We start from the raw sequence: 117,806 nt of genomic DNA, 5'->3' as shown, positions 1-117,806 counted from the left end.
CCTCTTGTCTGATTGGTACTTACCCATGAGCTGGGAAAAGGGAATTGTACTGGAGGCTTTGAGCCCTCAGGGAAATCTGATGTCTGGTCAGCTCAGGCATTAACAGCAGGACAGACATTCAGTAGGACTACAACATTTACATTGGAAAACGTCCAGAGTTGTTGGAGTTATGCCATAAACTTAGTGATGTTCTTCAATCAACAAAAAACTCCAAACCAAAAAGCAAGCTACAAACAACTTTCCACTCTTCCTCTTTTGTAGCAAGAGTTGTGAAGAGGCAAAAAATTATTTAGCAAGTTGGTATGTCTGAAGAAATAAAACATTTTTCTGCTTTGGAAGAGAGATACCTTGTGTTAAATTCTGAAAAAGGGATTAAAATTGCTGCAGCATGTAATTTGTGCAGTTATTCCTGTATTTCCAGTATGTACCTCTGTACACATTTGAAAATGCTCTGTTAGGGCTGTGGTGTCAGCAGTAGTTTCCCCATTAACTCAGCTGCCATCTGTGAGAGCACTCTGAAGTGAACTTTGGTCTCAGACCCTTTCTGGCTCTGGATGACGGTGCCATCCCTCCTCCTTACCCTGAGGGGGTACCCAGGGTCTGCCCAGTGCAGCTGCAGTCTTATTTCCAGATTCTGAGGAGCTGCATTGGATCTGGACTCCCAGAGAGACTCCAGGGCAGCTTTAGATGCTCCCACAGACTGCTGCAGTTTGACTGGAGGGAGGAGTGGGGATGTGAAAGACCACTGTGGTTTCATGTGGTATAAGAAACACAGCTGGAACTGTTGGGTGGTTGGGCTGCTCAAACAGATTCCAGCACACTCTGGGTCCCTCTGCAGTAAGGGAATGTGTGTGTGTGACTGTGAGTGGGCAAAGTGCTCCTGCCAAGGGCTGCCTCTTGAGCCTGCCCAAGTGGGTGGCTGACCACGTGTATGAGCAGTGTTTGGCAGCAGCAGGCACTGCCAGAAGTTTGTTTGGAGTGTGTGTGCCGTGCTCTTGCTCAAAAAGCTGCGGTGTCCTCTGAGAGAGAAAAGCCATCGTACTCCCCTGGAGTCCTGTCCTGTGGCTTCTCCTGCTTGAGGAGTGGTGGTCCCTTTTCCTTGATACCGTTTACAGCCTTTGGGAATGTGATGGTGGCTCTTCTACTGTGCCTTTGCAGTAGAACTTGCTGAAGGGAGTCAGTGCCTGCCTGATGGTATACAGCTGGGGGGTTGGTGGTTCCTCTTCTAAATCAAGGCTTCCTGTTCCCCGATGGAGGTGATGGTGGAGAAGATGATTCTGCAGCACAACAGGATACAGATTTGGCAAAGGTGTCTTCTAAAGCCCTGTGCTGGAGATCAGGGTTCCTTTGTGTCCTAAGCCATGCTTTCCATTAAAGCCCAGTGCAGCTTCCCGCAGGAACTGGCAGGAGTTCCAATGCCAGAAACCAGCCAAAATGCCCTTGGTCAGATTTGGCAACAGAGCGGGGACCGTTCCTTGTTTACACTGGGAGGTTTTTTTCTCCCGTTCTTTGCAACTACTGTGCTGGAGTCTGAAATACAAAATTAGCCTGGACCAAACACTCCTGGTGAAGGAAGAACGGTGTCTCAGCTCCCCCTGCGCCCAGGTGTGAGCCCTGCCCTGGCCTGCCGCAAGAGCCCAACGAGGAGCTCAAATCCTTTCCCTCTCTGTCCCCGCGGCTGGGCGCCCGCCGGGGCGGGGGAGCGAGGGCCACCGGCCCGCCCTGGGGAGGAGGCGGCGGGTGCGGCCGATGCCCCCTCGCTGTCCCGTCCCCCTTCCCCGTCCCGGCAGCTTTAAAGGCGGCGCGGCGGGCGCGGGGCCGGCGGCAGCACCATGGGGCGGGCGCTCGGCATCCTGAGCTGCTGCTGCTGCTGCTTGGCGCTGGCGCTGCTGCCGCTGCCCGCGGCCCCGCGGGGCCCCGCGCTCCGCCCGCGCCGCCAGCCGCTCCCAGCCGGCCCCATGGCAGGTACCGCATCCCCCGGCCCCGCTCCGCGCCCGGCGCCCCGCTCGCTGCCGCCCCTCGTGCTGCCCCTATTGCTGCCGCCCCGCGCCTCTGAGCCCCGCGCAGCCCTTCCCTACCTGCGCTCTTTACTCCAAACATCTTTATTTCAGACTCGTGGGAGGACCAGGTTGCTGAAAAGCTTTTTTTTTCTCAATCTAAAAAAGGAGAATTCTTCTACCTGCAAACATTGCATTGCACTGCGCCTTCTTTTCTTTCTTTCTTTCTTTCTTTTCTTTCTTTCTTTCTTTCTTTCTTTCTTTCTTTCTTTCTTTCTTTCTTTCTTTCTTTCTTTCTTTCTTTCTTTCTTTCTTGACAAACCTTGCTTGTCTTTTTTTTTTTTTTTTTTTTTTTTTTTTTTTTTTTTTTTTTACGTCTTAAGCTACCCATGCATGCACTAACTTTTCTTCATGTTTTCTCAGCTTCCCAAGGGCAAAACTGAGTTACAGGATGAATATAGAATTACGCAGAAGATACCTGGATGGGATCCTAGATTCGTCTGGTCTATTACTCCATCCAAAGGCAAAATCAACTATGCTGCTGTGCTTCCTAAGGGAATTTGTGCAATTTCATGTTTTCCCTCTGTTTTCACTTGAAATAGAGAAAAAAGGTTTCTAATGCCTTGAAACAAAAAGTGCTATTTTCACCTCTACTTTTAAGATACTTGTGAAGGTTTTTTTTAAATTTAGCTGGAATAGAACAATAAAAGTGAACTTGATAGTCCCAGGAGAAGTGTGTCAGGTTCCCAAAACAGCCCTCAAGCTGTGAATTCAAACTGGACACCTCATATTTTGCTATTTAATCTGTTGGTCAGCCAGAATGTCTCTTTTATAGAAATACTCTTGTTTAGGGTTGTCCCTTTTTCAGCTGCAAATCCAACTTTGATGGTATAAAGTAAGTACATGTTACCATCAGTGTCAGGATGTGGTATCAGGACAGGGATGGAGCATGTTGGTCGTCTGCTGTCACTGCCTTGATTGGTTTTTGTCTTCCTAGAAGTGAAGCTTGTCTCTGATCTGAGCTGTGGCTTTTCTGCTTCTGTCTAGATTTCTATGGCAGTGAGGAATTTTGGAAGTGTGTGTGTAAATGTTCATTTTTACATGTAAAATTACTTCAAAGTAATTTCACTTTTCTCTGCTCTTCAAGCCTTAAAACAATAACAATTGCCCAAAAAGCCTTTTTACAGCATTGTTTGTATCTTTTTCCTTGTTGGCCTTTATTTCTTCTTCTTGTGTATTTTGGATTGTGATTTACAAACAAGAAATAATTTCTTATTAGCAGTTTATATTGTTACTATCCTAAAAAATATTAGGATCTGTTCCCTGTGTAATCTACTCAGATGTTTTGCCATTTTATTTCTTTATCTTATAAAAATTGGAATTCCGGCTTTATGAAAATAAGCAGAAAGTTCATTTATATATAATTGCTCCATCTCTTTGTTGGCTGTTACACGAAAACCACAACCCTTTGTTTCAAGAATAGTTAGAAATTTTGAGGGCTCAAATGTGCACCTATCTGAAAAATTCAGTTATTTATTACTTGTCAAAATTAATATTTAAGACTCTCTAATATATAATTTGAAGCCTTTTCATAAAGAATCAACCAACTTTATCTGGCAAGAGCAGTTTGCCATGACAGCACTCACTGCCCTTGGGTGAGAGCTCCTGCCCAGTGTAGGAGATGACTGAAGCACTTTCCTTCCTTCTTGGCAGATGCTGCCTGTAAGAACCGGCCTCTAGACCTCGTCTTCATCGTAGACAGCTCCCGTAGCGTCCGGCCTGAGGAGTTTGAGAAAGTGAAAATCTTCTTGTCAGAAATGATCGACACCCTGGATGTTGGAGAAAGAACAACGCGTGTGGCTGTCATGAACTACGCGAGCACCGTCAAGGTGGAGTTTCCCCTCCGCACCTACTTTGACAAAGCCTCTATGAAGGAGGCTGTGTCCCACATTGAGCCCTTGTCTGCTGGCACCATGACCGGCCTTGCCATCCAAACTGCCATGGATGAAGTCTTCACTGAGGAAATGGGTACCCGGCCAGCAACCCTCAACATCCCCAAGGTGGTCATTGTTGTGACGGATGGGCGGCCACAAGACCAGGTTGAAGAAGTGGCGGCGAGCGCGCGGGCGGCCGGCATCGAGATCTACGCCGTCGGGGTGGACCGGGCAGACATGCAGTCCCTGAGGATAATGGCCAGTGAGCCTCTGGATGAACACGTCTTCTATGTGGAGACCTATGGTGTGATTGAAAAGCTGACGTTCAGATTCAGGGAGACTTTCTGTGGTAAGGGGATCAGTCCAAGAGAGTGGTGTAACTTGGCTCCTTTTGGCTTCTGCTGCGGTTCCACTCCTTAAGAAAGAAGTTTTTCAGAAATGTTATGTATTGCATCTAAATATTTCCTTTACCATCCATTGGGCAAACAAGCCTACCCTCTTTTTCAGTGGAGGCCAAGTAATGGCCTTTCATTTTGAATAGTGACCTTAGTGTAGGTAACAGACCTGACTTGAGTGGACCTCCTTGTGCAGTCGGTCAGATTTAGAGAGAAAGAGAAGTCATAGCAATCTGGACAAGGTTTGATTGCATATATTTACTGCATTATTGAAGGTACACAGCAGAGCTGTGCAGGCTGCTCATTTCTTTTCCCATCTCACTGAAACGCAAGGAAGGCAGGAGTGTGGAGCTGAAGGGATTCACTATAGGTTAAGAGTAGGCAAATCAGTGTGGCAGGTAAACCACTGCATTGGCTTGAGCAATCTGGTGCAGGATAAAGTGCCCAAATGCAGCAGCAGGTTATCTCATGACAGGCTTTCACTCCTTAGGCACTGCTGGGATTTTCCAGTGTGCCAGGCTCACACGTCCTTCTCTTTCTTTGCAACTTGGTTTAGACAAGGAACTGTGAGATGGGATGAATTAGCTTTGCTTTTTCAGGGCTGATCTTACAATAATGCCGTATGTTTTTGGTTTAGGCTAGAACTCCACTAACAATGCTAGGTCAGAGTGGGCTGTTACTGTCATTTACAGGGAAAAAGGTCATCTGGAGTATTTAGAACTGCCTATAGATAGCTGTAACACAGCCCTACTCACAAAAATTAAATGACAACTTTCTGACAATTTAAAAACTTGTGCAAAGTAGATTTTTATTGTGAATTTATAAGGAATTTACTTTAAAATAAATCTCCAGCAAATAATAGGTAAAATCAGTTATAAATAACAGTGTAAGAGAATTAAAATAACAGCCAATCCCTTGGGAGTTTGATTGGCAGTGTGTTACTTTTAGTTCAGAGCCTTACTAAAAATTACCATCATACCTTTTTGAGTATGTTTAGAGTGAATAGACCTCTTTCTCTAGGTATGAAATAAATGTGTAAGACCACCTGCAGACAGGACACTTTGCTCAATAATTAGCATAGGAAATGCCTTGAGGTTTGGCTTGACGTCATGTTGTGCTGCTGATGTGACCAGATCCTCCCCCCAAGTGCCCACCTGCCTGGACAGGTACATGTGCTGTGAACATAGATAGCACTCATGTCCACCTGTGTTCTCACCAAAGCAAGTCCTTTCTAGCAGCAAAGAAAATCTCCAGTTCTTAAGAATAAACCTATTTTTATGTTTACTGTGCTGAAGCATAGAAATTAAGCCCCTGCAAGGCTGGAGGGTAAATCAGAGAGCTCACAAATGTACTTCCAGTGTAACTCTAAGTCGTCTGTGTGCAGTTTGCCAGAATCTGTGGGATTCATGAAAAAAAAACAGGGTGAAGGAAACAGTCTTTTTAAAGACTCCTATAATCCAAATGAATCTAAGAGGGTCTTGTAAGACAGTGTGGCAAACTGTGTCCCTTTCCAGCTCCAGAGTGCTTTGTGGTCAGAAATCTGGACTCACCAGTGGCAAATAGGATTTTCTTTCCCTTTGCCTAAGGCCATTAATTTGTTTGTAGGGTGAGCTGAAAACAGGAAAACGAATGTTCAGGGGAAAAAATAGTTGGCTAAGATCAAGTTCCTGATGCATTGAGAGCATTATTCAGGATGAGGCCATCCCAGAGATGGAAAAGTCTTAGGCTTGAATAGCTGTCCAAGTCTGTGGACGTTTGACTTTCCTACCACAAAAATCTGACCATTTGAGTCTGAGCTTCTCACTTATGCTTGAAAATATCACCCAGAGATTTTGTTCATAAGACATGGAGATTAATTCTCTTATTCCCAAGTGTATAGCACAATGAAAAGGTGCTGTCTCTGTTTCAAAATGTGAAGACAACTCTATCAGCCTTTTTAGTGGACTTCTAAATCTTCCTTGTTTTAGAAAATGGGAAATGTTGCCATTTTGTTGCCACAAAATTGCCTTGTTTTCAGAAATACCTGAGAAGGTTCAAGCACTTTTGCTTCTGATTTTTTATCTCAGCAGTATTGCTTTGGAGACTGATTTTACCAGTAATCCATACCCACAATAATACTAGTTAGTAACTACTAATCTAAGTAAAAATCTCAGGTAAAAACAGACCTGTCTTCCCATTTCTCTCTCTAATTTCTTTTCCTTCCTTCCTTCCTTCCTTCCTTCCTGCCTTCCTGCCTTCCTGCCTTCCTGCCTTCCTGCCTTCCTGCCTTTCTCCCTCCCTCCCTCCCACTGGTCATCTGTAATAGAAGGGGACTGGGTACAAAGAGGCAGAAGTTCCTTTTCATTGCTGAATTCACCTTTCCAGTGTAATATTACTGAGTGCTTAAAATCTCTCTGTGTTGAACACTTTTCAATTCATCTTTTCTCCTGCCACTTCAGGTAATGAATTATTTCTGTGCTGTTTATGACCTCTCTCTCCTGGCTATGGAGTGGTGCAAGGGAGCCCTGTAACTTGTGACAGCAAAACAGCACTGACATTTACTGCCACTAATCCAGCAAACAGTGCAAGATGTACTTCTGTAAGCATGAATGATTAATGCCTGTTCCTGTCCTCTGGGATGACTGAAATACCTCTCTGTCAATGCCCTTTGTAGCTGTGAACGTGTGTGCCCTGGGGACCCACGGCTGCCAGCAGGTCTGTGTGAGTAATGGGGCATCCCACCTCTGTGACTGCTATGAAGGATACACCCTGAATCCAGATAAAAGGACCTGCTCAGGTATTACTCCTTTGGATAATGAGTTCAACTAGGAAAAAAAAAAAAAATTAACACAATACTTGCATTTGAGATGACACTTGTGTGCTTCTGTTGAAACAACAATCATCTTTGTCTCTTTTTCAATAATAAACTTCTAGAAATGAATATTAAGTAAAACTCAGCTGCAAGTAATGGTGAGATGTATTTTGATTCTATCACTGTCCTTTTTATTGTGCCTATAGATCCATTCATTAGGACCAGATCCCAAAACAAAGTCTTCAGATGTAGACACTATAGATATTTTCTCCTATCACTTCTTCTAATTCCTTCAATTTCTGTTGCCATTTCTGAGCTGATTCCTAATCAAAATATATTAAAAAATGGGAATGTGTACTCCATCCCAAACTGCTTGTTATTAACAATGAGTTATTTCTCTAACATGCCTAACAAGCTGTGGACATGTGTGCACCTGGGAGGCACGAGTGTGACCAGATCTGTGTGAGTAACAATGGATCCTATGTCTGTGACTGCTATGAAGGCTACACCTTGAATCCAGACAAGAAAACTTGCTCAGGTAACAATTAAAGGCTACTTGAATACATAAAACTCATGGAGATTTGGACTTGCTTTCTGTGAGTTACCCTAAAATGAGAACTCAGCTGTAATATTTTCCTTGGTTCAAATAACGTTGCATTTTTGTTTAAATTTGAGGATTAAAAAATGCAGTTTGGCACTTAGCTACCTTTTTATGGTCTTCTGAGAATTCCATAAGCATTGTTTAGCTGCATAGTCTGACATGGAGCTCATATCATGTGGGTTTTTAGCTTCATCCTGGCTGGGGATGGATGTATGAGACTGTTGGAATTGCTGATGGAAGACAGAACTCCATGAGATGTGGTGTAGTCATGTCCTGCAGTATCTGCCTCCTCCATTAAATAATAGTTGAATTCAGTTGTCTGCTGACATAATATAATAATTATAATATACATAATATAATAATGTAGTAGGACACTGGTTAAATTGTAATTAAATTGTAATTGCAAATGTTGAGCACTTAAAACAGTGAAGTATCTGGAAGGGATTAATAGGTTTCTTTCCTAAACCATGGCGCACCACAGCCATGGACATGTGTGCACCTGGAAGGCATGACTGTGCCCAAGTCTGTCTGAGTAATGATGGATCCTACAGCTGTGGCTGCTATGAAGGATACACTCTGAATCCAGACAAAAAGACTTGCTCAGGTAAGATCTGATTAAGGAAAAATTGTGTTTCACTAAAAGCAAGCAGCTTTTAAAAATATGGCTAATTTATGTTATTTTTCTGATACATTATCCCAGAGTTTCTGTACAACTCCTGAAAACTCAGGGCAAATTTGTTTTCCCATATGTTCAGTAGTAATTTGAGATCCTTGGCTCTTCTGCAGTTGTGTGAAGCTTGTGTTTGGTTAAGATTAAAATGCATTTGGCATTTTCTTGAGGATTTCACAGTATTTTCACACCCATGGAACATGAATTGCCATATCCCATACATGATGTGGACCACTTCTGTCAGAAAACTCTTCAGCAAAGCAGCACAAGGGAATGAGATGAGGGAGAGCATGGACTGTGCTGGAAGAGAGATTGCAATCTGTATCATCATGAGTAAGATTGCTCTTTCTGGTGGATGTGTTTGGACCTTAAAAAATATTTCAGCCTTAGAGCTCTAGAGGATGGAGGGAAATGTTCCTTCTCAGTGCTGGTCTCTTGTGGAGAACAAGAGCATAGATGTAGCTGGTACTCAGGGATGTACACATAAGTATATATTATCTACAAATGAATATCTATTCTATATTATCTTCACTTTTTTAGGGTTTGATCTTCATTCTGAATTTCTTTGGATGTCTCATTGGTGACTTATTTAGGGAAAATCCTTCCCCCCCCCCCCCCCCCCCCACTTCCCCTATAATTCCTTTCCTTACTATATTTTGTGTGACAAACTGTTGAACTTATGCTTCCAGTTCCAGGAAGTTCCTAGGCAAATCTCCCAAGTCACAGGTCTCACATCTCAAAGAGGTGAAGCCAGAGAGCCTCAGTATTTCTTCCTGCCTAAGTTAGGAGCTGATTTTATAAATATGGTGCCTAGGATTAGCTCTTAGCTGGTATTACAGAGAAGCAATAAACGTGAGGGAATGTAAATTCAATTAGGCCTCCCCTTTGGCAGTCCAATCCCAAACCTCATTTCATAGCACTGATTTTCCTTCTGCATACTCAAACTTTAAATTATTTTCTTCACATGCTTGCTTTTTAAATTCCTTTTGAATCTCATTTTGCAGTATCCTGCTAATGATTTCCAAATCATTCAAGTCTTTGTAGCAATTATATCGCAAAGATGTGCAAAAATGATGCAAAAATAGTCTAGGTTTGGGAGGTCTTTTTTTCCCTTTCCCTTTTCCTTTTCTTATTCCTATTTTTCTTCTTTTTCTTTGCTTCCTTTCACTTCCCCTTTATTTCCCTCTTTCTCGCTCTCTTTTCTCTCTCTCTTCCTCTCTTCCTTTCTTTCTCCATCCTTTATTTTTTCTTGTGCCTTACTGGGCCTTCTTACTGCAAAGACATCCAAATATAGGAGCTCCTTCTCAGCTTGCCCTTTCAGAACTGACGTGTTAAATTTGGCAGAAAACAGCAGCCTCACACATAAAGCGCCCACTTTGTAACTGGCAGTGGGTGTCACATCTTTTTTAGCAGCCACATATACTTTTCTGTTTATGGTCTTTTTACTCCATAAAACAGTGTCTTCTCCAACTCAATTAGAGCTGAAGTAATGCCAAACAGTCTTTTAAAATCAAGATATTTGTTCTCTGAAATTCCGTTGGATAATTGTTTTGTAACTTCATCACTTCTAGTTCCATTCCTTTTGCCATCTGTTACAGCTGCAAAAAAGTGTTGCCAGTATTCCAAAATTTTGTACTAATTTTGTGACGTTGATAGCAAGATAAAAATGCACTCTGTGCACCCTGCTCTGATTAATAGCACACTGACATGCAGTAAAAACATTCTGGTTTGAATCCAAGTGAAGATACATTTGCAAATGGGAATCACTACGACCTTCACTTCTAAGTGACTTCACTGACTAAAACTTCACTAAAGGCTGAAGTTTGGATATGGATTAATATTGTTCTCTGAAATGCCTCCCTCAGCTGCCGATGTGTGTGCACCTGGCAGGCACGACTGCGAGCAGGTCTGTGTGAGGGATGACCTGTCCTACACCTGTGACTGCCACCAAGGCTACACCCTCAACCCAGACAGGAAGACCTGCTCAAGTAAGAGATTGCTGATCCCTCCCACCCATCCCCTCCCCAGCTAAGTGCATGCATTGCAATAGCTCCTGTTAACATATCAATATATTTGTATCTGTCTGAGGAACTTTCAGGTGCACTCAGTTCTATGTCACTCTGCCTTGCCCACTTTGAGCAAAATTCAGAGATATAAAGAACTTTATATGTAACAATGTTAGTAAATACTCCCCATGCAGTCTTGGTCAACTTATAAATAAAGCCTTCCCTGATTTATGTAATATTCAGCAAACCCAGAACTGAGAAACTGTTGAAGGGAGAATAGCTGGGGTTAGTCACACACTTTGCAGTACTGTGGAATGTGTGTACCACCAAGCAAGACAGTTTGAGGTGGTGTCCTCCCCGCCAGGCTGAATTTCATCTTGCTGTTCCTTTCTTTAGCTTCTCAGTGAGTTTGTTTTACAGTAAAAATGTAACAATTCCAGAAGTGTTTCTTTCCTCCCCAGTCTCCTTTACTGTAAATTATTGTGTAGTGGAAACCTTCCTAGTGTGCCTTTGGAGCAGATGTGGTATTTCACATCTGGTGGGGTTACACAGCTGGGTCAGAGGGATCAAGGTCTGAGATATCCCTTGCATTAATTAATGTATTAATCCCCAGTATAAGATAATTGCTGCTCCAAGGCGAGACCAGTTACACTTCCCAGTAGCTCCTGCTAAGATTCATAGAGTACAGGCTCCCAGCTTGGAAAAGCATTGCCATTGGGAAGCATTAAAAATGTTATCTTGTTTTGGGATAACTGCTTCTCCAAAGCACATCCTATGTGAACTGGTGTGTGCATCAGGAACCCATGACTGGCAGCAGGTCTATGTGAGTGGATCATAGACCTGTGACTGCTATGAAGGTTTTATCTTAAATTCGGATGACAAAACATGCTCAAGTAATAACTTGATGTTGTTTTTTTTTTTTTTCTGAATATGTTTATTTATTTATTGAAGCACCTCTTTTTAACGTGCTAAACATTTTTAATCTGTTTGAGAAATGGTCTATCAGTTTACAAGCTCTCAAGAAGTATAATCCCTTTTCATTCTTTTATGCCTCTTTCCACTAATATTTTGAGCTAGTTTGGCCCTTGATTAGTTATAGTAATTATTGTATTTAAAATGAGTTTAAGTTTAATGTTGCCCCTTATCTATCATCACACATTTAAAGACTCACCGTGTTTAAAAATACTATCCATCATAATCTGCATTCCTTATGAAATGAGAATAATTGGGGGTGTTGGCAAGGCAGGGTTCTGGGGCTCCTGTCTCTGGGATGTGGGTCTCCATTGCACACCAGCATTTGGAGAATGGCTGGGGGGGTCCCAAAGGGAACAATACTCAGGTTAGAGCTGCTGCAGTGCTAAACCTTGTTATTCTTGGCTTCTCCTCCAAGCTGGGTGCAGCAAGCATGAACTCACCAACTGTTTACTCTTCAGATGGGCAATACTGGGATGAAATGTTGGCAGAACCTCTCCATAGTTTGATGTAGAATCTGAAGTTAAGTTGGGTAGGAAGGGACCTCAAGAGGTGCCCAGCCCAGCCCTGGTTCAGAGCAGGAATAATCTGCCATCACATCAAGTGGCTGAAGATGCTGTGTAAGAACACAGTTTTAAAATAGGTGGATATAGACAAACACCATCTGCAAAAGTAGTTTATTGTTGATGTGGACTTGAACACAAAGGCAGTGTAAAAACACAGTTTTAGCATGTTTTGTGTGACTTGCTGGTCATCGCAGTGTCATCGGAGTGCCCCAAATTTTGAATATCAAATACTGGAAGACTCTCAATTTCACAGAAGGACTGAAGAAGAATTCAGAATGCCTCTGGACAATTGCCAGAGTTGGTTGGAAAAATAATTTTTTAAAAACAGACAAAATCCAAGTAGGATCTGTATCTGTCATTGGAGAATTTAAATGCAGACATAAAAAGTTAACTGGCAGTTGGTTGGAAACCAACCATGTTGGTTTGATGTTTTGAACTGGCCTTCCTCCAGCTGACTCTTGAACAGCTCTTCTTTGTACATTGACCATAAAGCCAGTGGAATGTTCCAAAGAGGGGAGCTGAACAAACACAGGCTCAGTGGAATCAAGGAGACACCAATTTCAACACTGGCTTTAAGACAAATGAGTTTCTGCACTGCCAGATCTGCAACCTCATAGATTTTGCAGTTTCCTTGCAAAATGGGAGTATTAATGGCATGATTGATAAACAAACAAAAAAAAAAAACCTCAAAAAAACCAAAAACCCAAAAAGCCAAACCAACAACAAAAATCCCAACAGTCCAGGAAGAAAGGGAAATGTACTTGTGTAAAATATTTCTATTTTTTGACTGTTACAACGCTCACAACACATTGTTTGACATTGATCAGCTATGCCTTTATATATCTAGAGCAGACAAAATTTATTAATATGCTATTGTTGCCTTTGCAAATGATGCTAAAAACTCATTTATTAAGAGATGGGTATTGTATACAGGTAATACCTCTTGATAACTTACTGAAAATTTATTTGTAGGCTCTCTTTTAAGAAGGTTTGCCTTTGGAAGCTTTTTATTCCAGTCTTAGATGTGGATGGAGATGTCACTACAGTACCTGTGGTGCAGTAGCTGTTGATACATTGTTTTCAGCCTTCAGCAAGTGCTGCAGCCTTAACTTATTTACTTTATGGAGTAGGTGAGGTTAAATTGCCTTTCATGTAGCTAAGAACTCACAGCCATCTACTGATGCTTGACATTATTATACTACAGTGAAATTGTTGTCTCTCTGAACCCTTTGTCATCATTGCTGGGGTTTTTTGTGAATTTTGTAGAAAAAGGCATTTTTGATGTCAGCTGAGGCTGGTCCCCTGCAAGTCTGGAAGACTGAAGTCAAGACCTAGGGACAGATGCAATGGAAGCACTGTGGACTATAGCAGTGCTTACTTTCTCTTTCTGAAGAGGCTGGTGGCTCCTCTGGCACACTAACTGGTTCCTGCAGTTAGATTGCTGTGACTGTCTGCTAGATTTTAAATTCACTTGGGCTTGTTTGAATGATGTGATTCCCTCCATCTATATTCATGTGACATTTAAATGGATTTGTGTTCACTCTCTTGAATCAGGAAAGATACTCCCTATGCATGCATATTGCAAATGTTAGAAAACAGGAGTACTTGTGGGGTGACACAATTAAAATTGATGGGAAGGCTGGTTGGTCTCTGCAGCCAGTACCTTTTTTTTCTTTTTTTTTTCTCCTTTTTTTTTTTTTTTTTTTTTTCTCAGTAATGGTCTAATTTAAAGTGTGTAGAGGATCCAGGTAGGCAGGTGTGCTCTGCTCCCTTCTTGGTTACTCTCTTGCCTGTCCTGGACTATGACACTCAGGTCTCTTGGCTACACACCAGCCCGTGTTGACTGCTGTCCCTCCTTCCCAAGTGCCCAGGGTTGCAGTGCTTGCTGTAGTCTCACAGCATGGGTTTGGTTCTTTCCACAGGATCAAGCATTTTCTTGGGATTTAAATGTTCAATAATTGTAATAAATGTGCTAAATGCTGTTTTCTCTCTCAGGAGCCATAACGAGCAGTCTTGTAACAACTGAAGAGTCCTGTAAATGTGAAGCCATAATTGCCCTCCAGGACTCAGTGACCTCACGCCTTGAAGCTCTGTCCACGAAATATATCCTTTTTCTTACATGATCACCTGCATTCAGCACTTTCCTGGTATTTTATAGGTAGCTGCTTTGATATAAACCAGGGAAGAAATATCCCTCAAAAGAGAAAGTATTTTCAGGGTGATTTTAGAAATATTATGGGAAAAAAGGTTGTTGCAAACACTACTATGTTTTCACATTTCATTGAAGAGCAACACAATACAGATAAAATAAATGCATATACCCTCATCCCCTAGATTATATGTGCCATGTTGAACATCAAGCGCTGCTCTACTCATAATTCTTCTGGCTGGGTTTTAATGTTACATCAAACACTCAGTTTGAGCCCTCCTATTATATCCCAAAACTTTAGAGACAGCTTCACAGGCAATGTGACAACAGCCCATTAGCTGTGGTACTTCTCTGCATCCCACCTCCATAGGCAGGCACTGTCCCCAGTGATTTTCAAGCACCTCCTTTTCTCTGAAAATGAGTGAGCCTATTAGAATCCTGGGATACAGGAGCCTGAGAGAGCTGCAGGGCAGGGTGCTGAGGCTGGAGGCTGTGGGAAGCCTTGTGCCCGTAGGAGATCTGAGGTGCTGGCTGGTGGTCGAATTTGCCGGCTTCGTTTGCTGCAGGGCTGTGTCTGCAGCCGGGAGGAGAAATGTGGTCAGCCCCTGGATTAGATATTCCACAAACATGTGGGAGAGGAAAAAAACCCCAACCAATAAACAAAGAGAAAGTGGTGAATTCTGTCATACCACAGCAAGCCTGAGTGCTGGACTAAATGCCCTCAGATGACATGGCAGGAATTAATAACTGGAAGTTGAATTTGTGCATCATAAGGCTTAGTTCTTAGAAGTGAGAGTGGTTGATCACGGCAACAATTTACCAAGGATTGTCACAGATTTTCTTTGCTGAAAATTTTTGAGACTGAACACTTTTTTCTGTCAAAGGTGCTCTTACTGAAATAGGAATTGATTTAAAGGAGCATTATGTCTGTGGTTATCATCCTGATCCCTGGGGGCTCAAAATCAAGGAAGAGTGGACTATTAAAGATTAAATAAAAGGAGAGCAAAGCAGTGAGTTTTATACATGTAATCATTTAGACAGATACAAAATCTTGCAGTTTGCCAAAGTTTCTGAAAGTCAAATAAACACTTCTGCCAAGGACACAAGACTTTCCCAATTTTTGAGTAAATTTCAGTTATTTTTATGAGATCTAATTGCACATGCCTCTTGCAATGTGCTTGGAGTTCAGTTTATCTGCTTGGGAAAAGCAGGAGGAATATAATGTATAATTCTAGGGAATCTAACTAGCTAAAACTGAACACCAAGATATTTAAACCTGTAATGTCATCTCAGCAGTAGCACGTCCTTCAGAGATCAATGTTTCTACCCCAAGAGCTCATGTTAAGCAGGAAAATGTTGTGGGTTTAAGTTAGAAATAGACTTTATTACGAAGAACTGAGGCTTTCTTCCCAAGTTATTCTTTGATGCGTCATTTCTATCCTAGCATCCTTTCAAGACAACCTGGAAAACATAGCAGAGACCATCATCTTCTGCTCCTCATCTCTGAGTATCACCTGATCCAACTCTTTATAAGAAATTAGGGTTGTTGAGATTATTTGGGAAGATGTTGGATTTTGACAGAGCACTAATATGTTTGGAAATCTTTGTTTCAAGCATGTATTGACCTCATCTAGAAAACAGACTGGTTTTTGAAAATGCAGCCATGAGAAAGACTATACAAACAAACAAACCTTACAGCCATCTATTTTATTGCCCTTAACAACTGACCACTAGAGGAAGTGTCTCAGAAGCTGCAGGCCTATCAAGACAGACAGGAGATTGTCTGAGTTGTCATTTTGCTTGATTTTAAAATAATTTTTCAGAATCGAGCCTTTTTATTGTTTTCAGGAAGCTTTATTTCATTGCACAGCTTACAAAACAGCAGTTGGTTTATTATTATTGACAAATGTCAAGAAGACTTCAGGAAGACAAGAGTCTTGAAAATACGGTGACCCTGCGGATCTTCATGTACAGTCACTTTATAGCCATGAAGCTACTCATACCTTCTCTGCTTCAGTTTGTACTGCAGATACTGCTTTTCTGTAGTAACTGCATATTTTATTCTTTTAGTTCAAAGTAAATGCAGAAAAAATTATAAATTACATTATATAAAACTTTGAAATGGCAATGCAGAATGGAAAAAAATGTGCCTATGTCTTCTTTCAATTAAATGGGAAAGTAAGTTGGGATCTTGTAACTTATTTTAATAAAATACAATATGATATGCACATTGATGTTGGAAGTTATTTTGTATTCAACCTGAAGGATGTGTTATGAAATAAAGGGTTTAAAAAACCCAAGGAAACAAAACTTCAAAGATAAAGGAGGCATAAATAGAAGAAATAAACAGAATACTGCCCCAAGTCATGTTTGGAAAAAGAAGTGTTTGATTTTAAAACCTAGACATCACTGTAAATATAGATAAAAGATTGAACAGTAATTTCAAGTATTAATAATGTTTAAAATGTAGAAGTATGAAAGAAATCCTCCAATTTAATATATTTATCCTGCAAGATTTACTTATGTTATTAGTCAGTCATTCCTATTGTCATTACACAGACTTTACTGACACTTTACTTGTGTCAATCAGGCTTTTAAGATAAAACACACAAGCTAACAACTAAAAACAAAATTAGTCATTAAAGGAATCCATTCATTTTATACACTTGGCATTTATAATCATCCAAATACTTTAGAAATTATATTTAAATTAGGAGTCAATACAATGTGTTTTTTTAAATTGAAAAATCCCACACATTTTTTAGACCTTTGCAATATAACTACACAAAATATTATATCTGGTAACTGGTTTGCCAAGGGCGTATTAAACAGCATCTGTACTTGTTTCACACCCTGCACATACCACATTCAAGCACGTTCAGTCACATTCACTGCACATGGGAGTGTGACTTCAGGTATGCACACACAGTATTGTTAAGCTAGAATAAAACACTAACTAGCACAAGTGAACATGGGACACAGCTTCAGCTAGGGCTAAAAATGAGAGTATAAATCCTCCAAGAATGCTGGATTTGGCTGCACTTGGTATTTTGTGATGTGTCCCTGTACTGATGTTAATTTGCTGTAGCACAATTAAAGTTGGCGTGGGACGTCCTGGCTATGCTGCACTTGCTTCCTCAAAGTGCTGTGCATGCATATTTTTTTTATTTCTCCAAGTCATGGAGTTTTATATCCAGCACTTTACTTTGCTTACTTTCATGTCCTCTGCTTAGGCATGGGTATTATACAGGCATTTATAGGGCCAGAAGTATGCCTTGGCCTCTGTAATTGGTGAGAATAAACAAGTTGTAAATCTAATTCAAGACTTTACAACTTCTTGGCAATTGGGAGGGGATGACATCAGTCCTATTTACACTAAGGCCAATTGTCAGATGAGATGTAAAATTTTATAAGATAGTGGAAAATTGTCCTGGAGGCCAGATGTATCTTGCAAGCTGTCAGCTGGGCAGGCTTTGATTCCTGCACTAGTATTCATAACTTCATTTTGCATCACAAATGATAATATTTACATTCAATTCCTCTGAACAATTACCTGCCTCATTTTGTGAGGACCATGTAAAATTCCAAGATGATATAAATGATTTGTTTAAAGTAGGACATATTGTTCAGAAAAATTGGATTTATTATCCAGTGTGCTACAAGCCAATAATTACACACTCAAAAGAGACTTGATTGTTTATTTCAGAGTTGTGCACCCAGGCCTGGGTGCTCAGTGGTGTTCCAAAAATCAAGCACATTGCCTACAAAAAACTTTTTAAACTTAGTAAAACACAAAAATATAGTAAAATTTCTCCCTGAATACAATAAAATTGCAGTACAGATTCTATTTTTGTCCATGTGCAGTTCATGAGTCCCGAGTCAGTTTCAGCTTTGGGGGTCCTTCTGTTAAGATTACCACAAAGTTGGAGGAATACCTTTGGTCTGTGTGTAATGAATTAATGAGTCCAGTCCTTTCAATTCCATGGCTCTGTGTGTGGTTTGCAGTACCTGACAAGGTCCTTTCTACTTCTCAGCTGGTGGAGTATCTTTCCAGGTTTTCATGTAGATTTAATCTCCACCTTTGAAAGAATATATTGGTGACTTGTTTGGGACTGGTGTTCTAAACAGCAAGTACCTGTGTAATAATCTCAGGGATTATTTAATAAATAATTATTTAAAGACAAGAGATACTCTGTTAAAGCTTTTTCTCCTACCTCATCATCTGGTCAGTTTTTCCTGTGAGATTCACATTATGTGGTGTACCGTGCAGAATTTTAAATTTTTCTGGATTTGTCAGTACAACCTGGCAGACTCCTTCCAAAGTATCAAATCAGCAGTTGGCTCCAGAAAGGAACTTGTACATATACAGGGTTTTGGAGTGCCCAAATTCTATCTGCAATTGGACTAAATGCATAATTTCCTTCAGTCTGACCATCAGTACTTTCCTGACCCCAATTATCACTGCCCTGATTCTCTCTCAGAGAAACCAACAATTGTACACTCTCTTCCTCACTATCCACTTTCAGACATCTTTTCCCTATCCTACAAGCAGAGCAGCAACAAGGTAATTTCTTTTTCTCTTCCATCATCATTAACACATTTGAATCAGACACCAATAATCTGCATTTCTTTCCTGTTTTATGACCAAGTCTCAACAAGATAAATAAATCCATACACAGGACTTCATCCTACTTATCCAACCTTCTGCAAAACAACAGCTGTAACATGCTATTATAATTTAAAGTTCCCATTTCTGGCCACGTTTTGTCACCATCCAATTTATATTTTGGCCACCATTGAGTACAGTATTCCTTTAACTTCCACTTCATAAGTTTTCCACCAAAATTGTCCCAATGATTCAAAATACGGAGAACAAGGAGAAAGTTTAACTGATTGCCCCATTCCACATTGCTGCCCAAAAAGGAATGTGTTTTAACCATGACTTCATACACTCCACTTGTCACTGTCAAATGTGTGCGTTTTCCAAAATTGTACTATACAATACCAATTCCAAAATTTTATATCAACCCCTCTTATTTTATACAGTCTCTTTTGTATGTTGCATCTTTGAGTCTCTTACCCACTCCTGGATGGGGAGATACTTGTAGAGTCCCAGACCAAAAGGCCAATGAGTGCTGGAGTTACACAGTGCTACAAGTTACACAGTTTTCTTATTAATTGTTCTACCTTCTGTTGGTTAATGATTCTACTGCTTCTCATGCTAATTAGGGCTCAGTCTTTTCTTTTGGGTCGGTGGGTTTCTTGGGTCCAGGGATTGCAATCAGCCCCTGTTGGAATTATCATTTATCCAATCTGAGCTGATTTCCACATGGTTATTGAGTTGACTTTATTAGTTCCTTTCTTATCTTGGGAATCCTGCCAAATGTGGGCCTTGTGGCCCATAAATTCTGCATTCTTTGTGTCCATTATCAGTGTGACATCCTTCTTCCCAAGCTTTATTAACCTCCCCTGAGGCCTGAGATCATCAAAACTTGTCCAGCCATAAATTTTAACATGACAGCCTTACTGACAAGTAATATATCTTTCTAATACCTCAATATCACTGAATGCTTTTTAGTTGTTCTCTGTTTCATGGATTAAGTCTCCTTCCTTTTTGATTAGGAAAGCCTTTAAACTGAAAGAGGGCAGCTTTAGGTTATATATTGGGAAGAGATTTGTCTGTGTGGGGGTGGTGAGGCTCTGGCACAGAGGAGCTGTGGATGCCCCATCCCTGGAAGTGTCCAAGGCCAAGCTGGATGAGGCTTGGAGCAGCCTGGGATAGGGGAAGGTGTCCCTGCCCATGGCAAGGGGATGGGATCTAGATGGTTGTCGTGGTTTGAAAGCAAAACGAGTGAGAGGCTCCAAGTCAGAAATACAATTTAATAAGAAGAAAGGTAAAAAGGTAAAAATAAATTAAAATAAATGCAATAACACAAAGGACCACTGACAGAGTCAGAATACAACCTGAGCAGGATGGTGGAAGCAGTCCAGGTGAGGTGCTCTTCCTGAAGCAGTGATCCTGTAGAAAGGTCTGGTAGCTCTGCTGCTCTGGGAATCCAGTAGGTAAAGGCTGCTTGTACTGTCCCAAATCCCAGATTATATCCAGGTGAGAATGCTTGGCTCCTCTCCCTGGGCAGAGCATCTCACAATGGGATGATGAGTTGTGAAGTGGGTCCTTGATGGTCCATTAAACAGAGATAACCCCTGGAGGGAGTTACCTGTGACTCATGGGCCAGGCGTTGATGGACCATTAGCAGAAGAGCCCAAAGGCAGGGGGCTTAGGAAAACACTGCCCCACCTAGTTTCAAAAGTTCATGAAGATGGTGATAGAATAAACACTTTGTGTACATCCTACACTGCAACCCAGGACAATGGTCTTTAAAGTCCCTTCCAACTCAAACCATTCTACGAGTCTATGTTGATATAAGTTACTCTATAAACACAGTGCAGAGACAACCCGGTGTTCACAAACTTCGGGATTTTTATCCGTGTAAAAGCAGAGTGACCTTTACTAACGAACTGGCCGCGCTTTCTAACCAAGCCGAGCACTTCCATTCCCGGCCGGGACCTTCCCCCACGGCCCGGGACTCTCTCCCTCCCGGCGCGGGGCGGGGCGGGCCCGGCCGGTCATGGCGGCGGCCGCTCCCCGGAAGCGGCGCCATTTCCGCCGGCGTTGCCGGGGGGACGCGGGGCCGGTTTGGCCGCGCTGCCGTCGGGGCCGGCCCGGGCCGCTCCCTGCGCTCCGCCGGGATGTTCGTCTACCTGTGCAAGAAGGTGCTGCCGGGGCCGCGCGGGGCGGCGGAGGGCAGGCCGCTCTCGGGCAGGGGGAGCTGCCCCGGGGCGCTCCGGGGATCGGGGGCTGAGGGCGCCCGGGGTCCCTCCCCGCGGCGAGAGGCCGAACGTGGTGCGGCTCTCCCGGAGCGCTCCCGGCTCTGCCCCGCCGGCTCCTCCGCCTGGCCTGGGGCTGCCTTGGTCTCCCGTCGCTCCAGCAGCTCCGCAGGTTTTCCCCCGATAGGCTTTGGCCGCGGTTTTTCCTCCGGAGACCGAAGCCCTGTGCACTGTGTCACCCCGTCACCTGTTTGTGTAGCTCAGCACACCTTCGGAGCTGTCCTGTTATTATTATTGAGTTCAATTGCTTGAGGGTGTCACAGTTTCACTAGTGCTTACAGTTCTGTCTTCTCTCTTTTTTTGCATGTACAGATCTGTTAATAAAAATAAACTTATCTCTTGTGCTACTGTAGGTGTCCAAATAGACTATGTAAAATAAAATGTGGTTGTTGCAACTGTGTAGAGATACAAAATACTTTGTTTTCCAGATTGCAATTCCGGGTAATATTCGATTAAAATGTATTTCCTGGAATAAGAACCAGGGTTTCATAGCCTGTGGTGGAGAGGATGGACTGCTGAAAGTTCTAAAATTAGAAACACAGACAGGTAAATGAGGGAGGGAGTGTTGGTTTTGGTTGTTTCCTTTTTTTGGTATCTGTGGGTTTTTTGGTGGGCTTTTTATTTTTTTTTTTTTATTTTTTTTTTAAATTTTATTTTAAGTACAAACCCCTCACACTTAAGAAAGCATAACTTCTCCCCCAAGTTACTTGACAACATTGCATATGTTTTAAATCTGTACATAGCTAGTTATATATTTCTCTAATATAAAATTTCTTTCATCATTGTCTTATGGATACAGTTTTTCTCCAGCTGGTCTTGTTTGGCACACAAGTAATTTGTCTACCCATTATATTTGCTGAAGTTTTCTCCAGTGCTGCTTGCTTCTTTTTTTTTTTTTTTTTTTTTTTTTTTTTTTTTTTTTTTTTTTTCAGGGCATATCATTCATTCTTTTTGTGTAGGCTTCCTCTTTATTTTGGAACTTTATTTCTTGATTTTGTTTGGATGTTTTCTACCATCTTAATTATTTTAGTGAGATAGATGTGTATTTTCTTTTAAATAAATATGTTCCAGGAAAAGTAAAATTTGGATCACAGATGTGAATAGCAAACATATGGAACTGAGGGGTGGAAATTTCATCCTGCAGTTACTATGTACTTCTTTTTAAATGGTTCAGTTTATCTTTGTAAATAGTGATTAGAGCTTCAGTATTCATAGAAAGATGTATACTTTGTTAGGTTTATTTTCACACTGAATTTTGTTGTTTTTTAGATGAAGCAAAGATAAAGGGACTGGCAGCTTCTAACAACATTTCTGTGACTCAGACTCTTGAAGGTCATAGTGGTAAGTGTGTTTGGGCATTTGGTCTACTTTTAGTTAGAATATATCATAACTTTTATTTTTATTGACAAATTACAGAATGTGTATATGCACAGACTGGAGTGTACAGACAAAGTTTAGAGAGGCTAGAAAGCAAGCTGGAGAAGGATAATGTGTAAAAGTAAAAGTTGAATGCATGAAAATTAGGGAGGACTTAAATTCTCACATGGGAAATGTTGAACGTCCATCACTAGTGGCCAGTGTGATATGAAGGAGATGCTAAAATCCTTGTGTTATTTGTAGAAGAGGACTTTTTTATGAGGACTTGCAGTTGAAATCTGCCAAGAGTCAAATTATTTTAAGGGCTTAATTAAATAGGATTGGAACAAATTAAATGTGAGGAATTGATTTAGTGGATACTTTGAAAGGATGTCTTCAGTTCTGAAATAGATTATAATCACCTTAAAAATCTCTAACATTCAGAATATCTTTGGTTGCATCTGTTGATAAAGTTCATGACTGAAACACTAAAAATGGAAGGGATACAGAGAAAATGGGTACCCAGCAGCAAAGGCAGCAAAAAGTGTGATACAAGTTGATCTCCAGTATGGAACTGATAAAAGTTCAAAGATTTTTCAAGTATTGGGATCCCATATGAAGCCTGAGGGTCTGAAGGGTTTGTGTGTAGAGTGCTCTTTTGGGTCATTCTCAGGGAGATTATGTTTTAAAAGTGCAGCAGCAGTGAGGATCAGACTGCTAAAGGAAATCCCCAAACTTCTACAATAGTAAAGGTTTTTCAGTGTCCCAGAGTGTCAGAGGTGGTCAGAAACCGCAAAACCATGACTTGGGTTTTGGGTGTGGAATCAACACTGAGCAGGATTTAGAGAGGATGTTACTCCAGTGGGTGAATACAGAAGCAAAAGGAGTTGTTGAGTAGAATTTTGAAAGAGGAAATAAGTGACACAGAAAGGAGCCTACAACTAAATCAAAATCAGCAATGCAAATTTCTGAAAAGCTCCAGGTTGATTAAGTTGGATGTTGTATTTTTTATTAACTACTTAAATAATAGCAATAAAAAGCTTTTTGTCACTTTCTAGGTTTTGTGCAGGTGGTGACATGGAATGAACAGTATCAAAAATTGACTACCAGCGATCAAAATGGCCTCATCATTGTGTGGATGCTGTACAGAGGTATTCTGCAGGATAAACTTGAGATGGGATAAGATTCTGTGGGATAATATAAGAAATATTTAATTTTTGTTCCTCATCTGCAGTTTTTACAATTTCTGAGTTTTTATTTTGAAGATCGTATAGCTCAAAATAGTTTAAAAACAATTTTCAAGTTTTATCGTAATACTTGTCTATATTTTTTATAGTGTAGTCACACATGACAAAGCATTTGTCCTGCAGAGCTACCGTAGAAGAAGATATCAGCACTTAGCTATGTGCTTGATAAACTGCTCTAAATTTTTTACCTTTGTTGCTTGGAATACAATATAAGAAATATATTGTGCACCGAGCACAAACATGTTAATAGACTACAAGAACTTATCAACACTGCATAAAGCATCAATTAAATACTCTCATAAAAATAATCTTTAGAAATGTTTAAAGTAGTGAACCAATATGACTAAGTAGTGTGTGACTATAATTATCTCTTATTGCTCTTGACCCTTTCACACACACATATGACTGTGGTTCACTGGAATTCATTTGAAACTCAGCAAACCTCACAGTCAAGGTAACCACTTTCCAACACATGTGGGAAAGAAAAAGAAAGTAAAGAGTTTTCCTGTTCTCTTGGGAATATTAGTTTAATGAAAAATGGAAACAAATAAAATCTTAGCTCTTCTTCTCATTTCAGGAGTAAAGAATAAAAGTCGTTCTGGCTGATAAATGGTGGCTACTATCACATAAATAATTGCTCAGTTTTGGAAAATAATCAGTAAATTACTTATTACCTATTCCTAGCAAAGCCAGTTGTTCCATCTGTTTATGTTTCCTATTGTATTGTCAGTTCTGAAATTACTTAAGCACAGAGCTCTTTCTGTAGGGCCCCTCTTGGGCTTTGGCTCCCCTTTCTTAGTCCTCATTGATGACTGTTCACTTTGGAAATGAGCAGCTCCCATGGAAAGCCTGGGTTTCACTGTGTGTCTGTGTCTGTGTCTTCTGGGGACGCTGCCCTGGAGTCTGGCTAAGCTTTTACCAAAAGGGCACTTCAGGGATTACCACGTACCTTGAGTCCTCTAGAGGTTTATCAAATTGTAACTCAGTTTTTCTTTCACTTCTAATAGGTTCTTGGTATGAAGAGATGATTAACAACAGAAATAAATCAGTGGTTCAAAGTATGAGCTGGAATGCTGATGGACAGAAGATTTGTATTGTATATGAAGATGGAGCTGTGATTGTTGGATCAGTGGATGGTAAGATTTTTAAGCCCTGCTAATTGTTGTGCCATTACACAAATTTGTTTGTAGTATTACATACACAGTGGCTCTCTAGCTAAATGCAATTAATAGTTATTTATTAATTGTTGCTCTGACTTTAGCTGTTTTAGTTTTTACACTGGTAACTTGCATCCTGTTTTTAATTTTGTGGTATGTTTATTAAGTGCAGTCAACGTTTCGTTTCAGGCAATCGCATTTGGGGAAAAGACTTGAAGGGCACCCACCTGTGCCACGTGGCCTGGTCCTCTGATAGCAAAATTTTACTCTTTGGAATGGCAAATGGAGAGATTCACATTTATGACAGTCAGGGAAATTTTATTGTAAGTTCATTGTGGTATAATCAAGTGTTATAATATCAGGATATAATAATAATTATATATAAAGACTGTAATTGACTTCAACAGGCGTAAAAGCTCACTCCCTCTTAATTTATTTCATGTTTGTTTAATTGGTGGACTTCAATATTGAGAACTGGACAGCCTTCTGCACAGAGCTTTTATTCAAGAAAAAATTATTATATAAATTTTTATAATAAAATTTTATTAATTTTATTATAATTATTTCTTTTTTGGTAGCTAAATGATTATCACATCTACTAATGCCGTTCAACCTTGCAATAGTTACTGAAAATGTAAAAGTAGGTATGTAGTGGTGAAATTAAGTGAAACCCTTTAGGACATCTGAAAATATTTACTTCCAAAGATGTTTGTGATGATAAGTCAGATTTAATTTTTTTAGCTGTTGTTTTTTCCCTCCTTTCATTATTTGGAGGAACTAATGCTGGCTTAAAGGATATTGACTTCTTACAGCTTCTGCTTCTTAAAGTATTAGCATGCTTTTAGAAAAAGCAATAGTTTATTTTCCTATTGCTCCTATTATTCTTTAGAGAAAACCTGGTAGTGAGTGGAGAAATAGAAATAGCTATAGTATATTGTTGAATTCCTGCAACCTAGAATTATTTATTTATTTTTATAAAATATTGGAATCTGACTATAACAAAATGCTAAGTAAAGCACTGACTAAAACCAGTGTATTTGGGACCATGTTCTTAACTTTTAAATGCTTAATATGGTGAATTTTCTTCTTCTTTCCACTACCTTCCTAAGAAAGTATCTGCTACCTTTCCCATTTTCCTTTCTTTTTCCTCCCACTGTATCTATCTTTCTTCCCACTGTGTGAGTCATGGTATTTCCAACTGCTACAGATTACTGAAATTCTTTAAGTATTTTGCTGTCATTTCCCCCACCATATCAATGATATGTATGGTTGTTCTCTCTCTCCCTCTTCCCTTCTCTCCCTTAACTTACCTGGAATTCCTCTTTGAATTGATCCAGGAATACTCTTATCTTTCAGACAAACCCTTACTTGTGTTACCAGATATTCTGGGCTAGTTATTGCAAAAGTTATCTTAATTGGTGTTCTAATTTGGACATTAGTTTTTTCCAATTATTTTTATATGTTATTCAGCAAACTTTAGTCAAGAAAAAGCTAACAAAAGTTTTTGTTGTTTATTTTTTAAATATCGTGCCCAGGAATGATTTGAAATAAAAACAATTTTTTTTGCAACATTCCAGGGGATTTCTTGTGTCTGTGCACATGTGTGAGTGGTAGCCTTTTTGTGTTGTTGGTTTTCTTTGTTTTTAAGTGACTTTTCAAAGAATGAAAATACCAACATTAGGGCACATCTCTGTAGTTAGAAAATATATGTTTTTGTATGTCTAATCTGGCTTTGATTATATAAGGAAGTTTTTCAAACCCATAAAATTCTGAGAACTTGAAAATTTTTTCCCAGGACATGAAAACAATTTTGCTTAGACATCTTGTCTTTTGTAAGTGTCAATAGAGACAGAAATTATTCTTTAAATAACTTGTATATGATTTTAATTAACCATTCTCGTGCAGGTGAAAATGAAGCTGAGTTGTTTGGTGAACGTGACTGGAGCCTTCAGCATTGCTGGGATACACTGGTACCACGGTACCCAAGGCTACATTGAGCCCAACTGCCCTTGCCTTGCTGTCTGTTACGACAATGGGAGATGCCAGATAATGAGAGATGAGAATGACTACAGTAGGTGCAAAATGTGGGGTGCAGGTTATTGAGCTTCTCTTGACCAAAAATATCGACTTGTGTTGATGTTGTTAATGTTTTTCCTTAAAAACTAGATCCCGTTTTGATTGATGCTGCTATCAATGTGGTGTGTATTCAGTGGAACCCCAATGGAAGCGTCCTGGCTGTGGCAGGCTTCCTCAAAGCTTCTCAAGATAAAGATATCAATGTTGTGCAGTTCTACACCCCCTTTGGTGAGGTAAAGATATTTGATATATTGTGTAAATGTTTGGGGGTTTATTCTGTCTGAATTTTATTATGTTTTGCTACAAGGTCATTACTGGTGGAATTTGGAGGCTGAAATGTTGTGTTTAGTGCTCTGAGGTATCCATCTGGGATATCCACATGGATCTGGAAACAGGACCACATACTCTTGTAGAACAGTGGCATAGTGACCAGCATGAAAATCCACGTGCCACTCAGAACACTAATGGTAGGATAAGTGTGGTGTCTAACTTTGAACACCAGATCCCTGAGGTGAGACTATAGAGAATAAGCAGTCTGGAGCTTAGGCAGCAGTCAAGATGTCAACATCTGTGGTTCAAATCCGGAGATACTTATCTTTCTACACTGGCTGTGTAAGAGACCTGGACATTTCTAGATTAGAAACTGAAAATACAGCAGGGAATGAGTACTGGTATTAAATACTTGGTATTTGCTCTCTTTTGTAGAATCAGTAAAACTGGCAAAAGGAATCCTATATCAGTAAAAACAATGGCTCAGAAACCTCAGAAAAGCTGAATTTTTTCTAAACTTCTTCATTTGGCTGTTGGGGCTGTTGTTTTGTAAACGTTTTTTATCCATCCTGTCTTTTTATAGTAGATTAAATGTTTGATAGTTGAGAGACAACTAGTCAATATATTTTTGTTGTGCTATTTTTGCCTTGCCAGGTAATATCCCTTTCCCTCTTCAATATACCTGAAAATGCGTAAGTTGGTGTTGTGTATCAGAGTGTGATGAGGTTTGTCCCTTGTACAGAGGAAGTACTGGCCAGCTCTGGGCTGTGCTGTGAAAGAGATTAATTAAGATCCATCATCATTTGTAGGGGCTGCCTAAGTTGAAAGCATTTAACCAACCAAAGGTACTGGCAATAGTGTTGCATCTCTCGTTGCTGATATCCTTTGGAGTAACTGAAACTGGTGTTCCAGATTTTACATATAGTGTTTAAAAGTAAATTCTTCATGTTTTAGGATTGTTTTGTACTAGTTCTGATCCCCAGATGTGACCTAACTTTTTGGAAGATGGTATTTTCCATGAATAGTGTGTGAGCAGTATTTTGACTTGGTATTTGCATCAGCTCAAAAGCACGAAATAGGTACTGAGCTGTGTAAATTCATTGGTAGCAGTTTCCTTAGGCACAAAGTGTTGCCATCAATAGGAAGGTTAGATCTGACCATAAGTATCAATATGCTACTCAGTAAAATGTATTTTTTAAAGCCTAAGATTATTAAAAAAATGTACAGTAAGTAATTTTGTTATAGACATCTATATTATTTGCAACTAAAAAGGTGCCTACAAACAAGTGCTCTGTGGGACTAAGGTTATAGCTTTTGAAAACATTTTTTTTTCTCAGTTGTTTCCTTCATTCAATTTAAAATCTGTCAGAAGAATAAAGATATTTAAAAAAAAATGGAAAGTGTACCAGCTGCCTTTCTTAGATTCTTCTGGAAAGGGGATAGAGACAAGAAAAACGTCCATTGCCTCACTGAAAATTGTGTACCTCTGCAGCTAGTTAAATGTATGCTCTTGACATAAAGTAGGGGTATGTTTTTACTTGTTTAAGCTATCAGCTGTAGTTAAGGGTGTTATACATGAACTGACTAATACACTTCTAGTGTCAGGGAAACTTCTGAGGCATGTCAGGATCAGTACTACTGCTGGGTTTTGTGACTGAAATTATAAAGGTGATTCAAGTTGTCAGCCAAAGGGAATAATGTTTATACTGTCATTCTCCCTCTACTGTTTATTCCTTTAAGCTTCAGCTATTACTGAGTTCTGTTGTTTCTTTCTCTCTGGAGAAATAAAAACAAACGAAGAAACAGCAAACCAAACACATTATGGTGTACACCTTAAATATTTCTCTTTCTTTGCATATGTATTGCAGTTTGAGAATTGTTATGGGATACTGTAAAGACTATCTGTAGGGTTTTTTTTCATTAACTGTCAAAGCTGTATTTTAGAGTGCCTTTCCTGTGATAAATTTGAATCTTTCTTTCCTTGTTCTAACCAAGCATTTGCGTACACTGAAAGTTCCTGGCAAACAGATCTCCTCCTTGTCCTGGGAGGGAGGTGGACTGAAAATTGCACTGGCTGTTGATCATTACATATATTTTGCAAACATTCGTCCACATTACAAGGTATGTAGTAATGTGAAACTTAATTGTTTTGATGTTTCCTGTTACTTATTCTCTTTCTGATCAGGTTGAAAAAGCAGGTTGCTCTCATATACCTACAATGTGTGTGTATTCATATATATATATATGAAATTAGTGCCAACTATGGTTGCAGCATGATCAGCACTACTGACCTGGAGTTTTAGTGTGAGTTTAGGGATGTGAGAGTCTGTGTTGGTGATGCAGTGACTTAGCCATTGCCTTTACAATGCATTTGGAGTTTCATTTGCACAATAGGAAACAGACCTGGGCATGAATCTAAATTTGGTAGGAATTGAGGATGTCATTAGGTAAGGCACCTGTGTTTTCACTGCTGTTTAACTAGGTTGGGCTGAGTTGTACAATGGGAATTGTTTGAGTCTTACTTTACTGTCATTTTTTTTAGTGGTGAATTATTCATTTGAGCCAGGGAAGTTGAATAGGCACCTGAACAATAGGAATGAATGCAACCTGACAGATGTATCCTGCTTACATTTCAGTTCCTAATATACTTCTTACAAATGTGTATTCATCTAATTCTAAATAATGTTTTATCTTGTCTACCACCTGAGTTTTTAATTTTTTTTTTAGGAGTTAGAACTATTTTACTGAAATTAACAGTTTAACAAATAATAGCAATTACTATCCAGTATAGAATATTGTATACCTTTTTTTCACAGAACAGGGTATGTTCTTTAATTATGAGTGTGTAACCTCTGTAATTAAAGAGAGAGAGAGAGTACAGTGTGAGGAACCTCCTCCTGCAGCTATATTGAAATGTATTCTTCCACTTCATTGTGAAAAACCATTGGTCGGGGAGTTGTAAACACAAATCTGCTAGGAAGCAATTTCAAATAGTTTGTCATAAATCTTCTGGAAAAGACTTTGGAAATCTGATCCGGAAATTAGTCTTGCAAGGAGATGCTACCTAATGTTTATTCTGGCAAATGTGCATCAGCTGGAACACAGGCCTGTTGCTTTTTCTTAAACTCATCAGTTTCTAGGAGACCAGGTGTATTTCAAGATCTGGCACAGTTTGCAAATTAATAATACTTTGAAACTAGTTTCAGAAACTGCATGTGTAAGATCATTTTTTTCCATTTTGCATAGTTGAAAAGGAAAGAGATATGTTCAACTTAATTTATTTCTGCAGCAAATAAACTCTTAATATGTAGGTAGTGTTCTCTATTGCAATGTTAAATATTTTTAGGGTGAGTAATACATGTTTTCTTTCAACGAAGAACACTTCTGCTGTGTTTTGATAATACAAGTAACTTTCTTCTAGGAACTATGTATTCTAAAAGGTGACAGTCACTAAATGGGAGTGATTCAAAGCTGTAATTACCTTAGACTGGATTGGAATTAATGACCTGGAGATGAAGAGTTAATATCACATTACCAATCTACTGAATAATCTATTTTCCTCTATTTTTCAATAAATCATAATAAGAGAAAGAGGGTTTTAAATTAACATGACAGTAAAAAATATGAATTGAGTTGATATTTTTTTAAACTACTCATAGTTTGGATGGAGTTGTAATACTAATTTAGAATCTACAGGTCTGTTCTAGAAGTTCTTCTGTTGTTGCTGTAGTTTATCATCTTGGTTTCATTTCCTGAGGAGTGTGGGAACCTCTCTTGCCAACAGTAATTACCTTTCTCTTTTCTCTCTTTAGTAGATGCTGATGCAGAGAATTCTGTTAGTTTTTCTACAATTGCATCATCATCTTTAAGCGTTTTGCTTTATATCTCGTTTATTTGACAGCTTCACCTCCTTTCTGAGATATTTTCTGATTCTGCTATATCAGAAAGGATTTTCATTATTAAATTCTGTACTTTAAATCAGTTAAGTGCAATAAAATGCATCTTCATATGTATATTCCTTTTCTTTTGCCTTTTTGCCCTTTCTTCTACTTGTTACAGGAATTATTACATTCTTCTGGGAGGCAGGGGTTTTCTCATGGTACTAATATGGAAGGGTGGTGTGAGTTATTACAGTGCTTCTATAGAATTGCTTATTTTTGTCTGCTTCTGGAATTGCACTGTTTAAGGTATTTATTATATTTCCTTTGGGAAATGAACTTTGGGTTTCTAAATCAGTTGTCACAAAACAAGCATTTTCATGGCGAAACCCATCAGCACAGTGGGTATTTCTGAATACCTGCTGAGCTATGTAAATATACCTATATACTTACTGAACAAAGAAGAAACAAGGCAAAGTGAGATCTTGTCATATTTCAAGGTTGATCCTTCAGTTCTGAAGTTACACTGTGATATAAAATCTTCTTTTGCCAGTTTAATATTGTGCCAATGTTATTACATGAGCTGTGTTCTCATAATAAATCAGTTTGTCACTCGACAGGTAAGAAATACCGAATACTAGTTGTGTAAATGAAATAAACTCTTTCTTGCATGGCCGGAACAATTCATTATTGAGTTCTTGTGATTTCTGATGGGTTTTATCCACGTTGTGTTCCTTGGCAGTGGGGTTACTGCTCCAATACCGTTGTTTACGCCTATACCCGAGCGGATCGCCCCGAGTGCTGTGTGGTCTTCTGGGACACAAAAAACAATGAGAAATATGTGAAGTATGTCAGGAGCCTTATTTCCATAACAACTTATGGGGACTTCTGTGTTTTGGCAACTAAAGCAGATGAAAATCAGCCTCAGGTAAAATCTGTCTTAATTTTCACTTGAAATGCTCTGTTCCACATGTCAGTTCTTTAGAGCTGGAATAAGATGAAATGTAAAAGTCTGAATCTGCCTTAGAGTTGTGTCAGTTATCATTTGAGAGAATGGCATGAATGAGCTCAGTGTTTAAAAACAGAATCCCAACAAACAATGAAGTAGCTGATTAACTCATCTACAGATCAACTCCTTGTAGCCATTAGTAACCTAATAAAAACTGCAGCCTTCCAGATTAATGTTTCTTTAGAAATATTTGGAACAGTTCTCCAGAGACAAGGTAAAAGCATCAGAATGCTAATGAATATTTCATCAATCAGAGATGGAAAAAAAGTGGTGATTTTTTAGGTGATATAAATTACATTTTACTGCAAGCTGCTTTATTTATTCATTCATTTTCTATGTAGTCACAATTTATAAATGTATCCTTTGGTTAATGAATGTTCAGTTAGTGTGATACTGTTATATGATTTTTGTTTTGTAATCACTTCAGAAATATTTTCTGTATCACTTATATATTGCTTACAAAGGAGGAGCATGAGACAGAGTCATTTGGTGGCATGGTAAAAAACCCCAAACATGCTTTAGTGCTGCTTTGCTTCATTGTGCTGTAAATGGTATACTGTCTTATGGACTGAAAACACGGGATACGTGGCCATAAACATTTGGTGAAGTTGAATGCAATAAAATATTTTTTTTCTGAATTGTAATTTTAAAGGAGGAATCAAACAGTAGAGACTTAGTGTAACTCTATTGAGCATAAATAAGAGATTTAATTTTAGCACCTGAAAATTACAGATAGTAAGGACCTTTCATTTGTTTTGAAATGGGTCCAGTGTATTTATTAACACTCTGAGTTGCCAGGTTTTAGGAAATGAGGTACATAGGCTTATGGGTAGCAGTTCATTAGTGTTGTCTGAAAAACTGATTTGGTTTACAAGAGATTTTGGTCATTAGAATTGTGATTTCAAAGTGGCAGAATTTACAGCAATAGTTAATGGGAAAAAAAGACTTAATTTCAGCAGGACCTGCTTATACAGATACTGCAAGTAAATGTGCCAGTAAGTTAAGAAGGACTTGATGTTGATATCCAAAACAGGGCTGGATAAATCAGACAATGGAAACTCCCTGCCCTGGCACCACCCTGTGTGGGTCATACAGCCTGTCTTGGATTCTGTTACTCCATTACTCCTTAACAGGCTCTGATCTGCTGACTTGGAGTCTCAGAAATGACTAGAAAGGGCACAAAAGAGAAATTTATTGTAGGCTGAATGTGGGGATAATTTACCAGAGAAGAATTAATGTAAACATGATGGAAATACAAAACAGAGAGCTAAAAACACCATGTGTGTGTTCCTACAAAGGCAGAAGCACAACATATTTTTTTTTGAAAACAGAAATTGAGAATGCTGGCAGAAAGTTTAACTCATGAACAAAGAAATAAAAATGCTATTTTGTACTTATTGGTGGCCAAACCAGAAAAAATAAATGAAACGAAATCATGTTCAGCTCTTTTTCTTTGAAAGAATGAAGTTCATATGGTAGATGAAAAGTAAATTGAGCTGCTCTCATATGATGAATAAGATGTCAGTCTATCAGTTTAAAAGGGTAGCTGTACAGTTACTGTAGTCTGTTACCACAATTACATGGATTGTTCAGGAGGTGAAAGAAACATGAAAAAATAATTATCTTTCATTTCTTGAAGAGTCAGGGTAATGGCTCTTGGGTAACTCACATTTTGGTAGCCCTCTGTATTTTATTTATTTTATTTTAAGGACTTGAGACTTAAAGTTGCTCCTTAATTTCCACACTTCTCATTCAAGGCATTTCCCTATGCAATGATCACTAAGGTATTTAATCCTTGATTTAGATCTGGAGAAATAAATACATAAACTACAACATGGAAACATTGGTGTCTAGTGAATTGCTACGTATTTGCATCTTCCTGAATTTATCAGCCCAATTGCTGAGGTAACTGTGCTATTAAAGCCTTCCTGAGTGAGATTACAAGAAGGACAAATCTTAAAAAAACCCTCATCACTTCTGTGGTACCTCTGTGATACTGCAGGGCAGAGGGAGAGCCTTACTGACAATTCTCCTCACACTGTTACCCTCTTGGAGGTTCAGAGAGACAGAGATCTGCAAAGGATAGAACAAAGATCCTAACTGCTGGGAGTTTATTAGATTATCTTTTGCATGAGCAGCTGATGGGAGTCAAGTCCCTGACTTGGGGGTTATCATGGCTGTAAATGCTCGCAGTGCAGTGTGTACCTCACACAGCAGCAGGGGGATGCTGCCTGTCTTGCCCTTGTGTTTTCTGTGGACATGCTGGTGGTACCTCCTGCTTGGTGGATTTTGTCTGATAGATTTGCTGCCATGCGTAAAACAGCTGGTTACTTGCCTGTTTTGTGCTTGTTCTTAATTTATAGTGCTGATTGGCAAATAGCTCATTACTCTCATGCTTCTGCTGCTTTATCTGCAGTCATGGTCTCTGTGTTTTCTGTTGCTGATGAGCATTAGATTGTGTGGTGTACCTTCACAGAAAACCATGTACAGCTTACTGATCTACGAGTGTGGTAGTAATGACACTTACTTTTGTTTCCATACAGTACGTGCTGGTTCTCTGCAATTCTATTGGCACACCCATGGACCCAAAATATATTGACATTGGTAAGCAACTTGCAATAGTCTTATTCTGTAATTTGTGTTGGAGTTGACCTGTTTGTTAATAAAGATAATGGTTTATCAACATTCCTTATCAAATTTAAACTGATTTTAAACTTAAACTGATTCTTCCAGTTAATGCAAACTGTGGATAATAGAATTTTTTAAAATTCCAACTTTTCTTTGTTTCTTTTTTTTTTAATGGATGTCTTTTGGCAATTCAGGTTTTCCTTCACAACAGTGGTAATTCAACTTCTTTTTAAGAATATGTACTTTAAAAAGGGTCCAGTTGTATCAGAGGAAGTGAAATAATTTGATTTGGACTTTTGTTTAAAAATAACTTGCTGCTTCTTCCCAAGTAATTTAAGCATCAATTTCTTGTGTTTCAGTGTTGATAATGTCTTCTTCACAATTGTTTTATCTAAGAAGTTTCAGATTATAAATTAAAATTAAATTTAAAAAAATCAGTGGATTATAACACAAGTATGAAAACACTCCCAAATCCTAACTAGTGCTGAATTCCAGGCTTTCCCTACTGCTTGTTTGCTGCAGGTGGTACAGAACATTGCGAAGTAATTGCAAGCCACTGTTTTCTGTAATTTTTGCTTGAGAATAAAGATCATTGATTATTTTCCCTTTAAAAAGATGAGGGAATTGTAGACAAACTGAAAACTTAATCAGTTTTTTGGCTAATGAATCCCCTTTTATTTGTTCTGGTTTTTGCTTTATTTTTGGTTTGTTACCCAAATAGATCTGAATTTGGGTTCAGAGTAGACACTGTGGACCCTGTTTGCAGTTTTCTTTTTGAACCTTGATTCTTTGATTAACTCTCCTGTTTTGTTGAAAGGCTAAATAACTTATTTAAATTTATAAAAATATTTATTTGCTTTTGAATGAGATGGAAGACTCTATTATGACAAGAAACCTCATGAAGTTTTTTTGATGTAAATTGCCTTATAGAGCCATTGTTTTATCCTCTCTGCAAAGAGAAACTTTTGTGGCTAAATTAGTCTCAGTAGAGAAGTTAGTTTTAAGCCATAGTGCTAATACTTGGTGTTAATATTGAACAACAAACAGCCATTCTCTCTTATAAAATTGATGGGTAAAATGTTAGCAAAATTTTGGTAAGATAGAAGTGATGAGGAAAGTAAGGTGAGGAACTATTGAACAAGGAAGTAACAACAATTCACAGAAGAATATAGGTGAGAAAAACATCAACCAAAGACTAGAAATAATTGAGATCATAAATTACTATTTTCTTCAACCAGTGCTTCTAAACTGTTTTATTCTTTATTATATATTAACTAAGTTGTAAGTATAATTTTTTAATGTTCAGTTTTTCAGTGATAGCAGGAGAAAATCTGCTGTGAGTCATACATGTATTTTGAAATTCATGTCCTATATTGTAGATCATAATTAAAATGAAGAGTATGCTCTGATGAATGAGTTTGACTACTTTGTCCTGTGGAAAGTTTATGAAATATTGTGGTAGTTTTAGTCTTGTGATTTCTGTTTCTGTCCCTTTGATGTCCTCTTGCCACCTTTTGCAATAGGAAGGCCGTATCGGAATCTTAAGGAATAACATGTCCAGGAGGTTCAATTCCAAAAATGTTACCAAGACTGGAAGAAAAAAACATCAACAAAACAACCAAACAATGCCCCCTTGCCAAAAAAAACAACCTAAACCAAAAAACCTAACCCCAAAACAGAATCCCATGAAGTTAGATGATGTGATGGGTGATAGTGGTGTGAGTTGGGTGCCTGTTCTGTCCCTGTCCCATCTCTGCTTCCTGATCAGATGTCTACACTGTATGTGCCCACTGGTTTCCTGGACTTACTTGGCAGGTGGGATTAGGGTGGTGGGAGGAGGGTTCAGGGACTTAGAGGGAGTAGTTCTTCTCATTTCTGCAGCTGACATCTAAAATTAGTTGAGTGAATCATTCATGAAGGGGGTCTTTTTGCTCTCCACTGGGTATGAAGAAGCCCAGGGCAGCCAGCTCATCTCTGTCAGAGATGTCTAAAATTAGGTGAGATGAATCCCACTCACTGTTAAAATTAGCTTTACATGTACACCTCTAACTCTGCATTTAAACTCTGTGCTTTACATTTTTCTAGTGTTCTGTTCATGTGAACTTTCTGAATCTATCTGTGAGAGTTTTATTTACATTATAAACAAAGGCTTCTTTATGATTCTGCCAGTATGACCCATCTCCTACAGCTGTCTGTACACAAGAAAAGAATCAGTAACTGGGAACACTTAAAAAGAAAGGCTATTCAATTGAAAAATGCTGTTGTAATTCCAACTGTACATGAATTGTGCTGAAGAGATCAAACAATTTTTTTCCTTTAGCATAACAAAACTTTCTGCAGTCTGCTGTTGTTCCTTCCAGTACTGGAGGACCAGTTTAGTGCATAGATTTGCAATGCTTTTTCCTAGAGCGAGTTCACTTGTGAAAATGCTGGGCATTATGGCTTTCAGCCTCCGAGATGGACAAATACCTGAGGTTAGGAATATTTACATTATTGAGTCCTGAAAAATTTCTGTACTCTCAGTAGTTAAAACATTACAAGCAAGTCTTTCATTGCTATATGGTAAACACAGCCAAAGATTCAACCTTTTTTTTTTTTTTTTAAAAAAATATACATATCCTGTAAGACTCCTTTAAAGTTTGCTCTCCAAACTTACAGAAGGGATTGATGGTAGAAGTAAAAAGTAAATGCCTATAAGTGCCACTCTTTTTGGAACACATTGTGCTGGTTTCATCATAATTAGTTTCCTCTTTTTGTAACATTTGAAATGGAACTTTATAGAACAACTAGAAATATTTACAACATAAGGTCAATTGGTGTGAGAGGTTGACAGCTGTACATAGTCAAGGTCCTATTGTACAGTATATCATGCTGTTTATCACAGTTGGAGCTTCTTGGCAGTAGGAACTGTAATTGTTCCAGTTTGACAACATGCTGAACTTAAGCAGCTGTCTGGCCTTGCAGAAGTCAATAGAGAGAGAAGACCTTGTAAAACCTTAAGGGCAGAAGACCTTTCTGAAAGTTCTTCTAAGATTTCAGTTGATACGTGATTCCAACAAAATCATTCTCTTTTTTTGGTTTATAAATGAGGAAAATCAGCATTGAATCAATTACCTGGGAGAGTCATTATTAATAGTTTAAGAAATAAGCAGTTAAAAAGTAAAATTAACTTACCTTTTACTCAGGGTAATTGGATGGATGTTACTGACTTATGAAAAATGCTATTATCTGTTTGTAAAATTCTTTTTTTTCTCTCTTCTTTCTACTAATACAAATTTTCAGGTAATTTTCTTTTAGTAAACTAATAAATTGTTGCATAAAGTTCTGTCCATAAAAAGTTAGGTAATTTTTGTTTTGAACTCTTGTTCTCATTTCAGACTTTGAAAGTGCCATCTTTCAGAGTAGCTTAAATACACTTAGATTGTTACTTTATTTGATTTTCATAAATGCTGGTGAAAAATGATTTCTTATGTTGTAGAATGTCTTCAACAGACCACTTGGTATCTGTGTGCTCCTGCCTTTTCTTGAGTGTGTGCTCTTCACTACCATGAGTCCAAATGATATTTTTTGGCTGCCTGCAATTACTTACTGCAAATTGGACAGGCACTATCTGGTTTCTAGCAGACTGCCCCTTGTTGGAACAAGAATCATCCAGAGCTCTACTGAACATAAAGGTTTACTCCTCCTTGAGACTTAGGTGCCTTGCAGGCCTCTTGGGCAAAGCCTCTTGGACTTGGTTCTGGTAGGAGGTGAATAGTGGCGAAGAAAGACTGCTCATGTAGGGATGCTAAGTAGCTGACAGAGCATTTAAATAATGCATTTGAGAATGTGTGTTAAGACACAATTTGTCTGAATTGTCAATTTATAATATTTTGTAATACTGTTTCAATGAAGTGCTATTATCTCCTAATGACAAAGTAATTGTGACATTATGCAATGTTTGATACACCCTCAGGAGATGTAAATCTTATGTTGTTGGGCTCTAAGCCAGTAGCTCAAGTAAGGCTCAAAAAAAGAAGTGCTTATTTCCTTTATTCTGTTGAAGTTTTAATTATGTCATTAGGTTTCTAATACTTGTCTGTGTTAATGATGGCAATAAAGGATTAATCAGTCATTATCTGATGATGGGCCATCACTTCAGCTTCTTTAGGCATTGATGGGTGGTTACACTTTCAGCTGTTCCTCATACTGCTTTTTATTTTGTCTAAAGGCATTTTGCTTCCCCTGCTTCCTGTGCCTTGTGTTTGAGGTCCTTCACAATAGCTTGTGTTTGCTAGCCCATAAATTACTCTTTTCTTCATTGTCTAACATTACTGCATTCCATCCTACTCTGGTACAAAAATTAACCAACACAGTGTCTTCTGTGCTTGTTTTACAGGCTCACAGGCTTTCTGTCAAAGTCCTTTGATGAATAACTAAATATAAACTACAGAAGGTTAAATATCTTGTTATATAATATCTTTTTTAATGGAAACACAACAGATGGTATCTGCTAAGAAAAGGTCACTCAGGCTGGATTATATCATCTTCTTACATGTGCTTAGGAGCACTGACATAGTGAAGTGTTGAGTTATCTTTCAAGTGTGTGTTAGCACCCAGTGAAATTAATACAACAGCCTGACCAGCATACAGGTGGATTAAAGGCTGAGCTGGAGTCCTGCCCAGGTGTCTTGCTTCCCTCCTGGATGCCTTATGAGGGATGATTGAACTACATGTGAAAAACACTTGAATTGCAGTTACTTAGTTGATCCTTTTAATGTAAATTGTAATGGATTTTGAATATTTATGTTCTGTAAACTGTAGTTGTTCATGAGTTGTCCCATATGTCCCAACATGTTCAGTTGTCCCTGCTGTTGCCTGACATTTTCTTCCATTTGTGAGCCAACATTTGTAGAGATATTTGAATCAAGCTCTAAAATTAGGTAGATTTATTGATTAGACTAAGTTCATTCCAGTTTCACAGGAGCAGCCTGTAACAGACTTGTATGAAAACAACAGTTTAGTATTGTGTCTGTCAGATTGCTTCCTTTCCATCAGATTTAGGTGGAATTACTTGTCTTTCTTGTTTGTGTATCCTATCTCATAGACTAGAAAGCATCTCAGCCTTTTCATGTGGTGAAATAATGTAGTCATGCATTAAGTTTGATTTCTGTCTATATTTTTACAAGATTAGGCACTGAAGCAGGTGTTTTTTAACAGCTTTGAAGTGAGATGGAGTGTGTGTGGATGAAGTGCAGACATTGTAGAAGGTTATTAGAGATTCTTGGGTATACAGGAAAGAAAGTTTCTTTCCTTCAGGGAGGAGGCTTTATGAAGGAATAGTGAAGAGAAATGAGGTGAGAAGAGAAAGGAGGGTCAGAAAGAATTTAAAGGGCAGTTGTTTCACATGTTGGAATTGTTTTGATGGGGATGGTTTGTTTAGTTCTTTTCAGTATTTGGTCAGCACCTGAAAAGGAAAGCACCTGTTTAAATGTTTCCCCCACATATTTTCAATGTCTGAAAATTAAGTATTAAGACATTAATACTGAAGTTGGGTATTTGCAAAATCAGCAGGACGAACTCAACAGTCTAATAAGTTTACATGTTGGGCATGGAAAGCTGCTGTGCAGTGGAAATGCCAGGCAGAGGAATGTCCAAATCTCTTCCCTCCTTCAGACTTTACGTACTTGCATTTCTGTCTGCTTAGTAGTCAGAGCACAGGTTCTGTGAAGGGCACTGATGCTCAGGTGAGCAGCAACTGCTGGTAAATCAATCAATGCTGCTGTATAAGATGGTATTTCCCTACACTAAAGAAACTTAAGTAGTTAAACCAGCTGCCTGGAAAGGGATTCTAGATCTTCCTCAGCCTGAAGGGATTGAAATGAGCATATTGTCTTTCCTAGGAAATGACAAATCCCATTCTTTCCTTCTCTGCCCAGCAACAGCCCAAACTTGGAGTGGCTGGGACATCCTTCCCTCATGTTGAATTTATACTATTATGCAGTCAAGAAGAAAAATATTTAGAAGCAGAGCATAGCCCAGTGTGGAAGTTTCTGAGGTGAGAAGGTGGAATGGAATACTTTCAGTTGGAGGGGACTGACAAGGATCAGCCAGTCTAGGATCACTCCAGGGCTGACCAAAAGTGTGTTGCTAGAGGCATTAGCCAAATGCCTCTTGAACACTGACAGGCTTGAGGCACTGACCACCTCTCCAGGAAGGTGTTCCAATGTGTGACTACCCCCTCTGTTTCACAGAAAGAAATGTTTCACAGTGTCCAGTCCAGACTTGGATTTGAATTTCTTTTTCCACAGATTTTTCTGCTTGTGATTTCTTCTTCAATGACTGACCAATACAAAATGCTAAAGCAGTTCTAGAAAAAATGCCATGTGTTCTACTTTTATGCAATTGTTGAAGTTATATAGGCAATTCTGTAAAAGCATCAGTTCCCACATAGAGATGCTGCTCTTCCAGATGTGGCTTTGCATGGATCCGATCCTGATGATTGTGTTGTGTGCTGTGCCCTGCAATTTCACATTTGGCTTAAATCCAGTCGTGCTGAGCCTGCTGTTGCAAAGAAGGGCCCTGCCCTCCATGCTGGTTGCTCATTCCTGCCTGCTCCAGCATTTGTGATTTTCTCTTTAATCCAACTTAATGTAATCTTTTATTTATTTAATTTTGAGGTCAGTTAGATGAATGAACTGATCCAACTTACTCTGTTGTCCAGCTGCCGCTAGAGCTGATATGAAAGAAGTGGCAGGAAAATGTGTCAGGGGTTGGTGTGTATGTGCTTTTTGGCAGTAACAATCACTTTAGGCTTAGGCATGTTCATAAAATGCCTAATTGATTGTATTCCCCTGGATAAAGCATGAATGCTTTGCCATCTTGTTTCTGGATCACAACAGACCTTATGTGAACAACTTTTTTTCCCCAGACTTGAGTATTTCAAGGTGTGCACAATGAATAAGTTTAGGCTCCATGGAAGCTCTAAGTCAAAGGGGGAGTCACCTTATGAGTGTGAGGAATGCCCATGGCTTCAGATGGTGGCATGACAATGTGGTTTAGCACTGTCTTGGACCACCAGTACTCAAATGTTGACTAAGTTGAGTCCAAATATGAGGCTTTGTACAAAAATGTTGTGATTTGAGCAAACCTTATTCCTTCATAGATCAGAAGATTCTCATGTTTCATTTTTAAAGGATAAAAGCATTGGTTGTTATGACACATACATATGGAAGTTAATTAAAAAAACAGGGCAAATACGTAGAGTTTATTTAAGTTTTTGATGAAACAGGAGACTGTGTCTTCAGTTTGGATGTGACTAATAATTGAAATGAATGTCCTGTAAGTACATGAAATACATTGAGTTGCATATAATGTAAACAAATTTGCAGCTCATGTTAAGCATCATCACTAATCCTTCTTGCCCAGTATTGACATTTTTATTAAAAAGTATTCTGCAGCCATTGGGTAGCTTATATAATCCTCTTGGTTTCAAAGAAATGAAATCTGTTCAACCAATCTTCCTCCATCTGTCTCTTGTAGCATTGCTCTTCTATGTGGCAGGCTTATAGCTCCCTCCAGAGTTCTGTTCTGTGCTAAAATACAGAGGGGAAAAAAAAAAAAAAGAGATTCACTGTAAAAGAATTGTATTTTCTGCTCACATCATGTTATCTGCATGACTCAGCCTGCAAACCAGGCTGGTTTGCACAATTCTTTTGAATTTATCTTGGGTGTTTTTTTTTTTTTATCATAATGATTTGTTTGTAGAACTTAAAGACTTAGCTGGTTTGCATACTAGGTTTCTTCATTTTTCTATGCCTTCACTGTTGTTTTTTTTTTTTTTAAACTGAGCGTGGGCAGCAGGAATGAGATACTCAATTTCTGCACATATTCTAAGTGGGCTTAGGGCTGAAGTAAAGAAAATATCCTGCATTCCTACACTGTGATTTTTTTTGTATACTAAAGTAAGACTAAGTGTGCAGTCTGCTAAATATTTAATTTGTTGCCATTCAGATAAAGAATTGATATTTGGCCCATCTATTAACTAAGGTACAAACAGCATTTCTAGGCCTTGTCTAACTTAAAATTTATGAATATTTTTTAAGAAAAAGAATTTCTTCTAGATTGTCAGCTTTTGAATAGCCATAAGTATGTCAGATATGGAAGTATTTAATAGATTTTGTTATGAATATTTGAGATGCTCCTGAACTGGTCATTAACCTGAAACTTTGTCTGTATGTAGTTGATGTTTTCTGCATCAGCACATGAAGATCTGCTGAAATAGCGAGGAAGAAAGTGTTCATGATAAAATCAGAACTTGTAAAGAATTTCTGTGTTCTTCTGGACAAGGCCACAAGACTCCTGTGAAATTGTTACCAGCTAATGAAAACTGCTGTTAGGTTGTGTGTGGGTGGATTTTTTTGGTTGTTGTTTTTTGCTTTTAATGTATGGGTGTATGTTTTCATCCATCTTGGAAAAAATGTACAAATCAGCGTCTACTCCAATGCTTGCTGCTCTAATTTTGCAACTCTTTGGGTTTTGTGACAGAGCCCTTGTTTGTCACCATGACCAAAACCCACGTGATCGCGGCCTCCAGAGAAGCCTTTTACGTCTGGCAGTATCGGGTGGCCAAGAAGCTCACAGCCATGGAAATCAATCAGCTGGCACGGACCAGGAAAGAAGGCAGGGAAAGGTTTGTCTGGAGGCTGTGTCATTTTTCTTCCTCTGCTCTGGTGTCATTGATAAGGTGGATTCTGCCATGTCTAAAATGCAAACTCTTGTCTTCTCATTTTTTCAATCAGGTTTGTTGACTTCCAGGCCTGTAAGATGAAATACTAGTTTTGTACAACAGCTCTGTGTTTGTTATCCAGATGCCTCTGATATTTTTGGATTAGTTCCTGTTCAGTGTCTCCATTTGCTTGCTGCATGTTTGCATGTTTTCCTTATAGACCTGTGTGTCTTGATGCCTTTTTACCCCTCTCCTGTTTCTCCTCTATGCTCTTAGTTTCCAGGCAGCTCTGTTCCCTCTGGTAACTGCTTCTCGTCTGTCATTGCCTGTAAGAACACAGTCTGTCCAGCTGGCTCTTCTCTAATACACTTGTGTCTGGTTGTGGCTTTGACAACTAATCCTGTATGGACTTTTATCCTCTCAAACTAAACAAGCCAAAGTCAACATTGTTTTGCTTCCAAAATATTTCCTTCCCAGGTGCTCGTTTGTGGCATTAACTTTTCTGTCACCTCCACAAAGCTTGCAACTTTGTTATGGTTTTCTTTTTTGTTATTTTGCGTGTTCTTCCATATAATCTCTACACTATATCATCTTTCTATAAACCTACCATCTTTTGTCACCATATATCCCTAATAATAACTAATTATTTGTAGATGCTGTAATAACTTACATTGTTGTAGGACCTGGATGTCCTAGCCTTGGACAAGATTATAAATTGAAAAAAATATTGAAAAATGTAAATAGTTGTAATTCAGCATTAGTGATGATTTTAACATTCTAAAATCTTTCCTAATGCTACTTTTTAAGGCAAAAGAGAAATTATAAGTGTTGAATAATTCAGTAATACGTAAGGTTTTGTGGATGTGAAGGTGAAACTCTTCATATTGATGGAGAAGAGCCTGGGCTGGGAAAATATGGAAATGCATGTTTGAAAAGGACAACAGTGATTGATGGTTTTCAATAGGACACTTAATTATAACAGCATGAACTTACTGTTACAGGGTGAAAGTTTCCAGATCATAGGGGAATAGACCATCAGGGGCTGTGAAAGTGAAAGCAACTGCTATGTCTTTATATCAATACAAAGCAGGTTTATCAAAGGGGGGATGCTTTTGAACATAAGAACAGACATAGCTTTTATTCTCTTCTCCAATTCCGATGCTTTCTTCTCCAAGGATTGAACATGCTGATGATCCTTTCTTTGGTCTCACTTTTTCTTCTAACTTTCCTTCTCTATAGGATCTATCATATTGATGACACCTCTTCAGGGTCTGGAGATGGACACCTTGATTACAGCAGAGCTTTTGAAGTGAGTGATGTTTTGAACTAGTTTATTGTAGTGTCATTCGTAGCTTGAAAGAGCAGTAATTAGTGTTGATTTATTTATTTTATAGATTTTCATTAGTAGAAGTGGTTGTACTTAAAATTTCTTCTATTTCTGCCTTTTGTATGTAAGTGTTATGTTTCTTCCCTCTGTTTGATGGTGTGACTGTATCATTACGTGTTACTGGAACTACACAGCAAACTACAAGGAACATGGAAAAGTATATTCTGGGTGTGTACAGTATGTAGACACCTGCTGTCTTCCTGGTCTGAAGCAGCTGCCCTTACTTCAACAAAATATAACTTTGTTGAAACTCAATAACCTTTGTGATCTTTTCTAGTATTTTTGGCCATTTTTACTTCATGTGTGTGTGCAAATGCTGGCTGTCCTTACCAATATACCTGAAATTAATTAACAGACCTCACAAGTCAGGGATTGTTGCTTTCTTGTGTTCTCTGTTTCTTGTAACACCTGTTACATTTTGGGTTTCTTGTTTTTCTGGAGAGAGGGGCAGGACAAGAAAGGAAGCTGTTAATATTATTGTCATAATTGCAATAACAAAGGCTACCGATACCATAAACTATGCACAGACTGTATGCTGACAAGGTTTGATAGCCCCTTTTCACGTGGATACTTAGCAACACTCTTGTTTATTTAAATAACCTTCTTTCTTTAGCAGGGCATTCTTACCTTTGCAGTAAAACATACTGATATCACTTGTTTACTTTCAGGAAACAAGAGATCCAATTTGTGCAATAACAGCATCTGATAAGATACTACTTGTGGTAAGCTACATGATTAACACAACTCCTAATTGCCTCTTGTGCTTGTAGGCACAAGACTCTTCTCTATGTTTATAAGCAGTCAAAATTTCAAAGCATTTCTAAATTTAGAATTTACACAGACAAAATCTCTTTCTGAACTTCCTCAAAGATAACTAACAGTTTCTTCTGTTAACCTGGATTTTTTCTTTAGGAGGGCTAATTCACTAAGTACTTAAAATTTAATTACAGACTAGTTGCCTGAGTTAATACTTACACACAGGATTTTATAAAGTCTAGGTCAGGACTTAATTCTATAATCTGAGTTCTGCAAACTGTCTTTGAGACAGTATGTTCTGGACACAAAGATTTACAAACTTTGTCTGTTTACATATTAATGGTATAATGCATAGTACTGTACTATATACAGATGAATACACTTATGGATAATTTAGATCTGTGAGGTATTAAATCATGCCAAAGAGCTGGTGCATTTTTTTTTTCCAAGCTGAAGGTGATCTCATTAGATGAACAAACTGACATGTGGGCTTTAAAGCAAACTAACTGAACAGAACAAAGAGAGAGAAAGAACAGTGTTTCTTTGTGTTATCCACCTTCCAGGAAAGTTCTTGGTGTTTCCTCATGTTCTGATTCCAGTGTGGACTCTTAATTTGTTTTTTTGTTATACCCTTTGACTGGATTTTACAAAATCAGAGGGTCATAGGAGAAAGCATGAACAAAAGAAATGTGATGGTTAATAGGTGACTATGGGATTGTTGCTGCTTGAAGAATAAGAAAATGAACTTCTGACAATAATTAATCTATGACTTTTGTTAAAAGGAAAGGAAGGACAGGAAATGCCTTTGAGACCAGATCTGGATAAATGTGCTGAAGCTGAATGCATATGATAGTGGTTCAATTTCCTAACACTTCTGAACTAATCTGCTTTTTAGTCTATAGGGTATACATATGGGAAAGAGTAAAAAATGGTGATTTATGCTGAGGATCTCAGGGATGGCTTTGGGGGAAGAAAAAAGAAAAAGAAGGAATAAAGTTTTCACTCCTTTGAAATTTAATGTTGACTCATTTCCAGCATAAGAGTTGAACAGTAGGCAAACCAAGCTGGATATGATGTTCACTTTACAGAAACACCACAAGAAAATAGTGGCAGTGACCATTTCAGTTCAGAGGTGTCACTCCTTTCACCCTGATGACCTGATGATATCTTCACACAGGGGATGGTTGTTTCATTAGGCAAAATAAAGATAAACCACACTGGCACTTAGATTGGTTGCCTGTTACTCAAGCCTGTGACTAACCATTGTATTTTATAGCATTTCCTTTTAAATCTAGCTCTGGTCTTGCAGTAACTGATGAGACTTGTTGGTATGCAGACAGCCCCACATGAGCAGAGCTGTCCTGCTTTCAGACCTGGACTGGTGCTGCCATATGGAACTCTTTGAGGGGATTTACCAGTGTGGGACAAGGATCTTTTCACACCTCTCCTTTGTTATTATGTAGACCATGTCTGGAGGTTCATGGCTCCTGAAATTCTGTGGGCTAGATATGGACTATAACTGTTTAACATCTCTGATTTTGGCAGATCTGTCAGTTGTAGCATTTTAGAGTATCTTGTTTAAATACCAAAATTCAGAACTTTCAGGGTGATGATTCCCTCTTTTCACTCATGCTCTGTCACTTATCCCAAAGCTCTTTTGTCTAAAACAGCATATAAATAAGACCATTTTAAAAGGTTTCCTGATGGACAAATTCTCTCACTAAGGCAGCCTTGCTTTCCTCTAGGGAAGAGAATCTGGCATTATCCAGAGGTACAGCCTCCCCAGTGTGGCTGTGGTGCAGAGCTATACCCTGGACTGTCGTGCCTATCAGCTGTCTTTGAACTGCAACTCCAGGTGAGTTACGGATCTGCTTCTAACACAGATGTCCAGTTTCAAAATGAAGCACCAAAATTTGTGAAAATACTAATTCTGTGACATCTATAATAATTTTGTACTAATTTTAATTTAGTATGAACAGTTTATTCATTTTAGTTATTAATGGTTAACCATTAATTAACCATTTATTTATTACTAATTATTTCCATCTGGACAATTATTGCTCTGAGAGACTGTTAATAAGGGTCTCCTATGTTTTACACCCTGTGTTCATGAAAATAATTTGTTTTATTAGATGAACCAAACATAACCTGCCTTTGATCATGATATGAATTGACAAAATCATGTCATAACCTGAAATTTTATATCTATGACTTCTTTCTGTTTCTGTGTCTTTCTAAAACCTGGAAACTTTGTTTATCCCATTTAATTTTCCATTGTTACAGGCTGTAACCAGTGGTGATGTCTCTAGTAAGCCTGGTTCTCCTGAATTTCATCTGTGCCAATACTGAAGTTGCTTTCTACTTAACTGCTATTTTTTTTTGCAAGAGAGTGCATGAGAGTTTTGGCAGAAAAGGCAAAAATAGACAAGCATTTGCAAGGCAATTTTAATTACTTCAAAATAACTTTATAATTTCAAACAAAATTCATAATGCATGTGTAGATTTCCTGCCTTTGTTTAAAAGGCAGTGCGACCTAGTCAGAGCCATATTAATTTTGTTTGGAACCCAAGCTGTTTTCTTCCTAAATGACTGTTCTAGGGAAATAAGCTCAGGTCCATAAGCATTTTGAGGTTAATTTTCTAAATTGCATTTGAAATTTTAATAGGGATTAAGTCTGTCTATCTATCAATATTTAGAAATGCTTTTAAAATGGCCTTGTAATAAATACATGTTACTATGATTCTGAAAACCTATGCAATTGTAAATTTTCGAATGTAGCCTTTTAGAAATTTTACTTTTCTCATATTTTAAACTACTTCAGAGATTAATTTGATTATACCTAATATTGCCTTGGAAAAAAGTGAAGAATACCCTTTGTAGAAATGCAAGAAATTCCATTTTAGGAATTAAGTCTTCATCTGACTGCTTTTTTACCACACTAACTTTTTAATTTAATAACCTGTTTCAATGCCTCCTAGTAAACAAAGAAAACCAATTCTGTTCAGTTGTTAATTTGAGTCTTTGTCAAGAAAAGTTTGGCGAGGGACAGACATGTAATTCATTCAACTTGGTGTCTGATGTATCTTCAAAATGCTGGACATAAACATGAGCATATTTCAGAACCTTTGCAGGGCCAGATCTTGTGTGAGCAGATGAAGAACATCTCTCCACGTGTCTGGTCTCTGCTGTGCAGATAAATGAAAATCACATGGATCTGTGCTGGTTCTGGCACACGACAGCATCTCATGGAATCTGCAGAATTATATATGTGGTGATGCAATCCCTACACCTCCAGCAGGTGCTTCCAAATAGGGAGTCCCAGTTTACCTTTAGACATTTTAGGGAGTTAGCTGGAAAGTTCTATGGGTTTCTCATTATAATTGACTCAGAGCCAGCACAGAAGTGTGGATTGGACTCCAGGAATGTAACTCAAAGTCTGTTGTTCATCTTGTTGGGCCAACGGCCAAAAAGCCCACCTAAGCTGTTAAATACTAAAGAGAGAGAACAAAGAAACTGCATGCTTTTTGAGGTGTTGTAGCAAGTAGGAGACTTGTCTCTGTGCTGTGCTCGGTTTTGTTCTTGTTTTTTGTATTATTTTCCTTCTTTATTAAAACCTTTTTGATTTTTCAAGACACACTCGATCATGCCATCTCGCTAATTAATATTAGCCACATTTCTTCCAGGCTGGCCCTCAGAAGTGTGGGTAAAATTCATAATTATACTATGCCAGCTTAGGGAACTGTTTCAGATTTACAGCCTTGAGTAGTGTCACTTAATTTTTTTTCTGTGTTTGTGTTTCTGTAGCCGCCTTGCCATCATCGACCTCTCAGGGGTTCTGACGTTCCTGGAGCTGGACCCGCGGGCTGCAGACGGCGCGGGGCTGCGAGAGGCGGGAGAGCCGCTGAGACTGGAGCGTAAGGATGTCTGGGATATGAAATGGGCCAAGGACAACCCCGACTTGTTTGCCATGATGGAGAAAACAAGGATGTATGTTTTCAGAAACTTGGATCCGGAGGTAAATGTCAGCATATATAAACTACTAGTTTTAAAAAATTTACTCTCAAGTTAATGGCTCTTCCTTGAATAGTATTATTCTTGTGCTTACCATTTGGTTCTGCAAGTCTGTGTTTATATTAACTTGCTTCAGGAAACCTCAAAATCTTCTCAACTCACACGTGGGAATGTTGTTTTGGACCAAATTGGTAAAATGAACAGTCAGTCCTAGAAACGTAAAAATGGTGTCATATTTTTCTTAAGTGTATGAGATATTCAGGAGCGTATTTTTTGTATGCTTTGGAATATATAAATGCAATTTTAGTAAAGATACTTGTAAAACAGTTCTGTTGAATCTAAATATTGGCAGAGGTTATTCTCTCAAAATTTAGTTGCAGAAAACATGAGGATTTTTAATGATGTCCATATTTATAGAATTGTCAATAATGTTAACGATTGTAGTATTTATTTCTTGGAAGTGCAAGTATATCCTGGTATGGAGAAGAATATATCTATATGTGCACTTAACAGATTTGATTTGGATTTAGTCAGACAGAATACAAGTTCATTCCTTTATAACTTATTTACCTTTAAGGAACCGATACAAACATCTGGATATATTTGCAACTTTGAAGATTTAGAAATCAAATCTGTTCTTCTGGATGAAATATTAAAGGTCAGTATAATTATTTTTATTATGTAGGAACAGTTGGTGTCTGTCTTAATGATAGATATCTGTTTCATTGGGTGAAAATAAAAGTCACCAGGAATAAAAATATGTTTCTTTATCCATTATGATAGAATCCTGAACATCCTAACAAAGATTACATCATCAATTTTGAGATTCGGTCGTTACGAGACAGTCGAGCCTTGATTGAAAAAGTTGGCATTGAGGAATCTTCCCAATTCATAGAAGACAATCCACATCCCAGACTTTGGTAAAATCTATAAGCCAAATTTGTTTAACTGTTTTCTTCTGTATTCTTTTCCTGTTCAGACAGATCTAGTATGAAAATAAAAAAACTCAAATTAAACCAGGCGTTTTACACTCAATCATTTAAGATGTAATGAATGTTGGAGTACCTAGAATGTCAGGCATGTGCTGTATCATGATAGTGGGTATATGGTGTAGGCTCAGGACACCTTTTTGCTCTGTGCTATATGGGCCCCAAAACACAGTGTTCCTTGTGTTTTGGAGGGAATTTAAAGGAAATGAAAAACTGACAAAAAGATAAGTTGGTTAAATTAAAATTAAAAATCATGTATTTGCTATTGAACGTTAAAGAGCTTAAAACGCAGTAAAGGGAACACATCAGACTGATAGTAGGGCAAAAGTAGTTTGAGTAACCTTGTAGCATTTGGACAGGCCATGAAGGACAGAAATAAGAAGGCTGGATATACTATGTTCCCATACAGCATCAGAAGTAATCTGGGAAATGGAGATAGTGGCATGCTTAAACTAAACATGGCTCAGCTATTTTAAACTAAAGTTGAAAAGCCTGCAGAGCAAATGTGAGAGTAAACCTGTGAAAACAGGAGGGATGGAAATCTGTTTAATATCCTGACTTGGAAGGGCTGGAAGAGTAAAGGCCTCAGTAGATAATTTAATGAAAAGTCAGTGCAGAACTTAAAACTTCATCGACAAATTCCTTGATGGAGGGCAATTATCTTCTAACTCTCTGGAGACTGTTTGCTTATCTGTACCTTTCTTCACCAATTTTGGCTCTGTTTTGAAGCTAAATGGTTTCTTGCAGCATTGGATGCTTAGCTTGCATCAAGGGGGTTGGAGAGTTCACTATTAATTATGATGGTTCAGAGATGAATTTAGAGTTGCTGAAAGACTGGACAGGACACCTTGCTTTAAAACTTTGCCACCAAAAAACATTCCTTTCTATCTACTTGTGCCTTTGTCTCCAGAATGTTCATTTTGAAAAACAGAATTTGCTAGTTACATATTGAAAGTTTCTGTACTGCTATAATTTTATTAGCTTGAGTGTGTAGGGTAAAATTTTAGTGTTTTGAGTCTTCATTTTTAAAAATGTCTTGAACTACTCGAAGATTTTTGGAGCTTTGAAATTGTTCATGCTTTTTTGCTAGTACCATCTGTTCACTTAATATAAAATGACTATTAGTTTTGCAAATCTGTGTCTTAGCATAAAGTTCTATATCATAAAATCACAAAATATATGTCAAATTACATTCACCTTGTGCCAGAATTGCCATGAATTTTATTTTTATTATGAGAGAAAACATGTCACATATTTATGAAAAGGAGATGGATTAGAAGTGCTGGATATAAAGCCAGTATATTCCAGATCAGAACAAAACAGTGATCTTGCTTCTCGAATGCAAAAATAGGGTGATGCATAGCAGATCAATTGGTTTCTTTGATGCCTGTGATGAACACTTGAGTTTAAGTGATACCAACCTTCTCAAATTGATTAAAAAATACAGAGCTGATACTGCTTAAGCATGGCTTGGGTCATTGAATACAGCAGTAATATTAGTGGTTTTGTCAGTGCCTTTCTACACTGAGTTTGCTTCACAATGTCAATCAGGCAGTCTAAATTTTAAATAGCCTTATGATTGCAGGAAAATTCTAGAGCTCATTCAAGCACCTGATGCACACAGGTTGGCCTGAATTCCCTATTTACAGAACTAACCAATGGGGCAGGACCAGTTACAAGGTCCCCCAGAGTCCCTGCTCTCCCAGACTTCTGTCCTAACAGGAACATCCAGGTGGATCAGAAGGATCACTGATTTGTTGTGGCGAGTGTAGCTGGAGGCACTTAGACTGAGGCTGCTATCAAGGCTTAAAGTTTTGACAAATGCATAGGGAGCAATAAATAAATGGAACTGCACTGAGACCAGCAACACATTTCACGTAAGTGCAACAGTCAAATCCTGCCCATTCCTCCCAAGCCAGTGTCCCTCTGAACAGCTGAACTGAGCAAGTACCAGATAGATCACAGAATGTATTAGGATTAAACACATGACTGTATGAAGATTAGCTAGTAAACAATAAATTGCAACAACTCATATGTCTTTTTTAAATAAGTACTGGTTAAATGTATCTTCATTTAATTTAGTCTATAGCTGCTTTTCCATCTGCTGTGTTTGTTTTTCACACAGGCGGCTGCTGGCTGAAGCTGCTCTTCAGAAGCTGGATCTGCAGACGGCTGAACAGGCCTTTGTGCGGTGCAAAGATTATCAAGGCATTAAGTTTGTGAAGCGCCTGGGCAATCTGCAGAGCGAGTCCATGAAGCAAGCAGAAGTGGCAGCCTATTTCAGCAGATTTGAAGAAGCTGAAAGAATGTATCTGGATATGGACAGAAGGTAATTGCATGCAAACATCCCAGCAGTAAATAAAGAAAAAAAATGTCTGGGGGAAGAAAAGCATTCCTTAATCAGGAATGGCTGTTTTCTCTGGAGAGTCCTTACCAGTTTCTGCAAAAACATAAAAGCATCAGATGGAGAGAATTTTGGTTTATCCATAGATAACTAATTCTGTATGTAAACCAGTGCATTCCAGACTGTTTACAAAACCTTGGCTGCTCTAGGTAGTGCTGTGTTTTATAGATGTTTTTTTCACAAGTATTTTGTCGGTATTTCAACTGGGATTCCAAAAATACAAACAATCTTAAATAATGTTTAATTTATGTGGTGTTGCTGTGCTCTAGTAGCCAAGTACGCATTCTTCTCAATTACATATACAAACACCAGAGTTTTTAATGAACTGTAATCTTTGGAGAGACAGAAGGACTCTGGATGAAACTGTGAAACATTGAAACCAATCAGTGTAATTTTTGCTTAGGAATGAAAACAAACAAAGCAAAATTTTAGTATTGCTGGGAATATAAATTAACACTAAGCAATTAGCTAGAGCACTGTCTACTGAAAAAGGATAATGAGAAATCAGCAGCAGCAGTTGTGCAGTGTAGCCTGTAGATGGTGGTCAAACCTGGAGAAACATGAATCACTTATGCACATGTGAAATTTTTAAGCTTTGATTAATGGAGCCATGAAAAACAGTAGGGAACGATGGACAAAAAAAAAAAAAAGGAGTTATTATTTCATGCTGTAAGAATGAAAGTAGGAGGGACAGGGTGGCAGGGCAGAGGGAGAAGCCAGGAGCTGGGGAGAGATGCCCAACAGTGCCTGGCAATGAAAACTTCCTTGCATGTCATTCATTAGTTAATGGCAGTTTGATGGCTTGGGGATGTGGGCTGCCTCCTAAGCACTTCAGTCACACTGCAACCCCCAGTTTTAGATATGGCAGATTCCTTTTCACATGGCTGAAGAGAAATTTGGACATAGAATTGCAGAAGTCAAAAACATACTTTTTTGTTTACTAGTTTCAACTTTCACAACGAGAAAAATCCTGGTAAAATCCATAAATCAGAATAAAATAAATCTATTTTTCAAATAAAATTTTAATGTTTTTAGATAGGTGGTTTTACTTAGCTGACTGCATTGACTTTCTGGTGCCTTCCTTAATTTACTTGTAAGTTGAGGGCATTTTTAAAAGAAGGGCATAGGTCTCTCCCATTTCTTTTCTATGCACCTGCAGAATTACTTTTATATGAGGTAATATAGAATTCTGTTTGGTGAAAAAAACACGCCAGACAGACACACAGTGAGTCATATGTATGCATGAATAATAAAAAGGAAAAACTACTGCTGAGTCCTTTCTCCTTTATCCAAAATCACCCTGAGTCTGGAAGAGAAGTCTCTGAAATCCATTTTATTACATCTCAGCTTTAGCCGCCATTATTCATATTTGTTGCTTCTTGGTCTTTCCCCTCACCTTCCTTCTGCCTTTCCCCTTTTGCAGCTGCTGCCATCTCTTGTAGTGGTCACCAGTGAAAGATTCAGAACAGAGTAAGAGGGAACCTGAAGTAACATCAGCCCAACTGTCTCATTTAACTCCTCACACAGGAGTGTGGCTGATAAGGAAGTGTATATATATGATATAACCTGTGAGCTCTCTTGAGTATTTTCTTTAATGGCATAGTGTTTAAATGGCAGACAAGTTATCTGGGATCACTCTGATACCTGCATTGCAGGTTAAGAACACACAAATACCTTGGGATGCTTTTCTCAAGATTTTTGTTTCCTCTTTGGTTGTGTTTGACTTTCCGCTGCTGTTTCTGTTCAGGGATCTTGCCATAGGGCTGAGGATCAAGCTGGGCGATTGGTTCCGGGTGCTGCAGCTGCTGAGAACGGGCTCGGGGCACTCGGACGACGCGCTCCTGGAGCAGGCACACAACGCCATCGGAGACTACTTCGCTGACAGGCAGAAATGGTATGGGCTGTGCAGGAACCAGGAGTGAGGAACTTACAAAGGGAATTATTAAACTGATGACAAGGCTTAATTTATGAGGAGAGACAGATACCAGGAAAGTCGGGATGGAATACATTAGATAATTTTGGAACAATGTGATTTAGCTCACACCTTTATGGTCCATGATCTGATAAACAGGGAGCTGTTGATCAGCTACCTAAAGGGTGAAGGTGATATAAATCTCTGCTTTGCCAGGAATCTGTCTTCTTGAAAGGAAAGGAAGTACCTATACAGTTATATTAGGCTGGACGTAGAAAGTATTAAAAAAAACCAAAAGGGATTGAAAGTAGTACAGAATTACTAAACATCAGTGAATTTTCTAAAATGTTTCAAACCACAAATATTTGAGATGGTCCAGAGTTCTCTGACCTGGACCTGCCTCCCCAAACTGGGCAGCCAAGGAAGATTTTAAGGGCAGTGCACACTCGTAATGGTATTTCTCCAGAACACATTTTTTGCAGGTGCTTACTGAGCCAGAGGTAATGTCTTCATAGCTAATAAATTGCAGGGATTTTTTTTCATGAATGTTTCTTGTTGCCTTCTAAGCAACTCTGAGTCTTAGAGTTCCACAGCTCCACTATGTATTGCCATATCCAAACTGTATTACCACAATGCAGCTGAAAACTTGTGATTAGATTTGGAAAGTTGAGTTTTAGCTGCTTTAGGTAACTTTGGAAAATGGTCTTGGAGGTCTCAGTGTTTGCATTTCAAAATACAGACACACAACAGTAAAGCCCTTTTCTGAAAGTTGAGCTGCAAGATTTCCATTGTCTGCCCTCATCTCTACAGATGTGGGAATATAGCTTTAAGAATTCCTTGACTTCCTAATCTTATGCTAGTCAGAGAATGAATATTGCTACACTTTTAATATAATGATGTGTGAAAATTAAAGTTTTTAGCGCATTTTGGAAAAACAGTGAAATTCTAGCTATGAAATTTTTCAAGCAAAGTTATCTATTTAAAATAATGTGATTTTAAATTTACAAATGCAGAAGGCTTACAGAATTAAAAACGTCTCTTGTGTTTATATATCAGAAGCCACCACATTTTTCTTTCCTATTAGGTTGAATGCTGTACAGTATTATGTCCAAGGACAAAACCAGGAGCGTTTAGCTGAATGTTACTACATGCTAGAAGACTACCAAGGACTGGAGAATTTGGCCAACTCACTTCCAGAGAATCATAAATTGCTCCCTGTAAGCAAAAATCACCTTTATCGTTCATTGTTTTATACCCAAATATTTATTTAAAATTTCCCCATCTTGGGAAGGTTAAGAACAAGAGAAAGAATGCAGTATATGACCTTCTCACTTAAGTGCAATGGTGTTACTGTGGTATTGATCTCTAGTATTACTGTTATTTTCATACTCCATCACTCTTCCTTTCCCTTATTGTCCCAGTTCCCCAGAAAGGCCTGACTGACAATACTCTAAAAGGAGAGGAAGTAGATGGGATAGGGTGTGTAGGATATATAGGTGTACAGGATATAGGTGTGTATATGTAGCAGGAAATTATCTTTTAAATAATAGCTAATTTAAAACTATGCCGTGATTGACTTAATCCAAAATGCTTGAAAAATGCAAAACATGCTATTTTAATGCGTTTTCCAGTAAACCAATACATAGCATTTTCTTTTAACCTCATAGTAATAGCTTTCTTGAATTTAGAAGCAGTGTGTGAGATGTTCTAAAGATTTACAAGAATGCCTGGTGCCTTCACATGAAGCAAACAACCCCTTCCCAACCCTCTCAGAGTACCAAGAGTACTGTTGTTGCTGCACAATGTACAAAAAATGCAGAAGTGAATTTAATACAGTGTTGATGCTTTTTGCAGGATATAGCTTACATGTTTGTGAGAGTGGGGATGTGTGAACAAGCTGTGTCAGCCTTTCTGAAATGTAATCGACCAAAGGATGCTGTGGATACCTGTGTGCATCTCAACCAGGTAAAACAGCAGGACATAATCTGTAATAACATCAGTTTAACAGTGAGATTTCTATCCTAATGTCCAGTGGAATACAAATCCTTGTTAAGTGTCAGATGGTTTCTTATAGTTTCTGGAAAATTCATACTTCGGTGCTTAAGCCAGTTCTTTGAGATTAAGATTAGACCAGTGGAGGGGCAGTGCAAAGCTACGTGCAGGGTGTGTGGGCAGCATGCTCAGCATACAGACATTTGTAGCCTCTGTGGAGCTAGGCTGTGCTGCCTCCTGATGGAATGGGAGAAGACTGGATAAGAGATAGATGTCCATTCTGGATATTTTCCGCCCCTCCTTCTTTGTATAAAGGCAAATGGATTTGTGACTGCATGTGGATGTAGCTGGAAAAAGCTGAGCTGGAAACTGATCTGCATGTTTATAACTAGAACTGTTTCCTGGTATGACTTAACCTGTGCAAATGTCTGTGTCAACACAAATTAAGGAAAAACTGAGGATGGCTCTGAGGAACTCGATGGATGGGAATAGCAGGACTGACCAGGGCTGGCTTTATGTGAGCAATTTCTTAGTTTATGGATCTGAAGAGCTATTAGGTGTGAGATTCAGTTAAGACCTCAGTCCTGCCAAACTTTTCATCTGGGGCGAACACAGTAGCCAACCATTGAAGATCAGGAAAATTCAAAAACAAAATTAGGTGTATAGAAGGATAAGTAAAGTGTTACAGTGTGTTTTAAGCTTCTGGGCTGAGGTCCTCTTTCAGACAGGCTTTTGAGAGTCTGGTTTAAGTAATATCAGAAGTGTTGAAATCCACATGTCCAGCTATGAGCTGTAGTGAAATGATTTTGCATAGCTTTTATGAAAGTAGAAGGAACTGTTTTAGATGTGATTTCAGACAGAGGTCCAGCATTTTTTTCAGTACTGCTGCATCACATGATTTGCCATGATGTAAGCATTTGTATTCTGCTGCTTTTTATGTTAATTTTATAGTAGTCTAGTTCAAAATAGTGATGAAATATTGCAGACAAATGTTGCAGTCTGTTCTTGGATAACTGGTTTGTTCTGAGAGTGTATTTGAAAAAATGAGATTAATAATTGTCTCCTTTAATTTCTAGTGGAATAAAGCTGTGGAGCTGGCTAAAAATCACAATATGAAAGAGATTGGATCCTTGCTAGCCAGATATGCAAGTCATTTACTGGAAAAGAATAAAATCCTTGATGCTATAGAACTCTATCGTAAAGCCAATTATTTCTTTGAAGCTGCTAAGCTCATGTTCAAGGTACCGCAGGTTTTATTTTTATGTAATGACTGGGTGTTTTGGACTAGCTCTTACTATTTCCATGCTACTTTTATTCTCTTGGGGTTATTTTAGTTTTAACAATGTCTAGGCAATAAGAGGACGTCACACCAGCTATTTATTTATTTTGAGACTTTCACTCCGGTAAGAGATGAACTGCACCTCAGAAAAGGTCCTGATGCCCTGCATTGCCTAGTAAAAGTACAGTAGACTGGCCTGGGGTGCAATGTCCACATTATTTTAGATCTCATGGGAGTTATTTTTATCTCTTAAAAATGAAAAAAGCAATGTCAATAACTAGAAGTGAAATTCTGGTATTTCTTTGATTTGTTCCTTCAATTAGAAACGGCTGTGGTGTGCTTTTAAGATAAAGATGTTGCTTAGATTTGGTTTGGCTGCAGAGATTTCTCTACATAGCTTAAAGTCTTGTAGGAGTGATATGCAATTTTTACAGCAAATATTTATAGCAGTATATATAATATATATATATAACTATCAAAAGCTATTCTTCTTTTCTGGGAAAATCACCAGACCTTATTGAAAGCTATGTATGTGTTTAAAATTTGCTATTTTTTAGTTTATTTTTATACTAGATCACTAGACTTATACATGGTTACATTGATTTATCCTTCCTGAGAATCTGGCTTTATATATATGTTAGCTAAATAAATACAGAATAATGTGCATACTTCACTTTGACATTTTCATTTATAGTTCTGTTTGCAGTCTAAATTATTACATTTAAAGGCAGAATCATTTTTTGGCATGATTTCCTAGGTTTGTACAAGCATGCAGTTGTCCAAGAGAATTAAATCCCTTTGTTATTTTTTTAAGATTGCAGATGAAGAATCAAAGAAAAGGACAAAGCCTTTGCGAGTTAAAAAGCTTTATGTGCTATCAGCCTTACTTATGGAACAGTGTCATGAACAAATGCAAAATGCACAAAGGGGAAAAGTTAAAGAGAGAAGTTCAGAGGTAGTGTCTTTCTTTTTTTTCCCTTTCTGAATTCTGGTATCTGCTAGCTAGTCAGAATAAAGCAAGCCTTCTTCATAGGAGCCTATAATGTTTTTTAATAACCCTTTTCCCTGCTAAGAACAGACCTTTCCTTCAAGCAACCCCCCCCGAAAAATATATTGTTTTAAGTATTATTTTACAACATTTAATTTGTATGTATTAATACATATTTTTCTTCCTAAGTTTAATGTGTTTTTCTTAATGTTTTCACTATAACAATGAAAACCATACTAAGACACTCCAGACTTTCTTCCTGCGAGACTCTTATGTCATTTAGGAGTGAGTATTGATCCCAAAGGGTGATTTGTGATCAGATTAAGCTATGTTGCCTGTAATTTAGCAGGGAGGTAGCTCCAGATACAGGGAAAGCAAATAGAATTTTTTTTTTCTGCTCACACATTCATCTTCATATGCACAAATGAAATAGTTTAAACACATTTTTAAGAGCTTTGGTGTTGAAATGCAGTATTAATCCAAACTATGAACCAGTCTGCAGATGTGCACAAAATATATTTGTATCCACATGTATATGATATTTATCTTTGAAAATCTGCACCATATGTTGTGCCTGTGCTCTGTACAGAACGCCTGACAATGCTCACTGTAGGTCCATTTGTATTCTTCCTCCTTAACACGGACAGTGGTTAATCACCAAGTATAGAAAAGCTCTTTTCATATAGCCCCATTTCCTGCTATATCTGTTTCATATAAAAATTATTCATGATGCTGTTTTTCAGAGTGCTTCAGCTTTGGCTGGATTGCTGGAAGAAGATGTTCTTTCTTCAACAAATCGCTTTGCAGACAATGCCTGGCGAGGAGCTGAGGCTTACCACTTTTTCATACTTGCACAAAAGCAGCTCTATAAAGGTTCTGCAGATGCAGCACTTAAAACAGGTAAAAATTCATTTTCAACCCTGTAAAGGCAGCGCATAACTTCATTTATACCTGCCACATTTTTCAGTTCTTGATAAGTCCATGGAATTTAAACCAAAACCATATAATGATTCTAATATGGCTGCAGCCACAATACCTGGAGAGGACTTTGCTGAAGAAAAATCAAATCTTTCCAAATATTACCTGGTAAATTGATCAATCTCTGTAGATGATGTGCTGACTGTTTGGTTTCTCTCCCAAATTATAAGGCATACCTGAATTTACATCAGACCTCCTTGTAGAGCTTCACAAAAAATCTGTGGGAATTATAGAAAAGAACAGTGCCTTGTACTTGGTCCAAGTAATGAAGATTTCAAACCCTACTAATGTTTTTAAAATGAACCAACCAACTAAAGTAAAGTGTTTCAAGAAAACACCAATTTCCAAATAAAATCTCCTATTTTTTATTTTTAGAGCAGTTCTTCATAGTCATGTCAATAGAGACTGTGGTTCATTTTGTCCAATTTGTAGAACTAATACTGTTGTCTAGTAGCAACTATTCATACAGATGCTTGCACTTCTCAGAAGATGTGTAATGATTTCCTTGGATTTCTTTTTTGTGTTTTTTTTTAGCTCTTCATTTGAGAGATTATGAAGACATTATCCCTGCAGTTGAAATCTATTCCCTTTTGGCACTCTGTGCATGTGCAAACAGAGCATTTTATACTTGTTCAAAAGCCTTTGTTAAATTAGAATCCTTGGAAACTCTTAAGCCAGAGCAGAGGCAACAGTATGAAGACCTTGCTCTAGAGATATTCACAAGATACAGTCCAAAGTATAAAAAACAACCTGATCTGGATGATGTTCTTGAGAGGTGGGTTTATTTTTTATATGATACTATAATAACACTATCATTTTTTTCTTCTGCTCGCTGTATTTTGGGTCTTAGCAGGTTTTCTGTGTGACCAAATTAATTAAGTGCTTTGCTGCTTAAACCAAATATTGGGCAAGAATGAGGCAGGAGTTAGCCAGTTCGGAGGAAGGTAATACAGCACTGTGTTGTTTGGGAAAATAGACACTGACTGCGTTTGGACAGAAAGATGTAGCTTCATCTTAAATTGAAATGCTGGTAGACACAGCACAGGAGTTTTAGGGCCTTGGAGACTGTATCATGTGCAATTAAAGTAAGAATGTTACTCTTTGTATCCCCATGGTAGGGTGATGAAAGGATCAACAAGGGACCGTTTAACTATTATTAACTAACAGGTCTCCAGCAGTGTTTTTGTGAAGTACCTAAATCGACTTAGTGTGAAAAGAGCAACATGTGTAGTTAAAATTAGTATGAAGTGTACATTTAAGGGGTAAGTCCTTGGAGTAGCTGTACCTACAACAGTGTGTAGGACATGTTTCCTGCTGAGAGCATGGAATTTCTAAATACAGAAATTGATTGTGAATCAATTTTCTTTTAGCAAACAGGATTTCAACCTCTCTTGATTGATCCTATTGTACAGAATCTCAGTAGCAGCTGTCAAGTTGACCCTTCAGACTTCAGAGGAAGGAGTATAATAGCAATGCAGGCATCTAATCAGGCCTTACCTTTATATGACCTTCACTGCTTCTTTTCACCCCATCTTTTGGATCTGCTGGTCCTGATTTGTTGACTGTATGGTACTAGGGGTGGGCATTCTCTGATGTGAAGATTTCTATACTTGGTTACATGAACAGTGAAGTGTTACATGAGCTAATAACTTCTAATCAACAACTGACACGCCACATTTTTATTCTTTCAGCTTTACTCTTTTTTTCTTCTTTCTTTTTTTTTTTTTTTTTTTTATTATAGTGAAGATGGTAAACTTCCTGTATGTGTTGCAACAGGAGCCCCTATCCTGGAGTATCGATTCTGGATGTGCAGTGTGTGTAAGCACTGTATGAAAGCCAAAGAAGCAGGCCATTATAATGCCTGTCCCCTCTGCCACAGCCCAGTAAACTGAAGATAAAGACTCTGTATCCACGTTTAGGGCTGCTAAAAACAGCCTCTAAAATGTTACTATCTTTTGAAATATGACTCAGGTACTGTATTGTAGCAGTTAGTGCTGCTATTAGAGAAACATTAAAAAAACCTCCAAAACCAAAACAGAAACCTTTACTGCTTCTGTTTATCTGAAGAAATTGCCATGTAAATAGATTCCATTTTTTGCTACACTTTTAAAAAAGTTTTAAGGTAAAAGCATTATTTTTGAATTGTAGACTGAGCCTAGTTTCAAAACCATGTGAGTTGAATGTAGGCTCATATCAATATATTCTACTCTGAGCAGGCTCCATTTTTTTGTCTAATTCCATAGCAAATTACTGGATTTTCTCAGAATTCAGTTTTTTGAAGGAAGTGATTCCTGAGTTGAAATAATATCACAATAATTTTGATAATATTACCATGTATGTTTTTGTACTACAGTTTAGAGTTACTAGAGTGATGATACCAGTATAAGCATATGTTAGTGCTGGTTCCTTTTGCCAAGTGTATTTAAAGCCACCATAGCAATAAAGGGCTTGAAAACACGCAGCAGTCCGTGTGTCAGTTGGGTTCCTGAGCTTGGGTGATGTCATCTTCAACATGTTAAGGAAACCTCCATGAACTTGCAACCTGGAACCTGGCATTTTACATGTAGCTTCAGAGAGCAGCCTGCATCTGTTGAAGAGGTTTCAGGAGCTGAAGTGTCACCCTTGTTACACACAAAGGTCCAGGGAATGATGTCTCTGCCCCACCTTTCTGCTTTAGGCCTGTGCTGTGCCAGTGCTGCACGGCTGTGCTGCACGGGATGAGCTGTCCCCCAGCACGTGGCTGCCTGACACGAGCCATGAGCTGTGACCTTCACATTGTGCCTTGGCACGTTTCTGAGAGGAGACTGTAGGGCCTCTTCTGTGCTCTCACCTAAACTTAGGCCAGGTAAGGACAAACCATCTCCATGGAATCACAGAGTAGTAGAGCGGCCTGGGTTGGAAAGGACCTTAAAGACCATCTTGTTTTAGGCCCTTTGCCATGGGCTGCACAAAGCCCATCCAACCTTCTTGAGTATTTCCAGGGGTGGAGTATCCACAGCTTCTCTGGGCAACCTGTTCCAGTGTCTCATCACCCTCACAGTGATCACCCTCACTTCCTTATGTTTAACCTAAACCTTTCCTCCTTCAGCTTAAAGCCATTCTCCCTTGTCCTATCCCTCTATGCCCTTGTAAACAGTCCCTCTCCAGCTCTCTTAGACCCTTTTAGGTACTGGAAAGTGCTCTAAGGTCTCCACAAAGCCTTCTCCAGGCTGCAGAACCCCAGCTGTCCCAGCCTGTCTCCCGAGGAGAGGTGCTCCAGCTCTCTGAGCATCTTGGCTCCACCTTGTGCCTGTGCCGCGGCCCCCGATCTGGCCGCTGTGCTGCAGCAGAGGGTCAGGCACGTCCGTGCCCTGCCGGCTGTCCCAGAGCACAGCACCGCATTCCCGCAGTCTGTCCGTGTCCGTGTCCCGCTGTCAGCAGCGCTCTCCTCCCGGGCTCTCCCGCGCCGGCGTGCCCGTGACGTCACTGGCGCCCGCCCCGTGACGTCACCGCGATGGCGGGGGAGGCGGCGGCGCTGCTGGCGGCGGCGCGGGCGGAGCTGCGGGCGCGGCGGCTCTCGGCGGCCGAGGAGCTCTTCAGCCGCTTCATCGCCCGCGGCGCCGCGGGGTAACGCCGGGCCCGGGGAGCGGGGCGGGCGCGCCGGGCGGGGCCCCGCTAACGCCGCTGCTCTGTCCCCGCAGGGCCCGCAGCGACCTCGCCGCGGCGCTCAACGACCGCGGGCAGGTGCGGTACCTGCGCGTGGAGTTCGCCGCCGCCGTGCGCGACTTCACGGCCGCCATCGAGTGCCAGCCCGCCTTCGAGGTGCCCTACTACAACCGCGGGCTGGTGCGCTACCGCCTGGGTACGGGCCGGGGCGGCGGGGCGGGGACACCGGGGCGGGCCCGACACGTTCTCAGCAGGGACTGTCGCTCCAGGGCAGGCCCGACACGTTCTCGGCAGGGGCTGCTCCTTTAGCTGCTGCCTGCCCCCGTAGGCACTTACACCGCTCCGTCCCCAGCTCTGCTGCTGAGCCATTCGAAAGGATGCTATTCCCTGGAAAGTAGGAGGAAAGGTGTAGTTGACTTGTGGAAAAAATTGCACTGGGGGAAAACAAGCCAGTTCCAAACACTGCCATTAAATCTGAGATAAAGCATCTCCCAGGCAGCTGTAGCTGCAGTGGGCACAGCCTCCTCGACTTCCAGAGAGCTGCTGCCCACGTCTGGGGAATTTCCTGCCCGGTTTTTGGTGATACTGTCACAAAGTGACAGCCCTGTGCCTTTTGTTAGAGCTTGGCTGTGTCAGAGGTCAAGGGACCAGAGAAGGAGCCGGGCCATAGGCCACTGGAGGCTCTGTGGCTCAGTACCTGCTTTAAGGCAGCCTCACTATTGGTGTGGGCCTTCTGTCTCCTTCTCTTGGGAATAAACTGGCTGAACTGAGCCTTAAGTCCATCTGTGGTTCAAAAATACATATCCTGGTTCTTGCTATGAAACCCTTTGACTCCTGTGCCTGTGGAGAATCCAGATGTGGTGGATCCACAAAGTAGCTGCTACTTTGGGTGTATTAGGAGCTGTTCTTGAGTTGTGAGAGGTTTGTGAGCGTGAGCACTCACAGATAATTTTACTTTTCCTTTTCTTCTTTTTTGGGACAGGAGACTTTGATGAGGCCATGAAAGATTTCAGGAAAGTATTAGAGTTAAACCCCCAGTTTGAAGATGCTGCATTGAGTCTAAAACAGGCTATTCTTGATAAAGAAGAAAAACAGAAGCGGGGTTATTGAAAATTCAGGTAGTGATGTGATGTGAAAATATCCCCCTAAACATGTGATTTTTGTCATTGATGGGTGAAACACAAGATCATTTACATCTGTTATGACCTGTTGAAGAACTTCATTCTTATGTAAATAAGTTAAAAATGATTATGATTGCAAAATAATCTGGATTTAGGATTTTTATTCTTGAAGGAAAGTGTAATGTTGATCTCTGTGAGACACATGTACAGATTTTGTACAGAAATACTTTGTAATTCTGTAATAAATGTATTGGCCAGATTAATTGAAAATAAAAATGAACATCTACTTTTTATCTCATGATTGCAGAGTTTACTGTGGAAAGTATTCATAAGAGGAATTGTGCCTTTCTCTTAATAAAGAGATCAATTCTCTGAGAAGTACAGTGTGAAATCCATCTGATGGGCTGGCTGTGTACACCCAGGCACCTTCATTTCTCACGTGGTAGGAGGGACCGTCACTGAAATCTGTAAATCATCAGCAAGAAACACCCTTACAAGTTCTAATAAAAGAAATACTCTCTGGTAGCTCACACAAGCATTAGGATTTTGTTTTTTAAATAAAATTATGACAGTGGCATTTCTGCTTCTTATGGTGAGTTCCTCTGTGGTTGATCTCAAAGCCTGCACAAGCACAAGGCTCTCTGAAGATGGTGGGGCCATTTGGGTGAGTCATGAGAGCAGACTGGAGCCTCTGGATATCCTTCCCAGCAGCCTCACAAGATCTCTCACTGTGGGGATGAAACTGCAACAGCCCCAGTAAGCAAATTTGAAACAGGGCTGAGAAAATTCTGCTTTTACCTCTCATGCTCTTGACACTTGACTGCACCCATCTGAAGTTACAGAAATATGATATGTAATACCAGGATGTGACCATTCACAGTTTGAGAAAGAGGCAATGACCATTTTTTTCCCCCTCAGAAGTCTTACTTTTGGACTTTTCTTGATACACTAAGCACATGCTTTGCTAACATTTGTCTTGGTGTTCTGTCTCTAAAACAACACAGATAATTCAATGACTTGACACACTTCATACCACCTCAGTCTCAACTGAGAAATCCTACCAACTCTGGATTGATGGTGAGAAGGTGAGCTAGAACTAAACATGTTCCTGACTGACAGTGCTGGGACAATTAAAAAACAGTAATGAACAGTTGAATGTGACTCAGGAAGTTTTACAGTGAGAAGGGAGATCACAGATGTGGTTCTGCACAGAACGCTTAAAATGACAGGATATAGATCAAAATATTAATTGAATAATGAAGTGAATAAGTATTTTAGAAAACAAAGATGCTGGAGATAATATTCCAGTTGTGTTGTTTGTTTAATGTTGCTTAATTACTTCTCATTCAGTCTTTGGCACAGAGATACTGCACAGGGCTGGGAGCAATTGCCAGTTCTCCACAGTATTTCCTTGTCTCTGCTGTGAAAGAATGAACTGTCATCACACAATTCAGCATAATCTGGAGTTCTTTCAAGGTAATTTTGGCCAGCAGAGTTTTCACATTTTCCCCTTTCACATGCACACGAGTCACTTAGTTCTCTGGCTTGCAGGTTTTCAGCCTGAAATTATTAAATAGCCCTGCTGGTTTCAGTTGGGGTAGTTTTCTTCACAGTGGACGGTATGGGGCTGTGTTTTGGATTTGTGCTGAACGCAGTGTTGATAATATGGAAATGTTTTTTGTTACTGCTGAGCAAAGCTTGCACAGAACCAACAGAACCAAGGCCTTTTCTGATTTTTGTACTGCCATGCTGGGGATGCCTGGGACAATGGGAGGAGACACAACTGGGACAGGTGACCCAAACTGAACAAAGGGATATTCTACACCACAGGGCATAATTCTCAGTATATTAAGTGTATAATAAACCCCTAAAACTTGAAGAGGAGGATGTATTTAGTAACTCCCCTTGTCCTGTGGAGTTTCCTGTTATAAAAGTTTAAGAATTAAAAGCCTAGTGGAGAGTAATAAAATTCTTTTATGTAATGTTTTGTAAAATTCAGGCAACCTCTCAGCCTGTAAAGAGAGCAGGGTTGTGTGCTTTGGATGCTTTGCAATGTGAGGTGCTGTAGCTTTATACCTTCACTGGGCTTTAGGGGTTGTGTGTACATGAGAACTCCACACCTCTGTGGAGCTCCTGGGTCACGCCTGCCTCTTCCGCTGCCCTTGTCAAAGTCATGGGGTTGCACCACTAAGTCAAACAGATGGTTGCTGCTAATGCACCGTGACTCTCTTTACTCTAGCCAGAAATATTTCAGATGTGAATAATTCTCAGCTGCTTTTCTCAAGGTTTCCTACCTATAAACCTGCTGTCCCAAACCCTTGACTTTCCTTCCACAGCCGTCACTGGCAGCCCCTCTGTTTGGCTTGCTCCCTGTAGCCAGGGTTAATTTGGCAATGAGTAACTGTTCTCACCTGATGATTTACCCCTAAACTTATAAAACCCCCATGAATTCCATAATGCATTACACAATATCAAAGAATAGCATCACTGCCTTACAGAACACAGCAAAGAGTAACATCATCACCCTGTGCTTTTCCCTAGGACTCTGTCCTACTGAAAAATGGGAGGAGGTGTTGTCACACAACTATTCATGTTGCAAGGCCTCTCCCTTGCTTTTGGAGAAAGGTGAGAAAAGCTGACAGTGCCAGTGTTAGCAGGACACTGAGCAGTGTGAGAAGGGTTTAGTGCATGTTTAGTGTGAGTGCAGCGTGGGGAACAAGGAGAGCCTTTCCAAATGGAAAGCTGCAGTGCATTGAAGCCAAAGAGTTGGGTTGTCAAGTAGGCAGAATATGTCCCTTCCACTGCAAGGGAGGTTTAGTCAGCATGAAAGGCCTGAAACTTTTGGGCTGTTCCAAGTGAGGGCTGCTCTGTGCACTTCTTGTCTAGTAGGTAACCTTGTTAAAAAGTGACTGAGGAGAGAAAGGTGCACTATTCCAATTTTGTGGGGATTGAACAACTCTGTCTCAGTCAAGCTCAGCTATGCAAGTTATGTTCTATGTTGCCTGTGAGGAGAGGAAGGATTCAGAAAAGCAAAAACAATGTTCAAAACTGAAGATTGCTAGTAGGAGGTATATCCAATAATCTTTATGTCAGCAGATGACTGTTCACCAGCCTCATCCTTTTAACAGTGGGAGGGGATGGATCAGTGAAATAGATTCGACCCCAGCCACTGGCCTTCATGCAGAATGGAAGATCTCGTTGCTTTTTATGAAAATAGTTTGCTGAGAGATATCTGGTCAAGTTGGGGGCCCCACTTCCAGCATGTTGTGACCATTTGAGCTGAACACTGGTCTGTTTAATGAGATTATTTCCAAGATTCTCCTATGATCCCTTTAGTGCATGAGCAGGGAGGGATTGGATGCAGTCCAGTGCATTGCTTCCTACAGCTCATGGTGATCAGTTCTTTTATCACTTGTGTTTGTACAGGGAGCATGTGAAATAGGCCTGAAGGATATCCTTGTCTCCTAGCAAGGAACAGCTGGTCCAGCTGTGTCCCAGGCATCACAACAATAGATTTCAACCAAACTCCTGTTCCTATGGAAAAGGCTGATCAGTGCTTTCCAGGCTGGGCACTCCCCAACATAGCGACTCTGGTGTGCCTCTGTCTGTGCTTTAAAAATAACTTCTTTCCCAATTCCTTTTCTCCACATTGGCTGAATAATGGAGGCTTGTTCAACTATAGTGATATGACCAGAGTGGTTCCTGAAAGCTAATCCAAGGAACCATGTAAACCCATAGGCCTGAAAACTGCAATCTAGGACAGGAGTCAGGTGCTGAAGTTCCATCTGCAGCATCTGAGGTGTAGGAGTAATTCCAGGAGAATGTAGGTGCAGAGCAGTGCACCCATGCAATAGTGTGGCTGAATCATACCTTGGGAAAGAGACCCCCAAAGGTAAACAGAGAATGCCTAACCCTAACACACTGTGAGGTTCAGTGTGGAAATCATCTACACCACGAACAGCAGCCAAGGTAGGAGAAAGAGACCAAGGATGTGGAATTGCTCTGGCTTGTCTATGGGAAGGGGGAAACCTGAAATCCCTGTTGAAATGCAAGAATGCAAGTCTGTCTCCCCTTTTCAATCTCCCTTCCAGTGTATGTGAAAGAGAAAAATCTCATCTGTCAGGTGGTGGGTGAAGGGTATGGAATGCTGCTGGACCCCTTCCTGATTTTCCAGGGAAAAAGGGGAGGATCTGGGATGTCCCACTTACTGCAGACAAGTTTATCTAGATATACTCTGCAAGGCTGCAAAACAAGTGAACCTTAGTGACACCAGACCAGACCTGATGCTCACCTGTGTGGCCCGAGAGTGCTGAGAAGAGATAGCATTTGTTCATTATTATTTTCCCTTCATCCCAGTCTACAAATTTCTAGAGGACTTCTTTTTAGATTAACAGAAAGTTAACCTAAACTTATGAGTTTACTGCTGTTAAAAACAGGGAGTGTGTCTCCTGGCAAATGCATGGGAGCAGTAACTTGCTTCGCTCTGCAGTGTGGGCTATGGACAGCAGAGTGCACTGCTTGTGCAGCAGAGGAAGGCAGCACCCAGGCAGCTGCTGAGGGCCCTGGGGTCCCAGCACCCTCCCATTCCTTTTTACAGATCTTACTCCTTCAGCAGGTACAGCTTTAGGAAGACATTTATTCAGCAGTTACCTCAGGCAGGACTGCAGCTTTTGTGAAGTGGGCCACAGGTGTGCACTGACCAGCCAGCCTGGGAAGGCAGGGGCTGCAGGAGCTGGGAAACCTCTGGAAGGCTGCACACGAGTGTGCTCTCAGCATGAGCATGCTGTCAGCCCCCTCTGCACGGCTGTTGAACTTCTACATGTGCTGCAGCCACACCTGCAGTCACAATGTAGGCACATTCTGAGAGCGATTACAGGTGGTTGTGTGTCAGGTTTGTACTTTATCTCTAAAAATTAATAAGAATTATAAAAAAAAAGCTTTCTGTATACATAGAAACAAAAAATACCAGGTGCCAATTTTGTTTGTATTAGAGTATCCATTAACTCACATTTTGTAAAGTTAGCCTTTTCCATACAGGGGCAGGTGAGAAGAAAATGAGGAACTAAGGAGTTTCCAAGAATGCCGGGTTGATATGATGATTTAGATAAAACACTGCATTAGTGGGAAGAAGTGTGTGCCCTAGTGTTGCCTGCTGGAGGGCAAGCAACTGGCAGAAATTGCTGGGCTCTTTGAAGTCAGTGTTGGTACAACAGATGGTTGCTGTTGTACATTAGCAGGGAGATGTTCTGTGCTTAAATTGCTCTGGTGTATTTTTATTTGACTTTTCAGATTTGCACTTTACATTCAGATGGGAGGATTGGCAGTCACCTTATGAAGTATTAGAAGAAGTAGCCATAATCAGTTCTAAAATAATTTTAGTGATCTGCAAGTCCATATGTGAGCAGCTGGAAGAAACACAAAGTGGTATTTTGCAGCCTTGGGTCATTTTCTGGTAAGTTTTCTTCTGTAGCCACTTCAGAGGCAACAGGTTGCAAGATTTACTGATCCTGTTAGCAGACTCAAGAACTTTCCAGTGCTATCCTACCATCTGGTCTTTAAACTTCATGTAAATAGTTCTGGTGGTTCCTGCAAGAAGTAGCTCCTGTGCCCAGTGGCACCATTTGGAAAGCAGCCAGCACAGCAGAGCCTTCAAGTGCTGTTGGAGACACACACAGGGGCTGAAGTGAGGAGTGATACTGGAGCAGACAGCTCAGCAGCTCAGGTTGTCCAAGGGTGGATGAAGCTATAGGAGAAACCCTACTCTTTGGAGGATTTGAGCCATTCAAAAGCATTTGGAATATGGCAGTGTGCCTTAGTGCCTTAGTGTTTGTCTCTAAAATTTTGGATCTGTTTTCTCTCAGACTGGGGGCAGTCCTGTTGAAAACCTGTTGAAATAATACCTGGCTGCAAAACTGCCTGCTATGGCTCAACTCCAGCATGCCCTGCTCTGCTGCTGGCATCTGTTCCAGGGCCACTCCACCTGTGTTTGGCTTGGCAGGGAGTTCTCCTTCCCTCTCTCATGGGCTCAAGCTGAGACCATGGGACTGCAAACCATGTCTATTCCCTGTTCTTGCCCCAGAACTTTTATTTTTGAGGTCCTCAGGGACAGGTTCTGCCTTGCTTCTGTCCCAAAGCATGGTGACCTCTCAGGGTGAGTACACAGGGCTTGGTGTTCTTACCAAACTCAGTTTATGTGTGTCATCTTAGATCTGAAGCAGCAATCCATACTGGTCCAGCAAGTACATAGCCCTGGAGACTGCCAGAAGGGTGACCTGGAAAGCCTGAGAACAATACACAGTGTGTTTGTGTAGTTTTTAAAGAATATACACGTGCTGCACATTAAAGGTGATATCACTGTTCACAGTCCATGCTTGAGGCATTTCAGATGCCAAAGTCAGAGCTCCTAAATCTCTGAGAAACATCAGGTCAGGGATGCATTACAATGGTTCTTTTTCTCCTCCAGAAAACCTACCCTTCCTCTCCCTGCTTGAGCTGCAGTGTCCTCTGCAGGTGCTGCCAGGTTGTGTGTTGGTAGGAGAGCACGCTGCCACCAAACAGTGCACATACACCTGAGGAGAAGAAAATGCGCCATTTAGTCTTTATCAAATCCCACTTTGCAGAGCATTATCTTGTCTTTGCCTTTTGCAGAAACTACATCTGATTAGATTTAGGCTTCTCTGAACACTTCCATGTGGCACCTTCTAGCTGAACCTGCCTCGAATTTAAAGTTGGTGTCAAGGAAACCCTCAGGCAGTTTGGTAACTGAGAGGCTGAGACAGGACAAGTTAAAACCTCACGTGCTGCACTGTATCAAAGCTAGACAGAAACTCAATCTGGTGTCTGCTGCAGCTGCACACTTAGGAAGCAGCACAAGCCAGAATTGCATCATGTTAATTTCTAGCAAGTTCAAGAGTTGATGTGCCTATGAAAGGCTGAGTAAATAATGATGCAGTTACTTGAGCTGCCCAGGCAGGGTGAGCATACCACAGCTGGTATCAGTACATGTCAGCACAGGCAGCTCACTCAGCTGGGTGCACAAGGAGCAAAGCCCTCTCAGCTGACTGTCCTGGGTTTTTCTTTGCTCTCCTTAGTCCTTAGAGGAGAACAGGATCTCAAACTTTAAGACCAAATCCACATGCCTCTGCTTCTCTGCCCATTGGGCTGACACCCAACAAGATGGATGACTGGTTAGGAAAGATGGGAGACAGCAGAACTTCATGTGGATATTGGGACATGTAAGTTGATTTGTCTGCTCTAGACAGTTTGAGCTGAAGTGATAAGAATCTGATCCTACACAAAGCCAGAACCACCATATAAAAATCATATTTACATACTACATTCTTTTGTTTACTCCAGCCAGTCCAATCTCAAGTCAACTAGGTGGCAGAGGAGATTTAAGAAGGGAACGGAATCAAATCTGTGCACCAGTCAGAGTAGTTGAGTTGAATGCTGGCCAGAGTTTAAGTCTGTGAAGTGCCTAAATCTATTTCTCAAAGTATAGAGTCATAGAACACCTCAGGTTAGAAGGGACCCACATGGATCATCAAGTCCAACTTCCTGCTCCTGGCAGGACTACCTCTAACTAAACCACATGACTAAAAGCAGCATCCAGACTTCCAGGATAGGGTCCATGAGTGGGAGGTGAGCCTCTCACTCAATCCTACCTGTTCCAGTTGCTGTGCCAGGGTCCTTATTGCCAGCCTTTTAAAGTGAGAAGGGTGTCTCACCCTGGGGCTAACAGGTACGAGGCAGAATTCTGCAGCAAACTCACTGCCATTAATCTCACACCTATTTGAGAGGAAAGATCAACAGATCTGAGTAGAAATTAGGTATTTGCTGATGAGTTCATTGGACTTTTAGTACTACTTGCCCATTCACAGTGATGTTCCATCTTGGGCTGTTGTTGAAGTCTGGAGATCCAGCTACCCAGCAGTTTTCCAGGTATAACTCAATACTGGGGCTCTCGTCTTTCAGCTCCACCTCAAGAAACACAGGCTCCATGGGTTGTTTGAGTATTGTCATGCTGGGCCCATAGAACTCCATGAAGGATTCATCTCGAGAAAATGTCAGGAGAGTTTGTTGTTGTTTAATATTATTTAAACTAAAACATACTTGGAAATTCTGTGATTTCTATAGGAGGAGATTTACCTTTGGACACTCTTGAAACTACATTCAAAGCTCGTCTTACCCTTCTGTGAGCTGCAGAGAAAGACATGTTAGTGAGGTTCTTTAGTTGAAAGTAAGGTATATCTTAACAAGGGAACTTAAGACTGAAAGAGTCTGACAGATTTACAAATGGAGGAAGAGAACTGCACATCTGCAGTATTTGAACGTGGAGACATCATCCCAGAGCCGAAGGGGTGGTATGTGGCTGGGTCACTGGAGAAGGCACTGAGCACCAGGGTCTCTTTGGCTTGGTAGTAGCACAAGACTGTTAGTCTAGAATAGAAGAAACAGCAATTTTTTTGTTCACATCTATTTCCCAGAAGCTGTACAAAAGTGAGCAGTGTCTGCGAGCAGAAGCTCCTACCTGTAGTCTGGGTCTCTGGTGATTATTGGTATGCTCTGTCCTGGAAGGGTCTCTTTCTCATAAGAGATTTCATTCTCATAAATAATGTAGTCACCTTCAAACTGTGCATATGGGAAGCTTGTTATAAATTGACTCCTCTCAGGAGCTGGGGCAGGGGACCAAAAGAGAAAATGCAGGACAGGCAGAGACTTCCAGCAGGTATATCTGCTCTGGCCAGGGACTTACCCTTACTGAAGTGCCACAGGTACTGACATGGAACTTGAAGAAGGCATGGGCTTCATTATATTCTTTAGGCTTGCAGGAGCTGTCCCTTAGCTTGGTTTTACTCATGTCAATGGCAGGAACTGTCTTCATTTGGGCAGATACCATTATGGTACCATCTGGGTGGCATACTGAGAAAGTCAGAGAGTTGGTTATGAGCTCAAGAAAAAAATCACACATCTTTTTATTGATCGATCAGTCGCATAACTTACTTATAAATTCTGAAGAATTAAAACTGCAGCTAATGGAGAACATCTGTAAGGTCTCCATAGTTCTCACTTTCCTTAGGGCAACATCAAACCTTGCTTTAATTTTCTGAAAGGACACTTCCTGTGAAGGAGGAGATGGAAGAGACCTCCTGTTATAGTACATCATCCATGTGTACAAAGTTCTGCTCCTTAGCTTGTGCCACTTGAATACTAACAAGTCACAAGAGTTAAGTCAGTGTGAAGACTCGAGCCTGAAGCAACATGGGGGCAGAAAGATGAGTTTTCTTGTATGGATTTATCAGTCACTGTCATGGAGATAAATTTTGGCTGATTATTGTAGAATAGTTCAGATTATTACAGCATCAATTTCCCCCTGCCATGTCTTAATATTTCTACAAAAAATTCCTTTAAAAGAGCTTCTTTCATAAAAGCTATATTGAAATATTGTTTCTGGCTCAGTGCAGATGGGACATTTTGCCTCATCTTACTAAAAACACTGAAGAGTTTGTTTTTGAAGACTTGGTGCATATCTCTAAGAGACAAGTGGGGACTGCAGATTGCATAATACATGGCACTACCAGAAGGGTCCAGGTTCGATGCCTCTTATCCTACTTGCTCTGGCTCAGAGTCCTTCCCTCTGGAGATTTTCCAATATGAGGAAAACCACAGCACTACAGACTGTGACTGTAGGACTCTGTGAGAGCAAACAGTCCTATGTGCTTTAAAAAAGGGCATTGCTGAACAGCTCCTGTACCTCATAGATGAGTCCCCCAGCAAACAGAGGTATTTGCAAGATCAGGTGTGTGGAGTTGGTGGCTGCAAGGTACCCATTGGTGAGGGCAACGTGCCGGGTCAGGAGCTTGGTACCAAGGTACAGGTCCCAGTACTGGTGCAAGCCAAAAGTAGGCAGGGTTAAGTACAGGTTTTCTTCATCACAGGAACCAACTGCTTCTGGTACTTCTGTGGGAAGAAGATAGGATGAAGAGTTAGCTGTGCAGGAAGGTTTGAGTGGTGATCCCAGCAGCCTGTGCATGCTGGTATTGTCTGCAGGGTTTGGCTATGTTGTAGTGGGTCTACCAGCTCCCATCTGGTGGGATGAGGAGTCCTGCTTCAGCAGTGGCCTGCCAGCTTGCTTCCAGGATCGTTCCCTGTTTCAGTAAGGCAAGCTGAGCTATGTATGTAAATACATTTTTTGATCAGCCTTCTTTGAGCTGACCCAAGAGATATTTCAAAGATAAAATAGGAAGTGAGGGGACTGTCATCTTTGTGGCATTCAAAAATCTAATAAATTTGCAAAAATACCAAACGGACCTCCCAACTGTTTCCATAACCTGCCATATACAGCTCTTAGTGGGTGATTTCTCCTTACAGAAATGCTGTCTTTGGAGATTAGAGCAATTTTTTTGAGTCAGTTAAGTTCTGCCCTAGATGAGGAGGCAGAACTGTGTTTGAGGACAAACTGAGACTTGTAGCAATGTCTCAAAGTTTTGCCAGTAGATGTATGTTCATGTCCTGAGGCATCTTGTTCACTGAGTTTGCAAGCCAACTTCTTCTACACACTTGTTTTATTGCTCTCAGTGTCTTGAGGGCAGACTGTCTTGCCAGTATGCAGAAGAGCTGCCATCAGTGGAGCAGCAACTTGGCTGTTACCAACAATGAGCTGTGGAGGGGTGGAGTTTTCCCCAAAGCTCTCACCCTGACTCTGATGCTCTCACTGAACTCAATGACAGCCACACTGTTGATGCAAACCAGTGAATGTCAGGGGAAAGCTTACCAATATCAGCCACCACACACTCCACCTCTGCTGAATGGTAGTAGAGTGTCATCTCCAGACCCACACTAAGGGTGTAGTTGATCAGGAGGGTGTATTTTGTTTCATTTCTATTCACATACTTGAAAGAGAGAGAGAAGGGTAAGGCTGCAGCAGCTTTCAGAATAGGCAGGCATGTATATTCTGAACAACACTAAATAATTATTCCAACACCCTCCTCTCCCCTGCAAATAGCTCAGGCTCCAAAAGCATCACTTAAACTGGCCTAAAGCTATTCAGAAATCTGGCCTGGATTCAGCAGCTCTTTCAGCCAAACATAAATGTGGAGAATGTTGTGCTTTTTCAGAAAATGAACACAGAAGTGGATGCAGTGGTGGTTCCTCTGTAGCCCACTGGTGAAAGAGCTCATAGAGGGAGATCCAGGTCCAAATCCTAATGTTCTTTACTGAGAGTGTGGGCTGAACCCAGGGGAGTAAGTAATCGGTTGAATGAAAGATGTGAGGAAATGCTGTGAGAGATCCCTTTCAAAATCCTCTTTTCCTTCACTGAAAGTGCTCCGAAAGTAAAACCTGGTGTTCAACCTGAAAGAAATACTTCTGGATTTTTTTTTCTTGGTTTGATCCTTAATGCAATTTGACTGTGGTTTTACTGCAGCCTGAAAACTATTTGCACAAGTCCTATGTGTTCGCAATGTTGTTCCTTGTAACAGCATCACAGCTCTGTGTGGTTTGGTTTAAAAAGTGGTAGAGGACTTGCAGTTATGCATCCTCCCACTGAAATGAGATGTTGAAATCCCTCTGTGAGTATATACCTTTTACAAATATTTAGATTACAAACATTCTGAAGCTTAATAAAATTACATTTAGAGTACTCTGAGCCTGCCCCTGGTATGCTCGCACAGGGCATGGCCTGTGCCACCAGCCAAACAGTGGGTTCAGGAGTTACTGGATTTTTGACACTGGTGTTTGTCAGCATTGCAATAATTGATTTATTTTTCCAAGACACTCCTGTTTCAAAGGACAGTATCTAATACAGACTTGACAAACCTCTTCCTGTTGGGCGTGCACTCGGACATTAGCCATGCTGAGAGGCACTAAAGGAAGTAACATTTCATCCCATCTAATTACAATTGATACTGATCTCCTAGAGATCTGTGGAGAGCAAGTGGGGACATAAAAGCCTCTAATCTTAACTCAGATGATCTCAGACTCATTGACATCTTTATGATCAAGGAACTGTTGTTGGTTAATAAAAGGGCCGTGTTCTGCAAAGGGACTGCCCCACCTCCTCCACTCTGCTGCTGAAGTGACTGGCTGTATCCTACCTCTTTCAGAACATATGGATCATCAAAAGAGACTTCCAGGATAAATGCTTTTGTTCCATTAGAAAAGGGAGTTTCATAAATCTTGAAGCTGTGGTGCTGTGCTTCCCTCAGGGAAAATGGCACATTTCCTACTGTGAGTGCCACCAGAGAGACATCGGGCAGAAAGTGTCCAAATGCAACATTAAATCGCCGTTCCTCTGGCACAGTATCTGCAGGGAGAGAACATCAAATTACTGCTGATGCGGATCAAATAACGAAGACGGTTGGGGTGGCCTCACATTCAAATTCCAGGAAACTTAGCCAACAGCCATCTCTTTAATGGCTCTGATTAATGAGTGTTTGTGTTCTAGTCAGATCTGAAATACTCTGAGTACATGAGAATTGCTTCAAGCTGCAGGAGATTAACAACAAATACATAGAACTTTAGAGAAAGTGGGTTCAGTGACTTTCTAGAGGTGCACTATGATGTACAATACCTTTAAAGAAATCTAGAATCTAGTTCAGCCACATAAAATTTGAAAAAAAATATCATAATGTATAGTAAGAGGCTCCTTTTTCTTTCTATATCACTTATCCAGGCAATTCCAAGTATGGTTAGTGCCTTAATGCATCAAGAAATAAAATTTAAAAACTATGACTGCAGCACTGGGTGGCACAATGATTTCAGTATGCTCCCAAAGTATCAAATGCAGGCAGTTTGGAGGAGAAAATACCATCAATGAATGCTGTCCTCAGACAGTTCTTGTTCCCAGTGTGATAACTGCACATCACATCTTTATTCCAGTGCTCACTGGAAAAATCCAGGTATTAACATGAAATGAATATTTACCATTTTATCAGCAACTTATAAGTTAAGGCTAAAGGGGTTTTGTTGGGTTTTGTTTCTTTGTTTGTTTGTTTTAATATAATACTTGAATCTTGACTTTGCCTAGAAAATTGTAAGTGGGAGTTGAGGACATTCTGGTGAATGTAGATGTGTGGCACAGGTCAGGTGGAACAATGTATAGCACAGCAAAAGATTGGTAAGAGTCAATGAGAGGAATGACTTACTGTTGATAACAATTGGTATTTGTGGCCTGAAAGGTGTGGTGATGGATTTGATGACTGTATACTTTGTGGTTTGCAAACCTGCATCCATCCACGTATGCTCCAGAAACAGGTCAATACAGTAAATGACTCCATATACACCACCAGATATGGAGCTCTAGGAGGTAAAATGTATGATTAAGTCTTAATTCTCAATAGCTTAAAAAAGAGATGACTGAATATGGTTAAAATTCTTACACTGGGAAGAGCAAATGGCATTCTAATACAGTTTAGGATGAATTTTGCTAGGGGATTTTGCTTGTTTGTTCGGTACTTTGGCCCATTTGTCTGGTCCATGTGTGGCTCAGATACTGCTGAGATCCTTAATAAGGAAGTATCAGGTTTTCAGGGGTGTCCCCATTAAGTTTAGCACATCACCCTTTTTTTTTTTTTTTTTTTTTTTTTTTTTTTTTTTTTTTTTTTTTTTTTCCCCTGGATTACCAGTCATGCCTCTTGTTCCATCTGTTACACAATAGGGAACTCCTGAAGGGGATAAGTCAAAATCACACCAATATCATATTGTAGGAACATTGTCAACTCCTTTCTTGATGTTCAAGTTGGATGGAGTTTTGAGCAACCTGATGTAGTGAAAGATGTTTCTGCCCATGACACAGGAGTCTGGAGTAAATTGTCTTTAAAGGTGCCTTCCAGCCCAAACTGTTCTCTTCTGTACTACTGAACATTACTTTTGACATTGCCTCTGTATCTGTAAATTATACATTGATGAAGAATAAACTGTGGTCAAGAAGGTGACTGCACCCCAACAACATGCAGAGAACCTGTCCCTTGCTAAATCATGCTGTCCTGGAAATTGGCAGGGAAATTACTCATTGAGCCAGGCCAGTAGTTTACCAGGACTAGTTTCATTATTGAACAACATAGAAAATGAAATTTCAGTTTCCAGAAATCCCTTCACTCTTAATGTATTCATATGTCTTATAGATTAACAAAAGGCAACCTCTTGCTTTGATCGTGTAGTCATTATAAATTCCTAGTTTCTGAGTAAGTTGTTTCAAAACACAGAGAAGTAGTATCTAGTTCTTCAAATATTCATTGTATCTTCAAATTTTAAGCAGCAGTCAATCAGTATTTGGAATTATCATGATTTGGAAACATCCGTAGTATGGGCCCTCAAATGTATTTGTACTAACCTCTAGCTTGCCTCCTTCTGCTCCAATAGGGATGGTTATTCTGATGTGTGTCTCGTTGTGCTCCAGTAAGTAGTTCATCTCCTCTGGATGCACTATGACTTGATCATCCACTCCCATTACAATGCTTTTAGACAGAAAGGTGGATTCCTGGACCACTAGTGTGGGGATAACTCTTGGCACAGTCCATGTTAGCGTAGTATCAGTGAAGCTGATGCCATCTGTGGTGTTGGATAGACAGTTTCAGAGAAGGGGTAATTGGAGTTACCCCTCAGTCCTGTCTCTGCCTTTCCCTGATTCCATTTCATCAGGATATCTCTACAGCTTTCACTGATGCAACACCTTGTAGGATATTAGCCAAATGATGGCTATTTTGTCACAGAGACCCTGGCATTAGAAGCAAACCTGAATCACCAGTTTCAGGTGAATCATTAATTTATTCAGAAGAACTGGTAGCTGTGCTTCCAGCTACCTGCTCTGTTGTCCCAGGACTTGCTGGCAGAAGTTGCTGTTGCACAGAGCAACTGTTTGGTCTGTTTGGACCTTCTTGAAATATTGGCTTTGAGGCCTCAACAACTTAAAACCTTGTGCTTCTTCATTACTTGTTACATTAATACTCTTCTGTGAAAGCCAGGTGCAGCCACCACTTTTCTGCAAAAAAGCCAGGCTAGTCCTGCCTCTCCAGAGAAAAGGATTATGTGAGTTGCAAGGATGCAGAGCTGTATGCCTTGCATGGAACTGTATGAAAAAGAGGAGCCAAGGCTGTGGGATGAGTCCAGGAGAGGCTCCCTGGCTCTTCTATAGCAGTATTCCTTGTTTCCAGTTCCCTGCATCTAATTTCTCAAATCTAATGGGATTTGAGAAACCAGAGACAAGGCATGACACTGCGCTGGGAACACAAGTAATGCAGTGTCACAGCAGGGACTGTGTTTGTCCAGGACTAAAGCCACAGACTCTTAGCTCATGCTGCTCTGAGGGAAGTTTGTAAACCTCTTCTCTCAGTGAGAATGGGAAGACTGTGTTTTCTACTAACTCCTTCAGTGGTTATTTTTAGTGAAGAAGGAAGAGATCCTTACCAACAGGGCAGGAGATGGTCGTGTCAATCAGCAAAAGCAGCCACCGCTGCCTGTACATGGAAGTGGAAGTGATCATATTCATATTTACACCACTGACCTGTTTGGGCCCAGGCAGAAAAAGAGAGCTGATGTTCTGGAGGGGCAGTGGGAACAGCAGAGCTTTGTGTCTGGCTGGGATCAACAACTCACCAGGCTGACATCAGACTCGTTGCTGTGGTAGGGCGCTCGCAGGTACACTCGGGACAGGGTGTTATTGAAGCTGTAGCCCAGTTTTACTGCATCACTTACTGTTATTCTCTTTCTCCCTGATGGAGAAACAAACATCAGTTGCCATTGCTGGTATGCAACATTTTGAGTCTGCAAGAGAGAGATGAGCTACATCAGTTCTACATCTACCAAAGTCTCTTAAAAAGCTATGATATTGTTGTGCCAATTTTCGTATTAGAAGTGGGAGTGACTGGAATGATACTACTAGCTCATCTCAGGCAAGAAATACCCTTGAGACTAGAGCTCTTCAAGGCACCTTTAGAGATAGTCTTCTAGTAGCCCTGGAAGAAGTGTAGACAGGTGGCCTTGAACAATTCCACCATGGACAAAATATTTGTGCGGTTAAAAAACTGATTGTCTCCATGTCTGTTGATTGCTGGAGCAGTCCAGAGGCAAAATGACAGACTACCTTTAATAGTGTGTAGCCATACTGTGCCAAAGATAAGAAGAGAACAATGCCTGTACTGGCCTAGAACAGAGTCCCCTGCAGTGATGGCCATGTGGGAGCACAGTCAAAAGGAAAATAGGCATCAGCAGTAAGTAAGACATGAGAAACATGGGACAAGCATATATATTTGACAGAATCACGGAATGGTTAAGGTTGGAAGGAACCACTGGAGGCCATCTTGTCCAACCTCCCTGCTTGAGCAGGGTCCCCATAAGCATGGTACTCAAGATTGTGTCCAGGCAGCTTTTGAATTTCTCCAGGTGAGACTCCACACCTTCTCTGGACAATCTGTTCCACTCTTCCTCATGTTCAGGTGGAACTTACAGTGGATCAGTTTCTGTCTGCTCTCTTGTCCTACTGCTTGGCACCACTGAGGAGAACCTGGCTCCATCCTCTTGACACCCTTCCTTCAGATACTTATGTACATTGGTAAGATCCTCTCCCAGTCTTCTCTGGACTAAACAGGCCCAACTCCCTCAACTTTTCCTCATAAGAGAGATGCTCCTGTCATAATTTACCGCTCATTTTTTCCAGACTCAAATATTTTTCATCTCAGCGGCTCCTGAGCTATCTGTACCTTCTTTGTATTTCGTATGTCTTATTGGATTTCTCTTCAGTCAACTTTTCCAGACTCTCCTTGGGATCAAGAAAGCTTTTAGCAGCCACAACATCTTTTGATGATGAGTTTGACAGTTTCACTACCCATTGTGTGAAGAACTACCTACCTTTGTTTGTCTTGAGCTCAGTTTCCACTAATGGACAAGCATGTTACTCTGTTCTCCCGCCTAAATATCTTTTTGCAGTCTAGAGGTCTAAAAATACTTGAGAGGTTTACAGCACTTGATGGCAAATTTGTCATCTTCCTTTTTTTTTGTCAGAGATGGAGCTGTGCCCCAAGAATGACTCATAAGAGCAGAGAAGAGGCAGGCCAGGAACTGTTAGAAAAGACTCCCCTTCATACCTCTGGCAGTGCTGACATCCATGCTACGGTGTAGTCATTTGAAACTGCTGGAACATCAGTCTTCACTGACACCTGGGGACACAGGAGATTCTTTGGGAACCACGGGAGCAAACAGATCTTCAGTATTATTACAGGCATGGGGATCAGTGTTTATCAGGGTTTAGTAGTTTACATTCAATAGAGGTAATTAAAGTGTTTCCATGGAGGTTCTTGGTGGCAGTAATTTTTGTGGCCATGAAATAAAAATTAAAACCATGGCATTTGTAGTGGTGGGAATACTCTGTGTATAACCAGGTAAAGCTAAAGTCCTGCTTCATATGTGGTAAGCTGCAAACTAGATTCAGCTCTGGAAACCTTCAAGGATGTCTCAGTCTCTCCACTGGAGGTGTAGGAGAACAGGTTATTGGCATTAACAGGATTGGTTCTCTCTTCCCATGCAGGCTGAACACCTAAAAATGCAGGATCCCCAGTACCTAAGGTAGGTGCTGGTGTAAATCTTGCCCACATATGCTGCAGAGTGAGGCAAGGAAAGAGGACAGTCAGAAGACACCTGTATCATGGTTTAATCTTGTTGCAATGCCCAGATGTGACTGCACAGCCTTGAGTTCTAACAGGAGAAGTATGCTTTCTTTTTCCTGCCTGTTGCAGGCATGCACAGAAAGCGATGAAATTTGGTTTGTTTGCTGCCTCATTTCTACACTGATGTGTAGGTGACAGCAGCAGCCTGAGCAGGACAATTGCACCACCAGTCATGTCCTGTGAGTTGTGTGATTCAGCAGAGATGCAGCTCTGCAAACTCTAGGTTTTATTATTTCAGATATGAGGATGGTGTTCTCACAGATACTGCAGCACTTCATGACCAAAAAGAACTCTTGTAATCTTAAGAGCTTGGCCTGAAGCCTCTCTGTTGATTTGCTTGCAGAGGCTTGCCTTACTTCATCTGTGCAGTTGACTGAGTTTCACTACATACAAAATATCTATGACATGGAAATGTGCTACTAATCAGATCTACAGTTACACTCTGCTAAATATCAGCAGGTTGCTATTATGCCTGGTACATGGGATACAATCACCCTCTGACAGGAATTTGTGGCGGTTGCTGTGCCTGGCAGGGAGCTTAGATATAGCCTTGTCTTCAGTGGGAACGTTTTTACCTCCATGTAGTTTTCTTCACACACAATTTCTCTGGAAGCCCAGGATGCATAGGAGCAGTACATGGGGTAGGTGTAGGTGACAGCTGCCCTCATGCTTGAGAATGAGGAGACCTTGATGTTCACTGTCAGTGAAAATAGCTCATCTGCCTGGGAAGAAAAACTGGAATTCAGCAGATGGTGTGGAAGGTTCCAGGAGGGGCTGCATGGGGCCATGCAGCCCAGTGTTCTGTTTCTGAGAACAGTGTTTTATAATGATGAGAACAGGTTGAGAACTGCAGTGACAGCTCCTACAACATACCACCCTGTCTGCAATGGTTTGTATGCAGGCTCTAACTGAGCCAGGGACATTGCCTTAGCACTCACAGCCTTTGCCTCAGACCCCATCTCAGCACTGTTCTTGCCACACTATGAAGAAGCAGCAGGTCAAGGGCAGATCTGGCCTACCGTACCGTGAGGTTCATGTTTCTCCTCTTTGTGACTCTGTGTGTCTCCACATGGAGAGGAAGTACTGGAACTTTTGTTTTGATCTAAGTAGTTCAGATCTAATCTACAAATGCTGTTTAGTGTTTAACACTAGACTAAATCCAGTAAAAAAAATCCTTATGGTTCTTCAGCTACCCAGGAGCCACACACAAATCCATGGACTGTCCTGTCTGACATAGATGTGTATTTTCCTACAGAAGAAGGCAAAACCTTTACAGAGAAATTTCCAGCCTGGAAATCCAGGTCATTGCACAGCACACTGTACGCCCCCGTTCTTGTTAGCTAACCTCTGCCTATAAAGTTTTACCATATTTTTTCTGTGGGGCTTCCAGGACCAACCAGACTAAACATGGACAAGCAATGAAGTTTCTACCCTGATTTGTTCTGGTTTTGGGTACATTTCATCTCAACTAACATTTAGAAATTAGAAATCCAGGCTACACTTTTACACGTATTTTTGGAAGGGGTGAATCACCTTCTGGAGATGCCTGCTTCTCTCTATTGACTATTGTGGAAGAGTAAACGACTAGTTTAGACTAGACATTATCTTTTAGATGGCTAAAGTTACGTGAGGCAAATCTGGGTCTAATAGACGTGTGTGATCTACGTTCCTAGGCATGTGTTAACAGGCACATTACCACACAAATTAAGCCAGGAAATGATCTGCCAGAATCACACTGCAAACATTGCTTTTTCAAGCAGATGCCTACTTCTTTCCAGAGAGGCTTTCAAGAAACTCTCTGGCAAATCAGCAGCTACAAGGATATGCTTGAGAACTGGCAGCTACTCAGCAGCATTAGGATAAGTGTCATTCCATGGAGAGAGGAAATCCCATGTCAGTCACACTGAACAAACCTCACAGCAGAGAGCCATTGCCTATTCATTTCTACACTACCCTCCCAACGCTAGTTCCTTGAGTTCAGTATTCTCAAGGAACATTAGAATGCCATATGCTGTCTCAATGTTGTATTTTTGGAGGAGATACAGTGCCTGAGCTCCCTCCCAGCCCGTGTCTGGGCCTCACCTCGTTGGCCACATGACAGCCGAGCACCGATGCGCGGAAGACGGGATTGCCCCACACGTCCTCTGACAGGACATAGCCACAGCGAGATGCTAACTTCTCATCCAGCAGAATTGGGCCAGAGTAAGGATCTACAAACAAAGGGAAAGATATATGGGATGTAAAGCTCAAGGCAAGTCCTGGAGCAGAGTGGTGCTGAGGTCTTCTCATGCAGCTCTTTTCCATGTGGGCTTGGTTCTCTCCAGTAATATGTGCTGTTAAGGAGCTGGTGACACTGTGCTGGCATGTGTAGGAGTGCATGAGACAGTTTAGCATGATTCAAGCTCACACACATAATGTGCACTTCAATGCCTGTTTCCTTGCTTCCAGAAGCTTGTGCCATTGCTGCTTTGAAGTGCTATTATGGAGAGTTTGTCTGAAGCATCGCCTACATTTCTCCCTCCCTGATTTCATTCTCTAGGATAGAGTTATGGGCTATTAAGCCCATCAGTTTCTAAAAATCATCAAGTTGGGATAATCTGCTGCTCACTCGGCTTAAAGGATGTGATCACAGACCTGTTTTGGATGGACACTTACATATTGATCAGGTTTGCTGCTTCTCTGTGCGTGCTGTGAAACCTATGGGGGAGCCAAGTAAGAGGGACTGGCTGTGCTCAGCTCTTGATGATGGTAGAATTAATAGCATCACATTTTGTTAATTTTCTGCCCTCTGATTAAGGAACTATTTTAGTCTTGGGTTAGACACAAGAATCTGTACAAATATATAGGGTTTAACTAGCTGCCACTGCAATTTCTAGATTTGTCTGTCATGTCTGTATGTTGGACAGTTCTAGAACTGCTGTTTCAGTAAATGTATGCCTGCAGCCAGGTTAGGTTCAGAAGATAAGTGGGAATAATTTTGGAAGAAGAAGGAATAGCTTTTATGTGACCAGCTGATACAGCTGGAAGAAACAAACAGCATTTTGTGCCTGAAGGCTGGTCTGTTTTTTTCCAGCAGTATCAGTTACTCTCATAAATGCAATCCCTTCTGCCCACACCCTTTCCGTACTTGATTTTTTCAGTTCTGCCTCCAAATCAAATGAAAAAAAAAATAACCCAGAAAAGAAGTGCACTGATCTCAAGAGAAATTAATTAGATTTGGGGTGAAATCACATACTTTTTACAATCTGATGTGAACATTTTCTGGTTTTCATTTTAGGTTCAAATATTTTTGTTTTCTGCAGAAAATGGAACCCTTTAGGCCAATTGGAATTACGGTATCTAAATGCCATTGTGATGTTAAATAAAAAGAAAATAAAAATACCCTCCAAAGTCCTTTAATTGCTGCAGCATGAACTCAGCCCTCACTGAGTGTGTTTTCTGGGTATTATTCATCCTACACTGCTGTTGTCATTATACTGTTCAGGACATATCCAATCTGCAATGTCACCTTTGTTTTCCTTGCTAGATGTGTAAGGCTCAGCAGAGGAAAGAATGAAAGACCAGTGTCAATCCTTCCTCCTCAGACCATCCTTTCTCCTTTCCCAGCACTGTGGTTGCACGGGGCAGAGGAGGCTGTGGCTATAGTTACCAGCTTTACTCCTCTGCAGGGTTAGTGGTCAAACTGAGGTGGGAGAGGCTGGCTCCGGGTGAAAAGGGTATGCTGCAGGTTCCTTGGGGTGAGTTATCAATTATCAATAGATGGCAGCAGCATTCAGATCACAGACCCTGTGACCACTTAGGTCATTCCCCAGCCTTCATGTTATTTGGGGCTGCCACTTGTAACTCACCATAGATTTCCAGCTGGAAGAACTTTCCCTGGAGCAAGAGTTTATTCAGTTTCATCCAAAAAATTCTGGAGCGGCAACTGCTCTCTACAAAACCTAGTGGGAGCACATATAGAGCTGATGAGTCAGTGGGACTGGAGTGCAGAGAGGAGGCACATTGTGTTATGAGCAAAATAATTGAGTTCTCATCCTTGCCTCTCTCCCCACTCTGCTTTTATCATGTTTCACCAACCTGGGGGAGCCATCCGCCTCCCATGTCCCAGCCAGAACAGTAAGAAAAACAGCCAGATCCTGCAGTACAAGAACATGAACTAATAATAGGGAGAACAGAGAGAAAAAAATAAAAGATCAAAATGGAAAATTAGGTAGGTGGAAACCAAAGTCTTGTTACCTGTGTAGCAAGAGACCCACAGCCTCCATCTGTCCCCAGAGACCTGTGCATAGGCAGCAAAGTCCTCTTCCCTGTGAAGTAAAAGTGGACCCAGGTGTGCAGATGGAACTTGGTCAGACCCAGGAGGAGGGGTACGGGTTACCTTTCACAGATTGTGCTGTTTTCTCCAAAGCTGGTGTGTGGACCAGGAGAGGCCAGTGGCTTCTGTTCTGGAGGGACACCTAGGTGGAATCCTGCAGTGCCCTCCAACGTTATCAGGGCTCGCTCCTGGAAGGGGGAGGCAGCTCCCTCTGTCTGGGAGGGCACAGCACCCTCCTGCCAGATATTTGCAAGGTCAGAGGCTGCTGCTGAGCCTAATCGTAATGAGTACAGCAGACAGTGCTTGGTGCTTTCCATCAACCCCTGGGAAGTGTTCTCATTCCTTACAAGCCAGTTGGGTAGCTCTATCTTCAGGTCTTTAGAACACATGAAACATTTCCCCAGAAGTATTTTAATTGGGTCTACACAGGAAATACATTTTTTTCTCTGAAATGTCCCAGTGACCCAGCCATGCCAGAGATAACAGCAATACTTTGGCAGCTGCACATTTTGCTTTTGTGGATCCAGTTAGGTTGCCCTTTGATTTGTTTGATTATCAGAGAGTGTTTTGGTGAAAACATCTTGTTTTCAGAAGTGCTGCAATATCTCTGTATCAATCAGATACAGAGATGGGCAGGTCTGTAAATGGCCAAGCATACTGCCTGGGAAAGTCTTAGCTCATAATGGGAGTTGTTTCTCTGGGACTGCAAGTGACCCAGGAAAGAAAGGCTGAGAGTCTTGGAGAGCTAAAAATACCTCTTGTGTGGAATGGATGAGCCACAGTGGGGTGAGGAGTACAGGAGACTTAGACTGACATTTTAGCCATTTCAACCCAAGACTCAATTTCCTTTTAGTCCCCATTTTGGGCCATTGACCAAGCGTTCTTACCTTACTTTGGTTCACCGGCACAAGCAGAGCTGTACTGTAGAATAGATTGTTTTCATAGTGCACTTCACACCACTGTGGGATAAACAAAAGCCAGTGGGCTCATCTCCTCCCAGGACATAGTGCAATCAGTGTTCCTTCCTCTCTCAGAGGACCTGTGCAAGAACAGGAGAGTCCCCACCACTGCCCTGCCAGACACGCTCACTTTGCACAGCAGGGAACAGTGGCACACATCTTGTGTGAGTGCTCTGGAGCGGAGCCCCAGTGCTTTGGCAATCTCCTAATTAATGTCCTTTGGCCACAAGACCCTTTCTCATTCAGTGGGAGCTGAAGTCCAGCTTCTGCCACAACTTCTCATGAGCCCACGCAGGACTCGCTGCATGATCCTGGCCCCTGTTAACTGTGTCCGAGTGACTCTTCATTGAATCCAGCTGGGGCTGGAATTCTGCTGGAAATGGCCGTACTCAGATACCACAGTGATGAGTGTGGTGTAACAACGAGATTTTGAGTTTTGAGTGAAAACTTCAGTATATTTGGATAGCAAACAGTTCCAATTTTGATAAGGCACTTCCAAGAGACGTGTAGCATCTCCCCAAGATACTGTGAGTCAGGGTCTGAGGGAGCCTTGTTTGAGAGAGCGTGATCACAACTTATTAATTAACAGTCAACTGTCAGGGCAGGTACACAACTACAATTAGCTGCCACAAGCAGTGAAACAAATTTCTGCATCTTTGGACAACTCAGACCATCGTGATTACTGTGTTTCTGGCATTAACTGTGGATCTAAGTGTGACAGAAGTGACTTTGGATGTGACATAGAAATTGTGGTCAGTGTGTGATAGCCAGCTCTTGGCCTCACTGTCAACCAAGCAAAGCAAAACATGTCCAGGTCAAATGCTTTTGGCTTCCAAGGATCACTTAAGTGCTGTGGAAAGCATTGTTAGCACTGGGCGTCTGGATGCATCAGCTGCTTGTGGTCCCTAAAGTTCCTCTGGTACTCATTATAAAGGTAGGGAGGATAAGCCTGTGTGTTTCAGGATATTATATTTGTCTACTCGGTTTTCCTCGCTGTTTTGGCTGCAAAAGAGCACCCATCTTAGTGTTCTTGCAGGGTAATAAACAGCTGCTGCATTTCAGCTTCGAGGTGATGGCATTCTGCAGTGGATAAAATGATTCATGGCTTGGGTTCTTTAGAGCTGAAAGGTACCATTTAAACATAATGTTTTGGTTTCTCTTTTTTTCCTGCAGGGGTCTGGACCTGGGCTTTGTATTATATAATGTGTTTGAAGGTTTAAAACCAGCCACTTGGAGCAGCACCTCTCCCAGTGAGGCTTACTTTCAGTGGTGGAAAAAGGCTCCAGCCCTTTGAGTCATGGTGTTTGTGTCTGTTGTTCTGTGGCACTGAAATCCCCAGGTTACATGAATACCACAGAAAAAGATTTTTAATTTTTTCTGTCCCAGGTTTTTTAATAATAACTTTATTTCTACAATTGGTTAAAATGCAAGGAAGTTGTTTTTTGTGTTTGGTGGTGTTTTATTTTTTGTTTGTTTGTTTGTTTTGGTTATTTTGGTTTTGGTTTTGTTTTGTTTTTGTTCACTCAGTCCTGTGTGTTGATCTGAAGTAAACCTCATAGTTTGCTACTTAGTCTGAGTGTGGGATTTAGTAAAATGGCACCCATTATTGGACAAAAAATAAATAGCCAGCATTGGGGGAGGGAATGGGGCAAAGTCTTGTTTTAATGTATCAAAAGCAGATTCAAAGAATCATAAAATCACAGAATGGTTTGGGTTGGAAGGAACCTTAAAGATCATCCCATTCCAACCCCTCTGCCATGGACAGGGACACTTTCCCCTGGATCAGGTTTCTCAGGGCTCCATCCAACTTGGCCTTGAACAATTCCAGGAATGGGGCATCCACAACTTCTCTGAGTAACAGTCTTTGCTTATATAAAATATTTGCTTATACATCTTCAAGGAGAAGCTAGAAGAGATGCTTCTCCATGGGAAAATATATGCCTTGAAGTAAGACAAGAATTAGATAATTCTTTTGTGGGTTTAGAAGGTGAGAAATGGGAATGGTGAAAAGCTTTATCTCTGAGAAGTGTTTTCTCAGGGTATCTGTGAGATAGAGAGGTGCAAGTGGCCTCCACCTGCAGGGTAGCATTGTTGTTCTGGAATGAGGTTGGTCACGTTGGCAGGAACATGAGCCTGAGCACTGCTACCACTCACACGCATCAGGAGCTTGTAAATGCATTCAAAAGGTTCTTGAATTCCCAGGGTAAAAGAGTATAAAAAAGATGTCAGAGATCTGGTTGAATTTAAGTTCTGGTTAAATTCATACCATGGCACAAGGGAGGGAACCTCACTGATGTCACTGCTATGTCTGTCTTCATACGCACATGTCATGTTTCAGAGGGTTCAGGCCTTACTGTTCTGTGCAGATGGTGCAGGGGATAATATACCTGTAAGTAACAACTATAGAAAAATCAGCAGAAAGAGGCAGTTTCTTCCTATCCCCATGAGCAAGTAGTTGGCTTACGCTCTGGACTGTGGGAGTTTACATTCCTCATCTGTTATTATTAAAGTATTATAATTATTATTGTCTGTATAATGTGTGCTTAGAAATTGTCCTTCTGTTTATGCCATTTTTCTCTTTAAAACATACCACACTCAAATGCATATGAATTCCCAAAAGCAACAGTTGCTATCATTGCATGCCACTAAATTGTTAAGGTGGCGGAAAAAGCACAAATAAGCAGACCTGTACCTTGATGGGCTTTTAATTTTTTTTTTTTTTTTAACATGAAATTGGTGTTAATTTCTCTGTGTCTGTAATGTTTGTGTTCACTATAGCTGAACAATAGAACTTTGTTTTTGTTCTTTGTGTAAATTAAAAACATCTGTTCTCTTTATACGAAAAGTTGTTTTTTAAAAGAAGCTGGTCTGATCTAACTAAATACCAATGCTGTGTCCACAATGAGTTACTATTAATATTTGGGAAAGGCAACCATCCAAAGCAAGTGTAATGTCAAATCACTGGCGGGAGTGCATATTTATTGCTCGAAGTGACAGATAAAAATGCAGAGGTTACAAAAACAAAATTCTTGCAGATGACTAATGATGCATATATATGCCCCCAGTGCCCCATCACCACATTTGCAATTGGCAGGGTGTTCTCCACTGCCTCCTGCTCTCCAGGATTAATCATCAAGAGACTGGTAGCTTGGCACCCTCCCTGGATGGGCGATGCTGCTCCCACCTTCCCTCCGGCAGACCCTGCATGGAGTGACCTTTGGGGCATGCTGGAATCTGACCCATCTATTTAATTTGTCTGACTTTCCCCCCACCTCACTCTGGTATTTGACTGCATGGGTTTATTTTCTGCTGAAGGCACGTGGTTTTTTTCTGTGCAGGTGGAGGAGGTGGACCATGCACTGCATGTTTCTGTAGTGCCCGTGACACCAGCACGGTGGTGGTCTTCAGAGCTGTCTGCTAAATTCTGGTATGAAGGAGTTGGAATCCCAATACTGGACTGTCATCTTGCTCATAAAGGGTAGTCCTGCTTTTAGCAGGACTGGAGTAGTTATTTAGGAGGTTATTTAAGAGAAAAAAACCTCAACACTATTTGTTATGATCTGCAATAGCAGAATGGCAATCTGAGAGGTTCAGCACTCTCAACTGCCCAGGTGACTGTGGAGTCTTGTTACTATTGTATTTGTATTTCACCATCTCAGAGATGGTGAAATTGTGCTCACAGGCAGATGTTTTCAGAAGGAAACACATCTAATTGCCATTTCTTGATGAAGGGTCTGATTGAAGAAAACATTTGAGTGCAGGCAATAGTTAAGCCCTTGCTTAAATATCTTTTATTTCTGTAAGATTTAAATGCAGGTAAACTCTTTCCAGACCCTGGGCATGTCAGGCTCAGACCTGTGTCTCAGCTCACTGCTACCTCTGATGTTCTGTGCTAAGGGTGACATGCCTTTCACTGGCAGGAACCAAGAAAATAGCGTGACTGTTAAAGAAATAGATATTTTGTTGATATGCTTATTGCAGTCAGTTCCACAATAGGTGTTGACCTATTATCAGCATCATTTCCTGCTTCCCTCTTAGGGCATATGTTAGTATGTCCTTCCCCTCTCCTCCTATAGAGAGCCCTGTGCTCCTTCCTTTCTCTTACCCTTTTCCCTGACTACCCCTAATACCTGTATTATTAATCTCCATGTCTTTCTACAGCATCCCTGGTCTCTCTGCCATGCCTGTGGCATCCCCCATCCTGCTCCCCACAGGTACCTGCACCAGTGGGCAACTATCTCCCTAGGAGCTGTCATCATCCTGTGGGTGGTATTTCACCTCCATCTCAGACACCCACGGCTTCCTCCAGGATCCAGCTGAGCACAGAACTTGCTGAGTCACATTTTCACCACAAAAACACTCATGTGCTTCCTCAGAGTCAAACAGTTATAGGCACAGCTTGTCCAGAGAGGAGCAGACAGCTTTCACCCTGAAGTGCATCCAGGAATGCTGGCAAGAAGTCGCTTTTATTTCCTATCTCGGGTTACCACAATGGTTTTTAGGACTACAAAAGCTTGAAATCCCTGGCAAGCCAATCTGTACATCTGTCTAAGATGATAGCCAGAGTGGACAGCCATGGGCTTCGGCCCATGACCAGTGTGAAGCACTTTGTTCCTTGCTGAGCAGCTGCGATCTTGCTGAGATCTGTGAGGTTTCTTCCCGAATTCACTCTGTGGCTTTCATGGCTGCCCTTGTCTCTGTGAGCTCTCCACGCTTGCCTGTGTGGCTGTGGAGTGATCTACTGCCCAGCTCCACTGGCTAATTCTCATCATGCTGTGAGGGGGGTGAATGCTATTTCCATCAGTCTGATGAACTGCAGCCCCTCTCACCCCCTTGGGGATGTAAAGCCTGTAAAATGGGAACAGGACTTGCTCCCAGGGACTCTTGCAAGGGATTAGTAGGGAATGTTTGCTGAGTAACTCGAGAATATCTATAACCCAGCAGGCTCAGCCTCCCTGTGAGTGGAGGTCTGTTTGGGAAGATGATCTATGGGGTCACTGCCTCATATCACTGATACCTTACGTGCTCTTTCTACCGTCAGAAATCAGGGAATTAAATTAGTGCTGCGCTACAGGAACCGAGCCTTTGTATTCCCTGGGACCTGTGAGGCTTCCCCACCCCAGCAGCACCTGGTGCTCATGGCCCACAGCGGAGGGGAGAGCAAACTGCAGGGTCCTTTTCTCTCTTGAGGGAAACAATTTCGATGCCGATCGTACCCAGGTACCCAGGCTGATCTAGCGCACGATGCTGCGCTGATTTTTTTGGTGTAGGGGTGGAACAACGCAGTAACCCCGTGGAAGTCTTTCCAAAAGCAGCGTTCAGAGCGGTGGTTCCCAGCCCTCCTGCATCCCCCGGTTCCCGTTAGGTGTCTCCCTTCCCCCGGGCGCGGAGAGCGGGATGGTCCCAGCCCCGGGTACCGCAGCCCGCGCCCTCAGCTCTGCCTCAGGGCGCACTGATGGGTGATGTGCCGGGATTTCTGCTCAGGAAATTTCCTTGGCAAGGGAAGGGAGCTGGGTCCTGCTGCCGGCACGGCTGTCAGGGCACTGTGCACCCTTTTCCAGCCTCTCAGGGGCCGCACGGTGATCCCTGGGGCTCGTTGGGGCTCTTTGTCCGTGTCTGTTCGGGGCAGACGGTTCCTGCTCGGGACAGGTGTGTCAGCGGACAGGGACAAGCAGCCCTGAGTGTCACAGATCGCAGAATGGTTTGGGTTAGAAGGGACCTTAAAGATCGCCTTGTTCCACCCCCTTCCGTGGGCTGGGACACCTTCCACTAGACCAGATGGCTCAAAGCCCTGTAAAACCTTAAACACCTCTGGGGATGGGGCATCCACAGCTTCTCTGGGCAACCTGTTGCAGTGCCCTGCCACTCTCAAAGTAAAGAATTTCTTCCTGTTATCTAATCTAAGTCTCTCCTCTTTTACTTTTAAACCATTCTCCCTTCCCCTATCACTATCTGCCAGTGTAAAATTTGCTTTCCCTCTAGTAGATTAAGTTCTTAAATTTCCCCTTTAAGTACTGGAAGGCTACTAGGATGTTTCTGTTTAGAGACCTCCCTGCTTAGAGATTTCACCTGAGCCTTCTCTGCTCCAAGTCTCTCAGCCTGTCTCGATAGGAGAGGTGCTCTAGCTCTCTCATCACCTATGTGGCTCCCTCTGGCCCCTCTCTAATACATCCATATCCTTCTTGTGCTGGATGCAGAACTGCAGGTGAGGTCTCCTGAGAGCAGAATCCCTTCCCTTGGCCTGGAGCCCACAATGCTTTGGCTGTAGCCCAGGACATGACTGGCTTTCCGGGCTGCAAGGGCACTCCTGTGTCATGTCCAGCTTTTTGTCCACCAGAACTCCCACTGATAGAGCTGTATCTATGTTGTGTCCATACCACTTACTTTGCAGCTCCATTCAACAAACCTACATGGAGTTTCAGGCTGAACCCAGATTTCCTGGTGTCAGGAAAGCAGCCCAGTAAGGTGGAGGGAGGCTTATTGTTGTCCAGTCACAAGTACTATGTGCTGTTCCTGTTGGGGACCTAGGATGTTCCCCTGTGTTACCAATGTGTGAGAAAAACACATACAAAGAAGGGTGCATGATAACAAGCTGTGCATAAATGCACCTGTCCCCCTCCCCGAATCCTAATATGAAATCATAACAATAATGTTCCAGAGACTTTATGTGGTAAAGAAAAAGGCCCTTTTTGGCAATGGGGTGGGCTGGGAAGCTTTTGCCTCTCTTTCTGTAGGTGATTTCTGATCCTACCTCTGCTCCAATCAGTTTGTGTAGTACTTGTGATATCCCATGGAGCTGTCTAAAGTGATTCAAGTTTTGTGCATCTTGACACTGGATATGGATTTCTGCTGATCCAATATTACTTGGTACTCAAAATCCAGAAGGTTGTGAAGGCAATAGCAATAGAGCACCCTACATGCTGCAGCCTTGACAGAGATCATCCAGTCACTGTCATGGCTTGCTCCTCAACTGAAATCACCTTACAAAGGGATTTTTGTAGCACTAAAAGTTTTATAGCTGATTGCGTATTCTTTATTCACATGCAACACTGAAGTGCCATCACTGGCACTCCTCCTGCAGCATATGAGTTTAGGTCATCTTGTCACCATTTTGTAGAGAGCTTGAGCCTAAGATATTATGCTAAGATTTAAATGCCGAAGTGGAATATCTTTACAGAAGTATTTTTTTATATTTAATTTTGGATTTAATGTATTTATTAATTCTGGACATGAGATCCTGTTGTTGGCAGTGATGTTAGTTCAGCTGTCTCACAAACAGAGTTTTGCCCCAGATGCAGCTGCATCTACAATCTGTGGCATAGGCTGCCTTATTTAAACAACACGTAGCATCTGGTCTCTGTGGCTTGGGCCACTTACTGAAGGTCACACAGCAGAGACTGGGAAACAGCCCAGCTCTCCTGCCTCTGATCTCTGCACTTGAATTTTTGCAATGCTTCCTCAACCACAGAACAGCACTAATGTCCACAGGCAAGAGAGGTGCTGTAGCCAAACTTGGGAGATGTGGAATACAAGGTGGCTGAAAATCTGTCTGGGCTTGGAGGTGAGTGGTAAAGAGCTGGAGTCTGGCTGGTGGTCAGTGCTCAGCTGTGTTACTGGGATGGATGGTGTCAAACACCTTCACCACTGCCCTGGTGACAGCCTGGCAGGCACCTCCATGGATAATGCAAAATGAGGGGAGCGCTGAGTGTGCTGGAGGTTTGACTGCTATCCAGGGAGATTTGACAAGCTGGGGAAACAGGCCTACAGGAACCTCAGAAAGCTCAACAAAAAGGAATGTGAGGTCCTGAATCTGGGATGGAGCAAACTCATGCGCCAGTGCTGGCTGGGGGGTGATTGAGTGCTGGCAGGGAGCTTTGCAACAAAGGACATAGGTAGGGGTCCTGATGGACACCAAATGGGACAGAAGTCCCCAGTGGACCCCTGTGCCAGCAAGGCTACTGTTCCCTAGGCTGTATCAGCCAAAGCACAGGCAGCAGGCTGAGGGAAATGTGATTCTTTCCTGACTGTCATATGCTGGGGTACTGTGCTCAGTTTGGCCCCTTGATACAAAAATGACATGGGTATCTTCAGATGAGTTCAACCAAGGCCACAGAGCTGGCTGGGGGCTGCAGCACATGATAAAATATGAGGAGAGGCTGAGAGATCTGGGTTCTCTCAGCATGAGGAGCATCTACTCATTGTTGTGTCCAGTTGCCTAAAGGAGGGTTGCAGAGAAGATAGAACTGGAATCTTCTCAGATGTTCATAGCAAAAAAAACCAGAAGGCAATAGTCACAATCTGCAGCAAGGGAAATCCTGACTGAGTATAAGGAAAAAACATTCACAATCAGTGGTTAACCACTGGCATTACTGCCCAGAGAGGCTGTGCAATCTCCAACATAACATGACTGAACAAAGCCCAGAGCAATCTGATCTAATTTTGAAGTTCTGAGTACAAGTTTTGACCAGATGACTTCCAGAAGTCTCTTCCAACTTAATTTATTCCATGAATTTACAATAGCTGGATATCTTTAGTATAATCCCTGTTGTATTCCTGGGTGAACTGAATAGAACGCTTTGTCAGTATTGTTTTCATAGGCACACCTTTCATAACCACCACATATATCACAAAAGAGAAGAAAGAAGTCCAACACTGAGAGGAAAAATTGAAGCAAAACAATGTTCAAGAGCTACACAAACCCTCCAGTGTCTCAAAGCTGCTGGTTGCTGCTAGTGTTGGCATGAGAGGAAGTATAAAGTGGATTAAGTGCAAGGACAAACAATCTGAGGCATTCTGCTAGCAGATTGTCCTGTCATCCTCTTGCCTCCCAACATGATGGTGATCCAAGCTGTGCAGAGTCTTGGATGAGGCTCCAAGGGCTGAATCACTTTGACTGCCCTCCCTCCCCTGCAATGGTCACACAGAGAAAACAGATGTGACTGAGAAAGGCTTGGGGCCAGTTTATAAAGGAAAGTCCCATTCAGCACAGCTCTCCTGAAACAGTATTGTTTAGTTTTTTTCACCTAACACCTCAATGGCCTGAAAGGAACATACTTGTCAAGCTGAGTTTAGAAAGTTCTTATTGCTGCAAAAATGTAATGGTAGCCTTGAGATGGGATCTGTCTCTTGATGGTGACCTTCCTCCCTCATGGCCCCAGTCATATTTAATGAAGGACATGCAATGAAGTGACAAACATATCTTTGTACTGCCAGAAAAGTACATTAATAATATAATTCCTATATGGTATTTTGTATTTGAAGAATATTAAGTGAAACTTAATTGTTGTAACCGTAATGAAAAGTGTAAAGTGAGACTTCCATTGATGTAACAGTAACTCTATCTTCTCATTATTATGGATGAGGACATGAGGTCCTGTGTACATGGGAAATGGACTCCAGGCTTGATCAGTCAGGTAATACAGCAAATGGCTAGTGAATTGAGTGGAGAGTCTTTGGGCACATCTATGTTAGTATCTTAAACCATCTGCATATCTAGGACATGGGTACAGGTTGCTTGCACACTTCTGTCATGGGCAAACTTGTGCAGTACAGTCTGGGAGTTAGCACAGGCTGGCAGTAGATCTGCAGTCAGAGACAAGAGTGTTTGACGAGATGAATACAACCAGACAAAGTCTAAGTTTACAGGTGTAAATGTATTTCTGTGCTTGGCTCCCAGTGCTACTCATCCCTGAGCCTTAGACCTCATTCTTAGCCTTGGTCACATCTTTCTTGATCTGTGCCTTCTCACCAGTTTGTTTCACCTTTGCCTGCTCCCCTTCCACAGCATATTCCTGCCCAGTATGTTCTGCACTGATCCCACTCCTGCTCATCCCTGGCATTTCCCCATCTTGTCTTTTGAATGTGGTTAAATCATCTCCTTGACTTACCGGCTTTCCGTGTATTCTGCAGTTATGATCTTACTTCATTGCTCTTCTAGTTCCTGACCTCATTTTGCCTTCATTTTTACCACTGACTTCAGACTGACTGAACTAGTAGGCAGATCCATGTTGTTACAGTAAAGGTGTTCTCCTTGGGCTGCAAATCAGAGTGTGTTGTTAAGCCAACTCTTGATGTGCTGAAGTGTGTTCTCCTATTGCCTTGGGCAAGGAGTAGCCTGCTGGTGAGTGAGGTGAGACTGGGGTCCTGAGTTGTGTGGAACAGTTCAGAGCCTGTGCAGCACTGCTGTTAAAGCTCAGATGAAAACAGAAATTTGCCACCAGTGTTCTTCATGTTGCTGTTGTGACCCAGACAGCTGTGCTGCTGTAAGACCAAAAGTGACATATATGAAGAATAAAAGACCAATAAATAGAGTCAAGGGGACTATTCAGTGTTCTGTAATCTAAGCAGTAAACACTGGGACAAAAGGGTGCAGGCTTTACTGGGATGAGCTCTAGAAATCAGTGATGTGGTACAATGTAGGAAAAACGTGTGGAAGCAGCCATGCCTAAAGCTGGAATTTATACTAGTCAAGGTTATTCTCACTTAGACTTAGTATCATACTGAATCTAAGGTCTGCATCAAAATGTTTCAGCTCTGGTGGCCAGACTGAGAACTTGCTAATCTTGTTTTCTGCTTTGGACCTCTGGAGTTTACCTTTTATTGTTTGAGGTTGTTTTCCTTTACATTTGAACAGTTTGAAACAAAACAAACCCCAACAAAAACCAGCATAACCCAAAATTTCAGAGCAATGTTTTGAGGAGTTTGAGAATATTGTCTCTTCTGATGTGAGCTCACATGAAGCTGTAGTAGTTCAGTTCCCTTGGCAAGGGAGAAATCACTATAATGACTGGCCATGTTCCCCCCTGTTCCTTCAATATGGAGAGTTTCAGGCAATGGCAGGCAGTTGGCAGCTTCCTGGGTAGCAAGAACAGTTTCAAGAAGCAATTACAATCATTTGTCTCTCCTCTCACCAGAGGAACTGAACTGCTACTGCCTCCTCCCTCCCTGTTTTTAAAGCCTTTGGCCTTTGCTTGAGCATCACCATTTTGAAGTCCTGCTCATTACACACGTGCCAAGTAATGCTATTTTAAAAAGCCAAGTCTGCTGACTTCAGAAGGACCCTCATGTACTTCAACTTCTGTGTGTTTACAAACCAAGGTTCTACCTTGGGTTACCACCACAGAGATTGATGGGAAATCTGCTCAGAGGGTAAAAAAAATAATGGAGTGTATGTCTAGCAGGATTTCATTCCAGGCTTAAATTATATAAACACTCCTATAATAAGCATCTTTGGCAAAACCCATGACCCAGCTGTGCCACTTTTCTTGCAGTACTTCTATTCCTGGATCCATTTTGCCGAGCTGTAGGAAATTTCTTGAAGTGCCTAAGTAAGCATCTCCTCAGGTCACACTCCCACAGCAGTCAACAGACAGAGGTCAGCTTCTCCAGACACCGTGTCCAGTCTTAGCTCTGCTCTGGAAGTGGAGAGGAAGCCTGGACCATACTGGGAATTAACAGTGACTGGACTCCAAACTAGCTTCAGTTAGATCCCTAAAGCTGGGAGAAGGAGGGGATACCCTCAGCCCTTAATGTCCAAGAGCCACCTGTGAGGTTATTTCTCAAGTCCTTGTACCCAAAGGTCCTGCTGACCTTGAGCAGGCTGTTGAAGGTGAGGGAGCTGGGGGTGGCTGCAGCTGTCTGTCCTCTGTGCCCAGAGCTGAGATCAGAGTCTGAGCATCCACACGTGGAGGGTTCTCCACTACACGTACGAGTTATTTGCAGTGCAGAATCATGTATCACGCAGCAAGTTCAAAAAAAGAAGAATCTTGCCCTTCAGGAACTAGTTTCTGGCTAAGGAAAACTACAGATAACACGTATCCATGACACATACACACACAAAAAAGGTACAAAATAACCTCAAGAGTTAAATCTGATGAATATAAAACACTGCACAAACTATAACTACAGAACTATAAGAACTATAACTCAGGATATTCACTATGTTCGTTAAATCTCTCTCACATAACATTTTAAAAGCCCAACATTTTTTGAAGGAATCTTTCCCCAGCTATTCTGTATTAATGACTATTTACATAATAAGTTATTTTAAAAGATATATGCATAACATACTTCTTTGAAGATATGCACTGGATAACTTGGAATAAATCCTACCTCATTTAATACAGATTTTCTGAGATGTGTAGAAAAATGAGAGTCTTGAAAAACCTGGAAAGAATTCACATCTGATGAAAAAGAAAATATTATATGTGATTAAATTTTCCAACCAGCTTTAATAAATACACTGATATTTAAACCAGAGCAAAACAGAACAGTGAGGTATGTCAACATTTTTCAAGGCTTCTAATAATTTTTCAGAACATGAATACTAAAAGTTATATCCAATTATCATTACTCCTTTTTCTTCTATAAATGTCTGTAAAGTAATTGAGAAGGTAAAACGGTGTTGGAACATGCTGCTAAAAGTTACTAGAACACCTAAATCCTCTGAACTACAAACAAAATAAAATGGGGATCACTCTAATGATCAAGTTATTTAAATTAAACTAAACACAATAAAAAAGTAATTTTTTATATCAGGGAAGTGAAAAGCTAAAAAATAACATTTTCTATATGAAATTGAGGTTCATTTATAAGATCTGCAATACTTTTGTCTCTTATGCCCATATTGCATGTAAAGTACTCTAACATTTCTGGTTTTTAAAATCCTTTTCTTGTGTGTGTCTTTCAACATTTGAGTGTATCTCCTACACATAAAATTCTTTCTTTCATGGTGAATGATAATTTTTAAGATGCAGTACTTGAAGTTCTGGAAATATTTCATTATCTATCACAGAACACTTTTTCTAGCCTGCCACTCATACTTTTAAAATTTAAACAGAGCTGAAATAAGGAAACTAAAGCAAAACAGAAAAGAAACTGTAACTTGAGTCTGTTCAGCTGCAGCACAGCCTGTCTGTGAGAGGAGATCTGAACACTAATCTCATTGTTGATTTACATCAGATTCCTTTAACTTTTGTCCGAGTCTTTACTGAAGCTGTTCAAATCAGTTTGTAAATGTAGATTGAAGGAGCAATTTATACCATTATCTTGACAGGCAGCTCAATCAGGATAATTCATTGAAAATATCTATTTAGCTCTCATCATGGAGACAGAGCATTTAATGCTTCCCGTTTTCAAAAAATAAGGACGATTTGCTAAGGAAATGGGGAATTGAAACACTTTTTTTTTTTTAAAAAAAGTTACATTCTAGAAAACAGATGTACCTAAGCTCTTATTAGCTCTCTTTGCATTGATGTGATAATGCATGATGCTTTCCAAGTCATGAAGGAGCCTTAACCTATAAAAATTACTTGCAAACTGTGTAATCCAAGTTTTAATAAATAAATGTTTACCAAGTTATAGTAAGGGAAACAGTGTCCACAGTAACAGAAATTTATTACTTTAAAACACAATTTAACATGTAGCTAGTAGATGAACAATTCCCTTAAATTAAATCTATAAGGAACTCTGTTGTTGACATGAATTTCAGACATCTAAACCGGGAATCTTTCCAGCAATTAATGAGTAAGGCGCTCGATTTCCCACATGCTTCAAATTTAGGATAGGAAGGCAAGTTATCTGAACTGGCTCTTACCTATTGAGGGATAGATTTTTCCTGATGATTTTACTGCTCAGGAGGCCGTATTTGCAATTCTTAGGTGTATCCTCCACCACTTTGTAACCCCAGGAAGGGCCAGGGAACTCACAGCCTCTGACGGCACAGCAGGATCCCTGAGCTTTGTGCAAACGGACCTTTGCAGGGATCTGGTAGATTTTGCCAGATTTTGAAGCTGCTCTTTGGTCAGAATCTGAGGGGCTGGCAGGAAGGATTCTTGTGAAAGATGTTTTTGAAGAGCAGAAAGCTGCAGAAAGCAGCAGAAAGCTGCTACAAGGGGCTTCTGTATATTGGGATGGAAGTGAAACCCTGATTGCTTGGGAAATCTTGCTTAAAGGAACATAATGCTTCTTTATAGAAGTGTCCAAATGTTTTTTAAACAAAAGTCCTGTGAAGGAGTTAATATGTTGTAATTTCACTAATAAAACAAAGGCACAGACAACTTTTTTTCTTATTATCACAGAGGCAGCCAGAAAGACTCCTCTCTGGTTCTATATTGCTGCCACTGGGACATATTCTCATTGCTTCTTCTTTTCTTGAGGAGTTAGTGACATATTTATGTTTATTAACATATTAAAATATTTATGTTAAAGTAAAGAGATACCTATGTAATATCCAAATATGCTAGGGAAGAAAGTGGGAGCAAAATGTATTGGTTTGAAGCTGCCATTTCAGAAAAAAAACTTTAATTTTTTTGGTTTGAATGTAAAAACAGTGGGAAAAAACTAAGAAAAAAAGTGAAGGTACATAAAAAAGATATATTTTTAATTGGTTATGAGAGCAGACTTTTTTGTAAATGCATGGACAAATGGGTAGATGGAAGAAATAGTGGGTTTTGGGTGGCAAGGGGCTCTTCCTGGTTCTCCAGAGGTGTCCAGTGGTACACCTGACTCCAGCAGGTTTGCCTGGGGTGCCCAAAATGCCATTACCTCTGGAAGCCAAATCTACTTTTTGAGGAAATTTTAAGCAGATAAAGGCCTGTTGAAGCTTTCTCAATTTAAAGAGCTGCAATACAGCACAGAATGAAAATAGTAAGTTTTCCAAATGGTGAGACACAATTACAAAATTGCACAGCAGCACTGGAGAATAAATACAAGGGTTTCAGGCTGATAAGCATCGGGGTATGAGCTGAGTATGAAGATAATTTATATTTGTTTTTCTTTGGCTATTATGAACTTTGATGATTTTCATCCTAATTTAATAGCATGATAAATCATTTTCATGAACGTCATGCACTTTAATTGCTTCCTTGTTAAAATGTGAACTAATTGTCCTTGGTCTCGCAATAAACCTTCAGGGAAAATAAAATACTGTTCTGAACAACTCGAGTCTCTTAAGTTCAAAAAAGTTGCTTGAAAGTGCAAATGTCAGAACAGCCTGCTGTCATGTTCCTCACTGGAAAAGATAAAATCAGAGCTCACTGCCATGTGTTTGTCGCTGCTGCTGGGTAAAGGTCTGTGGCTGAGGGAAATCCACAGCTAAGTCTTGACCCCCTTGGCCTTTTCAGACTGTACCAATGGCTAACACCAAAATCTTACTGGCCTGGGCAGGCCTGGACACCTGCACTGGACATGGCAGTGCTGCCCCCAGATAGACTTTCTGTAGGGGAAGAGCTTTGCTGCTCAAAAACTCGTATGCCTGCTCCTTGGGAATGACACCAAAGAATACCTTATAAATGAAGTATGCTTCCCATTAGGGATTACAGCATCATTTGATCAAAGTCCACTGGAAATAGCTCTTGGCAGCACAGACATTGTCTGTAACTCTTCACTCACTTGAGTGTGATTGGCAAAGTTGGGAAAAGCAATGCTGACTGGAGGGCTAGAGAAGACAAGGACATGACAGTGGTTTTATTGTTGTTTTTGTTGTCTTTCTCCTTGGTTAAGGAATGCTTGTATGAAATTGGTTTTATGGATATAAAGAAAACATTGGCAATGGCTTTATTCTTCTATGGAGCTGATCGTGCCCTACACACTGGCTTAACTTGTAAAAGTAATGCAATACAGGCATCGCTTAAAATTAAACAATTTTTTGGCAACTCTGGTGATATATATTGTCATCGGCTATAGAGCACTGACACACTTGATAGAGTTAAAGAATGTTTGGAAGTCTTCAAGCTCTCTCTGGTTTGAGTTTAATGAAATCTGGGCAATCAAAATGTCTACCTGGCAGCTCACAAGAGAGACTTCATGTTCATTATTTTGTAGTTAAACTATCTATCTGCCCTGATGTGCAAGGATACAATTTGTATACATTTTTAAATAATCTATTTCCATTGTAAATTACCCATAAATTAGATACAGACATTTAGGTACCTCGGAGGGGTTTTTCGATTTCTATTTTGGTATTAGGGATACATATTGCTGAGTTTTGTATGTTGGTTCCCCTCTGGAGAAGATCAGTGTTTGCAGCTGGGAGAAAAGTACACTCCTCCTCTGCCTCTTCTTCCCATTCTGTGGGCTATAAATCATAACCTTGAAAAAGATGAAATACTGGTGCAGTGCTGTTTTTTATGGCTTTTGTTTGAAGACTGCTGAGCATCTGACAAATGTAAATTGATCCTGACAAAACCTCAGTGAGTTATTATAGAGCTAAACCTGTCCTTCATAGAGATGGCAAAACATAAGTAATATGATTTATAAAAACCACCATACCCCAAATAGATTGTGAGCATAGTCCTAGTTAAATACGTTTGAGTCAGTTTTCCTGCTGCACGTAAATCTACAATCTAAAACAATCAAAAGGCAGAGATAGATGAAGGACCAGGTCCTTTTTTTTCTGCCATATTGTACCTCAGTGTTTGCACTTCAATGTAAGAAAATTAAGGAGTAGTTCACTGTATTCCTTTGACTTTGTCTTCATCCCAAGTGCTGGAACCCAGATCATTTGGACACCGGGATGAATACACATTTGTTTTGCCCCATCAATGGAGAAGACAAAGTTCTGCTCCCAGCTTTCTTCCCATATGTGAAAATTGTCCATTGGTTAGTGTATGTGCAGTTCTATTAAAAAAAAAAAATAATCAAAAAACCCTGTAAAAATAGGGTTTGTTCAGAGCAAGAGAGAATGGAGGATAGCAGTGCTTTCCTGCTAAAACAGGTCCTAGATTCCTCTGAGCAGTCTTCAGGCCTCTCTCACCCCTTTTCTCTCCAGACACACATGTTCCACTTCATTTTACTTTTATTTCCTTTTTGTGAGTGTAATGTGCAGATTACGCAGCTGTCTTTTTGGTTATTAAATGGCTTTTTATAGTTAAAATATATCTCATGTCTGTGTATATAATGATCCCAACATGTTTATGACAGGTTATGTCATTGGTTCCCTTGTTAGTGAAACTAACAAAGCTTCTCCATTAGTTTAAGAGGCCTGGGAATTTTGTGCATCCTGTTCTTGTTGCTGTATGTCAGTGCTGGGCGAGTTGCCATTATACCTCGGTGCACAGTTCACTGGTTAAGAACATGTGAGTGTGTCTCCCTCTAATGTGTGGCTCCAACAACAACCTGCTCATTCCCCAAAGCCAGCAAAGGCAATCTTGCCAATTCTTGAGATTTTATTGTGAGTCCCTTGACATTTGGTGTATGCCTTAAAAAACACAGCTCCTGGAGTTAAGATGACTACATAAGAACCTCAGCTTTCATTTGAAAAATAGCATAAAATAACGTATTCTGAGCCTTCCTGTTGTGGAAGTGTTTCGAAGTAGACCCCAATGGTTAAAAAAAACCCTAAAGAGCAAATGCAATCAACCCCTAATGTGTTATTAAAATCATATCTTGCGGTGTGATTTTCAGCTGAAGACAAGTTCATGAGTATGGGAACCTGTCTGCAACTTTTGGATGGTTTGAGCTGGCAATGTAAGAGATGCTGTTCCTGTTCAAGTGCTGGGCTTTTGTAATTTTGGATGCTAGAATTCCCATGCTTTTTCCCAATGACAAATGCAGTGCCGATCTGTGTGCTGCTCAGGATTTGACTCATCTGCAGCCAGCAGCCTGGGGCCATTTGGAACTGAAACTCAGGTATGTTGCACTTAGGCAAGGACAACTCTACTTTAGTTCACTCTCCTGGAAGAAAGATCAGACCTGTGCAGGTGCTAAGCAAATTCCTCCCTGGTTATATCTCCATGGTTCTGAGAGCCCTGAGCCCCTTTGGTCTTGCCTCCAGAAGCCACAGAGCCATGCTAATATTGCAGTGCTCTCTGCTTCCCAGTGTGGTAGTTCATTTGGGCACCCTGCTACACTGGCATAGAGATACAACTCCCAGACAGCAGCTGCTTGGAATTTGGGGTGAATATATTGGCCTGTTCACACTGCTGTAAGGAGAGTTATGTTAACAGTGCTTGGGGTATTTCTTCCTAATGGTCAATGACCCAAAAGAGGCCCTGTGCCACCAAAGCTGTGCTTTACAGTACCTGTGCCTACAGGCATTTGACAACTCTTGTTTTCATATATGTGTGAAAATGAAGAATCCCAAGCTGGATTTGCATTTTATATGCTGGGCTTTTAAATGTTTGCCCATGCATGTATCTAAGAGCATCTTCTTAATTGGACTGGACTTTCTAAAGATCACAATCCTTTCATCAGAAATTGGCTTGTAGCAACTTTAACATTGGCTTGATGATACTCACTCTTTGAGATATTGATATTCTTCATCTTGCTGCCTTTTCCCATCCATTTCCTTCTTGGATTGAGCCAACACCTGTGGTCCCATATGGGCAAATTTGGCAGGTGCAGGAGATGGATAACAAGCTCTGGAATATATTTTTCCAAGTGTGTCATGTGGCTTATAGGAGAACTCTGGCTTAGCTGTACTGCCAGTACTGGAACGACTCTGGAGTTGTCTCCCAGTCAAATGCTTGTAGAGCTGGCTGGCTTGCTTTGTTTTCCTGGACAGCGTATTGTCTCCCTTTAAAAAAAAAAAAAAAAAAAAAAAAAAAAATATATATATATATATATATATATATATATTCCCTTTTCATTGTGAGAAATACTGTCCATATGAAACATCTGACATTAAACCCCTGTTTTAAATTCCTTCTGCAATCTGTGTGCTAGGTCCATTAAGATAAATAAAGTCTTTTTCGAATGTCTATATGTGTTTGTGTTGTAGCTAGGAGAGGAATTACAGGAACTACCTGTATCTCTGCTTCTGAAATCCAAATCTCAGCTTTAAGAATGAGTGCAGAATTCTTTGATTGCAAAACCACAGCTGTGGTTAATGACCATACTAATGGAGATGAAGCAGCACAATTTCTTGCAAACATTAATAACTCCTGTGCACATTGTCCACATTTTGCAACCACATTTTCAAACCACAGCATGTTTTTCAGAGGACAGCTGCTTGAGGAAAACCTTTCTTGCTACCAAATGCTGGCACTTGGTTGCAAAGGTCTGCTCTCGATTTAAAGAGTACAAATACAACAGGACTGGTGGCCCAGCACTGGAAAAATAAACAACCAAATAAATCTGCTAGGTATTATTGATCTTCATTTTCCCCAAATGGTATCAGAATTCAGCATTCCTCAGGCTGAAGAGAATGAGGAGTTCATTTTTGATTACTTGCCATAGTGCATATGTCAGTACTTGCCACTGACTTTCCCCCATCACAGCCATCTGCAGCCCTCCTGAACAAAATCATGTGCAGCATTGTGTTTAATGTTCCTGAAAGAAAAGGGAACATGTAATAATTATTTTAAAATAAACACCAAAGGGACAAGTACTGTGTTCTTTGGCTTAATTCATACACGAATGAAATCATTTCTCTAAGCAGTCCTGCCAATGTCTTGTTTCAAAGTCTGAGCCTTGGAGGAGGGCTGCAATCACTGAATGAAGTGTTGGCCATCCCTCCCTCCTCCCACCCTGCTCCCGGCTCCACGGCAGCCCAGCGAGCTCAGCCACTGCAGCACCATGTCCAGGGAGAGGAGGCATGGAATACCTGCTCAGGATGAGAATATAGCACCATGTCCAGGGAGAGGAGGCATAGAATACCTGCTCAGGATGAGAATATAGCACCATGTCCAGGGAGAGCAGGCATGGAATGCCTGCTCAAGACAAAAATACAGCACAAGCATTGAATGGGATCAGGACCCAGGTGCCCTGTGGCAGCTGGCTCAGGTGCCCTGGCACTGGCTCCCCACTCGCCCCCCACCTCAGCATGGAGCAGACACAAGACTAATGACACTGTTCATTGTGGTCTCAGTGCCTCCAAGAACTTGGGATCAGCCTGATCCCCATGGTGGCCCTGGGGATGAGTGGGTTCCCTTGTGGGTGCCATGTGTGCTGCTCTGCCACCTAGCACTGAAGTGCTGTGGCTGTGGCATTGGGGCAGTGCTGCAGGGAGGTGCAGCTACTGCTGTGTCCAGCTACTGCTGTGTCCAGCTACTGCTGTGTCCAGCTCCAGTGCGTGGGTTTCAGCTCCTGGTGTGGGCAATATTAGACAGCTGCGCAGGCTTAAAATTTGTTGTGTCTGTATTAGATATGGCAGCTTGTTCTCTCTCTCTCTCTCTCTCTCTCGTACTCCTTCCTCTGTCTCTCCTTATTTGTAACATTTAGTGGCAGTGGTACAGAGAAGGGGTCCAAGTTCAACTTGTGGCTTAGCTCATGCTGAAAATCCCACTGCTCTGCCTGGCTCTCAGCCCACAAGAGAAGGGGCCATTAGACTGAATGTATGGAGATGGTGGGATAGCCACTGGTTATTCATGGTCACCTGAAGTCAGGCATGGTGAAGTCCAGAGTAATGTCTAGCTCACATGTATTTCAAATATATTTTTGCACTTTTTTTTGTAGCTGATGGGCACAGAAAGGATTGGCACTTGTGTGACAGTTCAGAGCCACAGAATCTGGGGCACGATGATCTCTGCAGTGTCATGGCCAGGGCTGTGCTCATCTGATACCAATATGCCAGGACAGAGGACCAGGGACTTGGCAAGGGCAATTACCACCTCTTGGCAACCACTGTCCAGTTTAATTTTTAATTACCTTTGAGGACAATCTCAAGATATTACCAATGCCCTCAGAGGGAGTTGCGTCAGTCTGTATTCAGAAATCACAGTGAAAACTCAAACTTTGCTTTGGCATTCATTCTGAGGAACATTTTAAAACTTTAATACAATTGAGAGGAGACCCTGTAACTGACCTGTGTTTTGTTTTTAATTTCCAGATCATTATTTGATTTCTCTGAGATGGTGCCTATATTGTCAAACAGAACACAGTATTGACAGTGTTTATTTATTGTTTATAGGAAAACCTGCAAAACCTTCTTCCACCCAGGATTCCATAATTCCCACTTAGCAACAATTGAAAGAAGTGAGCTTCATCTTATCTGCATGAGGCTGGCTTTTCCCCATTAGCATCATTGCTTTAGTTCTGAACCAGAACCAGGATAATTCACACCGATGAATGCTGTGCCAGCACGAGGGACGTTTACAGACAAACCATCCCTCACTAGTAGACAGCACAGAGTGAGAACATAAATACTTCAAAGGCTTGCAGCCATCTCAGTGTGAAGATGCTGATCCAGTGAGCAACATCCTGAACAGATGTCTGCTCCGTAATTGCTTGTGTGCATGTTAACACTAGCAGGTGATGATCTGAGCACCGTGGGCGTGCACGGGTGTGTGTGGGGGTGCAGGGGGGTCAGTGTGTGTTAGAGAGAAGGATCTTCTGGATGCTGACATCTTGATGTACAGTAGCGTTTGATGAAACGCATCGTTACCCTGAAGAGGGGTCTGATCAATCACAACAGGTTGAGCTCTATCTGCCTAGTCTTAGCCATATGAGTTGGTGGCTAGGGAGGAAATTGTTACTCTCCAGCTCAAGTGAAATGAGTCATGAAGAAGCAAAGATCCTGTGTGAGTTTGATACAATGTTCACTATGTCTTGGAAGAGCTATTTTAAGAAGAATTTGGCCAGAATCCCCGACTTTTGATTATTCTTCTTTCCTTCTCCTTGCATTTTACTGTTTCCCTGTAGCATGTTCTAAACGTTGTGTCTTGATTTATATCTGTAAATAAATCTCCTTATTTATGAGGATGTAATGTCCCTGGGGTGCAGGAGGCCCTAGCCATGCCGTGTAGCTGAAAGAGACGTTACCTAAGTGGACCATGAATCAGAAGTGGGGCAGACAGGGAGAACTATTTTTACCAACCTGCTTGACTTGTGAGGGGGTCTGCCCAAAAGACAAGTGGGGGCAGATGCTGGGGGGGACTGGGAAGGTGTTAGGAATTATACCCTGGGGTATAATTTCTGAGTGTTACAAGGTGCTGTGCTGAATTATGGAACAGAGGAAGGAAGCAGGAGAGACTGTGGGAAAGCTGTTTGTGTGCTATCTAAGCAATAGCCAGGGCATTCTTGACAGAGGAAGAAAGGTAGAAATTGGTGGTAGCTGCTAAAATTAATAAGTTACTTTCTGTTGTTCTCTTGCCAGAAGCAACCTGATAGAAAATGTGTAGCAGCTGTAGTTGGGTTGGTCACAGTATAGTTATGATGGAGCTTTTCTTGCAGCCTTGTAGGCTTTACTTCCATTCCTGCACTGCCCCTCTGATGACATGAAATAAAGCCTAGTGTTAGCAGTGCCATTTCTGGCCAGTGTCCAGAGAGGGGCTACATTTCCATTCTGTATGTTTGAGTGCAAAGCTTACAGGAGGTTTCTGTTTCTCTTGGGATATGAAGTCCTTCCATCTTTTTCTGGGCAGGCTCTGGTTGGAGAAATGTGCTGTTATGCACAGCAAATTCATGTTGTGAGGAGCGCCAGTATCTGTCACCTGACTTTTCTGTGTTTATGGCCTTTTTTGGTAGGGTAGAAACCTTGTCCTAACGTAAGTATAATTTCCATTGCCTTCACTGAGAAATTTCACAGACTAGGGATCAAAAGTCTTTCCTTGGCTTTTTTTTTCTTTTTTTTTTAATTGATCTTTATTTTTCAGGATTTTTATTTTTACCCATTTATCTTGGTAATGCTCTGCTTGCTCATCTCAGTGAACTGGAGATGAAGAATGGCTCTATGTACTTTTAGAGATAGTTTTATTGTTGCTGGTAGGGTCCCGATCTATGATTAGAAAAGTAACTGTCTTCTCACTCAAAATATATGTTCTGCCCTGACTTTGAGTCTAGGCTTTTGCTGTGAGTGATTACTGAAGATAATCTGTTTATTTTAATAAACTAACAAATGTTCTACTAGCACATCATGTTTAAAAACCTTTTCCTTGAGTCTTTCCTTAAAAGGCTCTAATTTCATGGGAAGATTGAGTCTTCTGAAAGAAAAATAAAAAGATTTGAGTAAAACAAAGAAATATTTCAGATGATAAATATCAATAGAAAGTTCTGTGTCAGGCCATCTTCATGTCCACACTTTCTCATATGGACTGACCCCATCTCTGTCCTGCCATAGTCACAGATTTGCCACCTTGCACTATTTCCCTTTGCTGTGTGAGGACATCACAGTGCACTGGGACATGCAGTTCAACCAACTATCTTCATAAAACAAGAAGCATAGCATTTAAAAATTAAAATATTTGTTTATATTTCCCCCTTACCTTCCCTCCCAAAAAACCCCAAACAACCAGGATTTCTGGAAAAAGAGGGAAAAGTGCTGACATAGGCAGGAGACTGATTGAATTCCCCTACATGTCTCTTCAACACACTTATTGGCTTAGAAATTATGACAATGTCCTCTTGTTAATAGTGAGGTAAGTGGCAGAAAGCAGCCAGTACTCTTATCAACTCCCTTGAGGAGTTTGGGGAGTGACAAAGAAGAAAAATCATCTTTTGTCTTGCACATAGACCAACTATGATATGTAATCACAGAAAAAAGAGCACACAACCAGCCAGTCTTTGTCAGCTGTCTAATTATAGCTACAGCCAACTAAATAGCCAGCAACAGGCAGTTCTCATTAAATTTGCTGTGAGCAGAAATTGGTGTTAGGGTCTAGAGAAGCTGGGATAGTGAGAGACAGGACAGAAGTCATGCAGGGAAAAGTGATTTGAGGAGAGGAACAGCTCTGTGGTCCCCCAGCTTTGGAGAGTGAGGAACTGAAAAGCTAATATGAAGAGGACATGACTTTTTTTTAGAAATTCAGTGTGTGAGTCACCCAGGGATGCTGAAGATGATTATTCAGCTGCTCTCCACAATATTTTTGAAGATTTTTTTTTGCTGAAAACATCCCTTCCAACCTTTTAATGACTGAGTTTTTCTTTGCTTTAACCTCATTTATGCTGTTTTAACATTGGTAGAGGATGAGGTTGCCACTCTTGTCAAAACACAGAAACAAAAAACTAATAAATAAACAACCTTTCTCTGCTTTTGTTACAAAATAATGCTGATTGTGTGTGGGCAGCTGTGATCGGAGTAAGAGCACTGAAAACATAACATGATAAAGCTGGGTAAAATGTCTGGGAGGTATCTAGGTGGCAACATTAATAAGAGGACTCAGAGACTGAAAAACCTTGAAATCTAATTTACAGAAACTTTGATAGATATTTTTAAAACATAAACAGTACATTTGCTTCTCCTTCTTTCCATGTGTCCATTCTCTCTTAGGATTCTCCTGTGGACAAAATCCCTTCCTGAACTCTTGTTGCAATCATCTGTTGTCTGCTTCATTTCTGATCAGATGCACACCTGACTCTCAAGCTTTAATGGTTTGATTCAGTAGCAGTAGCTGAATGATAGGGGAATAGAGAAGATCAGCTTTTCCCACCTGAAGCAGTTCTCTAGGGAATCGTGAGTTCAAAAAGGAACGAGGTCTTTCTCATTAAAAAACCCAAAGGATCTTGGGGATATTTAAATGCAACCTGGAAAATCCCCTGAGTTTTTCTACCAGCAGCAGGGTATGTGCAGCCTGTGCAGGCTGAGAGCAGTGCAGCCACAGCTGGTGGCACCGGGAAGATGCTGCCAGGTGGAGAAGGGACATGAGCTCCTCTCTGCTCCCCCCTCCCTCCCTCCCTCCCTCCACCTCCCTCCTGCCTGTGCTGGGTCAGCAGCAAGGAGTGGAGGGATACATCTGCTGCCATCTTTTCTTTTTCATTGGGAGCCTGGAAACCATTGCTTCTAGACCAAAATGCTTTCACCTTTAGATTGTGGGATTCTGACCCCCTCAATACACACCTCTGAGCAGAGAGGTGGTATATATCAGCCCATCACTCACAGCTAAAGGGCATCCACAGTAGCCTTTAGGCCTAGAAAGGCACAGATGCACAAAAGGAAAGATGTGTTACTGATGATTTGCTTCTATTTATTCTCAAAGACCGGTGCAAAGGAGTTTAAGGTCTGAATTCATTCTTAGCCATGCACTGAAGTTGACAGAGTTAGATCAGGACTGTGTTTGGCAGGATTTCCATATCCTGCAATTCAACATGGAATATGTAATCATCTGACAGAAGGTTCAGTATGTTTAGTTGTATAACTGTTAGAACAGATAAAGGATCAGCCAGGCAAACAGTGAAATATGAAAACGGTTCTCGTAAAAACATCCCAGCCTTGGGGCGTGCATCTGCCAAAACTACTCCGTGGTGACATGAATGGACATAGCGTTTAACTACTCTCCAAGAGGAGAGAGGATTACAAGGAGGTGGGGAAAGCAGAAGAAGCCAGAGCAAGCCTGCCAACAATAGCAGGTTGCAATACTTAATCTCAGTGCTTGTGCCAATGCGCTTCGAAGCTGCTGTTGTTTTTATGAGGAAAAATGCAGAAAAGACTAATCTGCGTATTTATGTCTGTCTGGAAATGTTATAAGTGCCGTGTGGTCATTTTGATTCCAGAACCAATGGGGTCAGTATTCCCAGGATGAGGAGACATGGACAGGGTGCCAGAACTCAGCCACTACACGTGGGATTGAAAGAAGAAAGGATGAGTAAATGGAGGGATTCAGCAAAGTGGAAAACAAACCACAAACTCTGCCCACACTCCCAAATAATCAATTTTTCTGGGGCTGTTTCAGCTCAGGACTGCAGCTTGTATGCCCTTGAGAAGTTCTAGAACATTGTCTTCAGTCCTCTCAAATAACAAAGTCAAATAATTTACTCATTTGTTTCCTTCCATGAATATAACTATTGTTTTGCAGGATTTTATGCTGATGAGGTGAGCTAGAGTGAGCATCCTGTGTGCTACAAGCTTCAATGAACATAGACAAGTGCAATAGAGCGGCAGAGCTTACCTTCCAATGACAATATTTTCCTGTTTTTACCAGTATAATGTTTCACAGAACAAGGGCCTGTGGTTTATTATCTACTTGTCTTTCCATTCTCAATAGAAACAGAGCATTTCTTGACCAAATAGAGTGGGTTTTAATTGGTGTCTACTCTGTTTTGGTTTTTGGTCCCATATAATTTTTTTGACAGGGGCAGCAGAAGTTATCAATACAGCACTGACTTTTTGTGGGCACTAGGATCTGTATGCAGCTGACAGGCTGTGCTGGCACATCTCACAGCTTATTGATCAGTATTGGTAGAGGGCAGGCTCAACATGACAGAAATCTGTGTCCTTTATGGTTACCACTGTGGTTACCACAGGCTGCCTGGGGGCTTTGGGGTCAGGTTTTGTTACTGACCACAGTGCAAGGAGGAAGCAGCTTTTCCATTGGTTATTTGAAAGATCTGCAGAAGTAGATTTGCATTCATTGGGCATTCCCTGAGGAGGGCAGAGGAATAACACAGATGATTTGCTGCTACTTCATACTACTCTTTGGTTCCACAAAAGTATAATACACTGATCTGTCTTTCCTATCTGATCCTGCCATGGTAGTCTCCATGCTGTCTAAGGGTTTGTTTGATAATGTGTCTCTGGTGGTTTGTGCAGTTTTGCTTTAATCCAGCTAAAGCTTAGCTCTGTTTGACTGGTAAAAGACAGTGACACGTAGGAGTGGGGCTTCTTTGGCTTTCTTTGTTGGGTAGGACAGATACTTGGCAGCTGAGTTTCCCAGGGACCTAGGGATTAAAGTGAACCTTGCATTTCTTTCTTACTTGAAAGTCTCCATCACTCCAAATTTAACATTTTTCTTCTATATAGGCTGTAAACTACTGCAGGGAAGAAACGTTTTCCAGATGACACTGCTCCATAAATGGTGTTGTAGGATGTCAATTAACTGTGATGGGAGTTGCACATCTCTAGACTACTCACGAGATCTCTTTTGACAATGAAGTGTCATTTTGGAGAGAAATGAAACATGTGTGGACAGGTAAGAGGTTGAAAATTAGCATAATCCTTGTCTAAAGTTGATTTATGTGAGCTTCAGGAAAAATTTCTTGGCCAAGTGGGCTAAACCTAGGCTAGCCTGAGCCTAAAAGGGTTTGCTGCTTCTGTAAAAACTTTTATCTTTCAATGCCTCTATATTTGTTAATGTTCTTTTAGTTTTAGGGTTTTTTTTAAGGAATGGAAAGAGAATTTCCACCACAATGGTGTCATATTTTGAAGTTAACTCAAGCTTGTGACCTTCCAGATCCAAATTTGAATGCCTAACCTGATAGCCTTACATAGTATAAATGAGATTTCTGAAATTGCTGTGCAAACGGAAGTTTCAGCTGAGGTGGAAGACTGAACCATTTCCTTTAGAAAAGAAGGAGATAACAAGAAAAATGGATGTTCAGCAATGTGGGTACTTCAAATACAAATTCCCATATGGCTTACTGTCATTTGTCTTGATAATTCTGTGGAAACCAATTTTTCCTCCTGTAATCGTGGATCAGATCTCTCAAAGAGATGAGATAGAGATGAGGAGAAACTGTTCTTCAGATCAGAAGGAAAAACCTTTCAGAAAAAAAAAAAACCCAGATCAAGCAGTGAATAAATAAAGTTTGTGTAGTCAGACACCGTTGTTGCATACCTAAAGCTGTAATATCATATGAAGTTTATCAGAGGGGTTGGAATGTTTACAGCAGTGTTGTTGCCAAATTTCTCCTGGGCGAATTGTTATCCATCTTCCTAAATGCTTTTGGCAGTTTCTGCCGGAGAAAGAAAAAGGGTTTGCCATGTGCTGAGGCCCTGGACTGCACTTAGGTCAGGGCTCATGCCCTGTCCCTGTGCATGGTCCCCATCTGAAAAGGGTGACATTGACATTTGCTGCAGGTCTGTTGCCCACTGGGATGATAACTTGGGATGGGAGATCAGAGAATGAAGTCCAGAGAAGCTTGGAGCCTCTTTGGTGAAGTGGGCCTTAGCAGAGGAGTGTGTTCCTCAGCCCCTGCTCCAGACACCTATGTGCTGCTCCTGTAACAGCTCCAAGCCTCACTCCCTTTGATCCATAGAGACAATTACCTTTCCCTGGCATTGTGGGTGGGTGAAATGACTCTTGCAAGCATGTAGAACAAATGAGCTGTATGAGTGCCATAGTACACGGCAGAAATGTGAGTCATAAATCATCATTAACATCTGCTGGAAAACATACTTGTGCCCCAACACAGCACCCATGATTGGTGTTATTTGGTATGTTTGGGACATAAATCCATAAAGATTGAGACTAATGGCTGCTTTAACAGGCGTGTCAGTTTGGGCTTAATGAATTTGTTAATATCAAGCAACTTTCTCCCCCCAAACAATGGTGTTGGTAATTCACAAGCTGTTATTCTTGGAGCCCCACTCTAACAAAAGCCAGCCTCTCTGTCTGAATGTTACTGCTTTCATATTTTATTGCAGAAATTACACAGAAATATTTGGCTTGTCTAATGAGGGCTTGACAATATAGTATATATTGCTGAAAATGTGTCATCACATTATTCCTACAAAAACAAACTTTTTGTGTTTTTTTTCCTTGTCCATTGGCAGTTTGCTAGTTCAAACTGGGGAATACGGGATGTCTGTGTAACTTGTCTAATAATACAAAACAAATTACATGGGTGTAATGCTGGTATTATTGTGGCTACATGGATTGTTCCTTTGCACTTACACTTGTTTTCCTCCTCCTTTAGCTCTGTAGGTTTAGACTGCTCTTGGCATCTGTAATTTCAAAGGCTTTAGGAACATGCTGTTTGTCCTCCCTGAATGTCCTTATTAATCCATGTTCTTATGTGCTAGATCATGCAATTTGTTTTGCAGGAGGCCTTTAGGGCCAGGAAAGCTTATTGTGGTTATCTAATCTGACCTATTTCATTATGGAGGTCACTGAATAGCCCCCTCAGGATTTCCTGCAGCTGGGAGAGAGAGCACTTGAAGAGTTTTCCACTGTAATCAGAGATGGCTGAAGGCTTTTTGGCAGTGTAGGCAAAAATTTCTTTTCAGGGCAGCAGCAGGATGGGTTGTGAAAGAAGGAGGGCTGGAAGGGGCCAGGGGATTTCAGGAGATGGGGATGAGAATGCTGGGATCGGTCAGGAGGACTCCAGTAGGCAAATGTGAGATTAGCAAGGTTTTGGAGACCATGAGTGTCAAACAGGCTCAGGAAATATCACAGACAACTGTAGAGAAGATATGGAGGTGATTAAGTTTGTTTTTTGGAAGGTGTGTGTTTCAAGAGGAGGTCACAGGGCCAGGCAGTTTAAAATTGAAGCTTTACAGGCTGGAGATGGAGAAGAAAAGTCATGGATTCCAGAGAGGGAATGGAAGTGATGAAACTTTTGAGAGACATCTGAGTGGAGGGCAGGAGGGATTTGAGAGACATGGGTAGTTTGAGGGAGCTGTCACTGGAAGTAGGGATCTTCACCTGATCAAACCCTTTCCTCTCTGGATTTACAGTTCCTATACTTCAGAAGAGAGTGAGCCTTGCAGCCTGAGCCCCAGCTGATCTCCTGAGGCAAGAAACACCCCCTGATTTGTGCTGTTCCTATTTGTCCTACTAGTCCCCCCCTATTTCCAGGGGACTAGCACAAAGGGATGGGAAGAGGGCTACAGGCAGGCAAGGGTCTTGAGGGGGGGACACCTGGAGACCGGTGCCAGGAGTAGCAGGATGCACCATAAACTGCTTTCCACTCCAGCTGTGCCTCGCCACTATTCCCAATCCTTCTCTTGGAGCAGGATCAGGACATTACCCTGGCATCCAGATGTGCTGTGCTGTGGCTCAGAGGAGTCCTCCACCTCTTTCCTGGCACTGCATGAGAAGGCAGCTTGTGGATCTCCCTTCCCACTGCTCTGGGCTTAGCAATTCTCACCTGCTGCTGTGATTTGGCTCTAATCTTATACAAAAGCCACAGAAGTGGTGGAGAGTCTACCAAGACTCTTGGTAAGTCATTTCAATGAGTGATGCAAAACCCATACACCTCTTTACTGGTTTGAATCTATTTACCATCAGAAGTACGTGAGAAAAAGAAACAGAGCAGAAGAGAAGTGTGAATTTTGCAAGGCTGGTCAAGAGTTTGAAAAAAAGGATAGCAAAGACAGCTTTTTTCTAGGTTCAAGGTTAGAAACACAGGGCAGAAAGAAAGAGAAGAAGCTGACATGAATTGGATTAGGCAGCTAATGAAGGATTGAAGCAATACATTATATTGCTACTGTGGAGGAAAACAAATACCTTCCTTCCAGAGATGAGAGATGAGGAAAGAAGTGGATATTTGTTCAGAGTGCAAAAATCTGGTGGTTGTCGTGT

General features: G+C 40.9%; 3 protein-coding genes and 1 long non-coding RNA gene across 4 annotated transcripts; 3 read left to right on the top strand and 1 right to left on the bottom strand.

The window, feature by feature from the left end:
- The first annotated feature begins 2,402 nt into the window (after positions 1-2,402).
- MATN3 (matrilin 3) lies at positions 2,403-16,212 on the top strand. Its single transcript, XM_083858126.1, has 7 exons — positions 2,403-2,608; positions 3,711-4,280; positions 6,980-7,102; positions 7,533-7,655; positions 10,254-10,376; positions 13,928-14,035; positions 15,813-16,212. Exons 1-7 carry the CDS (start codon positions 2,449-2,451, stop codon positions 15,866-15,868), a joined length of 1,263 nt encoding a protein of 420 aa, XP_083714252.1. The 5' UTR covers positions 2,403-2,448; the 3' UTR covers positions 15,869-16,212.
- A 4,554-nt stretch (positions 16,213-20,766) lies between these two features.
- Positions 20,767-62,608, top strand: WDR35 (WD repeat domain 35). Its single transcript, XM_083856297.1, has 27 exons — positions 20,767-20,855; positions 21,398-21,515; positions 22,239-22,310; positions 23,384-23,476; positions 24,580-24,708; positions 24,919-25,052; positions 26,635-26,800; positions 26,896-27,038; positions 29,071-29,196; positions 31,696-31,881; positions 34,506-34,566; positions 43,117-43,261; positions 44,537-44,606; positions 45,353-45,406; positions 47,186-47,295; positions 49,245-49,455; positions 50,029-50,109; positions 50,235-50,371; positions 52,566-52,769; positions 54,592-54,738; positions 55,841-55,973; positions 56,611-56,721; positions 57,825-57,989; positions 58,842-58,982; positions 59,759-59,915; positions 60,528-60,768; positions 61,735-62,608. Exons 1-27 carry the CDS (start codon positions 20,832-20,834, stop codon positions 61,883-61,885), a joined length of 3,510 nt encoding a protein of 1,169 aa, XP_083712423.1. The 5' UTR covers positions 20,767-20,831; the 3' UTR covers positions 61,886-62,608.
- An 878-nt stretch (positions 62,609-63,486) lies between these two features.
- On the top strand, positions 63,487-65,057 carry TTC32 (tetratricopeptide repeat domain 32; the record flags this gene model as incomplete). The annotated part of the gene is made up of 3 exons (XM_083858312.1): positions 63,487-63,599; positions 63,674-63,834; positions 64,621-65,057. 3 exons carry the CDS (start codon positions 63,487-63,489, stop codon positions 64,746-64,748), a joined length of 402 nt encoding a protein of 133 aa, XP_083714438.1. The 3' UTR covers positions 64,749-65,057.
- A 21,441-nt stretch (positions 65,058-86,498) lies between these two features.
- LOC310906652 lies at positions 86,499-86,868 on the bottom strand. Its single transcript, XR_014589461.1, has 3 exons — positions 86,798-86,868; positions 86,656-86,726; positions 86,499-86,555 (listed from the first exon to the last, which is right to left on the bottom strand). It is a non-coding gene; the product is annotated as an uncharacterized lncRNA (long non-coding RNA).
- Between the last annotated feature and the right edge of the window lie 30,938 nt (positions 86,869-117,806).

The sequence above is a fragment of the Zosterops lateralis genome (assembly GCF_965231275.1).
Source record: "Zosterops lateralis genome assembly, chromosome: 3".
Taxonomy (NCBI): domain Eukaryota; kingdom Metazoa; phylum Chordata; class Aves; order Passeriformes; family Zosteropidae; genus Zosterops; species Zosterops lateralis.
Note: the sequence above shows the minus strand (reverse complement) of the source record. Positions and strands in the feature narration are given on the sequence as shown.

What these genes read in the sequence shown, in the direction of transcription:
- MATN3 (XM_083858126.1), top strand. Translation starts at nt 2,449, where the DNA reads ATGAATATAGAATTACGCAGAAGATACCTGGATGGGATCCTAGATTCG. An exon ending in ACTTGAAATAGAGAAAAAAG is followed by an intron (nt 2,609 to 3,710) that starts GTTTCTAATGCC and finishes CCTTCTTGGCAG; the next exon opens with ATGCTGCCTGTAAGAACCGG. An exon ending in TGAAGCTCTGTCCACGAAAT is followed by an intron (nt 14,036 to 15,812) that starts ATATCCTTTTTC and finishes ACAACTGACCAC; the next exon opens with TAGAGGAAGTGTCTCAGAAG.
- WDR35 (XM_083856297.1), top strand. Translation starts at nt 20,832, where the DNA reads ATGTTCGTCTACCTGTGCAAGAAG. An exon ending in AGAATCATAAATTGCTCCCT is followed by an intron (nt 55,974 to 56,610) that starts GTAAGCAAAAAT and finishes TGCTTTTTGCAG; the next exon opens with GATATAGCTTACATGTTTGT. An exon ending in AGATGCAGCACTTAAAACAG is followed by an intron (nt 59,916 to 60,527) that starts GTAAAAATTCAT and finishes GTTTTTTTTTAG; the next exon opens with CTCTTCATTTGAGAGATTAT.